At 40.6% G+C, this 121,896-nt stretch overlaps 1 protein-coding gene across 4 annotated transcripts; it reads left to right on the plus strand.

Moving 5' to 3' along the window:
• Window positions 1–16,542: 16,542 nt before the first annotated feature.
• Window positions 16,543–121,500, plus strand: LOC107314892 (ras-related and estrogen-regulated growth inhibitor). Of its 4 annotated transcripts, none has more exons than XM_015864681.3 (5): window positions 16,543–16,682; window positions 17,878–18,051; window positions 99,496–99,552; window positions 115,311–115,384; window positions 116,940–121,500. In XM_015864681.3, the coding sequence occupies exons 2-5, from the start codon at window positions 17,991–17,993 to the stop codon at window positions 117,345–117,347; spliced, it is 600 nt and encodes a 199-aa protein (XP_015720167.1). In that variant the 5' UTR covers window positions 16,543–16,682; window positions 17,878–17,990; the 3' UTR covers window positions 117,348–121,500. The 4 variants fall into 4 exon arrangements, with proteins under 4 accessions (XP_015720167.1, XP_032301122.1, XP_015720177.1 ...); XM_015864691.3 differs by lacking the exon at window positions 16,543–16,682 and adding an exon at window positions 16,789–16,977; XM_032445231.2 differs by lacking the exon at window positions 99,496–99,552 and having other exon boundaries at window positions 16,549–16,682.
• The last annotated feature ends 396 nt before the right edge of the window (window positions 121,501–121,896 follow it).

The following is a 121,896-nucleotide window of genomic DNA, read 5'->3' on the forward strand; positions in this document are numbered from 1 at the left end:
AACAGAAAGGCAATTTTACCCTTGTTCAGGTCTGAGGAAGCATAGAATTACGTATTCTAGAACTATTATGAATAATTATTTGCCCTTTATTAGGCCTTGTGAGCTGCAGCCTCTAATCACTTAAGATCCAGGGCCTTACACAGTTGGTTGCTTTCACCTTCTGTCTCTTGATGGAAGTCAAATTTATAGACCTAGTATCCACCAACCGAGAGTTGTGACAAGCTAACATTTTAAACATTTTTTTAATCTTAATTTCTTTTTCCCTGTGATGGTTTGGGACTGTAATTCATTCATCCTACACAATGTGAGAATTTCAGGTGAGTGATAAACCTTATATGGAAAACACACCTTAGCAACTGTGTCTAGTAGGTTTTGCAGCTGAGATGCTCAGGCAATAAGCAGGAGAGATACCAAGAGAGGGTAAAAAATAGTATGGATTTCACTTAATTAAGTGCATAATTTCTTCCTTGCCACAAGGTGGCGTGAGCATGCTTTCGCCGCTTCACAAAGATGTGTGTCTGATTGGAAATTATTGATTTTGAGTGTTTCTCACACTGGTGGCATGAGGCAACGTGACTCTCATGCAGTAAAATGAAGAAGCAGCTCTTGCCCTCTTCTGGGGCTAGAATCTCCGTGGTTTTGTTTTTAAAAAGCTGAAACTATAAGAAAATGGTAGGTGCTGGCAGTCTCACAGAAAGCCTTAATAGTAATCCAGTGTATCCACAGAGGTCATGGAGGACAAATTTCTAAAGCCACTTCACCAACGTACAGGAACATGTGTAAAAGTATATTTATGTTAACATTACTTTTCCTGGCTGCAGGGAGGAGGCAACACCATCCCAGTACAGAGCAGCATGTTATTATATATAGAAGCTGAGAAAGCACCTCAAGGATACCTCTCATGCAAGGACACTGGGGAGGATTGCATATTTCAGCTTTGTCCGTGTCATGGTTTTGTACTTTTTGCTACTCGGTGCCAGGGAAGACCACAGACCAGATCCTCCTAGAAGCTATGCTAAGGCACATGGAAGAGAGGGAGATGATACGAGATAACCAGCATGACTTCACCAACCTGCCTGACCAACCTAATGGCCATTTATCATGGTATCACTCTGTCAGCGGACAAGGGAAAAGCCACTGATGTCATCTGTCTGGATTTCAGTAAGACCTTTGACGTGGTCCCCCATTATTCTTTCCAAATTTGAAAGATACAGATTTGGCAAATGGACCTTTTGATGAATGAGCTACTGACTGCAAGATTGGACCCAGAGAGTTGTGGTCCATGGCTCAATGTCCAGATGAAGGTCGGTGACAAGTGCTGTCTCTCAGGGGTCTGTATAGGAATAGGTGCTGTTTAACATCTTCATCAATGACATCAACAGTGGGACTGAGCGCATCAAGTTGTGTGATGAGGTCAATGTGCCTGAGGGATGAGATGTCATCTGGAAAGATTCTGGTAGGCTTGAGCAGTGGGTCCAGGTGAGCCTCATGAGGTAATCCACGCTATCAATACAAGCTGGAGAATAAAAGAATAAAGCACAGCCCTGCTGAAATGGACTTGGGGTACTGGTGGATGGCAAGCTGGACATGAGCCACAGTGTGCCCTAGCTGCCCAGTTAAAGGCAACCATATCCTCTTGCATCAAAAGAAGTGCAGTCAGCAGGTCAAGGGAGGTGCTCCTGCCCTTCTCCTCTGCACTAGTGAGACTTCACCTGGAGTACTCATTACAAGGACTTGATTTCACACATGGTCCCTCAAACAATATCTGCCTTGGTAAAAGATACTCACAGGATATGTGTTAATTCTTCTTTGTCATTATTATTGTCTTCTATAAGCTATATGTTGTCTTGCGTATATTACTTTTTTTAGCAAAACAACAACAATAACAACGACAACAACAAAAGTGCAGTGACACAACCTTCACCAGGAAAATAAAGCCGAGGCAGTCTCGGAATAGGTGCATTTTAGGAGTAGACCATCTTATCACACTCTCTGCAGGATGCACATCAGTGACTCCTGAATAATTTGATCAATTCTGCAGCCAGCACAAGTCCCTGCTCTTGCCTACCTGATCACAGCAATAAATGAAAGACGTGGCTCTTCAAAAGAGCGTCCAATGGCAAAACACTATGAATAGTTACTGAGACCCAAGAAAATCAGTGGAAGTTTTTACTGCTAAATGCAGTACTTCTATCTTGAAGATTATCAACAGAGATTTCTTTGTTAAAACAACTAGGTAACTTAGTAGTTCAAGTGCAATTATTATTACTTTTTCATTTAGATCCTTTATAAAACCCTGCAGTTTATTCCTCCTGGTACACGGCACCAAGCGTACCAGGTGCAACCAAGCAACTAATACTAGCCAAAAAGTTTTCCTTCAAAGAAGCACCTTTTCTACCTGTGATCAGGCTGTGGCCTGAGGTTGTTCTTTAGCTTAGTCTGACATTTTCATTTTGCAGAAAAATAAAAGATTGGAAAAACTCTGTTTACCTGTTCAGAGCCTTGTGGCATTGCCTAAAAATATCCTGGTCAACATGCAGTTTTTCTCCACAGAAAACCAAAGCAGAAAGATGCCAAATACTGCTTTAGGGAATGTACCAATTAGCAAAGAGTTCTGAAATAAGGAGGCTGTGGCACGAATGCAGAGAAGCTGATTGTTAGCTTCTCCTGTCTTCATTTGCTTGGTTATTACGTGCATTCTGCTGCCAGCTGGCTCCCATTTGGGCAACGCACGAGCTGCCTCTTGGTGGAAGCAAGGCAGCCTGCAAGCTCTGGTGCGTGCTGGGGTCTCGCCTGCACTTGCATGAAAAACATCTGGATGTATGCACAGGCTGGAAGCTACAAAACTCCTTCCAGGTTCTGGAGTCTGGGTGTAGCCCAATTTAATTGGAAAGTAAAGACACAGTTATTTAAAAATCTTAGTTTCTATTCATATTATTTTAAGAGCTGCAATTAAATGTCAAATTGTCTTCCAACAAACAAAGGTTGCTGAAAATTGCTGTGGTGCATTTATCCAGGTACAACTCCTACAAAGAAAGCTGCTGCCTTTTATACCAGCTGCAGCTTACTAAATGATTTAAATTGTCCATATAGAAATTGTCGTATTATCAGCCTTTTCCATACAAAGTCAGAACAAACATAAAACGTCAGAGGAATTTCTAGAATCAGTTTACCCCAAAGCTTCTTAATTCACCTCCTTTGAGTGCTTGCTCAATTATACATTTCTTAATTATATGATGCAAATTGGAAATCCAGTTGGAGCTCAGCCTTTCCACCAAACCTTGCCCTGAAGTATTTTGCCATTGTTGCAGATAATCTGTCTAACTAGGACATTCCTCCCTCCCAATAATGTGATGCCTAAGCCATATAGAATAATTAATATTGTATGTTAGTAATCACTGAAACATTCCTATGGACAAAGACTGCTGCTTCAGGACTAACTTTTAAACAAAATCTAGCAAAACTGAGTTATAACTACCAGCCATGACTAAGGAGCAATGCAGATGCAAAACACCTGAAAACAAAGGTAAAAATCAGCCTCTTTCTTATTTCAACCCCTCTAATGAGCTGCATGAGAGATAGTGTGTGCCAGGTACAAATGTTTTTCCCAGTACATTTGCTTGCATGAGACCTGTATCTTATGTAGGGACAGAAACTCCTAGGGCCGTGCAAGATTTCCAGTGCAAGAAAAATGCCATCATTAGGCACTACAAGGATCACTGAAAATAGTTTTTCATACTCGTCTTCCTAGAACCAATTTTCAGTACGTTTTTGCAATCTCTCCAGACCTGTTTATGTGTGGCAAAATAATTTTATGCTGTTTCATTTAAGGGATATAGGAGCATACGATACATTGAAGAAGAACAAAGAAGGGACGCTATCCACGTCCTACTGCTGAAGCATGCATACACCTACTGTTGGCCCTTTGGTATACAGAATTCCTCAGAAAACCTGAATACAGCTCTTTGCTGAGCCTTCAGACTTCAGTAACTTCAAACAATTCCTTAAAGTGTTGAGATTTTTTAATGCAGAGAGGAAAGAGCAAAAAAACCCTTCAAAAATCGAACAAAACAAAACAAACAATACAATCACAATGTGGCCAAAAACTCAGAACCAAAACTACAAAGAACACCAAAACCAAAGCAAAGCAGCAGAATAAAAAGCCAGTTTCCCCATAAAGCAACCCCCCACAAAACAAAAACAAGACCCCAAAAGAAAAAATGAAAAAAAAAAAACAACCCCCAAAACAAAACAAGGAAAACAACCCAAGCAAAATCACATACAAATAAACAAAAAACAACCAAGCCCTCCAAAGCACAACAACAAAAGCCCTATAAACCCCCCCAAATCTTCCAAAGAACCCGATATCCCCCAAAAACAAAGAAAACAAAATGAGAAAACCTGTCAAGAAACACAGAAACAAAACCCACAAAAAGCAACCACCCAAAAGACAAAAAAGCACCCCCAAAAACAAAATTAGAAATCCCCACATTTCCCCTCTAAAACACCCCACTAAACAAACAAACAAACAAAGAAAACCCAGGTTTATTTACTTCTGCGACTGAAGGCGGTTTTTTTTTATTAAGAGCTAATTGGAGTGTGGATTTAAATCCCTGAATAAAACTGCTTCCCATTTTCTTCCACTTTGGCAATGACACACGTTCATAGAAAGATGATAGCTGTTGGTTTACCAGCAATTATTTTTCTTTAATTTAGGTCTCAAGAAAGGTGTTGTTTCAAACTTCAGTATGTATAGAAACTGTTTTACAATAATATTGTAATACTCTGAAAAAATGCACTTCTAGTCAGTCAAGGAAGGCATCTTCCCACTATCACTTTGTTCCTATAGAATTTCAAAATTGCAATAGACAGTTCATTATTTGATGTACCAACCTATCACAACTTGGAAAATACCTGACTTCTCACATTTTCAATTGGTTCAGCACTGTCATCCAGTTCTTCAGGACAACCAAGACAATAAATACTGCTTTGATAATGGAGAAATGGACGACTTTGCATACATTTTGTATCTACCTGTTTAAAAGCCAAAAAGAAAAACATGACCTTTCAAAACAAGTGGTAATTGGGTTTTCAGCTGAAAGAAGATATATATTTTGAGAAAAGCAAGGAGCTTTAAGCCCAACAAGACCAGAACCAACTTTTTAGCTGTGAGTGAAGCCCAGAATGCAAAGCTCATATCTGATACCTGTATTGTGTGATTTCTGTGAATACTACAGTTCACTTTTGCTTCCATCACAATCATACCCTTGTTTTTGATCATTTGTATTTCTTGTTAAAAGGAAGGAAGGAAGGAAGGAAGGAAGGAAGGAAGGAAGGAAGGAAGGAAGGAAGGAAGGAAGGAAGGAAGGAAGGAAGGAAGGAAGGAAGGAAGGAAGGAAGGAAGGAAGGAAGGAAGGAAGGAAGGAAGGAAGGAAGGAAGGAAGGAAGGAAGGAAGGAAGGAAGGAAGGAAGGAAGGAAGGAAGGAAGGAAGGAAGGAAGGAAGGAAGAAGAAAGAAAGAAAGAAAGAAAGAAAGAAAGAAAGAAAGAAAGAAAGAAAGAAAGAAAGAAAGAAAGAAAGAAAGAAAGAAAGAAAGAAAGAAAGAAAGAAAGAAAGAAAGAAAGAAAGAAAGAAGAAAGAAAGAAAGAAAGAAAGAAAGAAAAAGATATTGTGCTAAAAAGTTGACCTGCAATTATTTTTATTACTTAATTTATAGGTTATTGCTTATCTTACAATCCATCATAATTAATTGGTGGAATTATTTTCTCTGTGTGAATACAGTAATCCTCATAGTAATTAATGTTATCTTCAGAAATCTTTGAAAATTATTTTTCCTATTTGTGACAGAAAGCATGACCTCTTCTTTTCATGGTAAAATTGTCAAAGTTATTGCATATTACCACTATAGTTACATCTTACGTAAGTAAATGACTTTATCTGCTACAAAAATAAAGAAAAAACCCAACCATGCAAAAATAAAGCATAATAGCGCTGAAATATCTGAAGCTCAGAATACAGAATCCTTGAATTACTCAGAGATATTCAATGGGACTTTAGAAGGAAGACACAATAACCTTTCTGAGCAACCCTTTGCGAGGTTTGACTGTCCTCAGGATGATTTCCCCACTTCCCCCGTGTCAAGTTAGAAGCCTACCGACACGATGATCAGGAAGGGAGTTATGAGTTTTGAACCTGAAAACAAGGTGCTCTGAATTTCCTGGAAGTTCCCTTCATTTTCTCCACTGACCCCAGTGAGGTACTCAAGAAGACAAATATGCCGTCCTAAAATGACTGTCCTCCAAAATCAGGAACCCCCATACCCAGTTTTAGTTTTCGCCCCACTAGGGAAATTTTCATGCATAAATGATGTTGTGTTTTAAGCTTAAGTTTTACATTTCTTCCACAGGATTAGTCTTACACCTTTTTGATAGTTCAAAGACACACCTAGACCATGTTTCTCTAATTGTCCTTAAGAAGCTACCCACAAGCAATGAGTTTCTTGAAATTTTTTGGTAATGTCAGGTAACCAGTAATGTAACTGGTGTTTTAACTTAGTTTAAGGAACATGAAGATGAGGTTACTTTCTGTCTTGGAAGGCAATCATTTTTACATCACATTATTTAAGGAGCACATTTTTAGTTTGGCTGGACAGTCCAGCAAAGCTTCAGTGCTTACAGAATTATATACAGCAGGGAAGAAGGTGGCTTAATGATGAAGATGGCACAAAGCCATGGAATGCATATACTCCCCACTTTATAAAATGAAATAAAAATGCATTCCTCTCACCATGGCATCCCCAGAAAAGCTAAAAGGGAAAATGTCTTTGTTTCATTTGGAATCCAGCCCAGGAATCCGAATTTTTAAATACAGACATCTAGTTTGTGCCTTTTAAAGATATGCCACCCTGAAACCCACACTAAATAGCTATGTGCATCTGGAGATGGTTGTTGTACTGAAAGGCTTGTGGTTGCCATGGCAGTAATGGTAGGGTTTAGCGCTGAGGATGATAGTGGACCTCCTCTGAGCCAAACTGTCTCTCCCGTTCAGGTTCAAGAGAAGGAACAATCAAACACTTTACATAGCTGCAGATGATGATGGTGACTGCCTCAGATCTCATATTAAAGTCATGCAGATATTTGTTCACAGAAAGAGTGTGTCTAACATATATATATATATATATATATATATATATATATATACACACACACATTTATATATAGTTTGTAAAAGTCAAAGGAAGACAAAACCAGGAGTTAAGAGAGACAAAGTTACTTTGGCAAGAACCTCACAGCAACAACACACGTAAAGCTATCCAGAACTCTGCTGCTGTGGTCAGGAAAATCACATAGCAAAACTGTGTACAAGATTGTATCATAAATGAATGCCGTTTTTATAGGTTTCTCATCTTCTGGAACAAGAATGAAAACCACCAACCTGCCTCAGGAGACAAAAATATAGAATATGAATGCCAAATTTTGAACTAAGAGAATTCCTGCCTCTCCAGCTGCAGGGCAGTCACTTTTTGGCAAACATACCTCATCAGGGTGGACCTTGAGAACTAAACCTTCAAGGCTCCAGATGGCAATAGGACTCATTTGACCAAAACACTGTCCACAGCTGGGGATATTTTTCCCATGTTCAAACATTCAGTGTAGTGAATATCTTGTGCATGGGCCTGACTCTCAGACTGTGTCTGACAGAATCATGAGAGGGAACAATATGAAGTGTCCTGTAATTTTAAGTAAAGCAGAAAAGTTGTCTCTGTGCACTTACATGACTAACAGTGAAAGCAAAGTATCACATACACACATCTATATCATATTCAGAGTGGGTGGGTTGGGCTACCTCAGTTTGGCTCCTCGCTTGGAAGCACCTCATGTGGAGCCAGTATTTACAAAATACTGGATCACTGTTCTCTAAAAGTCAGAGGGGTCTGAGATTTGTCAAATCAATCATTAAATCACTCAAAAGATGAGTACTGATTCAGTTAATAGGGATTTTAGACAATAATTGTTGTTTTCAAAAGCAACTGGCACCTTTGGGGGCCTGATTTCCAGAAAAAGCGCAGATGAATTCTTCATAATTCTTCAAGGCCTTATAAACTGATGTTAAACAATTTAAAACAGAACCATCATCTAACAATTTTTGGTTTTGGTAAGCAGATGACAGAGTCTTACATCAGTACTGGTATTTACAATATACTTTACTTCTGTGTTTTGTGCATGGCACTTCATAATATATTGATGCCTCCTTGTTATGCTGCAAGCACAGCTATGAGATGTTTTGGTGTTTTGGTCTGGGCATGGAACAGTAGAGAAAAACCTTCCTTCCTTCCTTCCTTCCTTCCTTCCTTCCTTCCTTCCTTCCTTCCTTCCTTCCTTCCTTCCTTCCTTCCTTCCTTCCTTCCTTCCTTCCTTCCTTCCTTCCTTCCTTCCTTCCTTCCTTCCTTCCTTCCTTCCTTCCTTCCTTCCTTCCTTCCTTCCTTCCTTCCTTCCTTCCTTCCTTCCTTCCTTCCTTCCTTCCTTCCTTCCTTCCTTCCTTCCTTCCTTCCTTCCTTCCTTCCTTCCTTCCTTCCTTCCTTCCTTCCTTCCTTCCTTCCTTCCTTCCTTCCTTCCTTCCTTCCTTCCTTCCTTCCTTCCTTCCTTCCTTCCTTCCTTCCTTCCTTCCTTCCTTCCTTCCTTCCTTCCTTCCTTCCTTCCTTCCTTCCTTCCTTCCTTCCTTCCTTCCTTCCTTCCTTCCTTCCTTCCTTCCTTCCTTCCTTCCTTCCTTCCTTCCTTCCTTCCTTCCTTCCTTCCTTCCTTCCTTCCTTCCTTCCTTCCTTCCTTCCTTCCTTCCTTCCTTCCTTCCTTCCTTCCTTCCTTCCTTCCTTCCTTCCTTCCTTCCTTCCTTCCTTCCTTCCTTCCTTCCTTCCTTCCTTCCTTCCTTCCTTCCTTCCTTCCTTCCTTCCTTCCTTCCTTCCTTCCTTCCTTCCTTCCTTCCTTCCTTCCTTCCTTCCTTCCTTCCTTCCTTCCTTCCTTCCTTCCTTCCTTCCTTCCTTCCTTCCTTCCTTCCTTCCTTCCTTCCTTCCTTCCTTCCTTCCTTCCTTCCTTCCTTCCTTCCTTCCTTCCTTCCTTCCTTCCTTCCTTCCTTCCTTCCTTCCTTCCTTCCTTCCTTCCTTCCTTCCTTCCTTCCTTCCTTCCTTCCTTCCTTCCTTCCTTCCTTCCTTCCTTCCTTCCTTCCTTCCTTCCTTCCTTCCTTCCTTCCTTCCTTCCTCTGTTAGAAAGACAGAAATGATCATCTTGACTACAAAGAATGCATGGTTTAGAATGAATTTAGCCAATCAGCCAAAATATTGTTAAAGGCTTGTGACTAAAGTATCTCTTTTTAGTGGCCATTTGCTGTCCACCTACATGTGCAAACTGGCTGAACTATGGTGTTGTGTGTTGATAGCAAAAAATGTGCTGTTTCATTCTTGAAGCAGAAGACTCGTGTCACAACTGGTTTTTAAAATGACATTATTATTGTGGATGATATCATACTGACTATGGGTATAGGAGAGGCAGATAGTGTTCCTTAAGTTCCCTACTACCCCACTCTCAGTGGATACTGAAATAATGAGTAGCTTAAATACACTAACTACTGCTTGATTAATGAATCTCCACAATATTATTACTTTGTTTTCCATGGGATTGTGCTTATATGAAGATGAGAAATCCTAAGAAACAGCTTAATCTTTAGGTATTGGCTTTTGCTGTTTTCATTGCTTCCATCTTATTGAATCCTTTAAGCTTTGCATTCAATTGAATGCGAAGTCAACAGGAATTTAAAGAGTTCTTAAAAGATTTCTGAAGTTATAGCATTACTAATCGCTTTTCAAAGTAAGTCCTTTTGGAGTCATTCCACCTCACAGGATAATATGCTGAGAAATTCATTTCTGTAACGTCTGTTGGGTAACTTTGCCTTCTGCATGGCTGGCGGTTATCTCTGGCTGCTTGTCTCAGTCTCTCCTCACAAAGTTGTGTGTTGATTTATTTATCGCTCATTTACAAATGGTGCCTAATGGTCATTGTTGCCAACTGAAACTTCTGGTGCACCTTGTAACAGTAATCATACAGTAAGGATAAATGAGCACCTCATGTTCTCCAGTGGCAGAGCAGAACAGAGTCTCAGAGATGGTCACCATCTTGGGCTAACTACTGTAATGCCTGAATAAGCTCATTTCCCTCACCAGCTGTTCACTGAATGGAAAAGAGAGTCACATGCTGCATGATTCTTTCATGGCCTTACATGTGATTTCAGGGAGAGTTCCAAAATATATTTAGATTGACACTAATGCAACTGGAATTAAGTATCCAAACAATTGCTGCTTTTCCCCTCCAGATCTTGTCCCCAGTTACTGTGGATAGAAACAGTGATATATAATCCCAGAGACCATTCATCATAACAGCATCAAAGAATATATCTGTATATGAGGGGAGTGGAGGGGCAGCGCTGAGCTCTGCTCTCAGAGACAGGGACAGGGCCTGAGGAAATGGCATGGAGCTGTGTCATGGGAGGGGCAGCTGGGGGTCAGGGACAGGGTCTGCACCACAGGACAGTGGGCATGGAAAGGGCTCCCAAGGGCAGTGGGCACAGCACCAAGTGCTGGAGTTCAAGGAGAGTTTGGACAGTGCTCTCAGAAATAGGTTTGGATTTTGGTTGAACTTGCAAGGAGCCAGAAGGACTGAATGATCCTTGCTGGTCCTATCCAACTCAGGATATTCTATGATTCTGTGAAACTCTGGGTAAAGTGACTTGAGTTTTCAAGCCTTACAGACAGTGGATCACTTAATTCCTGCCTGAAAAACTGTACTTGCTATTTTTCCTGCAAGATATTTATGTGATGTGTCACCATCACATTGATATGAATTGTGCATAGGCCATTGCAGTCACGGAGCGTTCAGATGTGGAAAAGTTATTCCCCGCTACAACATGCTTCTTTTCTTGGAAGACAACTGATTGATAAGGATAGATGGAGAAGAACAAAGATTGTCAAAATGTCATTTTGATCACATGCAGTAGACATGACATACTTGTAGACAAACACTTGTCAAGATCATTTTCAGAGTGACAGCATGGAGGAATTTTAAGGGCTAGATGTGAAGGGGGATAATGAACTATCTTTACAGGAGCTCTTCCCAAGCACAGCATAGAGGACAGAGGAAAGAACACAGCATAGTTCCGGAGGTTTTATAAAGGTTAATGGATTTCTTAAACAATACAACAGACTTCTACAAGCAGAAGTAGTCATCAGTGAGAAATCAACATAAACGTTTTGTTTTCTTAGAAAAGAAAAATAAAAAAGATTGATTTTCTGTTAATGCAGTGGTCTGTCCAACCTGAAATGAAACATTTCATTCCCGGGTAGCTTAGAAAGAAAAGCTGAGAAAAAATAAGCATGGTGACAGTTTCTTCATCTTCACCCCTTTTTTACTTACCCCTGTCTTTAGCCAGTGGTGGGTACAGGGCACCAAGACGAATTTCCCCTTTTTCTTAAGGATTCCAAATCCATCTTGCCCCAAACAAGATTGTAGCCTATCAATGAAGGCCATGTTGCCTTGAGGCAGAATGCTATGATTTCATTATGTTAATGTTTTCCTGAACAAAACTAAATATTCTTTGTGGCAGGGACTGCCATGATTGCCTTCATCTTAACTGAAGAGCTGCAAGGCTGGCCCTTTCAGTCATGTCTATGGATGATCCCTGTCAGCACCCTGAATCCCCATACTGCTCCATGTCTGTGTTCAGTATCCCCACAGCACCATCCTGTTCATGCTAGCAGCCATTTCAGGAGGGACCCAGGCTGAAATGCTTATCTGATGTTGGCCATGGCCACATTTCCACAAGACAGCGTGGAGTACATATTGCCATGCACTACTGGGCAGGTAGACATGGTCTATGCTGAAGAACAATTCACACTCAAGACTTCCTTTGCTGTGCATCCCTGAGCTCAGTTAGTCCCTAACCCCTGAGAATGGGCTAGAAACTGATCAGCTTGAGTAGGAAAGTAAATCTAGATTTGATCAGTCACAGATAATTACTCCTAATTAAAATCCAGAACAGCCATTCTCTCTCTTTAATACAAGCACAGAAGTTGTGTATATAACATAAAATAGCCACATATACCCATTTATATACTGCAGTCACTAGGATACTCATGTGAAATGGCATACCCCAACAAACCTACTGCTTGGATTCAGAATGGAAAATTGGAAAGTGGCCTCGTGCCTCTCTGGGCATGTTACAGGGTGTTCAAAGTGAATATTCTTCAGTCTTAACTTCCATGAACAGGTCTACCTTTTGTATAGAAGCTGAGCCACAATGCAAGCAAGGCCCCAGGGCTGAAAGCAGAACACTTGCCTGGGCCTGGTTCTCTGTACTAGAGATGTCCCACCCAGCCCTCATTCAGCATTTTCTGTTGGGTAGTAGTTATATTCAGAGAGAAACAAGAGAAGAGAACAAGTCTGTATCTATTACACTCTAGGTTTAAATATCCTCCAAAATCCTCTGTCATTCAGCTCCTTGAACATATTATTAATGATGGCAGCAATTACCCCTTTCATTCTCTTGATTAAACAGAGGGAAGGAGGTAGAAGAAAAGATGAGAGACGGAAAACTCCAGATGCTGTCGACACCAATATCTGGTTCCACCAGAGAATCTGAACACTGAAGCAATGATGAATTACAGTGGGGTCCCCACGGCAATCCAGATTGCAATCATAATACTGTTGAGGAAGAATAAGGGCTAGCATTCATTAACATGGATAGCAAATGAATTTATGGTAATTTCCACTGGTCTTTTCAAAGCACATGAATACATCTGTAAGAAATTAAGATGACACATCAGTGTAACTCGTTCATTAATAAAGCCTACTACTGCACATTTGTTGCAAAATTTGTTGCAACTGTTAGCAGAGGTTTTTAATTCCATTACTGTACTTTATTAAATCCATAACCCAGATCTCTCTGTTAGAAGACTATGAGTTGATCTACATAATATTACATAGGTGATTTAATTACTAGTTCAAACTTACTTTGGGGTGGAAACTGGAATTCTTTGGTTTCTTTCAGGCATATAAGTATATTATAATTCTGAATACGTACAAGAGAATTAGACTCACCCTATTTTCTCTATGGCTATACATTAATTAATTTTCCTTTAAAAAATGCTATCAAAAGACCACTCCATGAGTGAGGGAGGAGAAAGAACAATATTAGGAAAGCAAACCTTAAACAAAGGAAAAAAAAGGACTACACTATGATGGGGTCAGTACAGTCACTGCTGTATTCCAAATGAGTATGTAGTCACTACTTGCTCAAATTTAAAGGCAGACTGACAGGATGAAACCTAATCAATGGCACAGATGAGCAGAATTTATGACTTCTGATGTGAGCAATAGAATCACAGAATCACAAAATGGTTTGAGTTGAAAGGGAACTTAAAGATCACCTGGTTCCAACTCCTGCGCCATGGGCAGGGCTGCCACCCAGCAGCTCAGCTGCCCAGGGCCCCATCCGAACTGTCCCTGAACACTCCAGGGATGGGGCACCACAGCTTCTCTAGGCAGCTGTGCCAGGGCCTCGCCGCCCTTATAATGAAGAGTATCTTCTGTACTCCCTGTTTAAGTCTCCCTACATATCTTTCCTTTAGGCCCTCTTTAAATATTGGAAGAGAACCCATTTATCTTGTATTACAAAACATGAATTTATTCGCTGCTAATCTACGTAGCATAGCTTCCATTGGACCATGCATATCAACTTTGCATGCACATGCAACACTTTGAAGTATACCTTATAAAAATCTTGCTACTGCAAAAAACCCAAGCTGTGTATTTACACATCTCTTTGCAAACATGCCAAGTGTTTGAAATAGAAGGCCTGAATCAGAAAACAGCACAGAGGCATTTCCATGTGTGAGATCCACGAGATGCTGTGAAGAGCATCCCTTGCCCCTCTCCAGTGCTCTGTTTTGGCACCTCATTAAGCCAATTGAAACAAAATGTTGAAGCCCAGATTATTCTTCTCTCTTCATGGCTGCAACGTCAATACAGGCTGTTGCAGAGCTTCAGATCAGAGACCGTTATAGCCTGAATTTCAGCAAAGTTCAACATCTATCTGCTTGTTCTTCAGATCTCCACAAGGGCCTGAATTAATTGCACATACAACAGAAAACACAGTAATAATATATGTGAGGGATTTCATGCTTGTGATGCACAGATATTTTCCTGTGAAGTGGCACAGAGTATGGCACCAGGTTATCCTAAAGGGGAAGCTGTAGCTTCCTTAGCTGCTTCATTAAGTCTGCTCACACAAACACAAGCAAATGTTTCCAGGACTGTGGTCTCAATTACTACACTAGAAATAAACACCTATTAAACAGTAAAGCCTGTCTCTTAAAACAAAAGGGTTTAATTTTTCTTATACATAGTAAGAAAAGAGAGAAGTTATAAAGCCTTAGCACACACTCAAGAAGCATGTCATCATAAACTCAGTGTTTCATGAGCTACAAGGGAAAACATAAGCAAAGGCAACATTAATTTAAAACAGCAGGGCATTATGATGACTACAGACTAAGAACTAAGTTTGTCCATAAACCAACGACAAAGTTGCAGTTTCTTTTTATGTCACTGGATTAGCATAACCGAACAGATTTATGTACATTGCTGGAAGCCAACACAGAAACATTTGGAAGATATTCTGTGAAAACGAAGAGAAGAATCAGAATGTTTCTCTTTGAACCTTTGAGACAGCTACAAATATTTGTGTTGTTATTTGTTCTGTAGTTTTTCTAGCAGTAATCAAGCACCGCCTCAGCTATCAGGAGGATGCTGGTAGAAAAGGCTGTAAGTCTAGTCGCTGGTGGGCTGCTGCTCAGCACAAGCATTCAGCTCTGACCAGGTGTGCATGGCTCTAGAGCAATCCTTTCTGCAGTTCTGAGTTGTTCTTCTAAAGCAGAAGCAAAGGTATTAATCCTGATCTCGATAATCCTTTACCAACTGCAGGAACCTCACTTGCTAACCAAGATAATCTGTCTCCTCACCTGTGCTGACACTGGTGTCATCTGCTCTACAGTTTGGATTCAGACGACCAAGGGTGATCAGAGAACAAAGTGACAGTGGTTTTTATAAAACTCAAGCTCCTTTGTGAAATCAAATCTTTGTCATCTTTTTCTTTCTCATGAGTCCCTTCAAACTTTATGCCCAAATCTTCTTTTAAAAGTTGTTGAAACATGCAACACTGGTAGAAAACTAAAAACTAAAACCAATGAATGTCTAAACTCATTTTAGGAAGGGAAAAAAAGCACACCCAAACCCATCAACGTTATGCATGAGGCCAGAGGAAGCAAACAGCAACGTACGTGGTCCTGAACCAGGCCTGTGTGTCTCAATAGTCCAAAACTCTGCCTGTTTTCCAGGATTGGTGTTTACTGAATTCTTATGCCCTGGCACCAGGAGACTTCATCTCAAGCAGGTTGCACAGCGACTGGGATTTTTAATGACCAATAAATTATCTACTGCTTTGGAAAAGCCTGTTATCATATTTAATTTGACAGCCCCATGCAGAGTGAATTCCATAGACACAAAACAAATGTCAGGCCTCCAGACAAGCACACGTTTCCCCAGATGCAAAATAGACACTCACCAGTTCCTCTTTTAGGACGATGGAAAAATCTAATCCCTCTAAATGATGTAAACCAAACAAAGAATGAAGGCTTAAAGTTTCAGCGTTTATTTTTAACAAGGAAAGCACAAACCACACTCCTGCTCTCACATCTGCTTTCTAATTTTCTTTTTTGCTTTTGAATGATATGTCGTGCAACTATTTTAGGATCTGCTCCTGAGTGCCCGCAGCTGGCACAGCATGTGGGGAATGGTAGGTGCTCATTTCTCCTCAGGGCTGATGCCTCCTAAATGCTGCCTGTGCTCCTGTGTAGAGACGTGGGCTCGTCTTTTCCAATCCGACTTTTATTTACTTTTGCATTGAGAAGGACAGAGGGGGGAGAGCTATTTCTTTTACTCACCTTGTATCTCATTCACACTGGGGCTGGAACAGAAACATGAGAGGAACGTCCACTGGACTTTAAGTGCTTTTGAGCTCACATTGGTTCGCAACTGTTATTCACGTACCTTAACATCGCTGCATAGTTTAATAAACGTGGAAGCAAGAGTTATCCGGTAAATTTTGTCCCGTCGCTTCAGAGCTTTATCCCTGGCTCTGAGCTCTCGAGAGGACTGATGCAACAATGCTTTCCTTTGCCATAACGCAGGATGGGGAGCACGGAGGAAGAGCACCGTATGAAGAAGGTTGACAGAAGGAGGTTTAAGGAAACGGCCTCACTGTCACTTTGCTGTTTTGTAAGGACTGGGAGAGACTGCCTGGCTTTAGACAGTCACACAGGGTGCAGGGAGGTACTGCAGAGCAAGCGACAGGGAAGGAAAGGCAGCGCCGGAGACTCTCTCGCAGAGGCACCGCGCTGCCGGCAGGGGGCGCTGCAGCACCGCTGGCGGAGGGCACCGCGGGAGCCGCCGCCGCCGCCGTGCGGGCGGGGTGTCCGCATTGTGCGGCCGCGCCGCTGCCTCCGGCGGGTGGCCCGGGGCCGGGCCGGGCCGGGCCGCACCTCCCTCGCTCGCTGAGCGCCACGGCGCAGCCCGGCATCGCGAGGAGGTGAGCAACGAGTGGGCGGCTGCGGCGTGGGGCGCGCGGAGCTGGGGAGCGGCGGGGCCGGGCGGGGCGGCACCTGCCGGGAGCGCTGCGGGGAGCGGAGCAGCCCGGAGTCACGGGCGGGCGGTGTTGGAGCGGTGCGTGGTCGTATCGTTGTTACAGCTGCCGGCGGGGCGCGGGGAGACGTGCCGCAGCGCAGCCCGGCAGCGGCGGGTCCCGGACCCGCGCTCGGGAGAGGGAGAGCCCCGTGTCCCTTTCCCACCGCCTCGGCGCTCGGCTGTGCCTTGCTTCGGAGCAGGTAATAGTAAGCGAGAGTTTGCTTTGCCGCTGTAAGAATTAACAGCTAACGAGGGCATCCTAGCGCAGCGACAAGCCTTCGTAACGATAAAGTTCTCCGCGGTTGTAAAAGCAGCCTGAGCGCTCCAGGTTGTGCTCGGGGCTGAGGGGTCACCGTTGCCGTGTTTTGCACGATGTCGGAGAGTGCTTTACAAGGACAGGCGGCTTTAAGTGTGTTACTGCCCGGCTCTGAGAAATGAAGGCAGCGAGGAAGGAGCAGGTGACTTGCTCAAGGTCACGCAGCAAAGCCATTGATTCCCACGGGGCCCGATGGAAGCGTGTTGCCAGGTGTCTGGCATCCTCTCTCTAGCCCCATTCCTTTGCTGAATGTGCGTGTGTGAGCTGAGGCAGCTCAAACACTGGAGCACCGAACTCCTGGATATGGATTTGTTTAGGAGAAGGGGCAAGGTACAAGTGCTCAGGGCTTTTAAACAACTGCTGCTGAGTAATTGAAACCTTTCTGGAATTTGAGGGCTCTAGGACAGATCAGCTGTCTGCAGGCTTTGCTAGTCAATGGTTGTAGCTTTTAAATAGAAAACTAAGTTGTCAGAGTTAAGGCAGGTACAAACAACTGATGCCTACGGGGGCAAAAAGAATAAGGAGCCCTACCTGGAGCTCTGAGGTAGACACTTCGGGTTCAATAGGTACCTTTGTCAGCATTACAGTGTCAGCATGAAACAAACAGCGAGAGCTGGAAAGCTGAAGGTAGATTTTACTTAACGGTGCCAAATGTGTCAGTGGTGTTACTGCAATGCTTAAGGCTGGAGCGCAGCACCGTTGGCATGACTTATAAATCACACGGGGGAGTGGTGAGGAAGCGCCTGGCTCCTTGTAGCTCCATCCTCGTGGTGTTCATCCCCAGGCACTGCACTGACGTCAGGATGACACGGTGAGGCCGAAGACAGGATCTGGGAACGCTCCTTCTGCTTCAGTTTTGATAATCAAGTGAATTTGTTGACACTCCGTTCCTCCAGCATGGCTAAGAGTGCAGAAGTGAAGCTGGCGATCTTTGGTCGAGCCGGCGTGGGCAAATCAGGTATGTCCCCTGTCTGCTTTTTCTTCTGCTTGTCAGCAGGTAACGTTTTGCTCCATACAAAGTCTTTGTGCAGTAGGACAGCTGGGTACTTACTCTTGTCAGAGAGGGCAGGATAATGCCAGGGCTTCTCTCTTTTGCTTTCCCCTCTTTTGTCTCCAGGATTTCCAAAATTAAAGTTCTTTTGTTGCTTTTACATAGAAGACTGGAAACTTCACACCCAAACTCCATCCTACTTCTCATTAAGGCAAGATTCCTCTTTTCCATGGGAACAGAGAGAATCTGTATTATTCGGGTTGTCCCTTTAGAACCTGTGCTAGATTAAGGTATTATGTTTCTTACTTACATTATTTATATAGCAATCTGCCCAAGATCAGATTCTCTGTTAAGTGTCAGATGGCTTCTGATAGGTGTTTATTGCTGTACTTTGTGTTGATTTCAGTGGAGCATTTTGAGTTCGGCACCTGAAAGGATCTTTATTTTCAGCATTCTATTGGATTTACATGTTTACCAGGAAATCAAGAAGTGTGATGTGTTAGGTTTGCTTTGAGAGAGACCTTTTGAGAAATAAGGAAAGCCTGGAGATTTCATATGATAGAAACACAAGGGGGAGGCATAAATGTTAAAAATCCTTTTGTGCTGACAGCCCTTCCCTTGGTGAGATAAATGAGAGCAGTGCTAGGGTTGCATGCTTCCTCGGGCAGTTCGATGGTGTTGCATTAACTTGGCAGCTCAAGGACCACGTTCACGTGTCCTTGCACTGAAGGATGAAGAAATAGGAAGATCTCATGCTTCTGTGCCAGCTTGGGAATTGTAAGGTGTTTCTTATTGTTAGGGAAACCTGCACGAGAGAAGCCAGGAGTGGGACCTACTTTCAAAGAGCATTAGGCTGACTCCCAACTGCTGTCAGCCAGCTCCATTTCCCCAAGGTCACTTTTATGTTGGAAGTGTTGTCGAGGTTGTGTCCCACAAGCTGCTATTATGGTTTAGTTAGCTTGGGAAGCAGTTTATGAAAGTATGTTTACCCTGAAGGTCTTTTTAGCGGCAAGCTATCAGTGAAGGAGTTCTGTCAGCCTTCAGGAAAAAAGGCGTATATGAGGCAGAGGTCATTAGAGATTACACCACTTACACAAAGCCAGCACAGATTAAATTCTACCCGTTTGAATAAAATACCTGAGGGAATGCTGTTAATATACTGGGATACGTTTAAACTGTGCCTTCTCTCCTGTTGCCCTCACCCCTGCCACACCTTGTTCCCACATACTTTATGAGCTGGAAATGCTTTCATAAATCTGCTGCTGTATTTTGCTACTCCCTCCAGGTTTTGCAAGTAACTTTAGTGGTTCTTTGGTTCAACTTGTACTTGGTTGATGATTTCAGTAGTTGTCCGGTCTTTTGGATGGATTCAAAACAATGCAAGGGGACCTTGCAATGTTTTCAGGAATACTGGAACACTAAAAATGTCTCCACACCCTGATCTCAGAATCATTAAGCCTGGAAAAACCCACTAGAGGTCAACTAGTTCAACTGTCCACCTACCATCACTATTGCCCACTAAACCATGCCCCTTAATACAATATCTATCCATGTGTTTCTTGGACACCTCCAGGGACCGTGACTTCACCACCCCCCTGGACAGCCTGTTCCAATGCAACATCAGTCTCTGCCAGAAGAAATTGTTTCTAATATCCAATCTGAATCCATGGGAGCAACTTGAAGCCATTCCCTCTTGTCCAGTTGCTGTTACTTGGGAGAAGAGGCCAACCCCCGCTTTGCCACAACCTCCTTTTAGAGAGCCGTGAAGTCTCCCCTGAGCCTCCTCTTCTCCAGACTAAATCCCAGTTCCCTCAGCCACTCCTCATAGGACTTGTGCTCTGATGACCCTACCCATCTGAGAGCTTATATTTCAAAATGCAAAGCTGCCAATTAGGTTCAAGTGCCTCACCAGCAAAAGATCAACAAAAAAACATTCATTTTTTTTATGTTCAAAATGTTTTTCTGTAGTCCTGGAACTGAGTGGGAGATTGTTTTTAATGCACATCTATTAAATATCCTAGTTTCAGAGTCCTTCCTTTTTCTTTTTCTTTTTATTTCCCCTCTCTTTCCCTTTGAGATGCAGAGAGTTATTACATAAAACATGACTAAGGTCCCCTCTTTTTGATTGTGACCACGCATGTGAAGCTGTGTGGAAATGAAGGCACAAATATGTGGGCAGCACAACAAAGGTGAATTTAAGGGGGTGGGGAAGCTCTGAAGCGTTATCAGCCACCCCTACAGAGCAGCAACTGCATCCCAGAATTTCCATCTTGCTTATGAAAAACTCTCTTGTACGTTCCCATAAAAGGATCCAGTTTCAACAGCTCAGCCAATTCCAGAGCAATAGTGGGTGGCTGGCAGTGGTGGTGTCTGAAAGTACCTATTTGGTTGTAGCCAACAGTAGCAACATGTAAGCTGTTAGACCTTCGTTGAAAGCAGAGCTGGACACTAAGTAGTCTCCAGATAGCTGGATTTGGCAGATAAGTATCCTACTATATTAATGCTTTTGTTTCGGAGTCCCCATGTAATTTCCTATCAATGACAGTACTCTGTAATGCATTGTAGAGATGGTGTCCTGTGGCTATAGGTTACTAGCATGGGCTTGGCTAGACAGCTGAAAGATAAGCCAGACTCTAGAAGCAAGAATGCAAGACGGGACACTGGACCAGACTAGATATCTATTATGAAAAGGAGACTGATGAAAAGGAGACACTCGGTGATAAATAAGGTCACTGTAATTGCCAGATAGTCATGCCAAAATATGGTTGCTGGCCTGCTTTCTTGGCTCATCTTTGCTTGCTGAGGAAGAGCCAGGCATTTGGTCCTTAATCTGCAAGTGGCTTCACCACTTCACAGCGTCTGTGAAGTTACAGACACATACTGTAATTCCTTTCCCAGTTCTTGAGTAGGACTTTGGATCAGTGAATCAAAGCAGTTAACGATGAAAGAAGTACTATGCTGGGATGAGACACATGGAGAATTATAGCTGTCCTTCATGCACCACAAAAGTCAATTTAGTTGTTATCCATACTGAGGGGCAGTGAACATCCTAATCTTGTTATTAATGCTACACATCTGTTTAATAAAGTGCAAGGCTCCTTGTTCTGCTAAGAACTCCTTTCCGATTAATCCAACTCTCTCACCCGGGAGGGAGCTGCAAACCCAATGTTCCCAACCAGAATGCTGTTCACAAGTCAGAGGAGTGAGAGCATCCCAAAGAATGAATCCTGAAGTTACAGCCAAGGAAAATAAACCTTTTTTCCCCCCCTACTTTCTTGTTTCTTATCAAGTTTCCATAGTTCAAAGGTTTTGAAAACAAACCAGGGAACAGCAAGTCCGAGTGTCAGCGTTTACTGTTCTCCTCCTTTTCGTTGCCTCCCCGCTGTCAGCAGCGGGCCAGTAGAATTAACTGATCAACTCAGACACCCTGCTTTTGTATTTAATGTAGACCTAAACCTTTCAAAGAGAAACAGAAGAGTGAACCAACTCAGAAGGGCAACTAAGAGTGCTCTATTAAAGCAGTCAGACCTGAATTAGACTAAGCTGGAAATCAGCTTGGGTTTCTCCTGGGTGAGTTCACCAGGTACAAGCATTCCAGCTCAACCCACTCTTTTTCAGGGGATTGGATGCTTCATTCTCCCTGTTTTTACTGTGTAAATGTTGCATAAATGTTGCTTTTAAAGGAGCTGAAAAGAACTCATGAGGAACTCTGAGCCAAGGAGCACTTTGCTGCTGCTTCACTCAGGAAGAAGGAGCAGAGCTCTGCGGTTGGGAAGGGGCATTACTTAGCCCTGCTATAGATAATGGGGTACTTCCTCCTCAATTGGGCTAGAATCAAGTGGTGCTGAGTTACTTTTTAAGTTCTTTATGTCCAAGAGGAGCTCGGAGGGAGCGGAGAATTAAAACTGATGTGAATTGCTTAAACACCGCTATTTAAATTGTTCTTCTATTGAATCCTACAGCTTCATTCCTATGGTAACAAAAGCTAGAATTTCCTAAATAGCTCCTTTTAAAAATACAGAAGTAACAATTAATGAAGACTTAAAGGCCTTGTTCTCTCATGTCATCACAAGGTACAGTATGTGCCCAGAAAGCTGCAGAGGAGTGAAAATGTATTAACTAGGAAAGAAAAGAAGGGCATGTACTGGATAGCAGCATGGCTGATGCTTTTCCAACTCATAACTCAGTTGACTGTGAATGCTCAAAATATCACTGCTTAGAAGCCCTTACATTTTGGCCAAAAAAGAGAGAATGTCCAGCTGTGGCATGTGCTATCCAACTTGATTTTTTGCTCAGTATGTGCCAGGCTAAACACTTCAAGTCTGTGCATTGCATGAATGGTGCGGTGCACTCAGCTACGGGCTGATGCACTTCTCATCTGTCTGGGCAGTCTGTACAGCTGCAGCTCTGCTATTTGACATGGAAATACATATGGCTTCCATGGCTGCTTGAGCAGGATGGAAAATACTAAAACCTCCACCAACTCCCTGGCAAATATGTGCCTGCTTATCTGCAGCCACAGGAACCCTTTTCTTGTGGAATAAGGTGCCTAAGACACAGGGCTTCTGTTGCCTTTAGAGGCAATAAAGGCTCAGTTCTTTCCATTTGATTGATAAAGTGGCATCAGCAAACAGCACTGTGCAAAGAGCCAGTCCCATCACAGAAATGAAGGTTTCACCTGCCTCAGTCTTTCTAGCATCTGTTGGAAATGTTGTGAACAAACAGATTTCTGTGTTGGCTTACCCTATGTTCCTTGTCTAACCCAGGATGGGGAACATACCTGGAGAAAGATACCTAGGTTTAGAAGTTCCTACCGAACAATGTGAGCAAAGCCAAGTGAGAGACACCTAAAACGAATCTGAAAGGAAAACTACCACAAAAGCTTTAAAGTTCATGCTATACCAACTGATGGTGGTTTCTTACCATTAAGCACACAAACACATCATTAGAAGCAGGTAATACTGCAAACAATTAGTTGCAGCAACATAAAACCTGTCTACCCTTCCATTCAGTGGATGGCACTGATGCCTGTATTGGGACGATGAGCTCTGGGTTTCTGAGTTTGTGGATCTAACATATAAGCCATTGTCACCCATGAATGTGTGTTCCTAGTCATGCTAACAAGGACAGGACCTGCTTTTGGAGTGGCCCCAGCACATCTAGTTTGGGGGCCTGGCATTAACCAAGCGGAGGGCGCTAGTGGGATCAGCAGTAACCATGAGCACCACTAATGTGTTTCTTGGAGAAGCCACACTAGTGATACCACACAGATATGAACATTTAGTCAGCAGCTGTTCATCAGTCAGTCTGTTGTGGATTTTCTTGAAGCTGCTGTTGTTGCTGCTTCTCCATTCTCTTCAGTTCTAACACCAGCAACCTGGGCTAGATACAGACACACTTGCTGTAATGGGCAAGATGGTTTGCTTGTATCTGTTGCCACCTCCCTTTTCTCTGCTTCTCTCTCTGTACTTCACTGTAGCCTTGTCCTTGGTGTAAGAAGCATTCATACTCTGCTTTGCTTGACTTTCAATCTCCTTTCTGGCTAACGATCAAATAATAAAACCTAGAAATTCTAACCAAAAGCCAGCATTGTTCATTCAAGCATAGCTGTGTTCCCCGTTCCATCTCAATTAACTAAATCTGACATTGGCCCTACCTGCATCCCCTCAGAGCAGCTGGTGGCAGCTGTTTGAGCTAAGCCTACTCCTGCTGTTCTTTGTTTCTGCTTAGGTTGGGCTAAATATAGCCTGCAGTTTGATTGCTGGGGAGGGGATGCCAGGATTCAAGATTTATATGTGCAGCACAGCTTTCTCTCTAGGCTGCAGTCAACCACCTCCTGCAGTGCTTGCCTTGGTAAGATAGCCATCTTACCCACTTCTGTCTCCAGTAGTCATTGGCAAAGGCAACAGAAGAGCTTCCTATTGGAGTCCGAGGCATCCTTTGCCTGCTTACTGTGAAGCATGGCAGTGCTTTGATCACTCTGCAATTCACCACAGAGTCGCTAAACGCACTGACATCTCCCAGACTGCTGACCCTGATTATTTTCAGAAATTCTAAGTTCACCCTTCCCCAAATTGATTCCATATTTCTCAGTGTCTGCATTCCCTGCTTACCTCTTGCTTGGCATATACTTTTTCTTTCACTTCCCCTCAGCTGTTACCCTTTCTTCTCTTCTTGCCTGTCCTAATATCTGTTCCTTGATTCTTGTGTACGAACTCTTCTGCTTTGTACTTTTCAGTTGTCTTTTTGTGCTTACAGCTGTCTTTTCAACCTTGTGTACTGCTTCCTCCAATCTCTATTTCTTATCTCCAGCTCCTCCACTTCTGTTTACTGATGTTGCCAGTAAACAACAATGGCTCAGGGTACGAGATCCAGATGAGCAGACCTGGCAGCAGTGATGTGGCAAAGGACGACCACTCTGAAGAGGTTCCTGCTGTCCTAGAAGCCATTTTCTAGCCTGATTTTTTCTTTTTTTTGGATGCTCCCAGCATTGACTGCTTCAGAGACTTGTAATACAAGGCCAGTTTCATGCATCTTAAAAGAGTCAAGCGTGTGACTTTACATAGCTAGCCTCAATCATAGGAGTGGGTACATCTACCTATTTTGGCTTAACAGAAGAACAATCAAAAGTCTGTATTTCCCAAGCAGACTTTATTTTTTCTGCATATGTCTTTATGCCACCCTTGCACCTTTGTTTTTACAACACTCAAATATATAAGTATACTAGAAATGAACCCTGCCCAGAAGTGGGAGAATGTACAAAGTGCTTTAGGGTTCAGCTGAGCTGTGGTTGCAGTGCTACCTGCTGTTGACCGGAGTTTTACATGTTGTTAGCACACCCCTGGCAGGGGCTCCTACACTGGTGAACAGGAGCATAGGGAAAATAATGCAAGTCTGATGGGGGCAGGTGAGCTGCAGCTTTGTCTGGAGCCCTGTCGGTTTGAGAGGAGGTCTGTCACTTACTTCTGTGCTCTTTGTAGCCAGCTCTCAGTGAGAGGGTCAGCTTCACATCCATGACAGAGCTACACGTCTGCTCACCACGTCTGAAGGGACGGCTGTTTCAACCAGCGTTTCTGTCCATTTGCTTCAGATTAAGCCAGCTCCCCTAGTTGCACTGCCTCATACTTCTTCCTGGGGTCAGAAAAATAACTGAGAAAGGACATCTGCTTCTATAACCTTTTCATAAAATTCTGAATGGGAAAAGTACTTTTTCTGCTTGTTTCCCACCAGGTAGAGCATTCACACTGGTGGAGTCAGTCAGAGGCTGTTAGAGTTTTTAATGGATTTGCCATGTAGGTGTTGGGAAGTGCCATACGTTACAGCAGTGATGCTGTAGATAACTCATTCTGTGCTTATAGCACGAAAAGATGAATGGCAAGAGAAACATGAAGCCCTGGGGAAGGAAGTAGTAGATATATTAAACATATGTGTGGCTTTAAAATGCCATAGAAATTGGCTGGAGTCAGAGGCTGCCTTTCCAGAAATGTTAGACAGTAGTCTGCGTGCAGGAAAGTGAGAGAATATGTTGAAAACATCAAGCCTGGCTTTGAAAGCACAAGAAGCTCTGGGTGTTCACAGGTTGTTTTGCTGCTGCCATTCAGGGGTCAGCAGAAGGGAAGCTGAAGACAAGCAAAAGCAGAAGCCTGGGGCAGTGAGGCATTATCGTATGGGAACTGTTTAGATAGACAGCTTGAAAAGTTTTCAGGCTGGGAGGATGCAGTCAGGGAGTGCATGGGATACGCTTTCCCAGGGAGTAAATTTCTTTAGCATTTGAACAGTACTTCAGCTTTCCAGCAGGCTGTGGGAACAAGGGCTGGCACTGTGACCCTCCTGCAAAGAATGCCACTATGACTATCCTCAAGTGGCCAATATAGACACTGAGGTGAAGGAAGAAGGAGCCTGATAGCCTTTAGTCACAAAGGGGATTGAGATTTTGTCCATGCGCGTTGCCAAAGCTTCCTTCTATGGTTCATCCTGTGAGCCAGGACTGCAGACACCCAGCATGTAACAGCTCCCAGGCAGGCAGCCATTCTGAAGGGCGTGAGCCCTGCTGCATCTTTGTGACCCTTGATGGCTCATCATTAATTACTGACAGCATTAAATAAGGCATTGAGAATGTGTATTTTCAAGAGGCGTATTTTAGCAAAATTGGCAATCCTGTTTTTCACTTCTTATCCAGCAAGGATTACTTTCATTTTGACCTACAGGACCACAAGCATAACAGACCTTCTCTCTACCCTTCACACAATACTTTATTTGCTATCCAGTTCTAAATATGCAACTAGGATAAAATCTGTCAATGTTGGAAAACCCTACTCAGGAGACCTTCTCCTCTGTTAGAACAGCAAGGCCTACGGCATTTGTCAGCAGCTTATCCCTATGCCTGCCATGGGAAACAAAAATCCTGCTCCCCACAACAGCGGAATCCAGTTATAGAGAGCTGTCGACTGTGATCTTTTCCTGACCCACACAGCTATTGACCCATGCCCCTGAGGAGCTTTACAAGTGAGAACTTTTGAGTCCTACATTCAGAGCAGAAAAGTGCAAGAAGGAGCATAGAAGCCAAAAAATTAGAGCAGACTATTTATTTCTTCACTGAAATAGAGCTGCAGAATAAATAAAAATGTATTGGAGAGTCACCACAGAAGAATGTGGTATTAGACCCTTGGGGAGCTGCAGCAGGAAAAAGAAACAACAAAAACCTTCACACTCTGCAAAAAAGGGGGGCATGAAGTATCACCTGCCAAAACAAACACTTTGTATTAACCAAACTCAGTGGCAGAATCAGTGACGCCAAGCACTACTGCTTAACCCAACTGGATGCTTGAGGTTACATACACTGGAATTAGTTCTGCTCCAAGCTGAATTCCAACATGAAATAATTTAACAGTGATTCACAGCCTGAGTGTGTTCCACAAGTCTGTATCTCCTAGATCAATTTCCAGGCCAAATTTTAGCAAATTTATCATCAATTAAGAAAAGTTTGCCTTATCTAAAGAGAGCATGTCGGGTCACAAAAGATTACCAAAGAGCAGTAGAGAAGAACGTCAGCATCCTTGTTTATATATATATCTGTTTAGAGAGATGTCCTTCAAGGCCTTGTGGTCTTCCACTTGTTCTGGCAGTGGATGCCTGCTTACCCCAGCTAAGGATCCACACAAGTTTGTTCACAAAGCAGGAAGTGTGAAGGGGGGTACCAACTTCTTTGCTTTGCTGTGCCCACACAAGCACCTTTCCCACTTTTGCCACAAAAGTTGCTGGGGAAGTGGCCTTGTTTCCTGTTTGTAGTCAGCAAATTCACTAAAATGGATTGAGAGCAATTCCTTTTTGTATCTTGGCAAGTGTGCCCCACATCCATTCCTGCTGTTCAGTTATTTAGGTTCACATTGCTGATTAAATGACAAGAACTGGGAAAATGGCAATTTTCCTACATGGATGCATACCCTTAAGAGCAGGAAACCTGCTACTGAAAAGCCATAGACAGAAAAGTTGAGGACAAGAGACAGTTTTATCCAGAGCACATCTTACTGGATTTCAGTTGACAAATATTCACATATCACAGAATGTCTTGGGTTGGAAAGACCACCCAGTTTCAATCCCACTGCCGTGGGCAGGGTTGCCACCCAGCAGCTCAGGCTGCCCAGAGCCCCATCCAGCCTGGTCCTGAGTGCCTCCAGGGATGAGGCACCCACAGCTTCTCTGGGTAATGCAGTCATGTCCTGTTGATGACTTTGTGACTAAAGAAATGGCTGTGAATAATCCAGCCAGAGGCCAGTGATGAGTTGAAGTTGGACACAGAAGGAAAATAACTGAAATTGAACAGAAGGAAATCCAAGCTTTTCAGATAAGATATGGAAAACATAAATCAAAATTGCCCCATGGAAATCTCAAATATGTGCATCTCATGCAAGAAGCTTCCTTCATTAGTGTTCAGTTTAATTAAATCAGTCTCTTTCACCATCCTCTACCATGCATTCTTGATAATCACTTTGCTAAGCATGAAAATTATTATTTTAAACATACTTAGTATAACTGTTTTCTTTACAAGCTTTCTACTTATGATCTAACATGAGACTTCTGGGCTTTGACTCAGCAGCACCGAGGTGGAAAGGAGTTCATGTAGTGCTCAGTAAATGTGAGACAAGAGACAGGCCGTGGAAAATGCAGAATGAACCTAGGAGTTCTTAAAGGAGTTTCTTAAGTTTCAGCACCTTGCAGGTAGGAAGTATCATAGTTTACCTGTGGGAAGTCTCTAAAGCCAGCTGAGCAAAGATTCGGTACCATAAAGACTACTCAGAATATTCAGTATCACAAAGACTATATGTATTCAGGCGCTGTATCTCATATCTCACCTCATATTAGGTTGTTTGTGAATTGTCACTTTCTGTTCATTACCATTAGTGCTTAGCAAAGGTTAAAATGCTTTTGTGTTTTATGGATAACAAGACACAGAACACTGAAGACAGTCTTCACAGTTTCAAGCATGGGCAGGCTGACATAATCGTGTTTTAAAAGTAATAAGTCATTATGCAATTCCAGGATTGCTCTGTTTACTTTAATAGTTGACTTTAAGGAGATAGAGTTATGTATTTCTGTGACATTCTAAAGACTTATTTCATGTGGCACTTCAGAATAGTTTGATCCTGCTGATTGCAAAAGTACTTTCAGAGCCTAAATTGTTCTGCTCAGAAAAGAGGGGTTTCCAAGGCCGTGGTGAACTCAGGAAGCTCAGGGCATCAACAGTGTGCTAACTCAGCAGTAGTTTAGCACATGAGTCTCTACCATAGTGGAAACCTACACAGCTTCTGAGTTGCCCTAGAGATGACCCTGGAGAAGTCTCCCATGCATTTGGGGATAAAAATAATGCAGTGGGGTTTGGTAGGTTTTTCTGCTTGTTTGCTGTGGTGTTGGATGTTTTGTTGTTGTTAGTTGTTTATTTGTTTTCTTTATATTAAGGCTAATACATCAGTTTTTCTCTGCCTTCAGACAAATTCAAGCCTCATTTCCTACTGGGCTCTGAGCCCCCTGACCAGCAAGGCCAGTGGTGGTGCTTGACCCAAGAGATCCAGGTTTAATTCCTGCAATCAGACTGCTTAGACTGCTGGCCTCCAGCTTTGTTATTTAAAGAGCTGGAAGAAGTGCATGGCATTGCTGGGTCACTATGCTAGGGAGGACTACTTCTTGTACAGTAACTGTTTTATCTTTAGTTTATCCCTATACCTCTCACATAAAGGATAACCATTGCTATTAAGCTTCATCAGTTAGGGCATCTTTTTGGCACAGGATAGGAGATTGTGATGAAGGCAATGTTATTAAATGCCTTCATATACTCATCACTCAAGGATTTTGGTGATGTACTTGTACATGTTCAAATAATCTCAACCTCAGCACAATGTCCTAACTGCTAATTCTAAAAAAATAAATGAAAATAAACCCTATCATCCTGAAGATTTATGGCACACAGAAGTAGTAAAATAACAGCCAGTGTTATTTATCCACTTATTGTAGAAGAACGTCAGCCAGCTGTATCTCCAGAAGCCAAGTCATATCACTCTCTCAGCTTGCGCACTTGAAAGAACTCTGTTGCCTAAATATTGTCTCACAGGTAGTGTGTACTTGCTACAACAGCTCAGTATTAAATGACCCAGAGAAACTCTGGATGTCACAAACAAGAGATACGTATATGATGTTTCTCTACTCTTGGAAAGTCATTGCAGTGCTCCCTTGCAACAGAACTCATCCAATTTTAGGTAAGTCACGAACCTCTCAGGATTCTGTTCCCCAGTGGCAAGCATTTTATGTCCTTCGTTGCAAGGGTGTCATAGTGAATGAGTGCATAACTCTTATTGAATTGAAAATTATTGTTTTGTTGATTATATTCTTTTTTTTTCCTTGTGCTTAATTACATTTTTTCCTCCACTTTTCCCCTTGAGCTAAATCTCACTTCTGTAGATCACGCTCCTCTCCTCTGGACAGCTATTCTGAGTAGAGTTTGCATTCTATTTATCTCATTATTCCTATATGCTATTTAGACACATGGAGCCCTGTCTTCATTTTATAAAGCAAATGGTTTTCATAGTACAGTTCTGAAATCTTTTTATGGTATTAAGGAAAAGCAAAATTTAAATTACTTATGTTAAATAAATATGCGTAACTTCATGGCACTGAGGTGAAAACATTAGCTGAGTCAATGTTTGGATTGTGCTACCAGGGTGTTGATGAGAACTAGTGAATTTCCTGCATTTGGACTCATTAAAGTCAATAGCATAATTTGTGCAGGAGTGGCTTATTTGCAAATATAGAGATTAACAGGAGTAGGTGGAATAGCAGAATACAGATACAATCTCTTCTGTAAATTCACATTCAGATTCATGAACAAAGATACAGAGCTTTCTGCTGACTCATGCCTACATGAGTACTTTTACCTCTGGCTGGGGTGGAAGATTTGAAAGCACAGTGAAGAAGACACTAAGGACTGGCACAGAGGAGATCCTGCACACAGGAAGGACATGGGAACTTAAATGCAGAAGGTTTTGAAGGAAATTATGGGAAATTAAGGGCTTAAATTAATTCAAGATGCCACAAAATGTTGGATTAAATCTTGTACAGCACCTTGAACAAGTGCTGTGTCCCTCAGACAGCGGGAGGCTGATAAGCAGGTAACACGTTGTTTCAGACATTCTGAACTGCTGTTTGTTGGTTCTACTGCTCCTGCACTGTTTTCTTATCCTTTGAACAAATAATCTGCTAGGAAGGTCTCTGTTTAGAGGCGGTCCTCCAGAGTCAGAAACAGCTCTGGGAGAATTGAAAAATGGAGGTTTCAAAGCTCCATTTACTGAGGGAAGGGTGAGAAAGTAGGCATTTTCTATGTTTTGTTTGCTTGTTTTTTATCTCTTGATTAAGATCATTTTACCTCAGCCTTAGCTACTCTATGGACTTGAACAAGACTTCTTATCAAGGATAACTCACAATGATTTGCAATGAAACTTTAAATTTTTTAATTTTTTAATTTTGGTCTCCTCTGAATTGCCATCTTTACTTGGTTTCCATAGCAGCACTTCCAGAATTAAGAAGTACTAACAGACATCTGGGGATCAATCCAAATGCTGTGAAAGTCAGTGGAAAAGCACATTTTTATTTCTTTGAAGCAAGTCCTTGGAAAGCTGGGTCAGTTGTTCCTCAGATTACATCCCGCTGCCCCATTTTGGCACTTCCAAGCAGGAAAGCGGTAGCCTGGGGAGTCCACCCACCCAACCAGCACTAGTAGACTCATCCTCAGAGAGTTGTGTACCGAATTCAGAGGCAAAGGGCCATTTAAAGGCAAGTATTATAAGGGCTATGTTGTAGGCCCCAGGAAAAATGTGGCATGCTTCTCAGCCACAGGTGCTGCATTGTTTCACATGCAGAATTTAGGACATTTGCTGTAAATCTGGTAAAGTTGTAGTTCAGACCTCTTTTCTACGCCTGCCTTACAACAGCAAGACACTGCAAATAGCACAGTAGTGACATTCCTTTGCAGTAATCCTGTTCAGAAGCACGTGTTTCACGTACTGAGAACAGGCATTCAAAGACATGGAGAAACTGATACCAAGCTGATAGTTGTGCTGGAGTTCAACTCAGGCATCTCCAGCTCAATCTACAGCCTGACTCCTCTAACTGAGGACTCTTCCTGCTGTTAATGTGGTTTAAGCTATCACCATCAGCACATCAGAAGTTTTTTCTGTTGCAGAAATGCAGATTTACCATAATCTACTGGCCTTTGTATCCCGGATAAATAAGCCTCTAGTAGAGTGCTTCTTATCATGGGACCAAAAGGATATGATCAGCAAAACATGAAGTGTGAGTGACAGCGATATTGTACTTCTAGATGAGCTTGTCTCAGATAGCAGTGGAAGAAAGGGGTGGTTCATTGAGAGGTTTTGCACTTACCATAATGAGGAGACACCAAAGTTATTAGCATGCAAAACATCAGGGTCACATATTTAGTAAGCTGCTTCAACATGCTGAGCTCAGTAAGTGAAAGCGGGGCAGCTGCTGCACTGCTTTCTCAAAGGGTGTCATCTATCAAGCTGAGCCTCAGGTTTCAGTCTGACAGGTGGAGCTGGAAGCAAGTCTGCTTTTGTTGTCATTGCAGTTTTTTAAATGCTTGGAGAAGTAATACTGCCACTTCCAGGAAACATAGGTTGTGTCTATATGGAAAAATATTCTTGCAGCCACTTTACACAGGTATTGTAGTATCACTATTCCTCAGAGCAGGAACTCAACACATAACAAAGAGGGTTGGCATATCAACAATGGCACGCTCTTCTATTTGGTATACTTCTGTTCAGTTGCAAGCCAGTGCCTTGAAGTCCTCAGTGGTGTTTCATGAATTGGAACTAGGAATTAAAGTTTCCACTTGATAGGAGAAACATTCCAGCTTGTGTTACAGGACCATCTTTCTTCTTAAGGGACCATGCAAGAAAAAAAGTGAGCATGCTGGCATTATTGCCTTTTCCTTTTTGCTGGTCCAGAAGCATTGTGAAGAGCATGGGAGGCAAAAGTCCCAAGAAATAAAAAGCAAACAGCAACTTGGGATTAAAATTGCCTCTCCATTAGTTGAACTAAACCAGATTTGTCTCAGGAAATAGTTCTGGAAACTACTGCCAGCTACTGTCCCAGCCTCAAAGGTTGGTGGCAAAATTTCAGTCACTTCATCTCATCTGTCTCTTTGCACAGTAGTGCAAGCCTACACCTCTATGCTCTTCTTTTATATCCAGTGTAACCAGAATGCTAGAATGTTCTAGCACCATCAGACTGTGTAAAAAGTCAGTCTCCCTCCTGCTTAGCTCTGTTTAAGTACTAGAAGGCTGCAATGAAGTTTAATTAGAGCCTGCTCTTCTCCACACTGAAGAAGCCCATCTCCATTAACCTTTCTTTATAGGAGAGACACTCTAGGCATCCCCATATCTGAACCTGCTCCACATCTTTCTTGTGCTTGAGGCCCTAGGCCTGGACACTGTACTACAGGTAGGCAGAGTAGAGGGGGATAATTACCTCCCTTGCACTGCTGGCGACCTCTCTTTTGATGCAACCCAGATTATAATTGGCCTTCAGGCTGCAAGTGCACATTGCTGGCTCATGTCCTGCTTTACATCCACCAGAACTCCAAGTCCTCCTCTGTAGGGCTGCTCTCAATAGGTTCTCATCTCAGTCCATACACATAACTGAAATTGCTGCAACCCAAGTGCGACATCTTCCACTTGGCTTTGGTGAACCTCATTAAGTTCTTACGGGCTCACATTTCAAGCTTGTTCAAATCCCTTTGGGGGTTATCCCCCCTTCTATTGTGTCAACTGTACAACTCAGCTTGGTGTCATCAGCAAACTTGCTGAGGGTGCACTCAGTCTCACTATCTAGGTCACTGATAAAAATGTTAAAGAACATTGGTCTCAAGACAGACCTCTGGGAGACACCACTCATCACCAGCTTCATCTGGACATAGGATCATTCAGCACAACCCTCTGGCTGTGACCATTCAGCCAGTTTCTTTTCAACTGGATAGTCCAACCTTCAAATTCATCTATATCCAACCTAGAAATAAGGATGTCTCCTCGAACCATATTTTTCTACCTATTTCAATTCAGAGATCAGTTTCTTGTGGCCTTGGTGATTTTTATTTTTATTTTTTTTTAATCTGTTTATCTGAAGGAGGCTTTTTTAGTGCAGGGCTGGAATGCAACATTCAGAGGAGGTCAGAGAGCAGCCTTAAAAGTAGTTGCAAGATGCTGAAAACACACATGCAATTGCAAGCCCAGCTGCCATTTTATGGGCATTAAATTAATTCTAGGTTTTGACCCAAACTAGGTGCTTGTGATTCTTTAAGCTACCAGATAACTCAAGTCTCTCCCCCAGGATTTAGCACTAACAGCAGGGAAGGCACTTCTGTTGAGCTTCAGACTCCAGTTTGTGCTATCTCAGTCGATGAGGATAGGGCATTCAGTGCAGTCAGATCTGGCAGTCAGATCAGCTTGGCAGCACACTGTTATTTGGCTTTGGGATGATTTTATAGCCAGCTTCACAGCAGCGAGTGCAGCAATGCAATGAATCCTATAAATTAAGCTCATCTGATGGATTTTCAGTGGCTTTGTTTAGACTGGGGGTGAAAAGCATCCCACTCCCAAAGCTCAATATGTTTACCACTGACACAAGGCACTATTTAACACCACTAGCACAGTTTTGACTAGGAATTTATGTAGAAAATACACATACTGTGTAGGGACACAACACAGATGGGTGTGCAACTCAACAGTGAAAAGGGGTTATATTCAGCATTAACTAACTCAAGCCAGAGCCCTACTGCATGACAGCCAGACAGGGTGTCTCTTCTGCTGTGTGTGTATTTTAACCCACATACAACCAGTGAATGAAACAAGTGTTCTGCTGTTTATTTACAGCTGAAAGAAGCTGTAGGGAAAGCAGTTCATATCACAGTGCCTTCAGTGTCATAGTCACTCAGATAGTTCAGCTCAGCTTCTTTTAAAAGTCATGTTTTCTTCTCTCTATCCTCAGTTCCACCACTCTTTAATTTCCACTTTGACAAGGTTTTTCTACCCTGCTTGAAATCACTAGAAAGAAAATGTGTTGTCTTATTGTGAATAAAGCCAATTTCACAGGCCCCTGAGTATCGAGTAATTTTTGGACAAAGACCTTAACTTCTAGTTTATCCAGATCATGGCTTTTGTTTGTGCAATACTCAGGGAAAAGTCATAAAAAAAAAAAAAAAAAGGCATGGGTTGGTATGTAGTTCTTGATCCCATGTGCCACGATATCTTAATTAAACTGTACCTTTGTTTACTTAAGCCCTTAAATATGTGGAACTAAAAACCTGCTAAGACCTATTTATAGGGCAGCATCAGTGGTCTGTCCAAGTGTTAAGTTAATCATTCTGACTGTTGCCTAGCGTGTCTGGTATGCGAAGCAGAACTCCCCTCCAGCATTTGTCCCTGTATGCTTCAGTTGAAGGGTCCAAAATACCCTGTCTCTTGCTTAGGCTTCCTACAAGTTGTTACAAAGGAAGTTTGTGCTGTACTTACTCTTCTCACCTATTTCCTTTCACTCTTCTCTACGGTGTCCCTGACTGAAGGGCCTTAGGGCCCTGCTGCTTTGCCTGGGAACACGTCCTTCCAGAGAGGACCCCTTCATGTCAGCTTTTTCCTGCACAAAGCACTGCTTTGCTCAGACCTGTATTGATTCAGCATTTCCACCGTGGCTTGCAGGGGCGTGAAGCCAATGTTTATATTGACCCGAGGCACCTTAATTTTGCACCGATAGTGAGTGATAACAATCTGATCTTCAGCAAAGATACAGGAGCTGCTTGCAGATCCAGAAGTGTCACGTTATTTTATGCTCTACTAACATTTGGAAGATCAGTTGCACAGACCCATGAACTAAGCACGTGAAAGCTTGAATGCTGAATTATCAGTTATTAGGCAAGACAGGCAAGATTCCTAGATTTTCCAAATCCTAGGCCTTTAAAATATTTTCACAGCAAAAAGATTGGAAGATTTTTCTTAATGCCTTTCTGTATTTAGCATTAAAAAACTAAAAATTGTGATGGATTTGAGAAGTCCTTTCAACTTGCTGAGCCCTGTGCTTGATTTTTTTTTAGAAATGAGAGAAAGGTAATTGCTTTACTGATCTGATACAGAGTACTTACTCATTTTCTTCCTATGATCTGAGGAGAGAGTATATCCTTGCCTTGTTTTGACTCAGAGAATCATAATCTGACTTTCATTCAGGCAAGTTTGCATATGCATGTAACTATCTACACCAGCAGCTAATTAGCAGCCAGCACTAATTCCATGTCTAAGCTTGAAGTCACGATGGCATAAAGCTTTGAAGTAATACTGCATTAAAATGTTATAAAGTTCAATTACAAAATGAACCACAGTGAGCAACAGATGACAGTACTTTCTTTGGTCCTAGTTTTCTAGTGTCTGTTCTTAGCTCTACCGCTACTTATCATATAACCTTGAGAAAATTTCCATCTTTCTCTGATTCTTGGCTTGTTGTCTTGTACTGAGATACAAGGAATACAAAGAGCGTAATCAGTCTCAGCAAAACACTGTAGTACTTGAACAGAAAAGGCTATATAACTACAAAACATGTAAAATCTAGAGAAAATTCCCCACGAAATTAGGGAACGAGAGAAGGAGAGGGTAGAGGGGAATTCTTGCACCCCATAAAGCATAGTTCTGCAACTGCTTATTCTGCGGGAGTGATCTCTCCTAGTAGTCCAGAGTAAAAGAGATGTTCATTTATGACTAAATTAGGCTTTGCAGTCAGGGTGGATATGAGAGGATTAGAAATCAAGGGGAAGTAACAGTAGCTTTGCAGCCAGAGACTGAAAAAAAAATAAAAAATGGAACTCCCTAATTGAGAAGGAAGTTTTAAAGGGGAGGTATGATCAAGATTTACAAATCATGGCAACTATGGCAGTGCTGGGTACAATGAACACCAAGTTCATCGCATCTCTCTAGTATGAGAACTAGAGGCTGCTTGATAAAAATGAATGTAAGAAAGACTGGCTTCGGATACAAACATTTTTTGACAGAACGTGTGGTGAAAACCTAGAATTTGCTGGCTGGAGTTTTAAGAAAATCAACGACTTCCAAATACAATCAGGTTGGAGCTGACCTCTGCTCTGAACATAGGCTACTACTGCTGCCCCCCCAAAAAAGGAGGTTTCGATTTTTAAAATTCATTTCTTTTTCAGTTAACTGCTATTAAGATTTTTTATATTTTCTTTATGGCATAGGGTTTCAGAGAACACCTGCTTTATATCTGTTCAAACTTCTTCACAATCAGACTGGCTGAATGTACATCTACAAAGGCTTTCAAACAAAGCTGAGTTTCTCAGTGTCTGCTGCCTTCAATCAGAGCTTTACCAACATGAATACACATCCTTCATAGCCTAGATACCTCTGTTAAGAGGGTTTCATTCATCCCAGTTAAAGCCAGACATTAGGTCACTCAAGCAAGAAAGTGTGCGGCCAGCTGGCACCCAGGCAAAAGGGACTTACTTATTGGAGTTCAGCTACAAGATAAACAATTTGTCTAAATCCCCGAGCACACTAAGAAGCACAGGTAACCAGGAGGTTATGTGGATGTTCAGTGAGTACATCAGTGCAGTTTCCAAGCTAAACGATGCTTTGCTTAAAGCAAGCCTGGTTTCAGTGTGAGAAGTCCAGTATCTAATGAGAGCTGCAAGAAATGGGAGCATGAGGATTACTGATAATAGTTCAGTCCTTGTATGGCCTTGTTTGCTACCTCTACATTTCCCAGCCCCTAAAGAATTTACCTCTTTATTTCCTACTTCCTCTTTTATTGCTTAGAACCAGAAGTTTCAGCAGAGATTTGAGGATGGTATATAATATTTACCTTAAGTCAAACAAAAAAGATATGCAAGAAATCAATTGATATTTGTATACTAAAGAGTGCCTTGTTTGCAGCATAACATATGGAAGGAAAGTTTTTGTCTGGCATATTCCTACAAGCAGATGCCTAAAGGAGCAACTGCTCATCTGAATTTTTTACTAGAGGAGCCTCCCATTTCATTTATACCATAACCTCTTCCTCTTTCTCCTCCTTTTCTAACATATGGAAATTAAATATATTATGACTCAGGGGAATGTTTGTCTTAAATTGCAAAGAGCTTCCCCTGAGCATATATATCCTGTGAAGAGTTTTCTTGGTTACTGTTATATACAAAAGTGACAAACTATATGTCTGCATAAAACTTGCTTGTATTATGAACCACTGATTTTGGAGACACGTTTGCCATCTTAGTTGAGTACAAGACCAAATCAAGGATTTGAGCCAAGCTGAAGGGTTGTTGTTGTTTTTTTTCCCCCGTCCCTCTTCAAATCTACAGTTAAGTTTCTGCTGAGGTGCTACACAATCAGTGAAGATGACACAATACCTGTTTGTGGGGAAAGCACTGATTTCACATTCTATCTTCTTAGCTGCTCTGTTGCAATAGCATATGCTGGCACATTAGCCTATGGGAGGTGCACGGTAGCTGACAGAGGGGTTTAGCCATAGAATGGATGATTTCCTAAGACTCCAAGTGACATAAGGAACACAAGTAACCAGGAGGTTATCTGGGTATTCATCAGTGCAGTTTCAAAGTTAAATTATGCTTTACTTAGAGTTGCTTCTTTATCTGGGAAACACTACACACGTTAAGTAGCTAGTGCAAAGAAAATAAGATTGGGTAGTGCCTATCCTAACTTGCCTGACAGACATAAATAAATTGGGCCAATGGCAACACCATTACCATTCAGGGACAGATAGATACCTTGCTATGAAAGCTAGTGACCTCAGTCTCCCATCTGTTCCAGATTTGTTGTGCAACATTAGGCCAGTCACTTCACACCTCTAACACGATTATTACACTGTATCTTTATTTCAACAAAGCCTGGGGAGGGTAAATGCTTTTCTGTCTGTAAGATACCTGGATATCATAGCAGTGGGAGGCTCCACACACGAGCATTTCAGCTTGGGTTATAATTATATAGAAATGTTTTGGATAAGATAGAAGATGCATCAGCATATAGTGTGTAGAACACTGTACATTTAGTATTGCTGAGGAAATTCGTTTAGTGTGAGGAAGCAGATGAGATTACCTTTACTGCTGACTACCTCCTTGGCCATTAGTTTGTCTTTCTTAATATATTTTAATATCAAAATCATTTTCCTGAATTAAAAAAATTATCTATCTCCACTGCTGCCCATAATGCTAGGCTTATATTTAAATGCTCCTTTAAATACAGCTCCCAACTTGTTGGTACACCTCTGGCATTATCCTCAGACAAATTTCCTGTCTGTTCCCAGGGCAGAATTATGTTCTGTGGGTAGAATCTTGAAGAGACCAGGATACAAGGAGCCTTTAGATCTGATTTCTCCTTCTTAGAGCAACCAAAGGCTACTACTCAGGTGCTTTTACTACAGAACATATCACACTGTTCCTGCAGTTCCTCACACCTTATTTGTGACCCTTTTCCCCCAAAACCCAGATACACACTAGCCTACCTGTAGCTGGGATATGCTGACCTGAGGTAACTTCATTACAGTCCAAAGAATAACCTAGTCAAGCACCACAAATGGAGAAGCTAACTTATGCAGCTAGGAATTCTGTGCAATTCAGAGGATGGACCTCGATGCTGTCTGACATTACTTTTCTAGGAGAGAAAGATGCTGAATGCTTCCTATTCAGGAAGATTTCCACAGTGTCAGATATAGCTTGCTTGTGTTCCCTATTTGAACACATTTCTGCCAAAGAGCAGATCAGCATCCATGGATCCGTAGTGAACAGTCCAGATATTATACAATCTACTATACTACAATATTTATTTATTCATTTATTGCTGCAAAATCAGCAACACACTGAGATTTAGTAAGCCAGAACACTGGCAAGTGTAGTAATGCTCATTGGAGCTGCCTCGGAGCAGAGGGTTGAATTAGTGATGTTCAGAGTTGGCACTCTATTCCTCACCCAGGAATAGCCCAGGAGCCTTCTGGGAAGAGCTGAGCATGTTGGCTTCCACTAGAACATCCTGCTCTTTACATGGCAAGGGGCAGGCTCACATGCTTGCTTAAAAAATATTGGAGGCTAGGAATTGTTTCATGATGGAATGCAGGGTACTCAGCAAGTTGATTTAAAGACAGTGCTATTTCTCTTAGTCCATTTCAAAATCTCCCTGTGTTTTTCCCATTGGCACTGAAGCAGTCATCTGAAATAGCTCTCCACTGTAGCTTCTGTCCCAGAGAATGCTATGGTTGAGAGGAAAAATCTGAATGTAATTATTCCAGTGATACTTATTAGCCCTTACTTGTATACCTGTTGCCTCTTTCCTATGAAAATAAAAAGGAAGTTGTCAGATAAAGCCTGCCTGTGAGCATCAGGCAATGACAGGAATGCTTGTTCCAGGAGCCAAGACTGTGGACAAAACTAGTCAGGTCACTACAAAGCAAGGAGCAAGTCCAAAAGTTTCTCTACTTTTACTCTAAGCATGAAGATCTACTAGTAACAAATGCTACATAAATACCCTGCACCAGATAGTTATTTTGTCAGTATATCATCTGGCTTAAGCTGTAATGAAATCTGTTGTGCAGGCAAAAAGATGTTCCTTACTGCATTACTGTCTGCATATGTGCTAGATTTGCAGCCATAAGTATGGTGGGGAAGACATGCAGAATTTAAACTTATTAAAATTAATTCTTCTTCTGCTCATTTCAGTGACAGCCAGGTATGTCTGCAAAGAGTTGTGTTGACATTCCCAGAAGACAAGGAAATCATTCTGACATAAGAAGGGACACTGTTAACTTCAAGTTTAGTGACTACTTTAAAAAATATTTCCTTTGTTCTGAATTCAAACTGAATCTTTTACGATTTAGTTGAATTCCCTTCCAGGTATTTATCTTTGCTCAAAGTACAACTCCAAGAACCTAAGTTGTATATTTTCTACTTCTCACATGAGGGTTCAGAAATAAAACATTAGCTTATGGTATTGCTTGTATGGTATGAAATGCTGGTCTACATGTGAAACAGTAGAAGTGAAGCCTTGCAGCTTGTTTTGTATGCTACACGATCCCATTTCCTGTTTGAAGAGGCTTCAGTCCATTACACAGTTTTTCTTGTGAGTTATACATCAAGATTTACCAAGGTGGTTCAAGGTAATGAGACAGTTTTCTTTAGCTAGACATCAGGACTATGTCCTGATGAATTATGCTTCATTGTTGCTTCCTGAAGTGTCACCAAAGTCACCGTGATTGGCTCTGAAATGTGTAGTGATGATGAACATCAAGACAGCCTGTTTCTTAGCTAAAGCTGATGAGAAAGAGTACTGTATGGGAAGCAAGGCAGATATGCTGTTAATCCTTCAGAGGTTTTGATTCCGCATTGTATTTTGTTCTATACTTTAGTTGTTTTTCTCTAGCATACATCTGACTTAATATATAATCCAACAAAGTGTTTTTGAGACAGGCTTTATGTCTTCAGAGAATTCTTGTGCTACTAAACTCAAAAGGTTGTTCATATTTTTTAGACATGGGGCGTTCACGTGCATGGCTCAAAAATATAGTAGGAATACATAGTAAGATGCCCTGGCATACAAGAAAATAGGATTATCAGATCCTGAAAAAAAGTAAAAAAGTTGTTATGTATCCCATAGAAACAGCATAACATTTTTCTTGGAGAAGGGCCACTCCAAATGAGTCAAGCCAAGAGTCTAGGAAAACAACAAAAAACCCTACTAACTAGTTCAGGCCCAAACCTTCAGTACAGAACATTTTCTCCCTAGGAAGGTTTCTCAGTGCTTTCCATTGAATACAGCCAGACACTGACTCTGTTTTCATGGTGTTATATCATTTGCACCCTTTTAAGTTACTACAGCTACGCTTGCATCAGATATACAGAGCCAGGGGTAGGAATGGCTGCATCATTCACAAACTTTCACCTCACAGTCATTGAGGCCTTCAGCCTCTTACCTTCTGTCTTATCTCTATGTTGGAGTTACTCGAACACTGTAATCATGCTGGTCACAAACACTGCAAAGACAGGTCAGAAATGAGTGCTTACCCACCCCTGTGTAGTTCACTTCCTGCTCATCATTTCCTGCCCTGGCTGGAAATTCTTGCACCATCACCTGCTTTCTGACACTGCCTTGCTCTGCTTGCTGTTATGTCTAGTACACAGAGAACAGGTGACACAGCCTGATCAGCCCCCAAAAAGGGGAAAAAAGGAAGCATTGCCTTGGTCTTTTAGTGCTGCTGCTCTGGCATCTGGTCAGTTGTAGGCCCTGAACCCAGTTTTCTGCATTGTAAATCCTAAGATAAATTACTTATTTACATGTGTTTTGCCATGCAGCTTTGGCCACATGATAATTTCTGGACAACTGCTTTCTCAGGTGAGGGATCACTGTAGGGGAAGCACTACTACAAAGCACCTTGGGCTGTGGAACAGGCCTAAAGCACATGGATGCACATTTGATCCCCAGACTAGGAAATACAATAACTGAGTTCACCTCATCTCTTATGCTCTTGAGATTTCCACAATTTGGTGGTGATTGGGGCCTTTAAAGTGAGATTGTGAAAGGCCCCCCACTGTTTAAACAAGATGTTCCCATCAGATATTTACCTCAGTTTAGGATGGGAAGAATTGCTTCCCTGCAGGGCTCAGACAGTAAAGTCTGGCTGCAGGCCTCAAGGCAAAACCCCACTGAGCTCTTCTTCCATCACCAGACAAAAGGCACCCACTGGACCCAAACTTTCTGGCCTGAATTTACATCACATATGGCAATTGAATTCCTTTATAAAAGATATTTCAACTCAATTTAACAGTGCCCTACTTTTGAAAAATTGATTCCTTGCCCTCAAGTTAGACTAAGTTCAGAAGAAACACTTCTAGCCCAGAAGGAGATAATTGTCTTTGTTATGAAAAAACATTCCATTCTGTAGGAACTTTTTACGTTCACGCATATTTTGTACTCAAGGACAAGCAAATCTCTTAACATTTTTACAAGGTTAAAAACCAAAACAGACGCTCCTCTGCAACAACACTCAGCATCATCACCTTCCCCTCCTTGCTCCCTTCAGAAAAAAACACCAGCAAATCAAACCACTTGCGTTAATAAAAAGGAGAAACAAAACAAAACAGCATCTGAAGAATTTGAACTTGCTCAGTGTTCCCAAGCAGAGACTGCCGATTAAAACCAAAATGGATATGATACTTTTGTATTTTATCACATCAAAAGGATAAATACGTATTTCAGCATTAAGAGTTGTTCACATAACTATGAGCCTCACAGGCCACGGTTTAAGAATTATTAAAGCCACTCTACAAGACAACATGTGAAATGTAAATAATCCAATACTAATACTTGAAACGGACAGCAGCTTTAAATAGAACTGTAGCTTCTTCCGCAGCTTGTATACTACACCTGTAGGAGAAGCATTAGCAAGAAGTTGTAGTTTCAGGCTTAGAAATAGAAAAGTGATACAAAGCTCTTCTAAACCCATCAATAACAGCAGCACACTGGTTCCTTGAATACTGCCATAGCCCTGTCTGTGTCAATTTCAGTCTCTTCCACCTACAAGATGACATTAACAACAGCAGGGGCTGCAACTTTGTATAAGGTCTGGTATTTTTAATGTACCTTATTTCCAACTCCATGCAATTCCTAAAGTCTCCCATAAAGTGATTCTCTTGGTTTAAAAAATAAATAAATAAATATCACAGTTCATTTCTTAACAACATAAAAAACTTTAAACAGGGAAAGTCTTAAAACCCTTCAAGTTCAAAATGAAGTATCAGCATATGCTCTGACCTTGTCAGCACCCATTTGATTTCTTTCTTTCTTTGTGCAGTGAAAATATATGGTAAAATAAATAAATAAAACCCCTCACCATGGAACTTGTTGATTTCTGTAAATTGACATTTCCCAGCAGAGAAATAAGAAAAGAAAAACATTATTTGGAAATTTTTCAACTAGTTCTCTGCCCAAGAAATGCAGAGCAGAAAAACCGTCCTGTGTGTTTGCATCATCATAAAGGAGTTGATATAAATAAGGGAAAAATGTGAAAGTTCATCTTGCACACCTAGTTACCAAATCATTATGTCCTATATGGGGTCTTATTGTTGTAAGATCACTCCCTCACACTTTTCTAACCCTGCATCCTTGTGGCGGTAGTTGCAATGTATATTCATTTCAAGCCAAAGCAGAAGACCATCCTTTTGGATGGCAGTCAAACTCTAGCCCACAAGACAGGACTTTTACCACAGCAGCTCTGAAAGTCTGTACCTGCTTCAGGGGTGTAGATATTTCCTCTTCAGGTACATAACCGGATATTTATCCTTACAAACCGAAAACGTCACCTCTTATCTAAGGATCAAAGTGGCAGTGGGATTTATTCAGCCTTCCAGGAGCAGCTGGAAAGCTGGAAGCACCAGAGGCAGGACAGAACTCTGAAATTTTATAGCATGTATGGCATTATACTTTCTAGCAGCCCATAAATTATTTCAAATTGCTGTCAAAGTCCTGCACCACATTAATTTCTGAGTAGCTTTCTACTCACTAAACAAAATCTCGAAAGTTATTCTGACCTAAGCCTTGCAATTAAAAGGCAGTGCTTCAGTCAGCTGATTTCTCTCACCTGCTCCCCTGTTCCTGTTCAGCCACAGAATGTTTCCCATCATGGCTTTGTCCTGGGCTGCTTCCATCCCTCCCTGTTGGAGAGGGTGATGGAACAACAGCTACCCAAAGGCCAGCTAGTGCAAGTTACAGTGTAGATATAAAGGCAAAGTTTTCAGCTGCAGAAGCTTCCTGCATTATACTTTGCTATCTAAGCCCATTGAAATAGATAGGAAGTAAATAGCACCATATGTGAACGTGGAATGATTTGTCAGGGGCTGTTAGCAGAGCAGATAGCTTTGATATGTGTAACAGAGGATGGTGCATTTCCAGCTGCTGAAACTGAAAGTAATATACATAGCTAGTCAGCCAGCACTCCCAAGTAAATCCCAACATTCTGCAAGAAGGAGCCTAACAAGTAGTCAGTGTGGTGTTGGTGCAAAGTTTTAAGGCTGAGATTAAATTTATCACTCTTGATGAAGAAAATGATTTATCTAAATGTAGTGTGAGTAAAAGATGAATACTGATGATTTATGGCTACATTTTATACTGGCGTTGCTAACGATGTCATATTTTTGTATGTGTAACCGATGAATTATCTAGTCAAAACACAGCAGCTGAGAGAATTACATTTATGTGCTGATAAAGAGAGAGCTTATCAGTGTCCTTTCAGTAGAACTGAGGGAAGGGGCATGCTTTCTGTTTGTGTAGAAACCCTGGGACGCCTTGTCTTCAGACACAGGCATCATGAGTGCTTGTTCCTAGTCAGCATTATTTCCAATGGGCTGGATATTTCAAAAGTGTGTTACATATTGAAAACTGAATGTTGTTTTGTTTCAGTTTATCATAGAGCTTCATGATTTCATCTGTCCTGTTTTTCATTTTTCCAGACAGATGTAACAGTCTTGCAGTATGTATGGTTAAGTCCTGCTCCAGTGCATGCAAAGAGATCCACTTGGGAGAGACTGATGCTCAGATGTCATATAAAAAATGGGTCATGTGTTAAAAAAGAAAAAAAGAAGAAGGAAAAGAAAAAAATAAAAGAAATACAGAGGAAAAGAGGAGAGAAAAAGAGAGAAAGAAAATGTGAATGAGTTTAGTAGCATTTCCAAGATGGAGGTTAAGTAGTCCTTCTGTCGCTACTTTGCCTTTGCCTTGTCAGATTTGATATCTGAGCACAAAGCCTCGTAAAAAAATATTGCCATACAGCCTCTGAAATGTTTATATAATGTATTGTTATACTGGTGATTATGATGAAGAGCTAAGGCCTTAAAATGCTCCATTGCATAGGAGTACATTTCACGTTTTGCAGTGTCTAGAAAGGAGATGCCTTATGTTTATCAGCAAGAAACCCTTTCTTGGAAACTAAAGAAATGAAATGGAGATGGTTTTTATCAAAACTTATTACAGAACTACTCTCTTGTGTAAGAAATTTTACTGGTAAAAGAACATTTCAGACAGTTCCACATAGCTTGATCAAAATAGAACAAAAATCTATTTTCCAACTCAATTTATCAAAATACCAGAGCATCCTAAAGTAGTTTGGAAGTCTTGCAAGAATACTCTTGTTAATGTGATTTGTGGGGCTTCTTGTTTCTGCTTAAACTGGAGCATAAATATACAGAAATTCTCAAGAAAAAAAAAAGCAAAAATAAAAAGCACAGAGCAGAATTTACTGAGCCTGAAATAGGTTTGGACTGAGACTGGCATATAGCTCTATAGTCATGTACATTTCCACATTTTATTAGTGACATTTGTCTCTTCTATATCTCTATTGCTCCGAGTATCAATGAGGTGTAGCATGTGTACATTTCACAGTGCATTTTATTATTGTGGGTTTTTTTGATAGTATTTTGTAAAGGTTAGCACATTCAGCCTAGGTTTACATGATTCCTTTGTTACCAAGAAAGAAATGAACAGTGTTTAGCCAAGCAGATGGTGCAGCCAGGTGTGTATTTATTTAAGAATAAATCACAATGTACCACAATGCATTACCTGCTACCAGTATTTAGAGGTGAGCAAGGAAAAGGGCCTTGAAATTTGTCATCTTTATCCCCTTAGAATAACCTAGCTGGAGATGCTTTTTTACATAGATGTCATATCTTAGTATGAAGAGGTCACTGCTTACACATGATTTATTGAATATCTATTTAAACAAATACTGTTATCCTTTAAAGCTTGTTTCAACAGTGCTGGAGACTGAAACCACAAAGCAAGTTTATAAGTGTAAATTTGATTTAAAACTTTGGAAATGTCAAAGCAGAATATATTGTGTTTGAGAAGACTTCAAATATCTCTTCATAATTGCCTTCTGAAGTTGGAAAGTAAATAATAAAGACTGACACTGGTTTAGGAGCTTTGATTCATATAAACACAAAACCCATCTCACCAGTTCCATATCTGTAATGGAGGTACAAACGTAGCTGAAGCTGCTGAAAAAAATAGAAAGTAATAGTAAAACTAAATTTGATTGGAACAACGTGGCCAACATCTCTTTTCAATCATTACAATATTACATTGTCTGGTTAAAATAATGATCAAGAGCTTTGTTTCTCAGCTTTAATATATATAAAGCGATTTTGCAAAGCTGATGGATTTGGCTTTTTGTACTAAAAATTTGGCATTTGTACTAAAGAGATTAGAGGATTCTGGACTCTTAAAAATTCTTAGAGAAGGATTAAAACCTCAGTTACATATTCAAATTCTTTTACTAGCAGCCAGAGATTGTTAAGGAAAGATATTTAGAAGTATCTAAGAAGTCTCAGAGATCTGTGTGTGGAATAGTCCTGGGCAAAGAGTATGTTCTTCTAAGGACAGCGATGGGGTAGAAGTTTCTGATCCTACCCAACTTAGCTGGGGAGCAGGAGGGGATGGGAGAAATTCATTACTTTACATAATGATTTAAATTCCACATGTTGTTAAATGAACCTTTCCTAAGTAAAGGTGCGCTAATACCAGAGATGGTGCTATACAACTGAACTTGGGTTACTTGGAATGGTAATTCCTATAGAACTATATGGAGTTTGGATATGTTTTTGCTCAATAAAATGTGTAAGTGAACGATGCACAATTTAAAAAGGACAGAGAGTATTAGTAGAATCAAGGGTAGAATATTTTTCTTGACTTATGAGGGCACTTCACTGTAACATTTATTATTGTGACAGTATCTTAAAAATGCTTTGTGTTTACCTCAGATTAATGTGCTATGGTCCATTATTGTGTAGACTGTAATTATATTTTGTAAGAATTTGGGAGGTGTGACTTTACTGGCTTAAGAAACAAAAGTCTAATTGGGATGGAAAAAACAGTAAGGGGAGGTACTTCTGGAAAACTGTGTGTAAGCTGTCAGAAGAGAAGATCCACACCATGAAAAAATATCACGTGAATCTGAATGTCTCTTTTTCCTGTTGTCTTTGTGATCTTGTTTTCCTAAGGAAACCACATTTTTCTTCCAGCATGCTGTCTTGCTCTATCTTGCCATTTGTCTCTTCTTCTTAATGATTTATTTACCAAACTCCAGCCAAATTTGACAAACAGATTGTTATCTGAAGAATATTATGTTCCAATAGTAGATATAAAGCCTCAGCTGAAGAAATGTGTGCATTGTAAACTCACCTCTTTAGACTCTCAACATCGGGACCTACAGCTGAAAAAACTCAATCCCACAGGTGTCCCTGCTCTTGGTTGGCTGTTCCCACCTGTGTACCATTTCTGTTCTTGGGATACCAGGCTGGATTCTGTTAGGTGCCACAGAGACACGGAGCATGAAGAGAACAAAAACAAAAGCCAGCATGAGAGGACTCTCAGAGAAGAAGACTATCTGGAAAGAGTTCCCGATAGTTCCCGATACATACATCTAGACTAACAGAGAAGAAAACAGAGCAATGGCTTAGAAGAAGAACTCTGACACCTTCCCAGGGTGTTCACCCACAAACCCTCTGTATTTCAGTCATATAACATGAATTGGGTCCGCTAGTTTGAGTGTTTTGTTAGTCAGAGTTATTTGAGCCTCTCCTTACAGCTCAGTCTATTGACTGTAGGAGAAATGGTTCATTTAAGATCTTTGCCCACAGCTTCATGGACCAGTTCTGTCCCATACCTGACTTTGGCTCGTTCAGATCCCCCACCATTTTGGCATAGGCCTTCTTGGCATTCCAGCCTTACTTTGCTCTCGCTCAGTTTTCATTCAGAATTCATGATAATTAAATATAATCTAAGGTTTTGATGTCTTGTTACTGTTGATTCACAGAGTGTGGCTCATCTGTTGGTCTAGTACAGTATAGCTGCAGATGGACAGGCAGAATTCCACTTTTCTCTGGCATGCATGTGTACTCACACACAGCCATTTACTCCTCATCACTGATGTCATTCAGTGAGCATTAGGGTTCATGTCTGAGTGAACTAAAAACCTATTGAATGGGAAGGCAGAAGGAAACATTTGTAAGAATATTATGAGACTTATTCATAATAATCTTTAGGGCAAGAGGAGATGTTGCTTGTTATTTCCATGTTGATTCTTTTTGGGAGTAAAAGCAATACAGTCCTCCATACCAGCAGAACTGTAGTGCAGTTCTTTATCATTTCTTACACTCCTTTCCTATACATTATCATTTCTTATACTTCTTATAAGAGTGAATTAATGTGAGAATTTGAAAATCTCTTTGGAAATGATGTTCAATTGCTGAATTTAGCAGCAGCTCAGAAGATTGAAATTATCTTTCAAATCAGATGTCTTTGTTGCAGGTGACTACAGTTAATTATTTGTAGACCCTGTGCCGCAATAAATTCAGACCTAGGGATCCAAAAGTGGGTTCGTGCTTGTAGGTCAGATTCACTGGCACTGAGTTGGCAGGTAGTCTGAGAGAAAGAAGATCTGCCAGGTCAGATCTATCAGAATTAGATCACTGTGTAGAGTGCAGATGGCAGGGATGTGGCTTGATTGGCTTTTCATAGCAGTTCTAATGTTGTGTATAGCTATATCGCGTATTTACTACAACTTCTACATTACTACAGCTGTTCATCTATCTGGAAACAGATGCTTCCAGGCCATGGTAACAGATGATGTATAGACAGAGTGTTTTACTAGTTCCTGAAACTCTATAAATGGTAACAGACTAAGATGCTGAAGTTCTCTGTGCCCTGCAAGAGGAATGCCATTGAGCAATATCAGCTCCTGAGAAAACACTATAGTGCCTTCTGCAGGATAAATGAAACATTTAGTCTCTGTATCCCTATGGGACACAGTTGGAGCACAGAGGGGGTGTGGAGCTCTGTTCTCAGCATGGTTCTGAGTTGGCTCCTATTGTTGGTGCTGTTCACATCCCCAGGGGCCAAGTGATCCATTAGAAACTTCTTAGTGTTCTATGTTTTTCATGTGCTCCCTCTGTGAAGAATGTTGAAGCTGAGGAGAGAGGGGCAGGAGATTGTTTAGGTTGCACAGTTAGGGATGTTAATGTTTTGCCAAGATAATTCCCTTTTGGCCTGTTTGCCATGCAGAGCAGAGCACGCTGTATTGTTCCTGCCCTGTAAAATGCGTGCAAGTCTTTTCTCTTACACCTGAAACACAGCCTTCTTGGAGGAAAGCGCAGATTCTATTTTATAGCACAAAGCGACATTGCATTACTTTTCTGGACAGAAAATGAAGGGCTCCTATGGCTATTTCAGCTTCCAGAGTAGAGGCTTGTAGTGTGGAGGTGCCAGAAATAATACAGCTATTCTCCTGTGAGGGTGGCCATCTGTCCTGTTCTCTCCATGCTGCCTTGGAACCATTCTGTGATCTTTGGCAACCTCCCTACTCCATTGCAAAATGGGGACTTGTAATATTGCCTCCAACTCCAAGGACTGTTACAAATCTTTAAGATGGAGATGATCTAAAAATATCAGGGCTGTTAAAATTTGGAGTGGATTTTGGATTGGAAAAGTCAGTGAGAAGCATCTAGGTTATATTCAACGTATAACAAGGTGCATTCATTTCCAGTTAGACTTGATTGTCTGGGTGGCAGTGAGTCAGTGAAAGGAGACCTTCTATTTCACGGGTGCTGTAGAAACACACTGCTTCATCATGTGTAATGCTGGTGTGGGTTGGATGATGCTCCAAACAGAACTCCTGTGTGCTTCTGGTGATGGTTCTGTGTGCATAAACGTTACTTAATAGAGAACTTCAGTGATTCAATATCTAGCATTATTCTGAGAAGGGCTATATTTTAAATTTCTCTATAAAAAGAAAGAGCCTTGGGACTAAGACTCTGGGGCAGACACCTTGGCTCTCTTCCCCAGAGGCAGTGCCATGCCAAGAGCCCAAGAAACTCAGCTCTTGTGCAGGCTGATCCCAGATCTTCCTGAATTATGAAGGAGAACTATCAAAAGCAAAGCACCTTTTTGAACATTTCAATTCTAACAAATAAACAAATGCTGCAGCAAAACCACCACCACCACCAACAAAAAACTGCTGGATTTTTTTTTTCTCAGCACTGCTGATAAACATTAAAGTGCAGTGACTCCAGCTAAGCAAATTGGAAAGTGTGCTTGGCTAACTGTGCAACCTTGCAGTGGCAAAATAAAGACTGGTTTAAATGTACTATGGACCACATCAACCAAGAGAGCCCCAGGTCTCTAAATAACATGTAATGGAAGATGGTGCCTCTTTATGAGGCCCTCTTAATTTTGCCTCTTCTACCCTATTTTGCCATGCAGGTAATAAAGGCTGATTTCATGACAGAGCAGTTCAGGAGAGCATACTAGAACCCACCCTTGGCCAAAATAAATAAATAATGACTTCAGGAAAAATACACATCTGTGCCTTCTGTTTCATTGGCTCAAACATCGCGGGTATTCCATACAAATCGCCTCCTTCCATACAAAATTATCCCTCAGGGTAATTATGACTGTTGTCTTTGTAAAGGGCTTTGAGTTTTGCGCAGGTACCGCTCTTTACATGAAGTACAAAATAGTGTTATTTCAACATGGTTGCTGGGATACCATTATATTGCGCATTATGGGAGTACTCGTGTTGGTGATATTGCTAGGAGGGGGTGTGAGGAAAACCAGAAATATCTTCTCCACCCACCCCTCTTATTCAGTGCAGGGGTAATTACTGTTCCCACTTTCTTAAACTTTGTAAACCTTCCAGCTGTGAAGAAGGCAGCTTTCCTGCCGCAGCTGCACAGCATCTCTCACTGTGGGGCCATGAACATGAACTGAGGGCTGTCCGGCATTCGGGAGCCCATCAATACAGTTGCTCACACCCTTGGCATTCAGCATACCCTACATCACCTGCTGGATTAGGCTCTAGTAGTGATGTATAGCTGTGATTTATCTCCCTCTGTGCCTGAAACACCTGTGTGGCATCTCATCCCATTCTCTGGGCATTTTGCAAACCACTCACCATCTAGGTCCGCAGTGATTAAAAGCATTGTTAGCTAGAGCTGCCTAATCTAAATTTCACTGCTTTCATTTTTGTTCTTTGCTTTGGGATTTGTGTTTGAAGGGCTATGACTCACTCTACTCAGGCTGTTGCTGCTTGAAATTAAAATAGGAAAGCTCCTCTCTTCACCCACCCCATTTCCTAATATGTTGCTTTCTGAAGCCATACAACACCTTATAAATGTTTAATCAGAAGGGAGATGCCAGAGCATTCCCATCTGGCACATTAACATGTGCAGATTGGAAGTATTTTTAAAAACGTGAGATATCATATGGAGGGAGGGAATGAGTAAGGAACTGCTTATATGGCCAAGAGAGTCAGAGTTAATGGGAGGCTGCACAGTGCTGCTGCTTTGGGTTTGAGATTCTGGGCCCATCTTGAAACAGCAGCCCTGTGTTACAGATGATGGGCACCCACTACTCCCTGCCTGCACTGTAAGCCCATAGTTCAACTTCAAGTTTGGCCTCTAACATACTGCTCTGGTCACTTATAAATTGAGCCACCCTTATGAGAAGCAAAAAATTCCAGTGCTTTGCAATCTTCAGAGCTTAAATGGGAATCCTTCAAAGTTATCTCTGCCTACACTAAAATTGAGATGGATTGGAAGATATTTTAAGAATAAGCTTTGTCTCCTGTGTCTTACCAAGTGTTCATAGCACTGAACCAATTATGAAATCTTTTGTTTGAACCAAACTCCTGCCCCCACAGAATCATTCTCAGAGTAATTAACTTTACCTGTAAGCAGGGCTAGTTTTCTGGAGGTCTATGTCTGTACCTATTCTGCTACACTAAATAGACCTCAAGAGCTGTTCTTAGCACTGAGATATGGTTGCATCAAAAGGTCATGGCCATATCCATTTGCATCAGACTTGGAAGAACCTAGCTAGTGCAGTCCAAAAGAAATCTGGGACAATCTAGTGAGTGAACAGTGTGGATCACTAAGGGCTATTGCTGCATCTTATTTTCTGTCCGTATGTCATTTAGGATTATAAACATGTCACATACCTTCTCACTCAAGGCAGGGTCTGCCTACTGGTGCTGCATGAACTTCCCCTTCTGATCAGTCCTGTGGGCTGCTGTGCTGAGTAGGATCCCTTGGCAAGTCAGGTGCATTACAAGCTCATGGAGCTACAGTGGCTGAATTTGCATCACAGTGCGTGGTATTCAAGCTGTGACCCAGAAACTATAAAAAGATGCAATCGGTGTAGAAAAGGAAAATAATTCCAGGACTCCTTTGATTCTGAGATGCAGACACAGAGACTCGGTGCGTCTTTATTTTCATCAACTCCTTTGAGTAGGAGGAGTGCAGAAAAAGTGCTATATTTCTACTTTCCAGGAAATTGTTTGATTCTGCCTCATCAGCTACGTCACACACAGCAGCTCTGTCATTGTACAGAAGGCGTCGCCACTTACGTTTAGCCACTGCCCACCTCACACACTGTTGACACATGGTTCTTGCTGCAGCTGAACGCGTAGGCTGTTAAAAGCCAACCATGCTACGTGCCACTTTGTAGGAACATACATGGACAGGAATGCATGGCTTGAAAGCCTGAATCCTGGTTTCATACCCACCTGTTATGCAAATATACTATTGCAGTGGGGTCCCACTTTATCTGTCAGTTCCTCTTATGCTAAGTAGTGTTAACCTTACAATAGCAATACAGATTTTCAAAAGATCTCGCCTCCCACTCTGACAGCCAGACTTTACAAGCAAATCACTTCCCATTTAGGTGACAATATGTAATAATTCATATGTGGAAAAAAAAGGTTTAGTGCATTGGATCATCAGTTTCTTACACAGTCTGGGCAACAGGCACTGCTGAGAGGGTTGTTGGGAACTCTGGAAGGCATCCTCATTTCAGAACCTACATGAGAACTCTTGTAAAAATCTGTGTGTGATTCTGGTGCTGAGCACTCAGAAATTCGAGTCTGAGCTCTCTGGAAAATCTGGAATCAAATGAAGCAGTCTTGCAAGGACCAGTTAATGAGTGTGTGAGATCCTGGAGTAACAGGGATAGCAGTACTAGTACACTTTGTAAAGAAGTCAGGAGCAGCTTCATGTGTTGAAGTTTCAGGGAAAATGCCTAGCAGACAAGAAACACTGACCTCCTGCCATTCTGTTTCAGCACAAGGAGAACCGCAGTTGGTTTTCGCATTGCTGTATTCTGCCAATGACAGATGGGATGCCATTGGCATACAACTTTGCAAGGTTTAAAATACTGAAGCATAGAGTTTTGACGAAGTGGAGAAACACATAATAAATCTTTAATGCTGACTTTTTAATCAAGAAGTGTGAAGATTATTTAAAAGCTGTGTTGCCATTAGTTTCATCAAAATATTTGTTGTCAGATGACACTAATTTCCCTACAGGAAAGGAGACAGAGATTTTGAGGTGAAGCCATGTCTTTGAAACTGCTGAGAGACTCATTTTATAGAAGAATTAGGCAATCCTGTGTTGTTCTGTTGAACAGTTCATCCAAATAGAAGGGGAAGCAGTGCACGCAGGAGGAGCCTGTTGCTCATTCTGTGTGTTCTATGGTTTCATGCAGCTCGGTGAGCAGAGCCTGAGGCTGCCCAGGGTCTTCACTTATTTCAGAGACAGCCATACAGCCCATATCTGGGGGGAGGTTTTCCTAATGAGAAGGAGTCTTATTTCTCATGTAGTTCTTTCATTTCCTGTGGTTTCTCAAACAGTGCTGCAGAAGGAGGATTGCTCTGGCACGTCATGTCTGTGTGGTGTAATCACATCTTCAGCAGAAGCTGTAGCTGAGGGGTAGCAATATTTATCTCGTAGCTTCAAGTTCCAAGGACCATTTGTCTCTCTGTTTTATGGTGACCTAAGCAGCTACGATCTAACAAATAAGTAATTCTGCTGATTTCAGCAGAGCTACTTTATTTCACGTGAGCAAAGGGGCTGATCAAGGAAATAACATTTTTGCAGATACAACAGTTATTTGTAGACACACGTACACACACAGCGCAGCACTCCAGAGGCAGCAGAAACCAGCAAGCTTGGCATTTTTGCCTATTCTTGCTTCTAACTTGCTTCTTTTCTCAAACACTTCTTTTATAAGCTTACTTTTTTAAGTCTTACTCTCATGCGTGCTTCTGCTGACTTAAAAAAAAACAAAAAAAGTACCAGGAAAATGAAATGATTTCTGGAATGTGTCAGCAACAAGTAGAATCTCGTGGGATTGCTCAAACAATAAGTTTGAGAGAGGAAATTGGTTTCCCCATGGCTGATGGTTTTCCCTGGATTGGCTTACCCCAGTCCTGCAGTGTTGAAGCTATTGAATGCTCAATTAGTATTCCCCAGAGTGTCAAAATGAATTGAACCAACTCCAGGAATTCTCTGCTGCAGTTCATGTATCATTTCTGAGGCTTTGGAAAAAGAACCAACTGGTTTCACTGTGCGCAGCAAACAAATTCTCCCCTTTTTAATCCTGTGCCACTTTGTTGTTTTTTTTTTACTTAGTTCAGGGCCACCTGCAAAAATAAACAGGAATGTGTGGAGTACTTCGGCTAACCTGTTTATAAATAGCAAGACAGATGGATATAATAACTATAGTATCTTGAAGTATTCTGGGTTGGTTTTGTTATGCTTTGGGTGATTGCTATATTACCCAGACTTATTCTGACAAAGGCAATGGATTCTCAGAGTGCGGGTGGTTGTCTGTGTCTTGAGCTGCCAGCCAAAATGATACTGCCAAGTCCAAGGACAAATAAACCCAGAGCTAGATTTCATCCCAAATAATGACATTTCTTCACCAGTTGATGGAGGTGGGTTTTTAAATTCAAAAAACAAACAAAAAAAGCAGTTTGCTTGTGTTTTATTTATATGTTTTAGTCTTTGTAATATGCTTAGCTACATTTTTGCTTCACCTTTATAAGCAAGAGTCCTAAGTTCCTTACTTAGCAATACATACAGAGGCTATAGCACGGCTCTAAGAGGTAAAACGTGGGTTTTTACTAGACATGACAAAATGGCAGAAGTTAGAAATTAACTTCTCAGGTACAAAATGCTTCAAAGCACAACTCACTGCAAATTCCAAGAGGGTTTCATTTCAGCCTAATTCACTCACTATGTACTCATGTTTGTCAGTCTCTCTAAATCTTATTTGCATTAACTTCACTAAGTTTGCTTACTGTAATTCTTCTTGACCCAGTCTCTGCTAGCGGTGATGCCTTCTTTTTTTGTTAGCCTGGCTTGTGTCTGTGGTAAAAAGAAGCAGTGAGAAATAAAAGTATGATTTGACTAAGCTAGGTGCTGGACAAAACTGAGTGCATCTCTCCCCAGGGTGCTCAGAAGAACAAAAAAGGCAGAAGTTATTTGAACTTTAAACTTCAAGTCACAGTTGCTAAATAATCTGAAGCAGAAAAGAGAATTTCAACAGCTTACCATTTTATTCTGAAACAAGTGGTTTTCAATAGTGTGGTGCTTTGCTCTGAGATCAAGGACTGTTTACAACAACTGAGATTGTTTGCCTTCGTCAGTTCATAAAGCAACAGATCTTCCCAGCTCAGCAAGGAATCAGTTATAAGAAGACCACACAACCAGGGAAGTCTCAGTGAGGATCCATTTACAGGAAGAAGTGCATGAGGTATAAGCTGGGGCGTATCAAGAATTCATAGAAGTGGAGGTTTGGATAATTTGTAGTAACATTCTTGATCTTGTTCTGGCAGTTCATATGAGCAAGTGTAGTACAGGGGATGCAAAGATTTTTTGCTAGCTTCTGACCACTGATGCCCACTGTGCAGTTTACTAATTGACGATTTTAATGATGCAAGGGAGAATATAGATATCATGCTGTCATAGACAGCAAATGTGCTAGAAGCGGAGCAGTAATTCAGAATGATCCTGATGAGTTGGAGGACGTGTCTGAAAGGACTATTCTTTTTAGGGGAAAAAATAATCTCTTTTTAGAAATATGTTGTGGTACAACATAGAAGAGTGGAAAATGTGATACATAGGCTGAAGAAATTAATGACAGGAACACAGCCTAGGGGTTGTCTGTCTTGCTTCATCCAGCAAGGAATGGAGGGTTACAATGAATCAGAAGCAATGAGCATGAGTCAGTCAGCCTTAGGCAAATGAGGAAAATATTAAACAGTATGTTTAAACTAGAGTATCATTTGTAAGAGTAGTGAAATAATCCCTCTACTCTTCTTAGAGCTGCTTACGCCCAAGAAAGCAGCAAGTAGAATTCTCCAATATATAAATGTAGTTGTGGGTACAACAAAAGCAGTGTCTTTAAATTTGCAGTAAGGGGAGTTTAAAGGCAAATATTAAGCTGCAAGGATGACGGATGCCTGGGGCAGATTGCTTTGGAGAGAGAGGCTGAGCAATCATGGAAAACTTTTGCCCATTAAATAATGATATGGCTTACTTTCAAAGAGATACGTTAGGTAACCTCTGGCTTCTTATTTTCAATGGTGTGTTGATAAAGCTGGTGTAAAAGAGCCAGAGCTCAATAAAATGCTTTCACCATTTCTTTAACACTCTAAGCAAAAAGTAGGTAAGCAGAGGTAGTGCCTCCCTGTTGGTAGTTAGTTGTTCTGACTGAAAGCCAACAGCAGCTGTTCAGTGTATAGAGCAGCTTGCAGCAAAGTATCACAAGGGCAAGTGGAAAAGCAAGATGGGGTGCTGACCCAGGCTATACAATGCACTGACATTTGAGAGCCATTTGCTGTCTATCACAAGATGCTCAATAAAGGGATATGGTGGCATCACTGCCCATCACTGACTCACTTTCAGAGTTGGAAGCAGTGCAGCTTTGGCAATGTAAGGCCATATAAATTAGCACTGAGAGTTCAGCTCCTTTAGGCTTTATAGCACAGGTGAGAATGAGGAACTCTGGCCGAAGGAATTTATGAAAACTCCTTCATGCCTCACCTTCCATTTGTTTATCCCTGGAAGGATACAGGAAAATACTGTGTTTGGGCTTCTGGCAAGATTCATATTGTGAGAGAAATGTCAAGTTCTACCTACTCTAGTTCTCCCTGAAACCCATTGTAGAAAATGAAAAGGCTTCCTATAGTTTCAATCATTACGTACTGCAGACCTAACTTGGCTGCTTATAAAAAGTTAAGCATGGAAGAAAGTACTTCAAAAATATACTTGAGCAAGTGAAGAAGAGATAATAAGAGTAAAAAATAGAGCACTTTAAGGCACTGCAAGAGTGCAACACTTGAAGCTGTATTTTCACTTTAACTTTCAGCTTTCTAAGAGTGTGAGAAAGTTCTGCAAGAGTGGGAGACTGAGTGCTTTGATGTGTGCATCAAGAATTGTTCGCTGGCAGAAGAAATATTGCTGAATTTGCTACTATATCAAGAGCTTTACTACACTGACTTCAGCACATACGCAGTGATTCCCAAAATAATGTATTTCTTCTGAAATCTCCCTATAATCTCTTACTTCCATTCTGAAGCTGTATAGTCAATAAATAAAACTATAAATAGGCACCAAACCAAAGAAGAGGAATGGGCAAAGAAAGCAGTGGCAAGTAATGGTAGACTGGGAAACTTCTTATATTTGAAATGCCTGTAGCATTTTGCCAGCATCAAGGTAAGAATCTTGGGATAGACAGATTGGTTAGGCACCTGTGCAGCTTGTTCTGTTTTTATTACCTCCCTATGGTCTCACTTCCCCGGAATAAGCTCTTATTTATTCAGCTAGCAGGGACACAGGTCTAGCAAACAGGAGGAAAAGAAATACAGGGCATTTACACTAGGCAGACAAAGAGTCTTATGTGATCAGTCTCTCTGAAGTCACATTAATCTAAGCAACAATCTGCTTCTGGAAAGCCAAGTGTCCAGTCTACAGAGGGATGTTCAGGGAAAGGCAGCACAGCTGGATGGGAAAGCAAAACTTGCTTGTGAACCAGAGCCAGATTTTCACCTTTGCCAAGGCTGGTATGAGTATAGAACCCTAACTGGACTAAGGATAATCACACTTGTCACCATGTTCACCAGTTACATTTCCATCATATGTCCTCCCTGTTGTAGCTCCCCCAAGCCAGCCCCCATACCATTCAGCTCCTGCAGCAAAAAAAGTGTCTCATGTAAACCAGAGCATCTGAAATAACTGAGTGCACAACAGGTTATATGTGGTCTCACTGCAGTGAAATAAAGTTTCCATAAATAAGTCCCTAACAAGTCTGCATTATTTATTAAGGCATGATAATCTAACTAAATATAAATTGAGTGCAAGCTTGGGGACTTTAATTGAAGAGATTAACCAAAATGTTTAGCTGAATCATCATCAGTTACCATCTCTGTTTTCTCCTAACATCTGCACTATCATCTGTGCAGAGTTTAAACAGTATTCCATTAAGGGTACACATGCTTACCTTCCAGCCTCCCAGTAGCTCCAGCACTTCCAGTTAAGCTGTGTTTGGGCAGAAAGACATTACTGACTCGGAGCCAGTCCTGAGAGAGCATCCAGCACCTTCAGATGCCATCAACAACATCCGCATGTGTGCTTTCATGTGTGTCAGACAAGTAAACATTACCAGATTTTTTTCTCCAAGATGTGTTTAGCATTGGTGACAGCTGCTGAATGTCTGTCCAGATTGAGAGCTCTTGCAGCCAGCTGCCTTGTGCAGCCACACTAACGTGTCAGTGCACAGTGGCTCCTTTTCATGGCTTATTTCCCTGTCCTGGATAGCATGGCCTCCCTCCTAGCTCTGGGGTTTGTCAGTGGCCTGGTGGAAGGAATAGTGGTGGGCTGAGTGAGGCCTGCAGGGGATTGCTGCAGAGAAAGCAGTGAGGTTCAACTTCAGTCAAGGGCTGAGGTGAGATTCCAGTGTGCGCCTTGTTCTCTGCTGGTTTTGTGGACAGCTGTTTGAGTGTGCAAGTTGCTGTTTTGGCACTTACGTACCCGTTGTGTGTAAAGCTGCACTGTCCATGCACTCTGCCTTGTGCACCGGGGCCTATGGGCTGGGGAAGTTTTTGAAGCTGTTTATAGAATCGCAGAATCATAGAATCATTAAGGTTAAGGAAAAGACCTCTAAGATCATCTAGATCATCCCAACTGTCCACCTACGACCAACACTGATGGCTAAACCAGGTCCCACATCTAAACATGTACAACATCTAAATGCTTCTTTGGATGCCGTCAGTAGCATTGTCTCCACCTCCCTGGGCAGCCCATTCCACTGCCCAACCACTCTCAGAGAATAACTTCTTAATATCCAATCTGAACCTCCCCTGGTGCAACTTGCTACAACTCCCTCTCATTGCTGCTACCTGGGAGAAGAGGCCCACCTCCACTTTGCCATGAGCTCCTTTCAAGCAGCTGTAGAGAGCAATGAGTCTCCTCATAGCTCCTCTTCTCCAGATGGAACACTCCCAGTTGTGCAGCCATTCCCCATAAGACCTGTGCTCCAGACCCTTCACAGCTCCATTGCCCTTCTTTGGACATGCTCAATCTTACGATTGAACTCAGGCATGAGCAGCTTAATCTAGCATAATCTAATATAATCTAGCCTGAGATAGCATAAAAGGGTAAAAAGATTGGAATGCATAAGCCACCATGAAGCAGCCAGACAGCAGTTTTCCACACACTGTGGAGAGAGAGAGATTTAACCTGATGGTGAAGAGCTTTGTGTCCTCTTAGCTGTGCCTCAACCCTGATGACAGAAGGCTACCTGGTGTCTAGGAACTGCATTCCCAACTCACTTAAACCTGAAAACTTAATTTAATTTTATTTTTCCATTAGGACTTTTTATTGTTTCAAGACTTAAAGGGTAATTTATGCCCTGTTATTTGACTTTATTACACAAGATGCCAAGATTTATGTTAATAGAGGAAAATACATTTAAAACGTCGCCTAATATATTTCCCTTGAAATACACGAAGATTACAGCTGCTACAATAAACTCATAATCTCTGAAAGCTATAATGGAAATGTTTGACATTAACAGGCTGCTTTTAGAAATGAAATATCTGTAGTGAGGACACTGAGAACTTACAACCAACACTTAATTGTGACTGCATTTGAACTCTGAAAGTTATTTGAGATTCAGGGGGAAAAAATGTTACCTTTTTTTTTATGCATGCCTCAATACTTCCTGATGTCAACCAGAAACAGGCAGCAGAATTCCAGGGGGGAGGCTGCTCCCATGGCAATGTTGAGTTGACAGGGTCCAAGGAGCATATGAAATCCTGTGAGAAAGTCTGAGCCCTCCAATTTTCCAGCCTCAATTTCCATGGAAATGGAATTCTAAAGAACTCATAGAGAGATTTATATCTTTGCTGCACCACGGACTTTAAAACTCTGGATTGGTATGGTACAACATGGGGAATTGTTGGGTTTGAATTAGGTCTGTGTTCTTGTGTCCTGGTTAAATGTCTGTCTGAAAGTTTTTGAAAGTGGACAGAGCCATTCTGCAGCTCTTCACATGTATAATATCATAACTTTCAGAGTATGGAAACAAGCTTTTCATATTACTGTGAAATAGCAGTTAATGAAGATGTGGAAAGAGGTGGTCTCTGACCAGATTCTCTTCTCTGCCACAACAGTTTTATTCCACTGAGATTTTACTAGCTTATCTCAAATTTGATGCAGTAGGGCAGAGAATTTAGTGAGGGTTTAGAAAAATATGGGCAAGTTTGAAATTAAAATATTACAGAAGACCTGCAGTTCGTGCTACCGTTAGAAATCCTTAATGCTTAAATAAGACAAAGACCAATTCTGAACACTTGAAACTCCCACTGAACTCTGCTGATATTGACAGGGTAATGACTAAGCTCAAAATGAAATATGATTGCTTGATCTGAATTATTTTTCTAAGACTCTAGAGCCTTTTGATATAAATAGTGTTATTCAAATCCTCCCCTGTAGAATGAACTAAGAAGTGTGGGTCTAAGTCTAAAAAGGCAGACTTCCACTTTTGAGCTGTGAAGGCCTGTGATAACAATCACCTGGGAAGGTTTGTGTTCACATTCTAAGCATTAATTGTTCCGATTTTTGGAGAATAAATGGCGTCTTTCCCTTGTCTTGAAATACTTCATCAGGAGGAAATCAAGTTAAAGGTGGTTCTACAGCTTGAAGGAGGACAGCTATTTTTCTGCTATTCTAAGTTTCATATGCAGGTATGACCCTGCTTGTGTCACCAACGGAAGAAAAAATGACAAACCCAAAACCATATCTGCCTTAGTAGTATCAGTACTTTACTACATTTTTAAATAAAGGAGTCAGCTTAGTGTTTAATTTATGAGTCCATTCCATCCCTGCTACCCATATACCAAAACTAAAGTGCCCCATGGACCATCTGTCTTAGAACAAAGTCATACTTTCTTGTCACTTGTTCGCTGTATTTAGAATGACAAAGAACATATTTCTGTTTGAGTCAAGGTCAAAGTAATTTCAAAGAAATCAATAAAATTCATCTGCAAGTATCTGTGCAACTCAAGGAGAACTTGATTCAGTAATTGTTAAATGAGCACTCTTAAAATAGGAAGCAACAGATTCTAGACACATGTATCATCAGTTCAAATTTGATTTTATCTCTTGAGGCATCCCAGCACAATTGCAAAAAACAGTCATGGAAATGAATTGCTCAGGCAGTGAGGATTAAAGATTCTTTCACCATTTATACTGTCTTTGTTTTGAGTTTTTCTTTTGTTCATCATCACAAAAGTTTGTAGGTTTTTAATGCAAGTATCTTTTTCTGTTTGCATTGGGCATGTTTTGTGCGTCATTCTATAAGATCTGTAATGATCATTTCTGTTGAATCTGCCTTTCTAATCATTATGGAATGTTATTATTTTATTTATTCAATGTAAGTCTCAGAACTGGGTCTTTGTATGAAAGTATATGAAAGAAGCCAAAGTCTTATTCCTGAAAGCTAAGTCCTAAAAAGCTCATGACAAAAATGCTAATAGGTTTGGGTTCATCTTTTTTCAGGAAACTATTTTTAACCTTTAATATTGATTTGTTAAAGATAAAGCACACACACACACAAAAAGTTTTAAATAAATTCTTAGCTAGGAGGCTTATCTCATTTTGTAGGTCTTTTGAATATGTAGTATTTTGCAGTTTGAAAAGGATAAACAGAGAAACGTTTGGCTATTCCAGTAACATTGGGAATTATGATTCTCTGCTCCTAAGCCTAAAATAACACACAGAGCCAAGCATCTGTTAATATAGTTTATCCAGTATAGCTTGAAATCTCACATCACAATTCCAATCAGATCAACAAAGCTGCTACATTAACAGTCACCAAAGAGCTGTGTAATAGCTACACTAAACAATGAAGATGCAAAGAATTGGATCCTTGGATGAGTTTTATAATTCTATTAGCTTCTTGGGGACTGTATTTTATCTTATTTTTATTTTTTAAAAAAGAAAGAAAGAAACAAACAAAAAACCCACCTGTGTCTTGAAGTGTTTCATTTGGATGCACATTATGTGCAATAGAGTCAAAATTAAAAAAAAAAAACAACAACAAAACAAAAGGTAAGCTAGTTCAAGTGTTGGCTAATGTGGAAGCTGAAAGATAATCCTCTTTGCTGAAGCAAAGCGAGCTGAAAATCTGAAGTTTTATAATATAATTTTCTATCATTAAATGAACCTGGCTATAGGGAGGAATGCTTCATAAAATTGTTTTTAATCAAAAGTCAATTTAGTATTTAATAATAATTTAGTAGTGTTGAAGAATAGTTTTGATGGCAAATTTATGACCAGCTGTTTATTGTAACCATGCTGAGCCCTTAGGTGGGAAGTAAAGACCTTTCTCTGGCAAGACCTTACTTTTACTAAGTTTATTCACTACTGCAGCATCAAATGTGTTAAAACTACTTCTTTTCCCCAGGTACAGCTTAACAGTCAGATGCAGATTTTAACCATGTTTTTCTACCTTCTCCAATCAATGAGTTTGATCTCCAATATACAGAAACTTCAGAACCAAAACTCAGCCTTCCACCTTCTGTCAAGTACATCAACTATGGCAGAGGTCTTGAAAAACTAATACACAGTCATGTAACTAGATGTTTTATAGCAGACTGAAAGTGATTAAATCAAGGTATTGTGGGCAACCTAAATGCTAAGTACTTGAAACTTGATTTTCCAAGCTAAGCAAGAATGTTATTAACATTGAATGCTTCTTCTAGGTTATTTTGTCAGTATTAAAAAATGGATGTCTTGTTAATTTTATGCTCATAAAATGCCTAAAAATTTAGATTATCTTCAACGTAAATAAAGCTTTTATGAGTAAATGGTGTAGTGAAGATACAGGAAAGAGGGTCTGATCACTGAGTCTAATTCTTCATGTCATGTATCCCCTATAAGATATTGGCTTTTTACATAGGAATAAATAAATACAGTATTTGCAGGAGATATTACACTACAAATTTGCAATTTGCAATTGTAGCAAATTGCTACAAATCAATAGCCAATTGCTTCCAGTTTTTGATGACAAAAGATATCAGAATTATGAAAAATGCCAGGAAATTAAAAAGGTCCTTTAGAAAGGGAGTAGAATATTGGCTCAACTATTGCCACGTGTTTGTCGTTGTGTTTTGAAGGTGCAGAACTGTACTGTTAATTAAATCAGTAATAAGACTTTTTAGGAGTGTTGTCATCCTTTGAATGCCTGTGTGTTGTCTGATCAACACTGAATCAAGCTGCCTCTGTATTCCTCGGCAAATATTCTTTCTTTGGCTCAGCCTGAAGGTACTTACTGTACACATAGTAATGTGGCTGTGGATTTTAAAGGGTGCTTTGCTTGAAGAAAAATTGAGGAAAGCATATGAGGATTGGCCATTATGCATATGTCAGATATTCACAGAATGATGTTAACTCATTTATCTTCATGAGTTTGACAAGCAGATCATCTAAATGTGCTGTGACACACATCTGTAACTGAATGACTAAAGTGCCCACTCTAACCTCAATTTGCTCTAATTGATTGGCTCTTCTGTCTATAATTCAAGAAAATGGCTCTGCTTTCAGGAATGACAATTGAAAACCAGAAAAGCAATCCCTATGCACCTGATTTTCAGAGTTTCTAAGCTTCAGTTCTGATGATCTCTGAGGCAAAGTAATGAACCTGCTATTTCACGGTGATGATGATGTGAACTGCAATTAATGTTGTCAGAGGAAGCAGACAGTTCTGTTCCTAGACTACCACTTAGTCATGGTGCTTTTGCAGTTGCACAGTAAATAGCTCTAAAGTGTTCTTTTGGAGGTTAATTGTCCACCACAATAATTATTCAGATATCCCATTATATACACAGTCCTTGATGCACCTAGGTCTCCATGCATGCTCTGAGATTCAGGCATACCTCTTCAGTTATAGTTGCAAAGCACTCTGATGTCAAAATGCACTATTTTCTCAGAGGGTGGGAGATTCACAACTGCACATCTTTTTTGTTGTTGTTGTTGTTTCAGTTAAAATTGCCATCCCTGACCTTGGCATACTAAACTTCTAGAAGCTCAGGGCTGCTCTAATTATGTTTCTGTTTCCCAGTTTCCAGTTCAATATCCTACATTTTTATGGAAAGCACGGGCTTAAAAAGTAGAACAAATGCAAGAATGAGCTTTTCCTGGTAGTTAAAGACAAACTGCATGGAACAGCAGAGTTTCAGATAATTCAGTAACAATGTTCCCATTCCTTTACTGAGCTAATACAACATAATGGGATATATCTGGTTCATTTCATGAGTGTAATGACATAAACATACGTATGTAGTTCAGTAAGATGGTTATGAAAATGCAATGCTTTGCTACAGTGATTGGCACTGTCTGGTGTTTCACTGCTCTATCTTCTTATTTGTAACAGAATTACTTCAGGAGAAGCCAATTCATACAATTTTGCAAATACCTTTGCTTAAGAGGGACATAAGGGCTTGCCAATACAGTAGAACAGGACGTATCCTGAATGACTTCAAAGAATCGAGAGCTCAAATGTGCATCACAGTAAACTCCTGCAGCTAGAAATGGGGGTGAGCTGACCAAACTGAAGGAAAGAGTGCAACTGGCATATTAGAAATTGAAACATCTGAAACATCCCATTTCCTTTTATTTTATTTTATTTTATTTTATTTTATTTTATTTTATTTTATTTTATTTTATTTTATTTTATTTTATTTTATTTTATTTTCATTTTTATTTTATTATTTTTTATTTTTTTTCAGGTTAGAAAAGCCATATGCCATCAAATGAGCAACATGAGCAAAAGGCTTAGCACATCATGCTCCCAGTACACCGCTTAATACACTGAAGGCAGCATCTAGCTAGTTTGTCTTCACATTTGCGATGCTCTGGAGAAACACAGTCACTGTCCCCCAACCAAGTGAAATTATACTAATTGAGGGTTTTAGACTGTAAAACTGCATGCAGCATGAAGCTATGTGCTGTTTGCTCATGTTCCTCTGGGACAGACTATTGTATAAGAATGTCAGGGTGGATCTCCCAGCCCTTCTGGAGGATACATCCGTCACAGTCTCATCACACAGAACCTCTTGGAAAGAGAACAGGCAGGTGGAGGGAGCAACAAATGCAGAGAACCGTGCTGCTCAAGATGGCAGCCACAGCCCAGGACATTCCTTCAGCAGCAGCCTCATGCCAGGCCTGTTCACAAGGCAAAATGTCAGCACCATGAAAGCAGAGTAGTATGAAATTAGAAAACTCGATTTTCTGAATCCATGGGTCCTAACTGCCTAGAGAAAAATAGGGAGTGAAACAAAACCTTTCCAGCCATTTCAATGGGAAATCTCCGTTGCATTCAGATATAGAAATCAGCTTTTGTTCATACCTGGGCATGAGTTACTGCACTGCTTTTTACAAAACACCAGATGTTGATCTGAATCGCTTCACAGAATCCATTAGCAATTTGGGAGATCTAGGAGGCATTGATAAGAGAAGATAGAGCAGTTCTGTAAATCGTCTCATTACACATCAATAAATGAAGCTGAAGTAAGTGGGAGTTTTCATCTGCATTTGATCTCTTCCCAAATATGTGGAATGGTTAAACACATCAGTTTTGCAGAATCATAAAACTATTGGGTTAACTCTGCAAAAACCAGTAGGTTAATTAACCAACCGTCATTCTAAGAAGCAGTTGAAAAGGGATCTTTTCAAACTTTTCTGGCATCATGGCTTCGGAGGGTACTGCTGAAATTTGCTTACTGTGGTTTTAATTAGGTATTATTTACAATATACCTGAAGCTTTTGGCAGAAGTATCTTTTGATTATATTGTGTCAAGAAAACAAAGTAATAATTCCACCTGAAGCTGATAAGGCATAAGTGTAAATTTAGGGAGTCATTGTGGTTAAACTTTTTCCTCTTGTTTTTTTAGTTACTCCCTCCTGCTTAGCAGATCCTTTCATGCTGAAGCCTTCCAACCAGGCCTTTTAGTGGGAACATTGTTGGCTCCAATTCAATGGAAGCAGCATCATGATAAAATATTTACATTAAAGTCAGAAGAGTGAAAGATGGGATGCAGAACAAGTAGGCAGGGATTGCACAGCATGGGCAGGGTGCATCAAGATTTGACTGTATTAAACTGAGTGCAGTCCTAGGAATCCTATTCAGAACTGTGTCCTTTGCAGTAAGCTTTCCATTAATCGGTGAGAGGAAGAGAGCTTGGATCAGAGATATACACAAAAGGAGGAAAAAATACTAGAAAGAGCATTTTTCAAAGAAATCACAATTGGCGGACTTGCATTTCCTGCCTTTAGGTGTAAGTTTGTAGGCTGCAAAGGTTATGGCATTTTGTGTTTTGGGGGGATATTTGATTTTTAAAAATGATGGTGGGTTTGGGTCAGCAGGCTTTTCTATGTAACTTTGTCAGCCTTATGGCAGAGGCAAACATTTACTGTTTTTTAATCGCTGAAGTGTTCCAATGTGCTTAAGTGATTTAAGTGCTTCAGAGATTGTTACCCTAATTCCTTGAAAGCAAAACTTTAAATATCACTTATAATAGAAGAAATTACAGCAAATATGCACATGAATATCATCATTTACAGTTAAAGGATAGCTAAACATTTCTAGAGATATATATAAACCAGAGCAATTGGATCCAAACATAGCAAGGCTTTCAGACAGACTGAGATCTGGTTACAATCTTTATAGCCGAAACATCTTTCTAAATATCCTTGAAAGGAATGTACAACTCTCACTGTAATATCTGAGTCATCTTTCAAAGAAGGGAGTAAACATGGAGAACTGAAAAAGTACTGAATCGATGCACTGAAAAAAAAAAATTGATTAGAGATGCCCTAGGGGAATAGTCAGTGTTGGGGTAATTAATAATAATTTTTTTAAAAAGTGAATAAAAAACTCTTTAACTATGTATGTTTGGTTCTGAAGCAACAAAGGTGTTGAATTTTAGAAAATAAAAGAAACAAAAAAACGCAAGTATTTACCTCTTGTTAGTGGAAAAAGAAAACCAGATAAAAATGAACAATACCTCCTCATAAGGCATGTGGTATAAGGCCAGACTCAAGCAAGAAATCTATACAGAGTATATCAGTACTGTCAGATAACTTATGTGCTTATGTAACTTCCCTGCTCCCACATCTGCTCCTTTGGTCATCCAGAGGTTTTCTCTGCTCCCCTTCAAGCATGATTCTGGGAAGAGTTTGCCCAGTGGATTGTTCTTATCCCATTATGGATGAAGAACAGGGCCTTGTTTTCCATCACCTCTCCACTAACTCTGGACTCCCAAAGACCCTTAAGCATTCTGCCATTACTCAAGCAATACCCATTTGTACTATAGAAACTGAGGAGTCCAGAAAGTAATCAAAACAGGTTAAAACAGATTTTTTTATTTTTTTTTTAAATCAAATATTTCTATTGATAAACTGCAGGAAATATGTGACCATCTGCACAGTAAAAGGTTGGTTGAGCAAACTAGAAAAAGCTTATACTTTCAGATATGAGAGTGGAGATGACATGGTGGCGTTTGGACATGGAATCATACCTGTCTAGATTAGAGATAAGGTAATGATACCTATTGATTTCAGTAAGCCGGTTCTCTCCATGCATGAATTTCTGCTGATAAGTCATTAGGGTGGCTATAGTATGAATCTCTGCAGTTTTTCCTTAAGCAGGCTAATGGTATTTTGCTGTTCATTTATTCCTGTGTCTTCCCAACACTGTGCCAAATATAATAAAATGAATCTTGTGGGAGGCCAGGCGTGAAAATATTCACATCCAATGATAAACAATTGATTTAGGGTTATAGCTTGCCAGATGCCATTTCAGAAGCTTTTCTGTTTTCAGTGGCTGGTAAAGATGTTAGAGAAACAACTGCACCTCATGTCTGTGCATGGAACAGAGACCACACAGTGGCCTCAAAGATAAGACAATTAATCTGCAATGACAGTGTTTATTAACAGCTGTAAATGAGCTGTGATCTCACATCAGGGAAACAAAAGGATCCTCACTGCAATTTTATCCTAATTTGGCTGAAGAGAATAAATCCATGAGATTTTAGAACACATTGATAAGCTTTAAGCAAGTGAGAGTATAGCAAGAATTGAAAGCTACATTGCCAAAAGCAGTAGTTAATCCTGTTGAAAGTAGGAAGCTTCCAAGACATCTTAGAAGGTATTATTAATCGACTGAGTTTAAGAAAGTAATAATTGGGTCTTAAGGGAAGCCTCAGGAAATAACATGACTGTTCCTATTTGTAATTCTCCTGCTGGTTTGTTTTTCTTTTATGGCAGTTTGAAAATGAAAATATTTTACTTCGTAATGGAAAATGAACATAACGAACATACTTCTATTAGGTAAAGCTTTCAGTTGTTCTGCAAAGTAATTAAAATAAGCAAAGAAAAATAACTGAGGACCAACAGACATACATTTTTCATCTCTTCTGTTGCAGAAACAACACAGAAATGTTCCCCAACATTTTGGGAGGGGGAAGGCAAAAATACTGTGGAAAATTGAGTTTGTTGTTTGTTTTTTTAGAACCCCCTTTTTTAAATGGGAAAGTTATTCTCAAGATTGTGCGCAGTTGCACGGCATGCCTGATTTATAGCCCATGCAGGATACCGTAAGAAAGCAAGGCCAAGTTCAGAGCAAGCATAAATCAGTCTTTAGCTTAAATGGAGCTTTGGGCTAGCAGAGAAGCTCATCCTCATTCCACTGTGTTGGTAGTGAAAGCAGCATGTCTTGTTTCTTTCTGAATTAGCGCTGATTCTTATAAATGGTCTACGCAACTTTCAAGTCCATAATTATTCCTAGATTAAAGTATTGTAACAGTATATGGTATTAAAAGATAAGAGGAAAAACAATTCTGTAGGTTAGTCTGTCATTGCTTAAAAAACCACGAAGCTCATCTTCCTGGAATTTTCCTTTAGTGAAACCAGAGAAGATAGATGAGTCACTGGCGGAAGAGTTATTGTATAATAATAAATATTGTAGAAGACAGAGAATCACCTTTTTATTGAACATTTCAAAAGTGTAATGATGTATAACCCCTGCCCTGACATTTAACCAGGGCAGAGAACCCACTTCCACTCACTTATCTGGGAAACCTCATTTAGCCAAATTCTGCTCCTTGACGCATTTCCAGCAGCTGTTGAAAGGCCATATGGATGCCTGCAGGCCTAAAGCCCTGCAAGTGCTTTACTACTAAGTAATAAACAACTCACAACATTTTGTGCAGCGTTTGAGGCACGGACTCAGATGTGAACGATCCAAAGCGTTTATTACAAGTTCTCACATCCCTTATATACCTTCACAAGTTTTTGTTTTCTAGCTTTCTCGTCCACCCTTACAACTTTCCCAGCCACCTTTACATGTCAACAAAACACTTTTCAACTGCCCATGCAGGCACATATCCAATCAGAGCTGTGAGTCCCTTCTCCTAGAGGTGACCTTGGTTCTCATGCTGTTTATCTTGCTCCACAGCTGAACAGCTTTTCTTGTATTACCACAGTTTTGCACTAAGGAAATTGGGAAATGAAGTCAGAGAGATGCCACTGTTCTCTCCCACGATATGGCAAATGCAAAGATAAAAGGTGTCTAAGGTCAGAGACTGCTGTCCCACCTTAATATTGTGCTACTAACTGTTCTTAAATATTTATTCATTTCACGCTAAAAATGTGAGATAGTGAAGACAGTGGTAACATTAATATGTATATTTTTTCATTTGCATTTTACTGCACACTAGTGATGGCAGAACAGGGAAATGAGGGAAATGCTCTGCCTTCTGTTTGATGGATTACCTCTCCTGTCCTATACAGAAGCCAGACAAGTTAACAGCAACATTTGGGACTAAGCATACTTTTGCACTGTGAAAGCATTTTCAAGAGTAGTGAAAACTCCCAGGCATGGAGAAAATGCATGTAAGGGTGATTAGGTGTATATTCACATGAAGGCAGAGCATCTTTCAAGTAGTACATGCTGCCTGAGTGCTCACTTCTTTAAAAAAAACACACACACATTTGTCATTGCCCACCATGGCCATCTCAGGTTCTAATTCCCATTAACACCTGAATAAACCTGCCTATTCCGGTGCTGCGAGGTTTTTGGCTTGTTTGTTCGTTTGCTTTTAAAACTGAATAGAAAGAATGGTAACTGCAGCCTTCAAAGCACATTGCTCTCCTCAGATACAAATGATGCAATTTGACATGAGATAGAGCTGAAAAATGAATTGACTTGGCTGAAATGAATTAAAAATGTATGTTTTCTGAGCACAGAACACTGTAGGCCAGATTCTGCCCCTGTTCTGTATGATAAATGATTGGTAATAGAAGCAGAGTAAAACTATAACATATCTTCATGCTTGCCAGAGTGTATGAAAGGAGATCCACTGGAAGAAAACAGTACTTTTGAAGGAAAAATGGATGAGGGAACATTATCAAAGTGGGGATACACTGGTGTAAAATTGTAGGAACTTAATGATAAAAAAGTATGATGATATCTGAAAGTACGGAAAGTATTTTTCATACAAATGCGTCTCCATTGTGTATCTCATTATGCCCCTGGGGGTTGCTTATGTATATCATCTGCATAGAACGAAATGGATTTCATATTTGGTGTGTTTTTCTGCTAACTGGGAAATCAACAAAATATTTGTAAAGAATATCTTAGAGGAGCTACTAAATGTACTTCTGATTCCCTGGAGGAAGTATTTCAAGTGACAGCAGGCATGACTAGCTCTATTTTGTCTCTTGTCTAGCTTTCAGCTAAAAGTAAGCTGAAAAGTTTCTGCTAGGAACTAATGACTGGTATGTGGGAAAGCAGTAACAAGATTATGTTCATTTTCATCCTTGGTTCAGATCTATTCCACATGGCTGCTGGTCAAAAGTTTTTTCCCATCCAAATGTATCTGGAGGTAAGCCAGGATACTTGAGACTCATTACAGCTTGTAGAGATGGGTCTGCCGCCTATATTACATACTAACTTGATCCAACTGGAATTTGTGCTGTTGATTGGAACGAGGAGATTGATGTGCCTTCTCCAGGTTGCCTGGCACAATTAGTTCATTTGAGCAAACGTACCTCAAGGGAGAGTAGCCACAACGAGCAGTAGGATTAGAGACATCTCAGCAGTACTGTCTCAGTGAACCACCTCCATCCCTAGGTCCTTCAGCTGCAGGACAAAGCTTAAGCCCAGTTGCAGACCATTTCCTGCCAGCCTGAAGCCTCATTTAATTCTTGAAATCCTGACATGGAAGGCTATCAGGCCACCACTGAGACTGTGTTTGAGTCATTTTTGATGGTAAGACCGTGGCCTTGGCTGTGTCACACAGCAGCAGCACGCTGCAAATTGGAGTGTGCGTGGCACTGCTGTGCCAGGCCTGTGGGAGAACGGTCTACCAGTTCCCTCAGGTCCAGAAAGATCCCGTGCTGGTTTGTGAGATTCAGAAGGGGATGCAGTAGAAGGCTCTTTTAAATTGTTTGTGCTCACTGTATTATAACAAATTTGAAGGCAATAATTTTTTCCCCAAGGTAATATCAACTGCCCGAACAGCATGAGAAATTTGATCTACCCATTTCCTGGTTTTGGCCGCAGCTCATGAAATCACAACTGTCATAGATACAGCCTGCATGAAAGAGGCATTCTGTTCTACCTACATGGCTGCTTTTGATTCTTCATAACTTAAAAATAAGAAAGTCTTTGAGACTGGAATTGCTCAGGAGTTTCTTCAGTCAAAGGCAAGTGCCTTAACAGCATCTGGGGAGACAGGGGAGGCAAAGACATTTTTTTGGAGCCACAACTGTATTTTTGAAATTCGTTAAACTGAAAATATGCTCCTATGAAAATAGATACACATAGACTTTGCATTTTATCCTCTCCTCAGAGAAGCATTCAGCGATTTCCATGGAGTTATGTCAAATTACACAGGCTGGATACTTGCTCTAGGCTATTATGTGATCGCAAACAACAGTGACAAAAATTTTGGCATATTTCTGAAAGGAAGGCTGTCGTTACTGATAGACTGGTGGCAAAATAGCATTTGTAAATAAAAAGGTCACAGGTGACTGAAAGGAATAAAAGCACAGAATATTTCACCTCCTTTGAGCTTCATCCTGCACTCCCTCTAATTGTATTCACTAACCACGTTTTTCTAACCTTTTCAAAGGTCTTTCTCTCAGAATGAAGGCAGCTTATTTTTTACACAATTTAAGCTCTGATAAAAAAGAGCCCTTCCTTTCAGTCTCTAAGACTGGGTACTCAGTGGAAAGACAGACAGACCTAAGGACCACTGTTGCAAGAGGGAACTGAAGATTTGACAGGTGCCTCAAACCAAAGACACAGATCCAAACAGAAGATGATATAGAATAAGGGTGTAAACACAGGCAGTGCCATTGGAGCTACCAGAAGCAGTGAGCACTATCTCAGAGATTACTGTTGGAGTTATGATGTGGCACACACCTACTGTGTGAGCATATATTGACTAGAAGCATGAAGCCTCGACTAGTCTAAACATAAGAGCTTCTTTGGCGGGAGGCTCCAAATAAAATTTAGGCAAAAATAAATGTAAACATCGAGCACAGAATGACCAAATACTTGACTTCATCAATCTCTCCTATCTCAGTCAATGAAAACAAGCTTATACATAGGGGCCAGAAGGAAAATTATGAGAATTATGGAAACTGATTGTGATGTTTTACTTGTCCATGAGGCACAGGAATTTATCAGAATTTAGGTCTCCATTTGTTTTGGTTGATTTTTTGTTTGTATTTTTGGTCAGACATGAACAGGGACTTACTTAACTGAATTAAAGTGAACACTTAAATCTGGTTGCCCAGGGTAAAAATCTGTAGCACAAGTAAGAACACAGTTTTGCTTAGGGATCACAAAAATGAATCTAATCTCCTGATTTATATAGAAGTAGAGGTGAAGTTCTCTACTTTTTGCACAAAGTTTAATCCAGTTCTAAAGTAATTACAAAATACTGAAGCTTTTGTACCATGTGGCTTTTCCTCTCTCACTAAACTATTAGTGTGCTAGTATGAATGAACAGTACTGGAATCAACTAACAGTTGGGATAACCCTGAAGTATTTGTACAGTTATTCCTGTTCCCCATCTGACCCGCTCTGCTTTATATCAATGTCTATTTTAAGGGGTAGGAATTGTCTTTCTGTACTGTGGTTTATGTAGTGTCACAAATGTTGATACTGATCTCTTGCAGCAAAGGTTTCTGTTTGATCTCACCAGTACAAAAGTGTGTATGTTATTTTCATCAGGGTCTTTCCAGGCACTAGATTCATTCATTTTGCACAAAGAAGGATTGTAACCAAGCACTGAGGAGGGAAAGATTGTATGTGCAGAATCAGAGTTAGCAATTCTTTTATTTCCTGTAAGACAGAGGCTAGCTGGGGGTTGGCTTGTTATGTTTGGTCTTCTTTTACCAAAGGAAAAACTATCTATATATTTCCTACTAAACAAAGCAGAGAGCAACATCATGCAATTTTGCCATCCACCATTTGTCAAATCTTTAATAATTGGGCTTATCTTTTACTGTCTTCTCAACTTTTCCACTAATCCTGTGACAGGATAACTTTGTTCTGAGAGTGCATGCCCTTCCATCTCAGTCAGAGATAACAAATGGCCTCAACACACCAACACTTCGTCATTTTTCACACCAGCACTTCTATCCAACTAGTTGCTCAAAGAGCTGTATTAATGAGAATTGTTTTGTCTCTGAGCAATTTAAGCTGAGACAGACAAACTGCAAGTGTTGACCTCTCAGAAACTGAACAAGGTTATAACATCAGCTTGGGACAATCTATAATATCTGGTGGCATACAAACTTTCCCATAGCAGCATCCATAGAAATGGTTTAGATTTGGCTTATGCAGTAGAATTCTGAAACTGTAACACTACTACTGTCAAAGGTGAGCATTCTCCTATGTGGGCCCTGACTAGCTTGTTATTTGCATATCTGTAAGGAGGAACACTTAGGGATGCAAATCAAAGATATTAGTGGGAAGAGACCCATATTCTTATGGAAAGCAGGAAAAAAAGTTAAAACTTCTGTGGCCTCCTATTACATCATCTCCCTCATGGGATCATTTGAGTATTATTTTTAGGCTGTAGTTATTCCCAAGCTGTTCAGCTTCCTTTGGGTGTGAATTTAATTGCGAAGTTCCATGTTAGGTTTCCTGTGGGACAGTTGCTGAGAGACTAAAGGCAGAGCTCAAGCAGAAAGATAGATTTAACATACTTGTTTTTTCATGCTTACTTGCGAGGTCTGTATGTTCCTCACACCCAGCCAAAGCTCTACAAAGCTACTTAAGCAAAGTCCCCTGGAGCCACCTGAGAAAGCCCTAAGAGACACTGTTAGGTATGAGACAGAACCCATTAAATATCCATGCATAGGGCAGCCAGAGACACCTGAGGTACCACAGTGAATATCTAATGCCACTTCACATTCAGTCAACAGAATGGAGCCCTTGGGGTGTCTCCTACTCTTTTCTGCACACAGCAAAGCAGTGAGCCTAGGAAGTTAAGTGGCACTGGTCACCAAATTATAGAGCCAACAGCACTGCTTCTTTTAATCTAAACATTTTCCAAAGCAGCAGTTTTCCTGACAGATTAATTGCCTCCCTTCAGTTGCCACAAACTAGAGCAGAAACAGTGCATCTCTGTGCCTTCTGCTTTTCCTGTTTTGTACACTTTTAGACTATTTCTGACACAGACAAGTCAGTGTTCAAGTCCAGTTTGAGGTCTAGAATACATGTCAATATAGTGGGATACTGAATTGTGACAACTAACCAGCTTATTTTCCTCACTCTATCCCTGTCTACAGGTCTCTTTGACTTTCTCAGGTATTATTTTGGTATCATCAGAGACTGTATTTAAGTAGCAAAGACATTTTTGACATTACTCAGGAGGAACAGCATCATTAAGCTAGTGCTTTATAGGCCGTAAGCGCTTCAGAGCCTACAGGGGTGGTTGTTTGCTGCGCAACAGGTCCCCTGTGTCTTGTCTCCTAAGTAAATATGTGACTCATTCATCCTACAACAGTGTGGAGCTATAATATCAGAAGTTTAATTGCTCAACAGAAAGCCACACTCATGAGTGGTTGATGAAGGCAAGTCTCTAGATATTAAACACTCAGGCCCAAACAACCCAAGCCTGCAACTCACTGAAGAATTTCAAGTGACAAGGTAGACCTACTAGCCAGTATCAAGAGTAGTCCCTGCTGAGACTTAGGCTATGTAACTTTAGAAACAAAAATATATACCAAGTATCAACTAATTTTTGTTGCTGTTCTTGTCTTAGAATCCTCCTGAGGCCAAAAATATATTCACCGTGTCATGAACCGTTTCCAGTCAAAATATGTTAGACAGATTCTAATTAATACATTCAAGGGGACAGTTTTAGTACAGTTTCCCACAGACGCTTCTATAGCAATTGTGTTTCAAGGGGGCAGTAAAACCATTGGGAGGTTTGCACTATAATAACACTTGCTGTTTATCTGAGCTTAAGGTTACTTAGGCATTACATATTCTTTCCTGGTGGAGGAAAATGAATTTAAGAAGGGGGCTGCATCATGCTGGAGATTTTTAGCAAAACAGGTCTGGTCATCTTAGCCATAGCAGAGCTAGAAAGAGTTCAAGGACATGTGCATCCTTTACACTCATGTGATTTCCACTGAAATTATTTGCTGCTGTAGTGCAAGTCAAATTCAGCACAGAGATATCATTACATAAGTGGCACTAGGGACTCCAGCGTTAAAGGTACATTGACAGTTCCATTTAGAGCAAAATTAAAATCCTGCAAGTTCACAAATTAGTGGTAACTTTGGAAACCAAGTTCTAACACAATAACGCTTCAGGGGGCAATGCGCGGGAGGAAAAGCATTTTCATTTGGCTTTGACAGTTTCTCTTGTTTTCTTGGCCCCTATTTGCTAACAGTCACTTCAAACCTAGCACTTAGAGCATGCAGTCACAATCTGCTAGTCTCAGGATTCATGGCACATTTCAAACTTTAAATCGCAGCCACTGATCATTGTTCTTCATAACCTAATTTAGCCCTGCAAACAAAGACAATTAAAATGTCAAGCTCCATCAATTCCTTCAATTCTGCAGAGCTGCCTTACTCTTGGCTCCAGCTCTGACTGGGATGTTTCCCTACAGGCTCCTTCCTTGCACTGCTCAGCTCTCAGGACCAGGCTACAGAAGCAAAAACTCTCAGCCTCAATGATTTGTGCATGCTCTCTTGACATCTGGAGTGTGCAACAGAAATAGGAGTAACTTTCCAGCTAATCCTGAAGCTCTGCTGCTCAAGGATACAGTATCCTACTCCCACTAATGACAACAAATTGTGATCAATTTCCTGCAGTGTAGCAGCATTTTCAGCTTCAGTTTCTAGAATCTGTGCTTTAAGGGCAGGTGGAGCTGATAGCAGAAGAACCATCAGATCTATAAAGATGGACAGGGGTATTTGAAGAGAAATATTCACTTGTGCCTTAGGTTTATTAAAAATGTTTTAAAATGAGTACAATGGACAGATCTAACACAGGTACTACTGTAATAAAATTAAACTGCACAGCTCATCCTCAACATTATTTCTAAACCACAGAATCATAGAATCATCTGAACAGGAAGGGACCCTTAAAGGCCATCTGATCCAGTGAACAGGGACGCCCACAGGTAGATCAGGTTGCTCAGAGCCCCGTCCAGCCTGACCTTGGGTTTCTCCAAGGTTGGGGCATCCACCATTTCTCTGGGCAACCTGCTCCAGTGCTTCACTTCCCTTACTGTAAAATGTTTCTTCCTTATATCCAATGTAAATCTCCCCTCTTTTAGTGTGAAACCATTTTCTAAAGACTGAATGCTTGACGGCTTCAGCCATGCTGTACCTAATCATTGATTAAATTTTTTAAAAAAGAAAAACTTAATTTTTTTCACTACAGAAATTTTAATGCACTACAGAAGAGCAGAATTCACACCAGAGTCCACAGAGTGTGAAATAAAATTTAATGGCAGCTGAGAAGGAAGAGAGAGCATGTAATTATGAAGGGGAAGGTAACATCTAGTCAGTACTTTTTATTTCATATTTCAGTGTTACAGCATCACCCTGGAAAGATTAATAGCTAGTACATATAATTTGGAGAAAAATAAAAAGAAATAATACTCCAAACAGCAGCTGCCTAACCTCCTTATTGCACATCCATGGAAGATCATCACATCCTTTTCTTTTTCAAAGTGGTTTACAGTGTTCAGTAAACATTCATAATTATAGGTGATAGGATGTTGGAGAGCTTTATGAAAGACTCCTGATTTATACTGTTAGAGGAGCACTGTCAAGAAGCCTGAGGTCTGTTCTATCATGAATAGACATGCTGGGCTCACACTGTCAGTCATATCTAATCCATGTCTAATAAGAGATCAGTCTATAGTATAAAATATAACCTGGAGGACCACACTGGTGAGTCACTGGTAATTTTAGGTGCTAGAAGACAAGTAAACCGAAGAAGCCAGAATTTACAAGACTGAGTCTGTATTTACTCTTAACCTGACTCCTAAAAGAACTGGATACTATAATCACCCAAATCTGGAGAAATCTTTGAACACGCCTCATCTGGAAATTACACAGGACATCTGGTAACGCAACTTCCATAGAATAACAACCGTCTTTCCCTTTCTCTGAGTTGAGACAACAGCCACTTCAAACCTTATCATACCTTCCACCATCACCCCTTCCAAATTCTTTTCTATCTAAAGAATGTTAGCAGCATTATTTTTTACCCACCTGTCCTCTAAGTTTTGACATACCCTTCTTCTCATACGTCTTGCGGTGTTTGTTGCATTAGATGAATATTAGTGTGAAGAGAATAATTTGATGACTGATAGAGGGAACATTTAATCTAACCAGTTCCTGCTTTGAACTTCTGCAGTACTAGGAAAGCTTGTCAAACCACTGTGCTTCTGTAGAGAAGGTGCCATTCATTGTGTGTTATTTTCTTCTGACTGCTGGTGCCAGCATAGCTCAAGACTGTGGTTGCATGTGCAGAAATATCTTGATGCTTTGTTACCACTTTTTGATGCACAAATGAGAACAGAGGACTGTCTGCCAGGAAAGTGCACTATCAGCAGTGCGTGCTTCCAGCCCAGAAGGCCAACTATGCTCTGGGCTGCATTAAAAGAGAAGTGGCCAGCAGGGAGAGGGAGGTGATTTTCCCCCTCTATTCAGCTCCTGTGAGGCCCCATCTGGAATACCGCATCCAGGCCTGGGGCCTCCAGCACAAGAAAGACACAGAGCTCTTGGAACGGGTCCAGAGGAGGGCCACTAAGATGCTCAGAGGGCTGGAGCACCTCTCCTATGAAGAAAGGTTGAAGGAACTGGGCTTGTTTAGCTTGGAGAAGAGAAAATTCTGGAGAGAACTCATTCTGGCCTTCCAGTATTTGAAAGGAGCGTATAAACAGGGGAGGGAACATCTCTTTACAAGGGTGTATAGTGACAGGACAAGGGGGGAATGGTTTTAAACTGAGACAAGGGGAGGTTTAGGTAAGAAGTTTTTCACCCAGAAGGTGGTGATGCACTGGAACAGGTTGCCTAAGGAGGCTGTGGATGCCACATCCCTGGAAGCATTCAAGGCCAGGCTGGATGTGGCTCTGGGCAGCCTGGTCTGGTGGTTGGTGACCCTGCACATAGCAGGGGGGTTGAAACTAGATGGTCATTACTGTCCTTTTCAACCCAGGCAATTCTACGATTCTGTGATTCTTCTGGTCCCATTCAAAACAAACCAGAACAGAAACTCATGAAGATCTAATGGAAAAAGTAAGTTAACATTTCAAACTCAAAAGAAGTGCTGAACAATTTCAGTTTACAAGGAACAGCCAGTAGCTGAAATAAATATACATTAATTTGGGTGAAAAAGAGATGACAGTATTCAGTGCAAATCTGAGTGCAGTTTTTCATCATAGCATTATACTTCATGGATGCTGTATTCTTTAAGTCTTATGAAAAAAAAATATATATAGATAATAAAGGCTTTGATGAATAACTTCAGCATATAGAGAAAACATCACTAACAGCATTACTTGATGGAATTCAGAACTGGAGATTTCTTTACAAGTCAAAGCTGCAGCGTGGCTCCCAGCAGAGGTATCTGAATATATTTGTTTATCATAAAATGGTGTAATGCGTTCTTCTAGTGAAGATGTCCCCTGAAGGTGAAAACAGAGTTGTGTATGGTTGTAACGAATGGCATTACATGGCTTGTGATTGGTGCATGGAAGTTCAGATTGGTGTAAGAGTACAAAAGCTCTTTCAGTGTCTGAAACATGAATAGCCTATGCTAGGCTTCCTTTTATTAGATCATGCTATTCGACAAATCAAGAATAGTAGATAGATCTGGAGAATAAGCAACAAAAATGGGCGATGGCTCAGTGCATGAGTACTACCCAGCTAATAAATGAATAAATATGGAAGGAGATTAATAATCAGGAAGGCAGCAATACTGTGAAAACGTAAGCTACTGTCTAAGTTTCATTCATGCAGAAACATTGGTTTATCTTCTCTAGAAAAATATAGAGCTTTTTAATGAATATCCTAAATGCTGTTAACTATAGAACAAACACCCCGTTCTTTGTGGAAAACAAGTAAAAGCAAAGCAAATATGCATCTAATAACTAGTGTTTACTCAATTACTGTTTTTTATAAACAAGCAGAGTATTTTAATATCAGTTTGTAAACATATCCAAACTGAACATCATCTACATGCAAATCAGTTGAAAATAAGCACATGCAATAAATAAATAAAAAAATAAACCAGCCAAAAAGAAAAAAGTCCTTCGAAGAACAATGAGTACGAGTAGAAAAGGATGAAGGAAATTATGGAAAAAATACAAAGAACTGTTCAAGCATTTTGCAGTGTTTTACTTGAAAACCAACATCGGAAAATTGACAACAGAAAGACACACACACAAAAAATACATATCTACCCCACTCATCTTGTATAAACTCAGTTGTAGAGTGGCAAATAGAAGACTTTAAACAAGGCAGTCTGCCAAGAGGAAAAGAGGAAGTCCCAGCTGTTATTAAATAGGCTGACTCGTCTTCCTTTGTAAGAGGCAGAGCAGGAGTTTTTTGATGCCCCTTCAGACTTCCCCTGTTCTGTAGCTGGTATAGTGAAGACAACCTGGCTCAAGGCAGAATGAATTAGGAACAGTGGGAGCAATGGGGATTTCTAGGATTTACAGGCTTAACACTTTTCAGGTGCTTGCATGAGGAGGTAAAGGAACTGTATGGTGGAAAGGAGCGCCCTTGCTGAGGCTCACCCTTCCTTCCCATGCGTTCCCAGCCTTCAGGTATCCTGCAGAGAGGGGAAAGGCAGCAGCTTCCTCAGATCCCTCCCCTCTGCCAGGAGAGAGGTGCTTGTAGTTAGGACTGTTGGTTACTTTCCTATAAAGGAGGTTTAAACAGATGATAATTTGCTTTTCACATACAGTAGCTACTAGCTTTGAATAAAGCATGCAAATGGTAGATTCTAGTGAATTGTCCTCTTCACCAGATCACTCCTTGCATGGCAGGGACATGTAGATCAGGCATGAAACTGAGTTAGTGCATCCTCTACTGAAATACTATACTCTTCTCAAGATGTTTTGAGGTTTCTCAACTTTTCTGCCCCAGCTGATACTGTTCAAGCAACCATTCAGCTGTCTTATCAGGATAAGCTAAAGATGAAGCATTTCTAGGATGTGATGAAATCCCTTACATAAAGGCAATTCAGCTGAGTAGCGACTTGTTTTACAGCTTTCTTTGAGATAACCTTTTCCAGTGCTCTGTCCTCTTTCCTCTAGTGCATGCCCCCAGCAGTGAGCACACCCTGCACTGTGCCAGCTGCTCGGGCTCAGAGCTGCAGCTGCCCTTGGGAGTTCCCATTCTCCCAGCTGCCCTGTTGGGGAGCTGCAGATGTTGAGCTATCCCATGCCTCAACAAGCAGCATCACAGAGGAATCCAGACTCTTCTTTCCAATCTACCTTGTTTTGGAAAACTTTGGAGCGTTATTAGACTCCATAAAACTTGACCTTTAAAAGTCAGGGGTGCAATTAACCAATCTGGCCAGCTCTGCATCAGCAGCTCATGCTAACGGGGAAGATGCAGGCACCAGACAGCTCACTTCTGACTAATGTTATTAAAGAGGAACAGGAGGTGGACCCAGACGCTTTAATTAAACTGCAGCAGGTCTGCTCAGCAGGCTGTTATGATTGAGTGCAAAGCAGATATACCATGCAAAGCATGCTAGAAACACAAGGCCTTGGCTGATTATGGGGCTTGGTAATTTCTGTGTTGATTTGCTGGCAGATGCCAGTAACCCAGCTGGCGAAAGTAGGGGAAGCTGTCCAGAGGTGGAATCCGCTGCTGCTATCACTGCTCCAGAGTCCCCCATACTAACTCACTTTATCAAAACTGGTAGGTAAAAGCATGGCTTGAACAGAGCATAATTAAGCATGGCTCGAACAGAGCATAATTATAGATTTTTGAATTGCATTATGGAGGAAAGTTTCCTGTGTCAGCTAGAAGGAGACCTTGGAGAAATTAGTCCTGGAAGGGTAAAGCCAGCTGTTCTACATGTCCCTAATACAGTTTAGATCTTAGCATGAGTGTCCAGTTTTTCCTGCTTTTAGCTGATTGTACAAGAGACCAGCCAAACATTACATTTCTGCTAAGCAAGCTGGGTGCAAGAGCTTGGATATTGCTTTGTTTAGACCTAAGAACCTAATCCAAAATCATTTGAAGTTCCCTAATAGTTTCTCTACTGATCCTTTGTATTGACTACTACTTGAGTACTGTTGGTAGAATTACCTGCCTAAAACAAAATACTTTGACTTGCACAAAACCACTGTTAGTGGGACTGCTTCTGAGCCACAAAACAACCTTACAGCTTCCAATTTACATCCATGGTTTTTCACCTCAACTTTGCTGTCCTATGTGCTGTAGTACTGTTCACTAGGTTCCATATTAATGCAGAAATCTTTCAATGGTGTCAGCATAGAAACTATTAAGACTAATTGTATATATTGCTGGAATAACCTATACAGCAAATTCTAAACTGGCAGAGATGTGCTAATACTTAGAAAGCTTGTAGGGATTGTAACTCTTCTTGGAATAAATGAAAATGACAGAGTTGTGAGTTAAAAACAGGGACTGAGGACCAAACTTCTTTTACACTTCCCTAAAGCTGCAGATAAATGCCATGAGATGATGCTTCTGGAAAATCAAATTCTGATGCACATCACTATTATTTTAAGAGCTGAAATAAACTTACAGTGATGGTAAATTTGAACTTCTACAAAGACTGATGTTGGATCTAAGCCTTTGGAAAAAACAAATAAGTAAATGTCTCATCTCACTGAAGTGACTGAGAAATCTTTTAAGTTAGGGTCATCCAAAATTTTGACAATCAGAGACCAAATGTTATTATAGGAAATTGCTCAGATTGGTCTTTTGGAGACAAATGCACTTTATGATCTTACATAATAGTGGAAAAAAACATTTTGCCAGGACCTAGTGGAAAAGGCCCATGGGCCATCAGCAGTGCAGCCATGCACCAAGGCTATGAAGGGATCAGTTACTCATTAACCCTCTTCTGGATACTTGGTTTTCTGATGTTCTCATCAGCCCTATAAAACCAGACTGAGTTTTCTTGTTCTACAGAACAGGGAACGTGAGGATTTTTCTTTTGTAAAGGTCTTCAAATGAAATGTTTGAAAAAAGGAAAGTGATTTGTTTTAATAGTTTGATTGGCAAGTGTTTGTAAAAAGAATGTAAGCACATTGCTACAGAATTTACATAGAATTGCTGGTAATGGCAAGCAATACCATCATGCCAGTTTGCTAATCCATCAGCTGATAGATTTATGATCTTCTCAGATTCAAAATAGGTATCTTATGTCATTATTTTTTATTTTGCAAACCAAAGAGAAGAAGACAAGATCCATGAAAATGTATTATGTTGACAACAGTAATCCTAGGAATTATTTATCAGAACTAGTTCAAAACATAGCTAGCTGAGAAGTTGTCACATTTTTGTCTTACAATCTTCTTACTTAAAAAAACAAAACAAAACAAAACATATTTTTACTTCTGAAAAGGGCAGGAAAAGAAAAAGGGGGGTGATCAAGCAAGAGGGTAGGGAAACCTACCTTGAAATTGAACCAAAATTTGAAGTGTTTCAAGTTTCCTTCCAGAGGGTAGGAGTTGGGGATCAGATGAGCAATAGCCTAAAATGGCAACATTTTCATTAAAAAGTTCCATTAAAAACTCTTCTGATAAGGGCAGTGTGTGATAGTTGTAATGATACTGGTTTTTCTATATGTACTTTCTGTACTCGACAAAAACTTAACTGTATCTAAGCCCTCCCTCAGGCATATGATCACACTGAACCAATGTTTTTACCATGACCCCTTTGGGACACAACCATGCCATACCCCTTTAAATTCATTCATTAGTTGGCTGTTGTAGTTTATAGCACATCCATCTGCCATTTATTAGGCAGTCTCCTGACAGCTAATGGGAGGATAGCTCAAGTTTGATGGCGCAAGAACATAACAAAGCAACAGCTGAACCTAATCCAAGCCAGCAGTTATTGTTCATATTTCATTAGCTGTATATTTACAGACATCCATGGGATGTTCTTTTCCTCTTCTATGAGGCTGCATGCTTATTTTAGTATTATTATAGAGTAGTTCCTTTGGAAGGGACTATTCAGGGCCATCCAAAAGTTTACATATGTTACTGAGGGCATTGTTCAAACCTCTTGATCTCTGACAGGCATGGGACATTAGCCGCCTCTCTAGGAAGCCTGTTCCACTGTTTGACCAACCTCACGGTACATAAACTTTTCTTAATGTCCTCTCTGAACTTCCCCTGGCACAGCTTTGTGCTGTTCCCACAAATCCTGCTATTGGATCCCAGGGAGAAGAGACCAGAGACCCTCTGCACTTCACTGCTCAGGGAGTTGCTGCAAACATATTTGACAGTCTTTGCCTAACTTCTCTGGCAATAGCTCATGCATGGCTGCAGTGCTTCTCTCTGGGTCGGTCTGGACAGCTGTGCAAAGCCCAAAGCTGAGAAGGTGAGCAATTAAATACCAGAGAGAAAAAGGTAGCCAGCTAGTTTTAGAGGAGTTCCCTGTCTAATCAAGACAGAATTTGGCCTAACAGTTATTTTCACAGTGATTCTTGAAATCAGTTTAGTTTAATCAGCTTTCACCAGAGAAGGACCAGGATTAAGCCTATCTACGTAAAAGCTGTTGAGGAATTGTAGTTGTATTTCATTCCACACGTGAGATGATTTTCCCATGCAGACAAGGTTTTCAGAGCACTGAATAGCAAAACAAGCACTCCAATCTTAAGATCAGTATCTACTGTAATGTTTGCATTAACTCCCACACAGAAGATACTGGAGAGATCAGAAGATCTCTTTAAGCAACCGCTCTATGATGCAGGAATTTAGCCTAAGTCTCCTTTTTTCCATTGCATGTGCTGTGGTTTCTCCTTCTTGCAGGGGTGAGGCTGCTGCTGGTACCAATTTGAGAACATTACTTATCACACCTAAACAGGTCCCTGGGGGCACAGGCTCCAGCCTACAAAGAGAGAGGCAAAGCTGCTGATGACTTGAGTGGGTTGCGCCTCAGGCTCCATTCAAAGAAGGAAGAATTCTGTTCAAAAGTCATTGCAGAAATATATAGTTACATTGAGCAATGGCAGAGTGCTTCCCAGCTGTTGAACAATTTAACAGTGCAATCAAAAGCAGCCTCCTGATCCTCTAGGAATAACTGTGGCATGTGAGTTTTCTGCCGTTTCATTATCAGCTTCTTTCCAGGAATGTTTTTCTCTTTTCTAGCCAACGCTTGCTGCAAAAGTGGCTTATCTGACAGTAAGTTACAATGATTACCACTGCTTCTCTGCTTTCCTAAACACAGTCGCAGCCTTCTTATCTTCTATATCACTGTGTGACATGCCTTTAAAAGTTGTTGTTTGCCTTATTAAAATGACTGCATAACTTTTTCTAACCAGACTGCTCATTCATTTAGAGCAGTGATTATTTTGTGCCACCTGTGGTGCTTTCTTTGGACTAAACTCTGAAAAATGGATGAACAAGGAACTGAGAGAAGGAGGAGGAACAATACCATTCCTCTTCCAGCTACGAGTTTTGTAGCGGTGTGGAGGGCAGCAGTTGCTACCTTGACTGTACCTCCTCTGGGACAACAGGTATAGCAGATAGATAGAGCGGGTAGGCCCACTTGGAGCAGAAGCTGTTGTGGAGTAGGAACAGGATCACTGTGGGTGTTATTGCCCCCTGAAGGCTCCATGTCACTGGGGCTTGGACACTTAGCCCCAGGTGGATTGACAGGAGGTGACACAGCCCTCCCAAGTGCTCCACTAACATTGAGCCCACGGGGCACATCTTGGAGCTGAAAGACCGTATCTTTTCTTCTGTGTGAAAACATAACAATAAAGAGGGGATTTGACTACTTGAAAAACAACCCTTGCTCCCACAAAGAAAGTGAGCAAGAAGCTCAGATCTGTCTGAGTCTGTTGGGGTTGCGGAGTTCATCTACTCCCTACAGTGGGTTCATTGGTCAGACTACAAGTCTCACCTTTAGCTCCTGGGAAGGGTATTTGGCCCCTCACTTCAAGAAAGACACTGAGGCCCAGGTACATGTACAGAGAAGGGCAATGAAGCTGTGAAGGGTCTGGAGTACAAGTCTTATGGGGAATAGCTGAGAGAGCTGGGATTGTTCAGTCTGGAGAAGAGGAGGCTCTCCATAATTACCTGAAAAAAAGCTTGTGCACAGCTGGCTGTTGGTCTCTTCTCCCAGGTAACAGTGATAGAACAGGAGGGACTGAAGTTGTGTCAGGAGAGGTTCAGGTTGGGTATTAGGAAGAACTTACCAGAAAGAGTCATGAGGCATTGGAACGGGCCACATGGGGATGGGGGGAGATTAGTGATCATGGTGGTGGATCTTTTACAGGATCACTGGAACAATCAGGCCTAAGACAAGAAGTTACTGGGGAAAGAGCATTGCTTTAATAAAGGTGATTGAACTGATTCCACATGGTGCTCATCCCCACAGCCACACGGATCATCAGGATTGGGTGGGTGCACTTGGGCAGCTGTAGATTGGAGAGTGACAAGAGACTCACTGGGGATGGACAAACAGAACAGCATGCATTCTCTAGAGACCAGTACCATCTAATGGCTATTGGACTGCTGCTGGCCTCTCTGCCCTGCTAGGCACACTAACAGCTTTGAATATGTAATCACCCATTAATCCATTTTAAACCAAAGAAAAGCATGGTGGAGCAAGGAATGTAAACCTCATCTCAGATCAGCTCCAAAGGTGCTGTATCAGCCTTCATTACATGCAAATGGAGGTTTTCTTGCTTGTCAAATTGTAGATTCCCAGGGCTGTGTTTCCTTATGGTTTGTATGATGTCATCACCAAGAGCTAAGCAAATGCAGATTGCTGCAGTCAGGTTACAGCACTCTATAGGGCAGTAATTGCTTTATTCAACTGCTGGCGGAGAAAGTGGAATCATTTATATTCGCTCTGCTCACTCTAAAATGACAATGGGGTGAAACTGAGAAAGTGTTCTTAAGAAAAGCATTAAAAGAAAAACTCAGCAATGAGCAGTTTATCAGATTAGCCTGAGAAAATAATAGACGTCGATACCACAAACTTCCTTAGTCCTGAAGGGTCTCTGAGCATCTGACACTTCAATCCACAGGATGACACACAACTTCCAACCCTCAGGACTGAGGATAAGATGCTAGCAGGAAAAGATGACATAACACTCTTGCAAAACTGCTATGGGATCTTTAACATCCCATTAGAACAAACAGGAACTTGGTGTTTTCAGCCTCATGTAAAAGGAATGAAGAAAATCCCATTGCTAAGGTCACTTTAAACTGGGTAAACCACTGAATGAGATAATGACTGGAAGAGCCCTGAGTATCCAACTTGTTATCTTTGCATCTGTGTGATTTCTGCAGATCAAAAATGTGCAAAAGAATCACATACAAATAGAACTACAGCACTGAGGGGAACTAACGCATTGCTTATAGCGAGTTTAATGTGGCTGAACTTCCTCTTAATATATAATTTTAACTAAGCATAGCTAATTAGCTAGCTGAGACCAGAACACTCTCTGTATCTGTTGCACTCTGGAAGGGTAGGACCTGGTCTCTTGGCAGCTGTGATGACCGCTATAAACTAAGTTATGTTAAACCTCCAAGGCTGAGGCTTGAGATAAATCAGAGCTTTCACAACATCTGTTATCTGCTACTGTGTTTTTTACTTTGTTTGAAGTCATATGATGTTTATTAGCTGAATGCCCTTAAGTATTGAAAATGAAAGCAGAAATTTACCATTTAAATTTGGGAGTTTGAAGTTTAATCCGGACAATTCCCTTGTTAGCATGTCCAAATTCCAAGCAGAAGGCTAATAATAGCCCCTACATTATTGTAGGCACCAAATGAGTGCTTATAAAATTGCAGTTGCAGTCAGAGATAGGAGATTAAAGTTATTTATCAAAGCAGTGGATTAGTTTAAACTCATTAATGCTGTTACTGGGAACCAAGCACACCACACTGTAGTGTATTGGCTGGACCACTCAGCAGTGTTTATTGTCACCCATCCTAATGTGCTGTAGCTCTGATGGGCACTTGTTACTTCAGAGTCAGATGTCAAACTTCCTGCTGGCAGTGGTGTATGGGATGAGCAGTATATGTGATCACTCAGACTACCCTTAAGGTTACAGACTTAAACAGGCTTTGGTTGCCAGTGATTTATGAAAAATTGCTGTCCACCCACGCCTGCTCTTCCATCTTTCTCCACAAAAGAAAAGAGATGATACTGCCAGTGATGCTATTAGATACCACTTGGTGCCTATCAGTCCAATCTCTCTTGGGATTCTCTATCTACAACATGTTAGAGAAGCTAAAGTCTGAGTTTTCCACCTCAGCTCATCATTTCTCCACTTTGTAACATTCTTGTTTGTACTGTGACAAAGAAACATATGGTCCATAGTATTTAAATTACGTTTTATTTTAACTGTTAAACACAGCCTATCACTTACTGTTTTTGTTCTCCAGTATTGTGAACCCCACTGTGGAAATGATACCTTTTCTCTTAGAGATCCTCTGCTCTTGCTGCTGTGCCTCTTAATCTCCCCCATGTAATGGAGAAGTTGTTTACCATAAAAAATGCTGGCACAAACAGAACTGCAGGATTCCAGGTGGCAAGCAAGTAACAGGAGCAGATGTCTTAACAATGCAGAGAAAGGGGGGGGGGGGGAGGGGGGGCGAAGGCAAACATAAAATGTGAGAGCAGCCATTAAGACATTTGCCACTGCTTTCAGTGAGATGCCTGAGGCATTTTGAATATTATACACCATGGTGACAGTAACCAGTTACAGAAGCCTGAATACCTGAAAGCCTGAAAGTTCATTGTCGCTCTCTGATGTCTTTGCTCTCACGTGTCTCTCCTTTCTTCTTCCTTCCTTTCTTTCTTTCTTTCTTTCTTTCTTTCTTTCTTTCTTTCTTTCTTTCTTTCTTTCTTTCTTTCTTTCTTTCTTTCTTTCTTTCTTTCTTTCTTTCTTTCTTTCTTTCTTTCTTTCTTTCTTTCTTTCTTTCTTTCTTTCTTTCTTTCTTTCTTTCTTTCTTTCTTTCTTTCTTTCTTTCTTTCTTTCTTTCTTTCTTTCTTTCTTTCTTTCTTTCTTTCTTTCTTTCTTTCTTTCTTTCTTTCTTTCTTTCTTTCTTTCTTTCTTTCTTTCTTTCTTTCTTTCTTTCTTTCTTTCTTTCTTTCTTTCTTTCTTTTTCTTTCTTTCTTTCTTTCTTTCTTTCTTTCTTTCTTTCTTTCTTTCTTTCTTTCTTTCTTTCTTTCTTTCTTTCTTTCTTTCTTTCTTTCTTTCTTTCTTTCTTTCTTTCTTTCTTTCTTTCTTTCTTTCTTTCTTTCTTTCTTTCTTTCTTTCTTTCTTTCTTTCTTTCTTTCTTTCTTTCTTTCTTTCTTTCTTTCTTTCTTTCTTTCTTTCTTTCTTTCTTTCTTTCTTTCTTTCTTTCTTTCTTTCTTTCTTTCTTTCTTTCTTTCTTTCTTTCTTTCTTTCTTTCTTTCTTTCTTTCTTTCTTTCTTTCTTTCTTTCTTTCTTTCTTTCTTTCTTTCTTTCTTTCTTTCTTTTTTTCCCCACGCGTCTGGTTCAGGTATTTGGCAATGAGCTCAACAGAAAGTAAGAAATTCTTTATCTTCTGCCTTTAAAACACCAGGTAGCCAGGGAGCTGCAGTGCAAAGCCAACTACTTGCACAGTTTGAAAACAGTAGGTTCAAAGAAAAGTACTACTGTGAACCATATTAAGAAGATGTAACATTTATTAATGCTTATATCATTAACCTTATTAAGAAAAAAAAAAAAAAAAAAAAAGGAAATTACATGAGGCTTTTTTTCAGTGTATTTGTTTGCCCTAAATGTGCATCCCCCTGTGACACAGGCACCTTACAGGCATGTATCTGTTGATTGCTGATCCTACTGACCAGCCCTGACAAACCTGTAGTATTCCTCTGTTTGCCTAAGCTCCTTTCTCAGACAAAGCTGGAAATTGCAAAGGACAGATGGTCTTTGAAGGTATGAGCTGCAGTCACGTCTGATAAAACATGCACACAGTTAATGTGCAACAGGAGAATTAATATGGTCAGACTCGAGAGAAGGATGATAGATATTCTGATCATACTGCGGCCACATAGACGGAGGCTGTGACATCTAACAAAATGACATAGCAAGCTCTGTGTGCCATTACATCACTGTGTTTCTGGGGCAAAGGAGAAAAGGTGCAGTTTGTGTCATTTCTAGATACTGCTTGTCCTGATATGTACAGACAAAGAAACAGCATGCTGCTTCCATTAAGGTACTTTATGCTGTCCTGAAGGTTGCAGATACTCAGGTCACTCTGAAAGTGATGCCTCTTCTTTATTTTCATAAAAGCTACGTATGTAATAATATAATATAGTCCAATACATCCCTCTGGTGTATTACAAAAAAAAAAAAAAAAAAAAAAAAAGAACAAATGGAGGTAGTGAGCTCTGAGCTGGCTTTGCTTTTTTAAAAATATCTGCATTTCCTTAATTACAGGTTTTTCAGGAATAATTAAAAAAGAAAAAAAAAGGTGTTCAGGCGTTCCCTTTGAAAGTGAAATCTAAAATATTCTCTTCCTTCATAGATTAAAAAATGGCCTTTCTACTCACAGTGCAGTTTCCATTAAAAATTCATTCATACAAAAACATTTTGACAAGAACCAGAAGTCCATTCTGCCATCTAGAGTATTAAAAAAATCCCTCTTATTTCTTTCCTTTCTTTTTTTCCCTTGTAAAGATGACAGGAGAAACATGACCAAAGAACAGAGTGAGATGTTTTCTGAAGTCAGCAATGGGGGAAATTTAAGGGGTAATAAATAGAAGCTCCTGCAAACCTTGCTGTCTTGCCACTCTAGTATGGAAAACTTAATCCTATTCCTTTTTGTCCAGTGTCTTTCAAAAGAGCACACAAATTCAAAGCATACCCCTGTCAATTACCTAGGAAAGTCACGGTTGTTTGTGTGATTTCACTTGTAGGACTTGCTTTACAGCCCAATCACAGATATGTTCTGTCTTGCACACACAAACATCTGGAGGTGTTATCATTAACTGTGTTTTGGAAAGCCATATGTGTTAGTAATAGCACACCAGAAAGTTTAGTCTTCATGAAGCAGCGACATAACAAGCTATACAATGAAGTCAAGAGAGGAGAAATGGTAGAGTTATAGATACTGCACGCTATGTTTCTTAAATGATCGAAACCATTAGACAGGCCAGTCTCACCATTTGTCTTTTATATGAAGGGAGTCCTGTAAAATAAACAACCCTATGTTGGAACAGTTTGTTATGGAATGGGATAACAAGATAAATTAAGCCTCCTGCTTATGTGCCACATGTGGTAAGCATTGGAAAGAAAATACTTCCAGTATAACAAACAGTGGGCAGTACCTTAGTATGAAAATGTCCTGGATAAGCGGTGATGGGATGAATGACCATCACGATGCATCTTTTGCAAAATTTGTGGTAAGCTATTTCAGAAGAATATATGGAATTCTTTCTGTCATGAAATTACCACACCAGGAGCAAAGCAGAAACCACTTCCTGATGTTAATATTTGGATGTGGTTAATAACATTTTGTTGAACAACTCTTGCATTTTCCATATTTAGTACTGAATAAGGAAGGCTTTCAGTTTGCTAACATGTCAGTGCTGAGATTGCTTTCTGCTCAGTGGCAAACTTTGCCTCTCACTTTAAGACTTTAAGTCTCAAGACTATATCTCCATCCATGAAGGGAGGTACCAACTAACCCACAGTATCCAATTTAGAAGTTGTTCAGAGGGCCAGCCTACAAGAACAGGATTGGGCACAGCTAGAAATGGCACAGGAGCTAGAGAGACCTTAAAAGCCCATGCCTGAGTATATGGGGCCAGTACACACCTGGAAGTTCGTACAGCCTATATGGTCTGACCAAGGGAGATGAAGCAAGGGAAGTGGAGCACTGTGTAAGCAGTCATCCTGGAGATAAGTGTGGTTATGAGCACTGGTTTCATTACACTGATGTCAATGACTTCTACATTCATTGTCAGCACAGGCAAAAGTAAACCACTGTGCATGCTCTGATAAAAGCACAACTTACTTTTTCCTTGCTTCATTCCCTGCAATTAAGAAGTGCTTGTAAAATCTGATACGGTGCTTCCTTCCAGTACTCTATTCAGACAGTGGAGAAAAGATTATAAAATAAACAGTACTTACGGACTGATAGTTTCAGATGAGCTCCTTGAAACAAGTCACTTTTCTCTAGATGCTTCCCTCTCATAAGTTCCTAAAAGCAGGTACTTTCCACAACAATGAAATGCAGTTACATCTGAGAGAAAATGAAATTGTCACTGACAAAATAAACTCTATCCAAGACTTTACAGTGACAGTGATTTTAAAATGAAACATCGATTACTTTGTTATTTGGCCAGATCCAAAGAATAAATATCCTTTGGAATACAGTTAAAAGACATAGTTGATTATGGACTGTGAGTAGGAAATTGGCACTGTCCTTCCAAGCAACTTGCCAAAAGAAGGCCAGTTATTGACTTCTAAGCAAACAACCTACTGAATTAGTGTTTAAAATAGGGATTGTTCAGATTAGGCTCCACAGCACCAAAGCCTATATCATTTTGATTGAGGAAATTCCCTTAGATAACACTGAAGAAAATAACCTTTTGAAAGGAAAGAGTAACACTTTTTTTTTTTTTTTTTCCACACATGTTCAATCCTAGTTTGTATTAAGTTACAAATAATATAAGCTTTTGTTCTGTACTTAAACTTCATCAGTGGAACTCACCATACTGTCACACAAGAAAATACAAGCACACACAGTAACTATTCTGAAGAGTTTAGAGCTTAAGACATGGATTAAAATACCCATGAAATGTGCATAGTATGAGACAGCAAGGTAGTCAACAAGTGACTAAAAGACGGTTGGACTAGATGATCTTAGTGGCCTTTTCCGATTGTTGTGATTTTATGATTTTTATACTTGGTACAGTTTTCCCTTCCTTGTTCCCAATTGATCTGTCTTTGTTCCATTACATTTTATTTCTAGTTTAATGCAAGCACATTAGATCTCAGTGTCAGCAGCAATCACAGTGAACAAGCCAGGAGAGTAGGGAATGCAGAGAAATCCTGTTGATGTCCAGCTCACCACTCACCCAGCCTTGCTAAATTAATTGAGACATTGTCAAAACTAAGTCAAATCCAAGCCCGCAAGCGCAGAGCCAGAAGCCACGACTGCATGTCTACACTTATGATGCAGCCAGGATCAGAAGGCAGTGCCACACCACAAGTTCACATTTTTCTCCCTCCCTGGAAGACCTGCACATTCTGAAGCAAATTAGAAGTCTCATGGTAGAGGTTTTAAAACAAACCATTACCTCCCAAAGCTGGTCACAGAGCTCCCACGCCAGTGTGCTGTATTGCTGCCCTCCAAGCCCACTGAAATTCACAATCACGAGGGGCCTCCAGGAGAGAGTTTGAATCCCGTTTGCTCTAACAAAAATACACATTTTTTTTAAATGAAATAATTTTCCTGTGAAAGTGCCTTTTGATCACTGTAACAACTAGTTTCAACCACTCCGCTTTCTCCAGCCAAATATGATTTACTGATGACACATCATCACAACACCAGGAATGGACTTGTTGATATGTTAAATGATGGGACTTCTTTCAGATAATTTTTATAGCTCAAAATTCTCATGGCATAAAAGAGTCATCATACAGTTATTTAACTGTAGAGAAATGTTGCTTTTCTTAGAATAACTTTGAACTTTGTCTCTTTTGGGGAGAAGGAGGCATTTTTCAAATAAAATCCAGCTTCCATTCTTCCTGCCCCAAAAGCTTCATCTGTATTAGCTGGATCAGTAACAAAACCATGAAGATATGTATTCAGGCAGACTGTAAATTTTACCAAGGCCATTTATGTTACTTAATCCAAACAAAGCTCTAAACCAAAACTCAATGGTGTGTATACATATAAATGTTCCAAAAAGATATGGACTGAGATTTTTAAAGCTGGGTAAGGACCTTAGCCATACGAGTCCTAAAGAAACTGATTAATTATGTGGTTGACAATCTCAGTTTATAAACGAAGTTAACTCTTGGTGTAATTTCATTGTCTTCAGTGGAGTTACAGTGGAAATGTATTTGACAGATAGTCATGTTTCCTCTCCAAGAATAACTTTGAAGGCAGAAGGTTTAAACATGAGTGAATGAAAGTGAACTTCTACCCTAATTTAAGCCCTGTACAAAACAGCTGACTTGGAAATGAAGGTGTAAGGAGAGGCAAAAAGAGACACGAGCCTATTCTTCCTTTGCTGGGACATTACATCAATTTCCTTAGGTAACGGTCATGTCTCCAAAACACAGCGGGAATCCAAATTGCAGTTTCTTAGAGATTATTTCCATCAAAGCCTGAAATTTCATGCATTTCACAAGCAGTAAGCGTTGGGGGAGCGCCTGGTCTCCTCTCAGCAGAGAACAATGAAATTCACTAATGTTCAGTACTGTATCAATTCAAATCTTACCTGCTTCAAAATGCATTTTATTGTTTCCTATAACAAACATTAGGAATGTTGATTATAATATGAATACCTGAATTATTCATCTAGTTTTATGAGAAAATAATGTTTCATACATTTTCAGTCTCTGAATTATTTAAAATAAAAATCCAGGATTCAGATTATTATTGTTACTATTACTTTGAAGTGTTGGGCTATTTTTGGCTTATTTTTAGCATCAGAGCAATTATGGCTAACAGGTGAAGTGCTTCTTTCTCACCTTAGCGAAGGTCTGTGCAACTCCAACCTCAGCTTTTTATCTGTAGCATTGCTAAGGGTATGAGGAAGATTTATTTCATTGCCTGAAATGTCCTTTTTGCCAGAAGCAAAAATCTGAGCACCACAACACTAATTTCTGATGTCTTTGTTTCTGATTCTTCTGCTGGCAGAAGATATTTTACTAAAACAAAAGTGATGTAATCTGGCAGTAACCGAGCTCAACATAAACAAAATGGCTCCACAGTAATATTCCTGGTCTAGAGAGATCATTTCTAGGGCAGGCAACATAAGCCAGCAACTGGCCTAGGCTGAGCACTTGCATTCCCCTCCCAACTCTCCTCTCACTGACTCTCTTCTGTCAAACCAGATAAAGTCACACACTGCAGTAATATCCAACTGTACATCAGAGGCCCATTTGCTGAGCACTCCTTATGAGAGGATGGTGGAGATGCTTCCTATCCAAAACATATTGTGATCATTTAGAAACAGGATAGATACTGGATCAAGCATCTTGTGTTTCCCATCTGTAAAATGCAGATGATAAGCCTCAGCCTGGTAGTGTGGAAGCCAGTACTAGTGTATACACCTGTAACCCTGTTCTCTTAGGGTAACCTGAGCAGACATGGTACAGTTCTATCTTCTGTTTTTCACTTGGCCTCACCTCCTTCATTTTGGCTATGTCTGAAATAAGCTCTACTCCCCCAGAGCTGCGCATTGTATGGCCTTTCTCAGACATGCGTGCTTAACAGATTTTCTTCCAGTCCCCTTCATCTCTTTGATCCTCCTTCTCCAGCAATTTCCATCTACAAATACAAGGTGGCTGTGCTTTACCTGCTTCTTTGCCATTGCACACAGCGTGCCCAAGCATCCCCGCTGCAGTTCCAGCAAGCAGAGCGCTGTTGCTGACCACTTGTGAGCCAGCATCCCAAAAGGCCTCTTCAGTCATAAGACAGAAGAGTGCACTGTGCTGCCATAAAAGCCAGCCCATGGGGTTTTCTTCTCTTTGCCAGCATTTTACAGCATCTATGTATGCGTGGGTGGTGTTCATTATGAACAATGACATAGTGATAAGCTGAGAAGCAAGAAAAAACATGATTATACCCATGGAAATTCTGTGAATTCTTATTATGTCACTAAAATAAATGATACTTTTCCACCTTTAGAGTCCATCTGAGAACCCACTCTATGAAACTATGAACCCACTGCAATGAAACTGCTCCAAACCACCTTCTCTGAAAGGGTGGAGGCACACCTTGAGGTTCTCAGCATCTGAGAAAATGATATGCAGCAGGCTTGAGGCAGGATAAAGCAAATGCTATTTCTTCTGGGTGCCCAAGCACACAGGCTTTTCACTTTACTGGGCCGCAGAATTTCTGGAAGCATTTTTAAAGTCTGTTCTTGAAAAGTAGCATGGTAAGGAGCTTCAAAAAGCAGATCAGGAGAATTTCTACTCTGCATCACTTCTCCAGTCAAAATAGAACATGCCATCTATTTTACCAGCAATTAGAGAACCAATTACTAGCAATTAGAGAAGAGTCATGAACAAACTTTTAGAACGTCAAGATGTTTAAACTACACCAGCTGAGGTAAAATGTGGGGGGGAGGGGGGAAGGCACTGGTCCATTGTGGTTGGAAATAAGCTACACAGAGATCTTATTGTTCCATGATGACATCCACGTTAGGACTATGACTTGAAAAGTACTTTAAGTATTGCCACATTCACTCAGAGGGCCAAGGAGAGCCTTGCTGCAAAGGCTTAAAATTCCTAAGGTATAAAAGAATCTTAAAATAACAGCAATTTAAAATTGCATCTTGTCTAGTGATCTCATTTCCTTAGGATCAGATTCTTATTACTCTCCAAGTGTGAAGCATAGTTAATTCTTCCTGAAAACTAAGGTTTGTTCTGACTCTGTTAAATAAAATAAGTTCCAAGTGACCAAAGCTGAATTAATGAAGTTTGTTCTGTAGTGTTGGCCCTGGAGCACCTCCCATAAGAGGAAAGGCTGAGTAAGCTGGGTCTGTTCAGCCTGGGGAAAAGGAAGACTGAAGGGAGATCTGATTAATGTTTATAAATATCTAAGGGAGGTGGGAGACAAATAAATGGGTGAGGCCAGGCTCTTCTCAGTGATGTATAGCAATAGAACATGTAATGGCCTAAAACTTGAACATAGGAAGTTCCATACTACCATGTGGAAGAACTTATGGTAAAGGTGACTGAGCACAGGAACTGCTGCCTAGAGAGGTTGTGGAGTCTTCTTCTATGGACATATTCGAGACTCATCTGGATGCCTACCTGTGTGACCTATTGTAGGGTACTGCAGGGTTCCTTCCAACCCTGCAATTCTGTGATTCCTATTGCTTTGATTTTGAAAAAAGACAGAATTCAGCTTATATATCACTTTTTGCTGTCTGCCTGCCACTGAAGGAAAAATAGAACAAAGCTGTAGGGCTGGCAAGAAAACCTTCTCCTATAGCTAAAGTAACTGATATCTTTCCTAGTGCAGGGATACTTCTTTCTCCAGTCTGAAAACACAGAGAGGATTTTGAATATTTGACAGCGGTGAATGCTTTGTTTACAGAATCACAGAATTACAGCACTAGAAGTACAAGACAGAGCTTAGCTTTAAGATTGATAGCTAGAACATAATCAGAATCTTGGCAAAGCATTTGTAGGATGTCTTTAAACAGGATGGAGAGAGATAAAAAAAAATAGATATAAGAATATAAGTAGCAAGATCTTAGACTATAACTTGCAGTTGAGAACTAATTATTCTGTGCTCCAAAATCCAAAACATTGTTTTTATTTCTGCAAATTGATTAAGTGCATTTGTTGGTCATGAGTTTGAAGTATAGCTGATTGCTTCCAGTGGCAAGTAGGCAAAATACTGAAGGCAAGTTATTGCAAGGAAAGCATGTCAAGCTAAGGAGGAAGCAATTTAGCCAATTATATTTACCTTCTGAGATTTCACATCTGAAGGGAAAGTTTTTCAGGAATTACAAGGGCTGCTCTGAAAGTGATGCTTTCAATTTTATGATATTGGTTCATGATGTCAGAGGCAAATGTTGGTGATATGACAGTAGGGGATGAACCTTGCGGACAATATTTCATTACATTTTGTTGTCATTTGACAGAGGGCAGAAGGGGGGGGGTAGTCTGACAAAATGTCATCTGACATGGAAGTCTGGTACAGAAAAAAATGGCACCCATTGGCATTTATCAGTACTTTCTGGATGTCGATGGAGACTAAACAGTGGATGTGAGCACAGTGAGGAAGTGGACGATGCATTTCAGTGGTGGTGATGTGAAGGACAAGCCACGTTTTGGGTGACCGTGGAGATTCTGAAAGCATGGCATACAGGCTCTTGTTCATCACTGGTAAAAGGCATAGCTAATGGGAGTGACTATGGTGAAAAATAGTGGTTTGTAGCTGAGAATTTACTCTATCAAGTCATGTTATTGTGCTCTTTATGTCTGTTGTAGTTTCAATATAAATAAGTAGGAGGCATTACTTTTGGAGCAATTTACATAAATGATAATGAGCACCTCTGGCTTTGAAGCTGCAAAGCATTTTGGCTCAAAACCTGCCAGCCCTTATCCCATTGGTTACGGGTAATCTAAAGCAGCAAAAGCAATGTGGGTGTTTTATCCCCACAAAGGTCATCAGATCATCCAACCAAAAGCACTCCAAATAAGGTTCTCATTTGTCTTTCTAACAGTAAAGCTATTGTGAAAAGAAAACAACATGAAAGAAAGTTAGACACCTCTTGGCATTCTTTTCCCAGCATTGTTACAGGGGTAAATGATTAATGCTATAATATGTCTTTTTCCTATTTCGTTTCCCACCTCAGAATGTTAGAAGTGGTCCACAGTGAGAAGGTCTTGACTGCCCCCATAAGCAAAGCTGAGCTGCTACACAAGCATTCATACAGTTTTTGGTAGAATTTTATAAACTGGGCAAGCTGATGGTTTGTGCATCTTCTCATTCTTCCAGCTCTCGTCGTACGCTTCCTGACCAAACGTTTTATCTGGGAGTATGACCCGACTCTAGGTAGGTGATATGTTCTTCCATCTACGTAGTATGTTGTATATACTAGCACGTCTGAGGTATTGGATAATCACAAAGTCTCAAGCTCATTTGCTGTAGAAAGGTTCTCGATGGTCACTTACAGCTGGAACAAATATTACTTAAGATGGCAGAATAGAAATCTAGTAATGCACTTAAATGAAAGCAGAATTAAAAACAAGGCGCAGCTCTTCCTACACAGAGGTCAGTGGGAATTCTGCCACTGAAGGTGATTGCATTATTGTTTCACTCCAAAAATTAAAGCACTAAGCATGGGATCTGTTTTCAGCTTTGGGTTAACACAACCAGCAATTGCTGAAGAATAGGGTGGCTTGAATACACATCTCAAAAATTCAAGGGACAAACAAGCACAGGTATTTACACTTTGCCTACACTAAGTATGTAGTCTTCACCTGTCAAGCACATGTAGTATTTCACTTTTAGGATGACCAGATAGGGACACAAGTCATCAGAAGAGCATCAGCATGTCCCCTGCACAACTCCAGCTCAGCTGAGTTTGGTCTGGCACTGTTGAGAAGCTAATACACATAACTCACAAAGATTTCAAACAGTTTTCTGAATCAGAAGCCTCTTGAAAATATAGGCCAACATTAGAATTGTTACTATTTCTGAAGTTATTATTATATTCTGAAGTTACTATTTCTGAGGTTTGAACGCTCGGCACCAGAGAAAGTCGAGGCCAAGAAGTCTGAGATGAGGTGTGAAGTAACAAGCCAGGAAATTTCCTTTTCTTCTAGAGTCTGCTGCCATCTCCTTAACCTCCCTTTGGAGACTTGAATAAACACTGTCCAGTTAAAAAACTCTTTCTTAGGGATCTTCCTTTAAGAGAACACATTAAAGAAATAGTGAACAATATAAGCTTGCACAGCAGAAACAAACAAGATGAAAATTTAATACACTTTAATGCAAAACCCAGCAGCCCTTTCAAGAAAGGAAAGTTTCCAGTTTCATTCTGCACATTTTTGACTGTTAAGAGGAAGGATGATGAAGGATTAACAGATATTAGAACTCTTGTTGGAAAGTAATTCTCAGAGCAACCTGAACACAAATACATTCTTTCATCTGCTAATACAATTCACTGATGAATGTATTGATATATGTCACCTGTCCTGCATAATAGGATGTTCAATATACTGTTTAATTAAATTTCACACTTCTATTATTAATAAATCACTTTCAGAATTTGGCAATAAAACAAAATATTGATAAAAAAGGCTTTACATACCAAGTTCATTAATGTCTTGTAGGGATACTCCATACAAGAATATCCTAGCTCTGTTGTTTAAGCACACAACCTAAAATGTAAGCATGCTGCAAGATTCATTATTTTGTGTCCCATTTTGGAGGCTGTGTGTCCTTTACAGTGTACCAGCCTTGATGTTTGTTTCTCCTTTTACAAATTAATACAACTGCAGTCCAGCAGGATTGTCTTCCATTAGGAACATCAAAGCTTTAATGCAGACAGTACTCCTATCTCAATAAAATAAAAGTTAAATCTCTTCTGACTGACTGAATTCTCCATTCTCATCCAGTTTAGAGGTTGACAGCTTAGGCTGTGTATTACAGCTATTGTGAAGCTAAGTGTTTTAGCCTGCCCAGAGGAAAAGGTTTCAGAAATGCATAAACCAATAAATTATTGTCAATGATCTGTTTCTTAATCATAGAAATCTCTGACAGGAGATGTGCACTATAAACTTTTTTTGAAGTACTGTTTTTCAAACTATGTATCACAACAGGATTCCAAGGAGGTTCTGAAGCATTAGAAAACATATCTCAGGAAATTCTAATCATTACTCAGGCCTTCAGAGATCAGTCAAAAGGATTGTACTTTCAAAAGCTTTGAGAAACAGTGCTTTGAAGAATGCATTCCTGGCTTTATCATGGTCATCCTGGGGTGACTTAGTGTCCAGTTACCTGAAAATACTGCTGAACTGAATTCACTGAGAAGTTTTTTTTTCAGATTTGTTTCTTCTTAGCAATAATAGACTTGCAGTTGGGTGGAAAGAGTGACATCTATATATTCCACCAATTTAAACAGATGCAAACCATTCAGCTACTAAGCAGCAGGAGGTTTTGCCAAAAACCACTGGGTCTGTGACAAAAGTGTCATTTTTATAGTTTATTTCTTATGTCAAATTCTCAATCCTGCACTAGAACAGATAATTCCTATTTTTAGGAAAGCTTTCACCAAGCTGTACTAGGCCTGATGGAAATTCAGCAGCGTCCTAAGCTAAGTATCAAGGTTAAATAAATAGACTCTTGTGCTCTAATTCAAGGGTGGCATATTTTAACTGGAAAGAAAAAAAGCAATACATTATAGATATTTTTTTTACTACTCTAACCTGCCAGAAGAAAATGAAGGACAATATTTTTAGCAGTGTCTGGACATGCTGCTGCATCTCCAGGAGCCAAATTAAAAACCACGAAATAACATTTTCTGGCGAGAGCAACACCACTGAATCTTGCAAGTCTCGGCACGTGGAGCTGCCAAGGAAGTTAAGACTTTGCATTTCTGCCACTTCTGTTCATGGTACTGGATCTGTAGAGGCACCGATATGGTAGCTGCATCTTCACCAAAAGTACATATCACTGTGCTTTTTATTTTATCATTCTCAGCCAAAGGATAAGAATTGCAGCAAAGGTCATTTTGTGGGGAGTGTTAACTGTCAGCCTTGACTTCTCTGTCATTTCTGCTTAGCTGGAAAGTCACTGTCACCATCACGGCATGTTCTTATTTTTCTCTTAATTTACTTGGTTGTTTTTTGAAAAGGTGCCTAGTCACTCAAACTATGTGGTTACTTGGCATTGTCAAGGTGAATGAGCTTCCTCTTCCAATATTTATCATAAATCATGCTAGTATCCCTTGCGTGCAACAGAACTAGAAGGTCCAAAGAAGGAACTCTGAGAAGAAATAGGCTGGAACTGCATATTTTAAAGAACACATGTGCAGTTGTTTTCTAAAATATGAAGTATATGAATTCAGCATTAAACCTTGTCATTTTTAGTTAGTTAAATATGTGCTGAGAAACAGGCTTGGGCCACCACATGAATTTCATCAAAAATTCACTGAGTGTCTTTAAATAGACTGTAACTTGCCAGTTAACAAGCAGATTCACTGTGGTGTTAGAAAGCCTGAAAACCACCTTGGCTTACTTAGGGCACCATTTAACCCACAGCCTAAGAGCATTTTCACAAACATAAGCAACATCTCTGCGGTGGATTGAGTACAGAACTGGAAATCTGTGTTATATTTCAATTTGGCTGTGTTGACAGATTCATGAAAACAAAGTATGAAAACAAGCATTGCTCTGTGCCATTTCAGCAGGGCTTGCCAGGCAGCAGTCTGATGGTTGGCCTGCCAGCATGGTGGCTCGGCTACTAGAGCAACCCACAAGCAATAAGCAGCCACCCTCACAGCTCTCTTAGGGTTCAGTCATCACTGCCAGTTGCTACAAAAACAGATGTGCATAAATGCATAGCATGCACCAGATGGCATCTTCTCAGGGATAGACATTTTCTGTGGGGAAGTGTTTCAAGGTGGAGGTATGAAGGCCTTCATATCACTACCTGCCTTCTGTGAGTAATGTCTTGGGCTGAATTCGGGAATCTCAGTCATCCAGGACTTCATGTCAGGGTTGTAAAGCATGTTGTGAATAGCTGTTCTTCTCAGCTCCATCTATTAGGAGTAAGAGTCCAGATCTCAACAGTTTCCTCCACGAAACCGCAAGTGCTACTGGCTCTGCCTAGAATTTAGTGTGTCTCCTAGGGGCAACCTGGTGTGGTGGTGGGAGGCGTCCCCACCTATAGCAGGGGAGTTGGAACTAGATGATCTTTCTAACCCAAACCATTCAATGATTCTGTGATTTGCCTGCCCTCAAAGATGGAGAAGTACTGTTGTTCGTGATATTTAATTGGTTCAGCATCCCCAGTTATAAAATCAGAAGGGAAACAGGCCAGTTCATTTTTTCCTGGAGGCCAGGAAAGGAGGAAGAATCTTAAAGACTTCTCACATCAGCAGGCAGACAACAGTGATGCTTGAAAAATACTTAATGAGCAGCAGCAAATGACCTGCCTGCATCATCCTTGACAGGCAGGGAGAATCTTCTTGGTCCAATGATGAAAAAAGAAAATTCATCAGTTGTGCCTAAATGAGTGCTTTTAAAATCCAGTTTTGTAGTATTTCACTGAAAATCCATCTGCTGCTCTAACTTATCGGGACAATTCACACAGCTAGAAGCAGAGTTGGGATAACCAACTCTAAGAAGAAATTATTTAAAAAGGAGGAAAAAAAAGGGGGGTAGAGGTTATTATGAACTCAGCTTATGTCATTTGTTCTACTTTAGAACATGTGTACAGATAAGAGAATGAGGTGTTATGAGGTGCAGAGACATGCAACATCCATTTTTGCCATATAAGGAGGAAAACCACGCAAATAAAACCCCAAGGAAGTGCAGGAGACATATTCCTCAGTTCTTTCCTTGATTCTGTCACTGATTTTTTTCCTGCAGTCTCTCTGCCTCTACTTCTCACCTATAAAATCCTTCATCTCATAGCAGAATTGTAAATTCTTTAACTCTTCAAGTACTGATCCCTTAAAGACTCTCATGTTAAAGGTACACAGAAATACCAAATATTTCTGCAAAGACTGAATTTTAAACCAAAAAAACAAAACCCCAGCAAATAAAGAGTTAACATTCTTGTTGACCTTTCTAAAACTCAGTTGGCTTTCTCACACTATCCCTAGATGTCTTTCTCTAGCTGTTCACATATTTCATACAACTTTGCTAATCCTCTGAAAGGAAAACTGTCTCTGTGCAGACAACCAGCCGCACAGAGCATGACAGACTGGCCCATCTATGAAGCTGAAGAGACAGAAAATGTAAGAGTTTATTTAATTTGAATGTGATAGAGAAAAGACTGTTCATTACTTTGATGGAGAAAAGGTAACTATATGGAAACACGTCTGAAGAAAAATAATTTTGCTAGGGTAACTAGATTAATAGTGACATTTTTAGGAGTATTTTCTTCCTTTTAACTATTTCAGTATTTCTTTAAGTTGCTTAGGTTTTTGTTCACTCTTTCAGTTGGGGAAGAAAAAACCACTGAGTTGGTGTTCAGCTTAGAAGACAACATTAAATATATTCATAAAATATATGGGACAGCAATTTGTATCACTTTATCTCCTATTAGTTTGTGAAAGGCCCATGATAACACTTTTGTTCTTCAGCTGAACATGAAATGGCCAAAGGATTGCACAAAGTTGCTAGTTCTTGATGGAGGGACATAGTTACTTCTGTTAATGCTTTGAGTTATCCAGAGAGCTTTGAGCTACTACTTAAAACTTTCAAAACCATGGCAGTAACAGCAGAAATCACTTTGTGCAGATACTGTTTACCTTGGCAAGAAGGTTTTTCCCAATGGAAAACTTGTTGTAAGAAAGATTTTTTTTTGTTTAGGAAAAAGAAAAATCAAACAAACACCTTAAAAGGGCAGTTTTGCCTATATAACGTGTAGCTGGGGAGCTCTGGTGACAAAATGGAATGTTCAGAGATCACAGGGGCAGTCTGCAGATATGATAAAGTAATTAGCATTATAACCCCTGCAAGTATTTCTAGACTGGACCAGACATCTGAATTTCTTTTCTGTACCCTAAGAAGGACAGATTCGTACAAACAGCATAAACAGAGTAGACTGTGAATATATCCCAACTAGCTTCCATCAAAATTGTTGAGAACCAGAAAAGAGCTTAGCTGTGGCAGCCAAGGCCTCAGTAAAAATAGTTTATCAAGATAAAGATGCAAAAACTATCTTTCTGGACTAACTTTGTACCAATCCAGCCATGAAAAAGAAAGACAAATCCTCAGATTCATAGACACTTCTCAAGGAATGCCTTTGCTCTCTGGCTTACTCAGCTAACACATTCTCTGGGCAGCTGGAATACAGTTTGAATACAGAGTCTTTGTCCCCAGGATTGCTTTCACTGCTGCAGATTGCAAGTTGAAGAAATGCATGTGTTTGTATACTGCAGATTTCTAGCTTTCTTGACTTTTGGCTCACTCCGCAAGTTTGTCTTAACACTCCTGAAGGCTTACTGCCCGTCTCTACCATAAAATCAGTAATTCCCAGCAGTGCAACAAAGAGACAAGCTGCTTAGACAGCAAGCTGAACTTTTAACAAACAAGCCCTCTCTAACGTCAGTGTTAATAAATCATTAACTGATGGCCCATACTGGTATGGGGTATAGAGGTTGATAGAACAGGATCCCTAGAGGGACCAGCCTGGGGAGGTCACCCCTCTCAGCCCCTTCCTCCTTCTGCTATCCAACAGTCTTCAGAGTGCCATAGACCAGATCACTGGTATGCTAATGAAAATACCTATGTTCCATAGCAAGATAAAGAGAGGGGAGAGAAGGAGGCCATCATCTTGCAAAACTTTGCCTTTTGCATATTTCATCTGAACACCCATGTTGACAACTAGGGCTTATCCAAGTGCCTAGAAAGAAATAATGTATGTTGTTCATTACTGGCTTTTGGCCAAAATGAAACATAATGGTAACCAACCGTTGGAGGCTGGGAGGAATGGCTGCCAGTCTGTGTTTCAGGAAATATCCTGAAAAATGTGTATGCGTTTAATACTTTGCTGGAAAACGGCCTTATTTTTGAGCAATACTCTAGCCAATAACATCGTTAACTTCTCTTCAAAGATTACATGTTCCTTATGCTTCAGTACTTAACAGGTTCAGTCCATTAATAATCCAGATTATGCCTTGCTACCTATCTTCCCTTTTGTTTTTTTCCCCCAGTTCAGTACATTAGAAATATTACTTAACTTGATATAAATTCAATGCACATTATATCATTATTACTACGGTTCTTTCTAGTAGGAGTTTATACTGAATGTATTATGGAAATGAAACATGAGAATACTTCCAATTTCTTTAAGGCGTCTGTAATAAAATGGAACGGTATGGCATAGAGCACCTTAAACCCCTGACACTGGCTTCTAAGATGCTCAAAGACTTGAAACAATGAAATTGCAATTGGGAGCAGCAGATGAAGATGTTTAAAATAACATGGGAAGCAGTTACCCAAAAATGTGGTTTGTTTTTTTCATATGGGTCTCAAGATGAAGATATTCCTGATGCCAGTGAAAAAATAAAAATACTGCATTTTCACTGTTGCTGCACACACAGTAAAATCAGGAATGGAAATGGCTCTTCTTGTTGCAGCTACAGCAAAATATTTTGCCCCCAGTTTTCTTGCTCATCATATTCCAAAATATTCTCCAGATGAGAAGAAGTTTCCAGTGCTTGCTTTTGGACCTTCAGGAGCAAAGGATTTATTTTGCTTGTTTTAGGTGTGAGAAGAAGCTCACCGGTTAGTCTTCATTTATATTGGCAGAAATAAGGTGCAACGCACAGAGCTTTGCTGAAAGGCTTTTTGCCACGGTCAAAAGAATCCAGCCAGAAACGGTTTATTTAGATTTAGACAGGCATAATTCCCACCAGGAACTCTCTGCTTGGTGTTGGTGGGAAAGTTGAATCAGACAATTAGAAAAACAGTTGAGGTCTTGAAGTTTGCTCCCTACTAGTTAGTGCTGCCTCAGTTTTGTTGGTTTTGCTTTAACTTGCCTTAATGAATCCAGTTCCAAAGTACTTGTACACATTTTCTCTGCCTATCTCAGCAAAAAGTGAGCAAGGATGGGACATATAGGAAAGGAACAGTAACACCATTCTCATCAAAGAAACCCAGTCTTAGCGCCAACAAGAAGATTAAGTGCAGCACAATCCAACAGAGATATATTTTTGTTCAAGAAAACTATTCTAGGCTTCCTATTTTGAGGCAAAAATGTTATTTATTGAAAATAATATTAAGTCAAGAAATGAGACTTCTTTATAGACTAGTTTTTTGTATCCTTCCTGCTCTACCTAGATAGCAAATTTTGATAATGCAATGTAGATCCTTAACAACAAGAACTTCATAGTTAGTGTGGCGGTGTATACATTACCAATTCATTTTGCTTCCCAAAAATGTAAACATGATAAATCCAAAGAGGTTATTGAGCAGCAGACTTAACTGAGGCTCATTTGTTCTGAATTTGTTCTCCCTGTTTTATACTGCAGTAGATTCTGTCTTTCTTAGCACATGCTCTCTTGCTTCACAGAGCATCATGTTGTGTCCTCTTTATTCATCCAGTCTACCCTGATGTCTTTAAACGTCTGCATGGAGTATGGGTAGCCACATTCTGGCTTGTATATGTGCCTGCTGAGTACCCAGTGAAGATGCCGGATCTTCCTGTGAATCTGAAGCGGGTTTGACAAGGGTTTTACCCTCAGCCTAGTTCTTATTTTAGCAAAACCTACAAGATAGAGAGCATTGGCTTGGACTGAAAGCAGCAAGTAAAAGCAGCTTGACATGCAAGGACTCCCACTGGCTGCAGTGTCTGCCACATGACTTTCTGTGCTCAGCTCTAGTCTAGCTGGTTTGGGAAAGCTTGCTGTACTGCAGTCACATCTCTGATAGCAGCAAATGTAGCTTCATAGAAGGAAGCCAAAAAAGCCAAAATGGAATTAAAAAAGAAACTCCTTTGCATGTCAACATATCAATTCCAAAAGCAGCATTCACAGTGATAGAATGCGTGTGACGCAGGGTAGAGGGCCTAGAATCAAATTAAACATCACTGCAAAAAAAAGCCTTATTTCATATAGACATTCTAGTTTAAAACTGTGCTTTGACATGAGTGTATGCATGTTGTACAGTAATCATAACATGTAAGGCACATCACAGGTGCTGTATATGCTTCTGAAACTTCTGCCTCTGCATGTGTCAAGTCTTGGGGTTGCATGTACCAAAACACAAAACATTGATGAGTGCAAGCTCAACTATCAGTGCTGTCAGACCCATGTGACTGGCTTGCTTTCTGTAACTTTCTACTGCTTTTACATGTGATAATGATGGTAAAATGACAGATTGCATATAATTTGATGATTTTTTGGTAAATAGTAAATAACCCAACTATGCTTATTAAGAGTTTCATAGTATCTGTTAGTAATGAGACATATGGAGGTACACAGCAGTGGATACATTCTAAGTACACAAGGTCTGAGCTCTGGTTGCTGTAAAATCACTGATGGTTGCAGAATAAAAGCACTCCTACAAGGTAAATAACAGATGGAGGAAGTAACAGACGCAAGCAAAAATGCATTCAACTGAGTTTCAGGAAGAGCTAGTATGGAGGAAGAAGGCAAGAGAGACTTGACCAGTGAGGAGGGCACATTCAAGTTACAAGAGCTTTATAAAAGGCACTAAGTTCCTAAAACAACAAGGAAAGGCAGAGGAGGGCAAGTTTCACAAAGGCAGACTGAGACAAGGCTCTGGAGAGCATCCTCAAACAGCACCTCGGTTAGTAATGGAAGTAAATTGCTTTCCCAGTGACTGTCAAATCACTTTGTTTTTTGTTTTGTTTTTTTAACTATGATAGAGACAGATGCCATACTGATGGATGCCAAGGATCACAGATGTCCAAATGATGAGGGAGTTTATTCTTTTTAAAAAACAACAAACAGGAACTTGTATCATGTAATCAGAAAGAATTATGGGAAATTTTAGTCTTTTGAACATACTTCTGCATCACCGTCAATCAACATTTTTACCATAACTTAGAAGATCGTAACTATTAGCTACAGCCTTTTGATCTGGAAACTCAACTATAATTATTTCACAGAAGCTGTTTGTAGGTCTCTTGCAGTTCTCAGATCCAACCGGCTGAAAGCCACCAGGAAGGAGACCAAATTTTTTAACAGTATTCTTTGTATGTACTTATTTTATTAACCTTTCTTGACAAAATTGAACTAGAATTCTGAATGGGAACAAAGCCTGTGTCTCTCTGTACTTAGGAGCAAACAAACCAAACAAAAGAAAACCAGTAAGCTGTTCTTTAAATTTACATGTAAAATAGCATATGTCACTGTTCTGTCTTAACTGAACCTACTCCTACTGCAAGTTGGTGGGTTTTTTTTCCCTAAAAGCAATAAAACCCTGCAATACAAATATTTGCTTCTAGAGCAGTAGCAAGCTCCTGTTATGTACTGCCTGCTCATAGCAAGCAAGTATTGAAAACGAAATACATAAATTGCTGCAAATATAAATGCTGCAAATAAATTGTTTGAGTTGGACAGGACCTTTAGAGGTCATCCAGTCTAACTCCCCTGCAATGAACAGGGACACCCACAGGTAGAGCAGACTGCTCAGAGCCCTGTCCAGTCTGATCCTGGGTGTCTTCAGGGGTGGGGCATCTGCCACTTCTCTGTGCAGCCTCTCCTTATTTTTACAATAAGGCCACCACCCTTGCTTTAAAAAACTTCTTTTTCATGCAATCTAAATCTCTTCTCGTTTAGTTTGAAATCTTTTCCCCTTGTCCTATTACAACAGACCTTGCTGAAGAGTTTGTTCTTTCTTACAGCTCCCTGTTAGATATTGAAAGGCCACCCTCAGGTCTCCCCACAGCCTTCCCTCCAGGTTGAACAGCCTTGTCTCTCAGCCTGTCCACATAGGAGAGTTGTTTCATTTCTTGAAGCACTTCTGTGACACTCCTCTGGACACACTCAAACAGGTCCACATCTCCCCTGTACTGAGGATTCCACATCTGGACACACTATTCCAGGTGAAGTCTCTCACCAGTGCAGAGTAGGGGGGCCTCGCTCACCCCGCAGGACATGCTGCTTTTGTTGCAGCCCAGGATACTGTTGGCTTTCTGGGCCACAAGGGAACATTGTTTGCTCATGTACAGCTTGCCATCTGTCAGTATCTCCAAGTCCTTTACAGAAGAGCAGTGCTCTATCCTTTAGTTTGCCTAAGTTATATTGATTGTTGGGGTTGACATGACACAGGTGCCAAACCTTGCAGTTGGATTTGTTGAACCTCATGAGATTCACCTGGGCCCACTTCTCAAGCCTGTCCAGGTTCCTCTGAATGTCATCCCATCTTTTGGGTGTACTGACCACACCACACAGCTTTCTGTCATTTGCAGACTTGAAGAGGGTGCACTCAATCCCACTGTTAAGTGTCGTTGAAGATGCTGAAAGCATATGTCCCAGTATTGAACTCTGAGGGACACCACCCATCACTGATCTCCATCTGGTTGTTGAACCATTGACCACCACTCTCTGGATGCAATCATGCAACCAGTTCCTCATCCTTTGAACATTTTGCCTATCAGATCCATATTTTTCCAATTTGGAGATAAGGGCATCATGGTGTCCATGTCAAAGGCCTTACTGAAGTCCAAACGTGATATCAGTGGCTTTTCCCTTGTTCATTGACACAGTTACACCAGCATAAGAGGCCATGAGGTTGGTCAGGCAGGACCTACACTTAGTGAAGCTGTACTAGTCATCCTACATCACTTCCCTCTCTTCTATATGCCTTAACATATCTTTCAGGAGCATATAAACCAGCATAGAAGTGAGACTGACACCTTCTTACCCATATTGAAAGTGGATGTGATGTTGCCCTTTTTTCAGTCACCAGGGACTTCACCTGACCACCATGGCTTTCCAGATATTGAGGGTGGCTTGGTGGCTACATCAACCAGTTCCCTCAGAGCTCTGAGATGCATCTCTTAGACTATTTATTGCTGGATTGGCTTTTTTTTTTTTTTCTCTTTCCCAAATTTATCATTTCATAGAATCATAGCGCTGTTTGGGTTGGAAAGGACCTTTAAAGTTTATATAGTCCCACTCCCCTGCAATGAACAGGAACACTTACAGCTAGATCAGATTTCCAAAGCTATTTCCACAGCTGCAGAATTTTAAAGAATTATCCAATCCCTATTAATGAATTAATGTGGCAATATATTATGTATTGAAGAACAAACCAGTTGTGACAGTCATGTTTCTCAGGCCTTTCAACAGACCTACACATTCTTGGAATGAGTTTTAATTTTTAAACAAAGTAACTATGAGAACCAGTTCTTTGTACAGAAAAAGCTCTGTGAGATTGCAGTTTTATAAGCAAAAGAGGACCTTGAGAGTTGACACTGGCTTCCAGAGCCATACAATAGCAACCTCTTGAATCTAGTTATTTGGAATATGAACAGAAACGTAGGACAGCCCCAAACAAACAATAACAGGTCAGGATTACTTATAACAAAGCAGAAATTAATATGACTACTGTATTTCCACAGTGCTGTTATCTGGCACACCATTACTCCATCAACATGAGCTGTCTGCTTCTGCTTTAAGACTGGCAGTTCTGACATGGAGTCTACAGCGAAATACAGCTCTATTTTCTATCAGTGGGATATTAGCTGTATAACTATAAATATAAAATATAGACTTCACCTGGTGTAAATGATATTTTGGAGCTCAGAAAATTGCCTGGTATCATCTTGGTAGCCTTTATCACAAAGGCTGCTGGTACTATGCTGTACACTTTACTCTTTCTACTTGATCACTATAATGCAAGGATTATAAGACTTTTACATCCGGGATTTGTCTGTCCGATTTTAGACTTGTGAGTGCTTCTGAGGTATGATTCATCCCAGGAAGGAGATCAGACAAACTATATCCAGCATGTATTTTACTTCATCCACTCCAATAGGAGTCACAGTACTTAGGTGAGACACAGATGCTTGTATTGTGGATGGTTTCAGTTAGAGAATCTCAAGTCATCTTTCTCTCCAGCTGTGTGTCTCAATATAAAGAGTAGCACAGAGAAAATAACATTAATAAAACCCAAAGCAAGGCCACTTATTTGTAAAGCATCATGGGATCTTAAGGCTTTAGGGTTTTCAATGTGAACAGATTGGAAATCACAACTTCAGGGCTCGTAACATCCAACCAGATTCTTCGGATGTTTCTGTTCCCTTGAAGAAAAAGCCATGTCTGCTATTACACCAAAAATGCTTTAAAGATCCAGCTGTTTTACACTCCTCACTGAAAATCACCCAGCTACTGCACATTCCAAAGCAGGGGAACAGACTCACTTCTACTAAGTTGTATTTACACTAATCTGACCCCAAACAATTCTACTTAGAATCAAATTCCACCCTAAAGAAGACAGATACAGCAAGTTAGAGGTGCAACATGAAACACAGCCAAAGTACTGTTTCAAGAATTCAAATATCTTCTAAGAATCACACTTCTTTTCTGCAGCAGGCAGAATTTTGCTCCTTGAGATTCATTCTGCAGTTTCGTGGAGAAGACCTCTATGAGCTACTGCACTCTGCTTCCTGTGAAGAACTTTTCACAGATTTGCTGGAAACATGGGCAGATACATTTCTTTCTGGGCTTGTGTGGACCAATTATTAACAGCTATTGGTCAGGCAGGGCCAGCTGATTGAAGGCGTCTAAGCATTGCAAGACCTAAATGAGTGAAGAGCTAATATCACATTACTCACTTGAAAAATCTCCTTTTCGTACCACCCTCCTCCCAGGAAATGAAATCTGAGATGCTAAATCACAGAATTACAGAACTGCAGGGGTTGGAAGGGACCTTAAGAGATCATTGAGTCCAGACCCCCTGCCAAAGCAGGTTCTTTACATAGGTAGGTGTTCAGACAGGTCTTGAATGTCTCCATCAGAGGAGACTCCACAGTCTCTCTGGGCAGCCTGTTCCGGTGCTCTGTCAACCATAAGGAAGTTATTTCACATGTTTGCCTGGAACTTCGTATGTTCAAGTTTTAGGCCATTGCTCCTTGTCCTATTGGTATACACCACCAAGAAGAGCCTGACCTCATCCATTTACATCTCACCTCCCTTTAGATATCATAGCATCATAGTATCATAGTCTCGTGCGGGTTGGAAGGGACCTTAGAGATCATCGAGTCCAGCCCCCGGGATTCGAGCCTCTGTGTAGCAGAGCGGCACTTCTACCACTTGCGCCACAGGGGGATTCAAACTCCGGGCCCCAGTGTTGCAAGGCGGCATCCTTAACCACTGCGCCACCGGGGCACACAATTTATAAACATTAATCCCCCCTCAGTCTTCTTTTTCCCCATGCTGAACAGATTCAGGTTTCTCAGCCTTTCCACTTATGGGAGATGTTCCAGTCCTTTTATCATCTTTCTGACTCTCCGCTGGACTCCTCCTTTCCCTGTCATTTTTGAACTGGTGAGCCCAAAACTGGGCACAGTAGCCTAAATGTGTCCATGAATAGGGAGTACTGCACAGGGAGTCCCAACTTAGCACTGGGCTTTTTCTTCACTTAACTGGTTTTCTAAAGCAGTATCACTTTATCTTCTGCACCAAAGCAGAGCTTTTGCTTAGCAGCATTCCCTTGCAGGAAGTGGTATGGGTAAAACATGCTGAGATTCTTAGATATGTCTTACTCTATTCTGTAGGAACAGTTTCAAGATCACAAAGGTGGATCATCAACATCTTTAACAGCCTTACAATAATAAGGAGCAGTGTATGTGCTGGGGAGGGGGGAAGGGTTCTGCCTTGAAAAGAAAGAGAAAAAAAAAACAACACAAAAAAACCCCACAAGAGCATTCATTGCCTGCAGCCCTATGCAAGATTGGTTACCATCTGCCTAATTAAATTGACCATTTGTCCCTATTAGAGGCAGCTGTGCTATGTAAAGCAATTAAAGTGGCACTGGGCAGGGGGTATGGGTAGGGAAGTGACAGTTTTTGGTGTGGGAAGGGGGTATTTGAAGTGCTGACATCACTGAAACATTCTCAACTATGAAGAGGTGATACATTCAAGTGTATAACCAAAAAAAGACACGCACCAAACATGAGCCCTTTCAGAAGCGGTAACTCAAGAAATGTCCTTCCTTTAACATATCCTGCATTCCTTCTGGGGAGATTTACACCAAATAAAAGCACTGTGTCTCTGACAACGCAAAGCATTCATAGTAATGGGCCACAGTTTTACAGCATACGCATTTGCCTTTTGATATAGGACATCTGTGAGCCAACGACAGCAATAAATCTCAGTGTTACCATAGATGAGTTTCCAAATTTTGGTTCAAACACTATCAAATTTAACTTATCAGCTCATTAAGATAAAACAAGCTCTTTTGTCATGAGGTTTCTGATTTGTTATGCAGTTCCAGAACCTGGGACACAGCAAATAAGTTCCATTTTCCCTTTACTATAGTGTGAATGCTTAATACCACTGGCTATCCTTATAAATCACGTAAGGGGAAATTACTACTTGAGCCCTTGTTATAAGAGGGGAATGTGTGATGATTTCAGTATGTTTCAAAGAGACATTCCTAAAATACCTAACTCTTCTGTCATTTTATCATTCTGTAAGGCCTGAGCGTAGCAGTTATGTCCCTAATCTACAAGCATGCTGATTTTATTTGTCAGACTTCAGGCTCTACAGTGACAGGCTTTTAAGCTGGATACATCCAGAGTAGCAGAATTTGTGTTTTAGAAGTGGCAGCCTTCACTTGAGCAAACATGAAAAACTGTCTGCAGTCTTGCAGAGCACTTTGCTGCAGGAGACTCAGTCCTTTTATTAGGGGCAGAGTGTAGTGTTCACAGGTACAGCCTTCCATAAGGATAAGACACTGGAAAGAAAGATACAGAGTGAGAGAATATTGTCGCAGATGTAGAAAGGAAGATTTGAGTGTGCTCCAGACTAGCTGGAACATCTCCAACAAATAAAATCTAGTGAAGTCATGTGTCATGTATGTCAGGGGTAGCTGCAAGGAAGATAGAAAAAGTTAACTTTTTTTTAATGCATTTCACAAAATGTGTTCTTATTTTAGAGTCTACATATCGTCACCAAGCTACCATTGATGATGAAGTGGTTTCCATGGAGATACTAGATACAGCTGGTCAGGTGCGTGAGTGCATGTGCCAACATTCAATGCCTTGGCTTAGATGGGGAACAGCGAAGGGGAATGCGGTGGTGGCAGTGTGGTGGGTGGTAAATGTACTCTGCTCCCAGGGACTGAGATATGCTTCTGAACAGAGCTCTCTCTCCTCCCTCCATCACAAGGTTGCTGCCAGACCCAGTGTGCTAGATCCAGACCTTTCTGCAGGAGACCCTGCTTACAGTTTTCAAACACTATAAGAGCAAAGTCAGGATTTACACTGGGATTAAAATTATTTCTGCTTCATTCCTTGACTCAGGACCAACCGTATAGTGTGTTATTACTATTCAGAAAGCCATAGTCAATTTCTCCGGTCAAGTGATGAGGCTCAACAAACAGTGATTCTCAACAATCTGTAAAACAGTTTTGTCATAGCAAGGATCCCCTTCCTTTCAAAACATCAGGCATTCAAGCTGCACATTCCCATGCATTCTGTGTGCTGGGTATTCTTCAACAGAGACCCTGTTATGGTTGCCTGCTACCAGCCTGCCCGTGACAGGCAGCCCATGACAGCTTGTCATGGTAGGTCTCTGTATTGGGCTTACTTGACAAGGTTTTGTTAGCAGTGGGGCTTCAGGGATGACCTCTGTGAGCAGAACCCCATGTCACATCAACCTCAGCTGTTCCAAAAGGGACCCTCTGCTGCCAGAGCTGAGCTATAAGCAACATTGGGTGTGTGCTCTGAAACATTTTTAAGAAAGGGTTAAAACACTAATATACAGCAACTGGGAAAGAAGAGTGAAAAATGAGAGAGAAGCAGCTCTGCAGCCACCAAGGTCAGTGCAGAAGGAGGGCAGGAGATGCTCCAAGCATGGAACAGAAGTTCGCCACAGCCCATGGAGAGGTGCCTATGGTGGAGCAGGAGGTCTGCGGAGCTGCTGCCTGTGGGGTTCCATGATAGAGCAGTGTGCTGATAAAAGATGGGCCCCATGGTACAGAGCTGTGTTGGAGCAGTGAGCTGCAGTCTATGGGAAGCCCAGGAAGGATCAGTTCAGGAAGGATGGCATCCCATGGGAGGGACCCCACATGGAGCAGGGGCAGAGAGTGACTGTTTAGGAGAGGCAGAGATGGACTGACTACAGCCCGCATTCCCTGGTGCTGCACATGGGGAAGAGGTAGAAGAGGGTGCATAGGGGGATGGTAGTTTTAATTTGCCATGAGTTCTCACTAATTTAGTCTGTTAGTAATAGGCAATAAGTTATATTAATCTCCCTATATTGAATCTTTTCTCTCCATGACAGAGTCCTTGAGCCCTTTTTCATCACTTTTTCTCCACATATCCCATTGAGTACTGGAGGAGAAAGAGCAGTTGTGGTGCAGTTTACCTGCCCATCGTGGTGAAACCACCACAGTCTCCTATGCCATACAATAAAGAGAGTGATGTATATAAAGTACAGAAACAGGCAGATGTATGTGGCTTTCCAGGCTTTGGGGAAGCAGTGTCTGTCTGAATGAAGGCTTGGCCTGGCGTCTTTCCCAAAAATCATATTCCTAATGCTGGTGTCTGTCTTTTCAAAACAGGAGGATGCTATTCAGAAAGAAGGACATGTGCGATGGGGTGAAGGCTTCGTCCTGGTCTATGACATCACGGACAGAGGCAGCTTTGAGGAAGTTTTACCACTGAAGAACTTGTTGGATGAAGTTAAAAAACCCAAAAATGTCACTCTGATCCTGGTGGGGAACAAAGCAGACTTGGATCACTCCAGGCAGGTCAGCACAGAGGAAGGTGAAAAGCTGGCCACAGAACTAGCATGTGCGTTTTATGAGTGCTCTGCTTGCACAGGAGAGGGCAATATTATGGAGGCCTTCTATGAGCTCTGTCGTGAGGTACGGCGTCGAAAGATGGTCCAGGGCAAGACTCGGAGACGAAGCTCCACCACGCACGTCAAGCAGGCTATTAATAAGATGCTTACCAAAATCAGCAGCTAAAAAAATCTGTACTAAGCCAGAAAAGCATTATAGAGCATATTAGCTTGTGGTAGGGACAAGGCAGGCAGAGCACATTTAATAAAAAATGGTCAAAGCTTTGCTATTAAAAAAATAGAAAACTGAAACCACACCACTTTTTGAGTAGCATGGAATCAGACTTCTTCCTGTTTCAAAATGTATTATAGCCACACTACTTTGGGCTAACGTGGAAAAAACAAACAAACAAAAAAACTGCAAAGGACTAAATGATTGTGGGGGTTGGCACTTACAGAGTATTTTCTGCTTCTACAAGGCTGGCTCCAATCCCCTGCAAGTCAGTAGTGCCTAAACATCATTCCCAGCCAGCCAACTCCTCAGTAGCCACTTAGTTGGAGAGTAAGAGTCGGTCTTCAGTCCAGCAACAACCATCACAACTGGTAATCTCGAGACTGAGGCTGCTGTGTTGTACCAGAAGGTTCATCTGACACCTTTCACCAGCTCTAAATTGGCGCATTGTGTGCTTTTACTCTAAACAGTCCTTCCTTGTTGTCATTTTGTCAGATCTATGAGCGCCGATGTTCTTAGCGAGTTATGCAAAAAATACAGTAAAGGTCTTTTTCATGGAATGTTTAGCTAGAAAGACAAATATTTCAATGGAGCTGAAGTTCAGCTGCTTTTTGAGATCCTCTAAAACTACAGAATTTATCAAGAAATAATCAGCTAGTCCAGTGGCATTTCAGCGTTTCCTCCTTGACGTACAGTATTGTACTTGGGGAAATGGGAGTGTATGCATTGGGAAATTAAACTTTAAAAATAACCACATTTCTTTTGATTTCATTATGGGTAGTTTTTAGCTTGTGTTTATAATTTTGTTTTGGATTTGTTTCAATTCAAGTAGTTTTCCTTATTCTGTCTTTTACTGAAGAAAAGCTTTAACCATAGGAAGGCAAATGTTTAAATTCTGAGCCCAAATGTATGTAGGCTGCTCTGAAATTATTGCCTCCTGTTTTGTTTTGTTTTGTTTTTTTCCCATGTAAAGCTGCAAAAACTACAAAGAGCACAATAGCACTATTTGGTAGAGAAAATTCTTAGCTACATAACGCTACTTTTCAACACAGTTACCACCATCAGCCAATTTATGCAGATAAGTTGATAGAGACACTCTTCATTTCATGGTGTAACAACTGGTGCATGGCCGTTTGAAACATGGCTTGTATTTCATGTCACTGTCACCACTGCAGAAACACACCACCCACTGCATCATTGTGCTGACACCCACTGTTTGGTCTCCAGAAACATTCAGCAAGTGTCCATGAATATCATTTGGTGCCGTTTTTTCCACGTAAAGGAATTCACTGACACATCTTTGCCTCATACACACTTCCATGTCAGATGCCATTCTGTCAGACTGCCCCTCTCCTGCCATCTGTCACACAGCAACAAAATGTAACAGAATATTGGTGGGAAGGTTCAACCGCTACTGCCATACCACCACCACCCGCCTCTGAGACACTGTGGCCAACATAATAGAATAAGCAGCATTACTATTGGAGCAGCCCTTGTAATTCAGTTGTTAATGGGCTTCACCATATCAAAAGGCCATAATTTCCAGTTGTTTAACTTGCAGATGTTGTTTGAAGCACTCTGTGGTTTAAACCAGCATGGTTTTTGTGGTTTTACCTGGCATTTTCAAGTGAAAGTGCATTTTATGATATTTTTGGTTCCTGGGATAAAAGGCATCCAGGTTTTTTTCTCCTGCTCTTCCGTCATGTCTCACATTGAAGCCAGCTATCAAGTTTTGCTCCTGTCTACTTGTCCTATTAACTGTACCGGTGAAGTCTTCTAGAAGAAGTAAGAGATACAACAGCTTACACTGGAAGACTTTCTGACAGTGCTTGCCTCACAAATTATGCTGCATCCCTTTAGGCATCTTCGTGTGCAGCTTAAACTGACATCATGTAGAACCACAGCCAAAGGGTAGGGTGACAAATGAGATTATTAGCAGTACTTGCTTCTGAAGAATAGTCCTCTTATAGCAACTGCTTACAACTTTATTCTCTTCTTTATTCTCCTCTGCTTTGCACTTCATATGGTTGTTCACCTTTGTGAGGAAATAACACCGAAAGGCCATCAAATCCAATTTGCTATAGATGTACAAGAGTGAGGATATCTAGTAAGACAGTACTTCGTACAGTTGTAGGTAGCCATATAAATGATGGAGCAGGCTGGAGAACCAAATCTGTATATCCCCACATACAGAGAAATGTCCCAAGTCAGGACTTCTCAAAGCACTGGCTTAAAGATATTTATGAAAGTGATTTAAAAAAACAAACAACAAACACCCAGTTTGCATCAATGAAAATCACATTCAAATGTGTACTATATTTTTGCTGTTATTTTCTCTGTTTCCCCCATTGTAGATAGTGAAAACTCATTCCAGTCTTTCAGAATCAATATTTCTATTTTGGTCCTCATATTCAGGCACGTCGCCATACATCAGCCACACACCCTGCAGTCAAAACCATCGTGTGCTTCTGGGCAGGTGGTTTTGGCAACAGATTACATCACCGTCTCCATGACACATTTGTTCCCCAACTATCGGTCATGCCTCTAACTGTTGTTAAATAAATAAATAAAGAGGAAGAGAGGTTTAGCCATTTTTTAGTCCTGTTAGTAATATGGAATCAACATGAGTATAAGAGTGTTAGATTAATGCACTGACAGTCATTAACTGAGGGTCTGAACTTGCAGACATGTACATTACAATGTTAGGAGAAAGAGTTAACATTTGCAAGTTCAGGCATTAAATCAGTCTGCTGTCTTTCAAATCAGTGTTGCATGAATCCACAGCAAACAAAATCCTTACCTGCAATCCCATAGGAACGCAGCTGATGAGGAAAATCATCATGTTGGTATTCTAAGCAATGATTTATGCCTCTCTAAGACAACATCAACAGTTATTTTCTCTGTAATCCTTTCTTAGACTTCAGAGTAGAGCAGGATTTAAAATAAAAAAAATTAAAAATAAAATAAAAATTTATTATTTTTTTAAAGTAATAAATGAATTACAAGAGAAAATAAATAAATCATATTTGTATTAAGAGAACTGAAAGGAAGGAAAGCCTAAGGTATGGCCATAATACTTTCCAAAAGAAACCCAGCAAATTATATCTTCTTTATAGCTCAATGGGGAAGCTATAAAATCTTCATGAAAGAAAATATTCCACTGTGCAAACATCACTTGTTACATAAAGAACCTCTAATAAAAATAGTAACATTCCTTTGAAAAGACTGAATTTGGAAACTGCCAAACATGATAAACATTCAGTCAGAAAGGAGGCTGCTATTTTATGACCTTTCCTCCCACACAAATACAAATTTCTTTACTTAATTGCTCATTTTTTTTTCTCAGTGTAAGAGGCTGCTTGACAAGCCAATTATGATAGAGTATATTATAATCAATTGATACATACTACATAGTATTAAATGCAATTTGATCTACTGTTCCTCACAATGTAGCAACATATTATTGGCTATGCTATAAATGCGTCATATTTCTACAGTGTGCAAACTGAGCCCCGAAGAGGCCACGCACTGTAAAGACCAAATGCAACATGAATTTGCATTCAGTAGCCATTTTGCAGCAGATACCAACAGCGTAAATTCTGTTTCTAATGCTGCTATTTACACATACAATGCTAACAATCGGTTCCTCTCCTCTGCCCTTTCCATTTCTGGAAGGGAAGACAGGAAGGAAGAAAAACAAAAAGGGGGAGGAAAGGTGAAATGGACACTTGTTACCTACAAGTTGATTGTCATTTATTAAGTTTTTAAATATTTATCTTCAATTGATGAAGAGTTAGTTTTGCCCACGTTGCAAGACCTGGATCAGGAACCAATACTTCCCTAGAACTTTGACAATCTTCATATCTGGGGGTTCGGTGCAACCAAGGATGGAAGTGGGGGTCAGCCATTGAATTTGCACCTGGATCCAGACACGTTGTCCCCAAACCTGGGGATGGTTGCATCTGGCAGTTTGCTACAAGGCTAGTTGATTTTTATATATATAATGATCTGTATGCATTTTTACATTAAAAATATGAAAGCTTGTGCTTGTAGATAATATATAAGAAAATAATAATAATAATAATAAAAATGTGCTGTCTGTACTGAACTCTTATGCTTTCATTTTCTGTTAGTTATCTCCAAAACACTGTCATGTAGCTTTTAAGTGATCAGTTCCAGAATTCATGATTCAGGGTTTTTATCCTTTATCTTAGGAAAACAAACAGTGAATTTTGCCTGAATAAGCACTTCAGCATTTTGATCAGTTTATTTGATCTTATTTGTCTGCTAAGCCTAGAATCAAGTGATCAAACAGAATCTACAGTGAAACACAGCCCAGAGAAGCTGTGGATTCCCCATCCCTAGAGGCATTCAAGGTCAGGTTGGATGGGGGCCTGGGCAGCCTGAGCTGGTGGTTGGCAGCGCTGCCCATGGCAGGGGCTTGGAAATGAATGATCTTTAAGGTCCCTTCTAACCCAATCCATTTTTTGGTAACCAGTTCAAA

The sequence above is a fragment of the Coturnix japonica genome, chromosome 1 (genome assembly GCF_054131305.1).
Source record: "Coturnix japonica strain WE chromosome 1, WE-NBRP24, whole genome shotgun sequence".
Taxonomy (NCBI): Eukaryota; Metazoa; Chordata; class Aves; order Galliformes; family Phasianidae; genus Coturnix; species Coturnix japonica.

Coding starts and splice junctions, on each gene's coding strand:
- LOC107314892 (XM_015864681.3), top strand. CDS start 17,991: ATGGCTAAGAGTGCAGAAGTGAAGCTGGCGATCTTTGGTCGAGCCGGC. Junction 18,052..99,495: donor AGCCGGCGTGGGCAAATCAG/GTATGTCCCCTG, acceptor TCATTCTTCCAG/CTCTCGTCGTACGCTTCCTG. Junction 115,385..116,939: donor TACTAGATACAGCTGGTCAG/GTGCGTGAGTGC, acceptor TTTTCAAAACAG/GAGGATGCTATTCAGAAAGA.